At 43.7% G+C, this 121,896-nt stretch overlaps 1 protein-coding gene across 1 annotated transcript; it reads left to right on the top strand.

The window, feature by feature from the left end:
• Positions 1-968: 968 nt before the first annotated feature.
• LOC117044532 (fibrocystin-like) lies at positions 969-62,153 on the top strand. The gene is made up of 4 exons (XM_033145351.1): positions 969-1,256; positions 48,512-48,724; positions 59,954-60,161; positions 62,012-62,153. Exons 1-4 carry the CDS (start codon positions 1,229-1,231, stop codon positions 62,151-62,153), a joined length of 591 nt encoding a protein of 196 aa, XP_033001242.1. The 5' UTR covers positions 969-1,228.
• The last annotated feature ends 59,743 nt before the right edge of the window (positions 62,154-121,896 follow it).

The raw sequence follows: 121,896 nt of genomic DNA, 5'->3' as shown, positions 1-121,896 counted from the left end.
GATGAATTTAAGTTAAGCAAAATAGTTAAGATCGAATAGTTAGGTAAGTTTTATAGTAAATATGATTTGCTAAGATGTGTAGAAATTACTAAAGATGATAGACAAGGATCGCGGGAAGAGGAGATAGGAGGAAGTCTGTTACAATGTGAGGAATAAATATTAGGTATAAGATATATTCGTATGTTTTTGTCGGTTATAAATGTGTATGTATTTTTTATATGTGTTAAAAACTTTCAATAAATGTAATTTAAAAAAAGAAAAAGAAGATGGTTGTTCTGGTAGGTGGAAATAGATAGAACTTTAGAAGTTCCCCAACCAAGTGAGCAGCTGTTAGCAAGCGGGCCTAATTAAGAGCGCCCCTTTGCTATTTCCATTATTATTACTTCTCCCCACCCCATCTCCCACTTCCCAATGAGAGAAGAGATTTTTTTTTGGGGGGGGGGAGCGGCCTGTTAAACTAACTGGCACATATATCGAATCTGCTTAGCCTGGGCTGTTAAGTAAGTTTAATTAATTTACTAAGTTAATGTTCCAGTGCTAGCAAGAAAGCATCATTGCTATCAGCTGGGTAGCACGAATTGGAACCCTAAATGAGCTCATTTTTTCACAGTTGGAATTAGGGACCAGTTAGCCAGTTGTGTGGTTTTTCCAATTTCTGCGCTTGCCCTAAGGGAGTTGCGAGTTATTCATTCCCCGGGATTAAGTGTGAGTAAGAGAGGGAAAGGAGACAAGCGCTACCTGGGGTTTGCTGCCATTTTTTGACTCAAGCAGTGTCTGTTTGTCTTTAGTTGTCCGTTCTTCTGTTTGCTCCGTCCTGGAACTGAATGTGTACATACATTTTGATCGGCGGGCAGAATGGCATCCCTGAGAAACATTTCCTATGTGTATTTTTTGTTGAGAGGGTTTGTAGATAAAGGGGGGGTGGGGGAGGCAAAACAAATAAACAATAAAAGAATGGAAACAAAATTACAGAAATTTGCAAAGTTTGACAAATGGTGGCCTGCAGTTGCCACCAGCTAATGGCTTGCGATGATTAATAAGAGTAAAAATAATTGCATTTCATTAAGATTGATGACACCCCATTTAACCTCCCTTCTCGTTTCAGCCCTAAAGTGGAAAGAGATGAAGTTCTCATCTATAATAGCTCCTGTAACATTACCATGGAAACTGAGGCAGAGATGGAGTGTGAGGAACCTAATCAGCCAATTACCGCCAAGATTACTGAGATATGGAAAGAGCGGGGCCAGAACACTCAGGTATAATCAAATCTTTTTTATAGACTGATTCAAACAGCTTAAAATTAAATTTGTAATATTGTGTACATTTAAGAGGGGGGAAAAAAAAACAATTTAGGCCAGGCACAGGCAATATATAATTTTAACCGCCATCCAACTTTGAATAGTATTTCTAATGCACAGCAGTGGAAATGATGGTTAGTTATATGGTTTATCAAATATGAATGAGACCTGCCCTATTTCTTTTAATTGCCCTTTATAGCTTATTGTTATCTTTTTTATTTTTGCAAAGCCCTTTCTTATAAATGCAAGCACTCTTCCTAATTCGATACTTCTTCCTGTCTCTGTTGCTCGAATCGGAGATCCTGATCGCAGATTATTATGGGGCCTTTTCTGAGCCATTATGGAAACTTATCATTCTTTACGGGCCTGCTTACCAAGTTGAAACAGGCAGATGACAACGCTTCTCTTTATGGCTATGTGGGGTAGCTAGGCAGACTTTAAAAGAGTTCTGCCACATTTATTTATTGAGGGAAAATGACAGTTACAATTCTAGAACAGTCTGTTTTGGTAGTGCCCCACACTGAAACCCAAATCAATTTGAAAATCTCATCATTAAATAAATAAATAAGAAGTTGGTTTTGTGTCCCTGCATGATGACTTATCTCTCTCAGCTTCTCCTTCTTTGCCTTCCCTTGTTCTCCCTGAGATGTTAGCTGCCCAGACAGCTGATTTTGTACTACCTGTTACAGGTGGGTAGCCATGTTGGTCTGCCATAGTCAAAACAAAATAAAATAAAAAATTCTTTCCAGTAGCACCTTAGAGACCAACTAAGTTTGTTCCTGGTATGAGCTTTCGTGTGTATCTGAAGAAGTGTGCATGCACACGAAAGCTCAACCTGGTTGGTCTCTAAGGTGCTACTGGAAATTTTTATTTTATTTTATTTTGTTTGTACTACCTGGTTATCCTCCTCTTCTTTGGCAATCCCTCGTAGCTGAGTAAGATTGTCTTCCACGAATATGGTCTTAACTGTGTGTCCATATGGCTCTATTTTCCCTGTGTGGCAGTGTGAATGCTTTTTTTATTTTTTTTAAAAATTACCTTTGTGAGAATGAACTTACTAGATTTGGTGGTGTTCTTTAGGCAAATGTAATGTATCTCTCCTATCAAATAAATGAATAAATGAATAACATTTTACTTGGACCCCAGTTCCTTGCTCCCTTACATCTTTTTGCTAGTGTATAGACTGTGAAATACCACACTATTCCATATATAAGACGTGGTTTTTGGTTTTTTTTTACTGTAAAATAAGGTTGGGGGGGGCGTCTTATACACAGATAGTGCATATGCGCTTGGTTGCAGCTGCGAGCAGGAGCTTGTCAGCGGCGATTGGGTGGGTGATTGTTGGCTGCTGCTACTAGGGCTGCTTAGGATTGGCTGCTGGTGCGTCAATTTGGCGGTTGATTGGCGGTCGTGTCAAAGGCTGCTGTGGATTGGCTTCTGCTGCAGCAATTGTGTGTGCAATTGGCTGCTGCTGGCGGCGAGTGGGCAGATGCTTGTTTTCTCCCGTGACGTGCGTGATTGGCAGCGTTGGGTGAGTGATTTTCGGGGCATTCCCCTCCCCCCCCCAAAACCCTCAACAACTCTGGGCCACCATTTTCTTAATTTGGGGTTCCCAAAAGTAGGAGGCGTCTTACACACGGGGGTGTCTTATACACAGAAAAATACGATAGTATAGTGATATTTCTGGTTGGCATCTTGTGTACACGCTATATCTTTAAAGATATGTCCCTCAAAGAATACTGGGCACTAACGTTTAGCCCTCACAACTGGCAGTGCCCAAAATTCTTTTTTTGGAGGGGGGGAATGCACTTCGAATGTCCTTTAAAGGTCCCCCTGCCCCTCAGCCTAGGATTAACACCTGGTCAGTTTAAAATTACTCCAACTGACTTGTCCTCAGTGCAAATTAATAACCTGTTCTAATGTAGTGTATATTTATTTACCTTAAATAGCAGGTGGAGATAAGAAATAGCTTCTCCCATAAAAGCCTCCCTGTTTGTTTGCTTTTTTAAAATCATCTGTGGAGACCCTCTTCTGAGTTCCAGACCCATATTTGGTTGGGACAAGGGAGTTGGGCCTTTACTGCTGCTGTGCCTAAACTTTTGAATTCCCCACTAAAGGAGATTTGTCTTGAGTCTTCTTTGGTGGCCTTCGACAGCACCATTAAAACCTTCAGTGTGGTGTAGTGGTTAAGAGTGGTGGACTCATAATCTGGTGAACCGGGTTCGCTTCCCCGCTCTTCCACATGCAGCTGCTGGGTGACCTTGGGCTAGTCACACTTCTCTGAAGTCTCTCAGCCCCACTCACCTCACAGAGTGTTTGTTGTGGGGGAGAAGGAAAAGGAGAATGTTAGCCACTTTGAGACTCCTTCGGGTAGTGATAAAGCGGGATATCAAATCCAAACTCCTCCTCCTCCTATTCTTCTTCCTCTTCTTCTTCTTCTTCTTTTCTTCTTCTTCTTCTTCTTCTTCTCATTTAGGAAAACCTTTGGCCTGCTGCAGCTGGTTTTTAGTGCTGCTGCCTACCATTATTGTATGCTCCCACCTTTCCCCCTATTTGGCATTTATTATGTTTTATAATGCTCCCCCCCCAAAAAAAAACACACCTGCAGTTGCTTTTAAACTCATTGCTGGCTTTTATTGATTTTCTTTTATATGTCGCTGTTTTAATGGGAAGTATGCAAGTAAACCACAGAGCCCAGGGCTTGCTGATCAGAAGGTCGGCGGTTCGAATCCCCGCGACGGGGTGAGCGCCCGTTGCTCGGTCCCAGCTCCTGCCCCCCTAGCAGTTCGAAAGCACGTCAAAAGTGCAAGTAGATAAATAGGTACCACTCTGGCGGGAAGGTAAACGGCGTTTCCATGCACTGCTCTGGTTTCGCCAGGAGTGGCTTCGTCATACTGGCCACATGACCCGGAAGCTGTATGCCAGCTCCCTCGGCCAGTAAAGCGAGATGAGCGCCGCAACCCCAGAGTCGGACACGACTGGACCTAATGGTCAGGGGTCCCTTTACCTTTACCTTTATGCAAGTAAATAGTTGTGCTAGGGCAAGGATTAGTGCTAGCACAACAGGATCCCTCCTCCTTCTGCAAGACATGCCCTACAAAGTTATCAGGTCTGCTCTGGGGGGTTTGGGGGGGGGGAACCCAGGTCAGATTGAGAAGGGAAGAGGGGGGAATGTTCCATTATGCAAGAAGAAATCCTTGCACTAATGGAATGTTCCCCTTAGTGCCACATTGGATGCAGACAATTGTGTTACATGTCTACTATTTCTGTAAATTGCCTGGAACAATATGAAAAGGGTAGGGTATAACTATTTTAAATAAACACACAAGCAGAAGCAACTAAGCAATCTCTCTTCCCGGTAGTGATAGTTTCTTAAAGAGTCTTGTTTGGAAGAATGTTCAGATTCTCCCCATCATCATGGGCTGGTTCGTAGGTCATAGATAACAGAATTGTAGAGTTCGAAGTGACCCTGAGGATCATATAGTCTAACCCCCTGCAATGCAATTGTCCCATACGGGGATCGAACCTGCAACCTTGGCATTATCAGCACCACACTCTAACCAACTAAGCTATCCAGGAATTCACAACTTGTTGAATGCAGCATCAAATGCATGTGTGAATGAGCTGTCAAAGATTAATCACTGCATATAAAACTTTCCCTATTCTCTATTTCCAGGCCACCAATACTTTTCTGGGTTATCTTGCACCATCCACATGTCAAATAATTTGGAGACAATTTAGGAGTTCTATATTTTGCAGAGTTACCGGTATATTACCAACCCACATTGCACATCTACGCAATACTGTTAACTCCGTAACAGGAGAAACATAATTTCTGGATGGGCTCTTGGAGAGATTATTCCTAAATCATACCCCAGAACCTGGTTGACTTGCACCATGAGTTTCCTGATCATAAAATCTGCTTTAGTTTGAATGGCTGGTCCTTTCTGTTCATAGAAGAAAGCTTTCTTCTGTCCATAGTGCTGCCCAGTGACTAGGCCACTCAGGTGACAACTGCCTTGTGCGTATTTGTGGCTTAAGGAAACTTGTGTTTGCTAACTGAAACCCAAGTAGCATGTATGTGAGTATGTATGGGGGAAGGGGCAGGTCAGATAAAAGGTTTCCATTTTAGTTGACAGCCCCCTGCTAAGATTTATGACACCATGCGGTATATGCATGCTTCTTTGTAGAGGCTTAAATCATGTCATGCAAACTGGCCTTACCTTTCCACTGGAAATAATGGTACCAGTCATAGAAATGCATTAATGGCATCTTGTACATTGGGTTACAATAATGGTGCTATTAGCAAGAGGTGCAAAATGTCAGGGAAGTAATGGGACATAAACTTTCCCCTTGCACCCTGGACTCCAAGGATTTAATACACCTCTACATATATTGAGCATGAAGCTCTGTATTATCAATAGACACTTAACCTTGTTGGCTTAAAAGAAAATAATTAATTCAGTTGAAGTTTTGATCTCTACTTGGTGATTCTGGGATGCCAAAGTGTAAAACAAATGTTCTCCTGAAACTATTGCCTTGTCACCTTATTAAAAACAACAACAACCCTGAAAACTATTTTGTGCATGGAAAGTTTAGAGAGACATTGCTGTGAACGTTTTCATCTCTCCTCTTTCAAAATACTTAATTCATTTATGTGAGTGCTGGGAATGCTGAGTATTCTTCAGTGTTAAAGTACCTAGAGGGCAGGCTGTGGAGTACGGTTAGTGTACATGTTAAAGTGCGTGTGTAGTACTAAAAATAAGCACACATTATTGTAATATTAAAGAATAAGCACACCAGCATACTATATTATTAAAGCACAAATAGGAGGTGGTATCTGAAGAAGTGTGCATGCACACGAGAGCTCATACCAAAACACAGGTGGCGCTGTGGGTTAAACCACTGAGCCTAGGGCTTGCCGATCAGAAGGTCGGCGGTTCGAATCCCCGCTATGGGGTGAACTCCCGTTGCTCTGTTCCATTTCCTGCCAACCTAGCAGTTCAAAAGCACATCAAAGTGCAAGTAGATAAATAGGTTCTGCTCCGGCGGGAAGGTAAGAATCCAATGTCTTTGTTCGGACCAGGTTTCTCCATGGTTTTAAGTTTGGTGATTAGTTGCAATTCAGCCACTTCTCTTTCCAGTCTATTTCTGAAATTCCTTTGTATTAGGACAGCTACTTTGAGATCTTTTATAGAATGTCCTGGGAGATTGAAGTGTATTGGATTCTTATCTCATTATACATGACAAAGCTATCTTTAGCCATCTCACCCCTTGCCTTTCCCTGTAAGACCAACTGCAATCCTTAAGAGTCATCAACAGGTTTTCCACACCTATCAGCTGATCACCCATTCCCACCACCCTTCTGAGTAATACCCCTCCCCACTCCTTCACTATATTTAAGGGTCTGGTGACTTTCGTTTCAGTGTATCTGAAGAAGTGTGCATGCACACGAAAGCTCATACCAAGAACAAACTTACTTGGTCTCTAAGGTGCTACTGGAAGGAATTTTTTAATTTTATTTTGTTTTGACTATGGCAGACCAACACGGCTACCTACCTGTAACTGTATTTTAAATTTTGTTTGCTGCATTTTTAGTTGTTTTTTTTTTAAATAAGCTGCTTGAGGCATGTGTGAAAACTTAGTCAGCTGCACCCCAAATATTCAATCTTTTATGGATGAATTTTGAGAGCCAGTAGAGTGAAGAAGAGAATACAGTGCTTCAGTTTAGTAAAATGGAATTTAGGAATACGGTCAGGAAAGTATGCAGAACAGATAATTACAAAAAGAGAGAGCCAGGTTTTGGAAAAGACACCCATTTCCTGAGCATTCATTGCTTGGTCTTTTCCCGTTATCTGCATGCAGACTCTTGTGACGCACTCTTATCGGAATCAATTTAACATTGATTTTGGCTTCGGGACATACCTTCCCAGATCTGATGGTTTCCAAAAGCCAGCTCTTTTCCTTCTCCCCCTAAGTGTTCCTAAAAATATTTTCCTGCCTCCAAGTTTAGAAAGTGACCTTCCCTTAGGGCAGGAAGGGACAAATTAGTAACTTGCATTTTTAGGCATATGCCCTAATGAGTGAAATAGGGATTTTCACAACATTGTCTGCATTAAGATGCACACACTTCGCTTGCAGACATAGCTTTGTGTTTGTGCATCTTAATGTGAAGGAGATGGGTTGTCCCATTCTGTCTGCTCCTGTGTCACATGTAGAAGAAGAAGAAGAAGAAGAAGAAGAAGAAGAAGGAGGGGAGTTTGGATTTGATATCCCGCTTTTCACTACCCGAAGGAGTCTCAAAGCGGCTCACATTCTCCTTTCCCTTCCTCCCCCACAACAAACACTCAGTGAGGTGAGTGGGGCTGAGAGACTTCAGAGAAGTGTGACTAGCCCAAGGTCACCCAGCAGCTGCATGTGGAGGAGCGGAGACGCGAACCCGGTTCCCTAGATTACGAGTCTACCGCTCTTAACCACTACACCAAACTGGCTCTCCACCAAACTGGCTGTGAATCATGTGAATCTCTCTTCCAAATTGTTTCTCTCCTTCTACATTTATTTATTCTAATACATTTATACCCTATCTTCACATCATGTCTCAAACAGCTTTCCAAAAAACGTAAGTACGCAGCATACAAAATTTAAAATGTAGGGTGTTTTTTTTATATATATATATATCAGAAAATAGAATATCATTCATGGTGCAAAGCCCCCCTGAAATAAAACTACCTTAACATGTCATGTTAAATTTCCTCTAATAGGAGGGAGTTCCATAGACAGGACCACTCATAGTGCTTTGCCAGATGATCTCAGTGATTGACTTGAGACATATGTGGTGGGGCAGTCCTTAAGTTATACTAGGCCTAAATTTAGTAATGTACGGAAGTGAGAGCTGGACCATAAAGAAGGCTGATCGCCGAAGAATTGATGCTTTTGAATTATGATGCTGGAGGAGACTCTTGAGAGTCCCATGGACTGCAAGAAGATCAAACCTATCCATTCTCAAAGAAATCAACCCTGAGTGCTCACTGGAAGGACAGATCCTGAAGCTGAGGCTCCAGTACTTTGGCCACCTCATGAGAAGAGAAGACTCTCTAGAAAAGACCCTGGTGTTGGGAAAGATGGAGGGCACAAGGAGAAGGGGACGACAGAGGATGAGATGGTTGGACAGTGTACTCGAAGCTACTAACATGAGTTTGGCCATACTGCGGGAGGCAGTGGAAGACAGGCGTGCCTGGCGTGCTCTGGTCCATGGGGTCACGAGGAGTCAGACACGACTGAATGACTTAACAACAACAACAAAGGCCTAAATTGTTCCGGGCTTTGCACACTGGTACAGGCAGGCATTGTTGTGGCCCATGCCACTGGGAGCTGCCTGGTTGCTGTTGACCCATGACAGGGCCTATTTAGTGGTGGTTCCCCATTTGTGGAATACTCCCCTCCCCCAGCGAGGTGCTTCTGTCTCTATCATGATTGACTTTTAGGAGGAATTGGAAAGTATTCCTGTTTACCCAGGCATCTGATGGCTGAAGGACACCATTTCTGGAAGCTCTAAAACCACTGGATGAGAAAGTGCTTTTATACGTTTTAAATGCGACAGTTTTTAGAATGATTATTATTATTATTATTAATTTTGTGGATGTGTTTGCTGCCCTGGGATCCTTTGGGAGGAAAGGCTGAATATAAAATAAATAAACAGCACTTGATGGACTATGCCGAAATGGCTAAAATGACCAGAACAATCAGAAATTGGGAAGAGACCAAAATTTTAATAAAGAATGGGGAAAATTTATAACTTAAAGACCATTGTAAACGGTTAAAATCATTAGTAGGATTGGAATATCACTTGTAGTTTAATGGTGAATTTTGGGTATAATGGAAAGGTAAAATATTTGGATCATCATAAAAGAGGCAGGAGGAAATGATTAATAATAATTGGACTCACAAAGGGGAGGATGGAGGTCCAGGGAATTCCTTGGAATCTTGTTTTTATGATCTAAGTTAGATAAACGACTGTAAAATTTTAATCTGAAAAACCAAATAAAGATTTTTTATTATAAAATAAACAGCACCAGAACCTTGATCCTTAAATCTGGCCCTCCAGCAGACAGGAAGTCACTGGAGGTCTTTAAACACCAGTGTCATGTGCTGATAGTGGTCTCTTTCCATCAGCAGCCTAACTGCAGGATTCTGCACTATCTACTGCATGTCACAGTAATTCATTCCTGCAGTTTTTACGCAGAGGTTGGATGGGCACCTGACATGGATGCTTTAGTTGAGATCCCTGCATTGCACTAGATTGGGGTTGGACTAGATGACCCTCAGGGGTCCTTCCAACTCCACAGTTCTATGATCCAGGATATATTCACCCCACCTTTTGACTGAAAAGTCCTCCAAAATTATGCAGAAAACGAGATTGCATCATTAGGAATTCTGCTGCTTTTTTTCAAGCCAGAAACATGGAGGGGAGGAACCAGATGATGGCTTTGAGAGACCTGTGAAGGGTTTGTCCCAGTCACACACAGGCTGACTAAAGAAGCTCTGCTGTCTTATCTACAGAGACACACACTGCTCTTTTTGAGGAGTGGGGCCAGAATTATATTAAAGCCTTGATCTAATATGTCTTAGCATGTGCATAACTTTACGACTGCAGGTTAAAAAGAGAATTTCATTAGGAACAAGGCTTTAGCCCCTTCTCCGCAAGCTTGTTTATAGTGCTGGAAATATACACTGACAAGTGTGACCTGCAACAAAATGTTGCCATGCTCCTGTCAGTGTGTTCATCAACCGTGCCACCTCTCAGGATATTCCTTTCCCACCCACAACAGACAGGTTGTGACCATTGAGCACCTTTTCCTACTTCTTCGATTCCTAGTGTTCCCTTGAGCGTGCTGACACCTCCCTCTTGTGTCTTGCTTGCTCCGTTTTGGAGCCAGGGCCGGCCCAAGACATTTTGGCACCTGAGATGAAAAACAAAACGGCCCTCTCTTCCTGCCAGGGAAGAAGGGGTGAGTGAAGATCTACATCAGGATCAAGGGGGGAAATGAAGATCTACACCAACAAAGTGTGTTCTCCTTCATGGAGAGCACGTGTCGCGGTGGGGGCCAGCAAGTCACCCCTCCAGAGTTGGGCGGAAGAATACAGATGGCCACGGCTACGATTGGGTCCTTGGTGTTGTTGGGGAGATTTTTATGTTGCAATGTGTTGATGGACAGCCCAGTGGGTTTAAAATGCTTGGCACGCCATGCAATATTCCTCTTTGCTGCATGCAACGGATCACCCGCCCTTTCACCCCTCTCGTTTATTAGGCCTCTGCGTTGACCTTGCTGTGCCTGTCATGGGGTTGTCTGCTTTTGGGGCAGGGGCCTGGTAGGAATTTTTCCAGTTGGCTGATTGGCTGGTGCCTTCTGGTTTTCGCCTAATGCGTAACAATTAGTCACAACTTGTAAGGTTGGCGGTTAGGCATTGGTTATTACGTTGGTTGGTGGAGGGGAAGTGGTTGGCTGTGCCTGCCCCTCCGATGCTGCTGCAGCGCGGGGAATTCCGTTAAAGGAATCCAGGGGCTCGCCATGCTTTTGTCCGTATCCCCTGGTCGGGGGCCTGGGCCACGCAACAGCTCCTGGGAGCATCTGGGGAGAGTCGTTGGGTCTGACCCCCGGCTCCTATTCTCTCCCCAAAGTGTTTTCCCTTTACTGACGGTCATCAGTTCTGTCCCCAGTGGGACAGATTGTTGTTGTTGTTCAGTCGTTCAGTCGTGTCCGACTCTTCGTGACCCCATGGACCAGAGCACGCCAGGCACGCCTATCCTTCACTGCCTCTCGCAGTTTGGCCAAACTCATGTTAGTAGCTTCGAGAACACTGTCCAACCATCTCATCCTCTGTCGTCCCCTTCTCCTTGTGCCCTCCATCTTTCCCAACATCAGGGTCTTTTCTAGGGAGTCTTCTCTTCTCATGAGGTGGCCAAAGTACTGGAGCCTCAACTTCAGGATCTGTCCTTCTAGTGAGCACTCAGGGCTGATTTCTTTGAGAATGGATAGGTTTGATCTTCTTGCAGTCCATGGGACTCTCAAGAGTCTCCTCCAGCACCATAATTCAAAAGCATCAATTATACGGCGATCAGCCTTCTTTATGGTCCAGCTCTCACTTCCGTACATTACTACTGGGAAAACCATAGCTTTAACTATACGGACCTTTGTCGGCAAGGTGATGTCTTTGCTTTTTAAGATGCTGTCTAGGTTTGTCATTGCTTTTCTCCCAAGAAGCAGGCGTCTTCTAATTTCGGGACAGATAGTCTAAACCAATGCCTATGCAACCAGTCACATATTATGTATTTTAATAAAGTTGTGGCCAAAATTATGCCAAAAACCAAAACCTAAATGGCTGTCTACGGTGTGAGTTATTCTGAGGGGTGATTGGGGACCTCGACGCGCAACCAGGGTGGGAGGAGATTAGCAGCTCTTGTTCAGCAAGAGGCCACTGTAGAGGCGGCATGTGGCAGCAGCGGTGGCCGAGGCATTCCTTGGAAGCCAGATCTGCAGCTCCCCCCCTCTGAGGCAGTCACCCCTCCTTGCCTCATGGGTGGGCTGGCCCTGTATGTAGGTGCCGTACAGTCACTATTTGCCAGCTCCATCTACCATGGTGAAGTTAATACGGAGAACCACGTGCGCTGCCTTGAGCATCTAACTCCACTATTGGGATATGTGGTGGTGGTGATCATGCACGAATGAATTCATTTGTGTAAGACAGAACCTCTTAGTATTCCTTTTGGAATCCACTGCATGTGCAGCTTAGCCTGTAATTAACCTGGGGAGTCTGCTTCTGTAAATAATGCAGTTCAACCTTTTTACAAACGAAGATGCTGGTGGCTTATTAGCTCGTGGCTAAATGCTACTCTGAATACAGGGGCTGGCGAAGCCCAGAGGAATAACCTGTCCACTTATACCTCTGATATCTAATGAAATGTCAGCCACCGAGACACTGATGGGGTAAACATGCTGACGGGGTAAACATCTCAATACGAGATGCTGGTGTTCTCTCTGGGCTTATGGGAGGTTTTGACCAAGCTTGGGTGTCTTTGAACCTATTATGCTTAGTGAGCCTGCAGATTATTATTCCAGATCACTAGACCAGACCTAATCATCATGCAAGCATGCTGTTTTAACAATGTTTCCCTTGTACAGATTTTCCTTACTCCCCCGGCACCATAGGTGGTATGAATACATCTTTTAGGGCAGATGCCATGTATGTGAAGCCAAAGGCAGGGAAACCGAGCTGGTGGAGCATTGGATCTGTGACAATCCAGTCTCTTGAGAGATTACCATTATGGAACACACAGGCTGATAACTCTAACCATTTCCAGTTCATGGTGTTGCACTGAATGTACTTATGCCTAACAGAGCAACTCTAATTTTTGAAAGCGGGCATAACTTACATAAGAAGGCTGATCGCCGAAGAATTGATGCTTTTGAATTATGGTGCTGGAGGAGACTCTTGAGAGTCCCATGGACTGCAAGAAGATCAAACCTATCCATTCTTAAAGAAATCAGCCCTGAGTGCTCACTAGAAGGACAGATCCTGAAGTTGAGGCTCCAGTACTTTGGCCACCTCATGAGAAGAGAAGACTCCCTAGAAAAGACCCTGATGTTGGGAAAGATGGAGGGCACAAGGAGAAGGGGGCGACAGAGGATGAGATGGTTGGACAGTGTTCTCGAAGCTACTAACATGAGTTTGGCCAAACTGGGGGAGGCAGTGGAGGATAGGGGTGCCTGGCGTGCTCTGGTCCATGGGGTCACGAAGAGTCAGACACGACTGAACGACTGAACAACAACAAATAACTGACCCCTATTCCAGGAGGCGTTTGTCTTACACCACACTTTTTGTGAGCTATGTTGGCCATGGCTGCAAGTCTCTCTTTGTCTTGTTGCATGTTAAGATCCCAAGACCTCCCCCAATAAATAAAGACACTCCTTCTTTGGAGGTCTTTAAGCGGAGGCTTGACAGCCACCTGTCAGGAATGCTTTGATGGTGTTTCCTGCTTGGCAGGGGGTTGGACTGGATGGCCCTTGTGGTCTCTTCCAACTCTAGGATTCTATGAATTGACACAGAATTTAGTTTAAGGTTATTGGCATAATTTTGGCCGCTACTTTATTGATTACAGATCGTGAGTGGTTTGCGTAGGCATTGGTTCCCGACTAGCTGCACCTGACCTTGGCAGGACAGCACTGACGCCTGGACACCGGCAGAGGTCAGTAAGGGTAAACACCCTGGGGAGCATTGATCTAGGCTCAGACTCAAGCTCACCCCAAATGCTCCCAGGGGCTCTGGCGTGGCCCTAACCCCTGGAAGGGGATCAGACAAAAGCAAGGCGAGCCCCTGGATTCCTTTAACGGAATACCCTAGCATTGGAGGGGCAGGTGTGACAACCTCCCCTCCCCTCCACATTGAACCAGTGCCTAACTGCCAAACCTTACAAAGTTGTGACGATTTGCTACGCGGCAGGCGAAACCCAAGTGGCACCAGCCAATCAGCCAAATGGGAAAATTCCTACCGGGCCCCTGTCCCAAAACCAGACAACCCATGAAAGCATAGCAAGGCATAATGGACACTAAATATAGGGAGGGTGGGCGGTGATCCGGTGCACAAGGCAAAAAGAGGAAGCTCAATGCAACGTGCAGCAGTAGATATAGGTCTCTCGGTTAATGCATGAAACGATCCCATTGGTCAGAATTACCCCAGCCACCGAGGGACCACCAATCGGGTTGTTGTGGCTATCCAATCGCTCCCACCCACAACAGCAGTGAGGTCGATCTTGTTGATCTCACCGCAACGCGTGCTCTCTGGGAGGAGGACACGATTTCTGCTTTTCCCATGCCCCCAGAATCGCCCTCCTTTGAGGCTTAACACCTGGCTGAGCTGGGGTTAAGGGTCTTATGCTGTTGTTTCTCTGGCTCAATGGGGAAAGCCCAAGATCGACTGAATCCAAACGCTCTCTCATCTCAGCAGATCTTTGGTTCGATTTGTGTGGTTGGTTTGCTCTCCCCACAAAAAGAGGAAAAGGCATTAAATATTTAATTAAACAACCACTGGTATGACTGAACTTCACTGGTGGCTGTGCAGCTGTGGAAAGAACTGAACTTCAGCGGTGGTTGTGGCCAGAGTATTGGTGCACCCTTTTTCAATGGGAAACTGGATTCTTCCTGCTTCCAGATATTTTAGTCCACCTGCCGCGGGTCTGATTACTCTGAATGAAACTTTACCCATCTTTGCACTGTGAGCTGCTTGAAGTCTATCTGTTGAAGGGGAAAGTTTTTTTTTAAAAAAATGTATTTATTAGTTTTTCCCCAAACATCAACAAAACACATAAAATAAACCAATACAACAACTACAAACACACCACAAATACAGAAACAATAACTATACAAACTACAAAATACAAAAATACAAAAATGAAAAACAAAAAAATATTTGTTAAAGACTGCTTCTTTCCTTAACATTGTTACTTGCCTTCCTCATGTCTGCCCTTCCTGGGTTCATTGTCCTTCATCTTTAGTAATTTCTTTACATTGTACCAACCATATTTTCCAAAAAATCTTATCCATTTCTTGAATTATTTTCTTAATTCATTATTTCACATTTCATTAACACTTAACAAAATTCTAAATCTACAGTCTAACATTTCTTCCAAGTTCTTTCTAAATTTCAATCTTACTATATTTTTACAAATACACTTTATATTTCTTCCATTCTTCTCCCACTGCGTCGTCCCTCTGGTCACAATGTTTCCCGGTCATCTCAGCAAGTTCCATATAGTCCATCATTTTCATCTGCCATTCTTGAATCGTTGGTAGTTCCTCTTTCTTCCATGACGGGGAAAGTTTTAAATAAAAATGGGGAGCAGTGCAGAAGCAGAAAAAGAAAGCAAACCATGCTCAGTACCACATTCTCTAAATAAGAAAGACATGGGGGGGGGTGTATGGGTGCATCTAGTGTCACTTTCAGTTCTTTTTTTTTTAAGGTAAAGGGACCCCTGACAATTAGGTCCAGTCACAGACGACTCTGGGGTTGCGGCACTCATCTCGCTCTATAAGCCGTGGGAGCCAGCATACAGCTTCCGGGTCATGTGGCCAGCATGACTAAGCCACCTCTGGCGAACCAGAGCAGCGCACGGAAACGCCGTTTACCTTCCCGCTGGAGTGGTACCTATTTATCTACTTGCACTTTGACGTGCTTTCAAACTGCAAGGGGGGCAGGAGTTGGGACCGAACAACGGGAGCTCACCCCATCGCTGGGATTCGAACTGCCGACCTTCTGATCGGCAAGCCCTAGGCTCTGTGGTTTAACCCACAGCGCCACCTGCGTCCCTACCCACTTTCGATTCTGAAAATCTTAAAACAAACCTAAAGAATGATGTTCATCCTGCTTATGCTTCTTATTTAGTCCAATAAATATCTATTAAATGTGGGAATAGGAGGCCTCGGGTAACGGAAAAAAGTTTGTATTCTCTCTTTTTGCTCCGCCTACACATGCCACCCCTCCAAAGGACCACTGCTTCACCGTGTCTCGTAAGATCAGTCAGTCCAGGCAGTAGCTCTGCTGACATCTCTTTCTGTGCACACATTTACTCTTGACTGTTTATTGCTAGGCCTGTTACAGATGGCGACACATGGCAGTCATTGTCCCGTGCCCTGGGCTTCTTTGATAAACTATGGCAAACTTCTGTGTCCTTTTTGTAAGCCCTGCCCCCATTGTAAGCAATTCAGAATCCATTTTTGTTCCTCCCTTTTCAGGAGTGACATCCTTCAGGGATGGCGCCTCCTTTAAATCACTCTGGCTACTTGGTGATAATAATGTAATTCTTAATAATAATAATAATAATAATTGTACTCCGCCCATCTGGCTGGGTTTCCCCAGCCACTCTGGGCGGCTTCCAACAAAGATTAAAAATGCATTAAAATGTCACACATTAAAAACTTCCCTAAACAGGGCTGCCTTCAGATGTCTTCTAAATGTCAGGTAGTTGTCTATCTCTTTGACATCTGAAGGGATGGCGTTCCACAGGGTGCCACTACCGAGAAGGCCCTCTGCCTGGTTCCCTGTAGCTTTGCTTCTCACAGTGAGGGAACCGCCAGAAGGCCCTCGTAGCTGGACCTCAGTGTCGGGGCAGAACGATGCATGGAAAAAGATGAGTCATTACAAAGTTTATTATCTGACACCCCGTTCCCCAGCAGTACTTCTGAAGCTGGAAGCAGTCGACCCTCTGGTCTTCATACTTGCACTGATGCTTGCCAGTGATATTTTGTAGGCTTCTCTGAACCTATGCTACTTCGTATTGCCTCATTCTTCTCAATATCTGGACATCCATCTTTCAAAATTATATTAAATGACCTCCCACCCCAGGAGAACAGTTAAGTCCTGTGTGATCAGTGTGCAGCAGCAGCAGCAGCAACAACAACTGAAAGTCCAAGTTTAAGTGCAGATGTTATCTTTACGAACAAATGTGCCTTCTGCAAGGTTGTTAAGCTGCGAAGAGAGAGCCAACATGGCCGCCACTGTTACCACAGGCAATGCGAAGAGATAAATGGTTGACCCTGGCCCGTGTCAGGTTAGGATTGATGCCACTATCAGCTCTAGTGCCTTTCCAATGATTTTTTTTCCAAAAAAACAAACCTCTGATAGAGTGTGTTATCTAGTTACTGCCATGAGGGCAATAGCCTGGGGTAGGGGAAGGGGGGAAGAGAGGGGGTGGGGAGAAAGGTCATTCTGAGAGGACAATCTTTGTCAGATTAAATGAGAAAAGGGACCTTGCTTTTAAAAAGGAAGTCGGGGAATAAATAAATAAATAAATAATGAACGTAGCTCTGAGTTGTAAGGGAAGGATAAGCAAAATTGCCAGCGCTTCCTCTCTGTCTCACCAGGTTAGGCTTGGGGCAGATACGGGGGTTCTGGTTGTAGCAGTCATATGAGAGAGAGATTTTTGAATAACGCTGCATGTGCTTTCAGTCCTGTAACTTTGAAAAGGTTTTAGCTCAGTAGGCTCAGAATCAGAATGAATTTTCTTGACCTTCTTGCAAGGGGAGATAGGAAACAGAAGGAAAGTTAGGATTCAAGTTGTTGTATTTTAACCATTTTTTTTTTAAAAAAAATGTATGCTGCCCAGAGACCTTTGGTTATGGAGCAGCATGGAAAGACCTTAATACATAAATTAATGAACAAATAATGACAACTCTGAAGTGAATTAAAGCTGTGTCAAGCAGATTTAACATAAAACTCCCTCTGTCCCCGTGATATGGAAAGCTTTAGCCATTGTTTTTCTGCTGACAATCATTGGGAATTTGGACATAAAGTTCAGGCAGGCATGTCAGCAAAGGTTGCCATATGCTAAGTCTTGGGCAAAAATGGGGAACTGTGTACTAGGTGCTGATAGCTGTATTATTCCTTTTTAATTTGCTGCCATCAGATAATTGATAAGACATCATGGATTGATGTACATAAACTCTTATTATTATTATTATTATTATTATTATTATTATTATTATTATTATTTGCATTTATCCAGCACCTTAGATGTTCCAAGTATACAGGGGGAGGGTCACCTGGTGCCACCCACCTCTGGCCTCGCAGGTATTGCCTGACCATTGCAACCAAAATATCACTTAATGGAAACCTAAAAGGACAATAGAGAGGGAGCCATATGAGTTCCCCCGACAAAGTCACCTGCTGCTGTTTTAATATTGCCAGCTGCTCTTACTGCTAGGCAAATATTTCTAGTTGACTTCTGGGTGGTGTGGTGCTGGAGCTGCTAGCCCTGATTAGTTAAATTTCAAATGTCAGTGCTCATTAGTGGTGATTTTAGCCAAAGAGCGTGTAGAATCTTAAGTTCCTCAAACGGAACCGAGCACCGCATTTTTCGCTCCATAAGACGCACCTGAACATAAGATGCACCTAGTTTTTAGAGGAGGAAAGGGGGAAAGCCCTTTTTTTTTTTTTTTTTGAAGATCAGCTCAAAGTGGTGCAGCTTTTTTTGCAAAGGGAAAAGCTCTGCTTTTTTGAGGATCAGCTCAAAGTGGTGCAGCTTTTTTTGCAAAGGGAAAAGCCCTGCTTTTTTGAGGATCAGCTCAAAGTGGTGCAGCTTTTTTTGCAAAGGGAAAACCCCTGCTTTTTTGAGGATCAGCTCAAAGTGGTGCAGCTTTTTTTTCAAAGAGGAAAAGCCCCGTTTTTATGGGGTTCAACTCACAGTTCTGCAGCTTCTAGTCCTACAGCCATTTCTACAGTTTCCAGACAGATAATCTAATGAGCCAGTCACATGTCGCTGGGGAAACAAACAGCCTCCCTCTGCATTCAACAAGGGAGGCCTGGGCAAGGGGGCCGTGCTGGAAAGGGAGCCTTATCTCTCTCCCGATCACTTGCTGAACAGCTGTTCAGCAACTTCAACACCCCCTTCTCTCTTTGTAAAAAAAAGAGCACGATCTGCTTTTGGCCCCTAGGCAATTCGCCTCCAGGGACCATGCATTCGCTCCGTAAGATGCACAGACATTTCCCCTTACTTTTCAGGAGGGAAAAAGTGCGTCTTATGGAGCAAAAATATGGTAAATGGAGAGCACCTGTTTTTATGACTTTATCTCGGCCCTCCTCTCCTTCCCTTACCCTCCTCCTCTGACATGGGATAAACCCATTTCCAGTTATATATCAGGTAGTAGGTTGATCACATAACCATGCTCTATTTCCTTTTCTTGGGCTGGTCTAGTTTGTAGGATTTGTTTGAAGGCGGCTTTATTTGATTATTACTGCCAGTATTTCTATCCTGCTGCTCCATTTAGAACAACCAAAGTGGCTTGCAGCAAATAAAATAGAATTGACAAAAGATCAAATAAACCAATAAAAACACCAGTGCAGCAGTACTAAAACATGCACGGGCATCGCTGTTTAATACAGGGATTAAAAGCAGCCGGTTAATGCAGTTGCTCGAACACAACAAATCACACATTAAAACCCAGCTGAAAATGGCTGCTTACCCAGTCTTGGGGGTGGGCGGTGATGGCGGCACCAGGCCCCCTCCCTTTGCAGGAAAAAGGCCTCTCTGTTTTGTGGCCGGCCTTTAGGGATTTCCCATGGCAGGATGCAAAGCCTATCCACCAATCAGGAGGCAGCTATTTAGGCTGGTGTCGCTGGTGTTTGGGGCCACAGTTGGCTGAAGAGCACCCCTCCTGCCCTCCCACTATGCTGTGCTTTGTGTTAATAAAATTTCCTTCAGGGCAATATAATGCCTGCTGTGTTTAATTGTATGATATCCCTTTCCTTCCTTGCGTCACCCAGTTCATCTCAAAATGGTTCATTCTGGTTGCTGTATCTGGAGCCGGAAAGGAATTTGCCTGCAAACAGTTTAGCCCCGTTTGGAGGTTTTGCCTTCCTTTGCCACAACTTTTGGTGGATATGGCGCTGGGTGGAATCCTTAGCCAGGGGCGTAGCAAGGGGGGGCGAGGGGGGCGGTTTGCCCCGGGTTCCATAATGGAGGGGGTGACAAATTATCAAGGAACATTTTTTTTTCCGGGGAAAAAAATGTTTTTGAATTTTTTTTTTGAAAATGCATGCTCCGAAGGTCTTATCTTACTATACTAGGGATTATATAGCTATATATGAAATTTCATGCATATCAGTTAATATCTTGACCCTCCTCCACCAAAATAGCTGTTCACTTGGCTGTTTTCCTGTGTCATGAAGGCTGGAATTTCAGTTCAGAGAACACTTACTGTTCCCAACCCTAACCCTGTGGAAAGCCATCTAATTAGACTTCAATTTGATTTTGAGATGTTTTTAGGAGGTAATTTAATTATTGTTTGATTTTATACCAATGTTATGTATCTGATGTTAGCCACCCGGAGCCCGACTTCGGCCGGGGAGGGCGGGATATAAATAAAAGTTTTTATTATTATTACTTGTTATTATTCGTTTGTAAGAAAATATGAAATAACGTAAAACATTTTTTGCGGGGGGGGGCGGACGGAATCAATGGGGGGTTGACAAGAAATTTTCCGCACCGGGTACCACCTGACCTTCCCATGTTTTGGGGGGGGGCGACAAAAAATTCTTGTCCCCGGGTACCAATTTACCTTGCTACGCCCCTGTCCTTAGCTGACTGCTGGGGTTGAGTGAAGTGGCTTAAGGAGCTGGGTATGTTTAGCCTGGAGAAGAGAAGGTTAAGGGGTGATATGATAGCCATGTTCAAATATATAAAAGGGTGTCATATAGAGGAGGGTGAAAGGTTGTTTTCTACTGCTCCAGAGAAGCGGACACGGGGCAATGGATTCAAACTACAAGAAAGAAGATTCCACCTAAACATCAGGAAGAACTTCCTGACAGTGAGAGCTGTTCGGCAGTGGAATTTGCTACCAAGGAGTGTGGTGGAGTCTCCTTCTTTGGAGGTCTTTAAGCAGAGGCTTGACAGCCATCTGTCAGGAATGCTTTGATGGTGTTTCCTGCTTGGCAGGGGGTTGGACTGGATGGCCCTTGTGGTCTCTTCCAACTCTATGATTCTATGTTGGTGCAACGCCCCTATCCCCCAAAGGTGTGATTGCAGGGTACTCCGCTAGAGGAGTCCAGTGGGAAGACTCTGTCCAGAAGCCAGGTATGGGCAGATGGGTCATAGAGCTTCCCCGTGATTGGGTCTGCAATTAAAAAGTTAGCAACAGTCATTAAAAATTGTAGGAAGGAGTTGCCAAATAGAAGGCATGTTTCTTATTCGCTTTCTGCATATTGACAGAGCAGAAAGCAGGTCCTCTGGCGCTGATCTGAAGGCTAAGTAATTGCTATGGCAGTGGGTGGCTTCTTGGCTTCTGAGGTAACCTAGTCCTAATCCGTTTTAAAGTTCAGTACCAGGCCTTTAAATTGAGTCTGGGAAGAAATAGGTAACCAGTGCAGGTGGAGCAAGGTATATGGACACGTTTCCTGAGCATCAAAAATATTCTCCACATAACATACACAATAAAATAAGACACAAAGCTGAAAGCAACCATAACAAAGAACTCAGTAAACCCACCAATCTTTCAAACCAACCCTGTAGTAGATAAAATCCAGCAATAAAATCCAACATAGGTGGACACAAATTAAAAGCCCGGCAACCAATCCAACAAAATTGAGCCCAGCTACAGAAGCGGGGGGGGGGGGGGATAAGGCCAAATTGCCATTATCCTCCAGAGACTAAGTTAAATCAATAATGTTAAAAGACATGTAGAGGTGTTAAAAGACTTGGCGGGGGGGGGGGGACTTTCTGCATGGTGCTGAAAACTAGGTGCACTTTGCACCAATTAAAAGTTTCTAGCCTGTTTTCAAAAGCAGCCCCACAGCACTGAAGTAAATCACCCTGGAGCTAGAAATCTTCAGCACCATCTTTTCCAGAGAAGGCCCAGCAGGTGAAACAGCTGAAGGCTGGCGAAAAGGATCCCTACCACTAGGAAGGTAGCATCCAAGGAAGGTACCCACAAACTTCCTCCTCCAGGCAGCATTCATTCAGTACAATGGGCTGCACATCCTGCCCCAACCCTGAGGAACTGTGCTTCCATCTTAGCTAGATTTTGCCCCCTGCCCCTGCAATCCGCTCCTGGAGGAACACCAGACACAGATTTCAGAACTCCCATTGCCTTCCTAGGATCAGATGGTGGAAGTGAGAAGTAAAGCTCTTCGTTGCCAGCATTTCAACCCAACCTCTAAATGACATTTCCCAGCAGTTTCATGTAGATGCTCAAAGGCATGAAATGGAAATGCCTTTTAGCAATCCAGCTGCCTGCTGGGACTGATCTTCCAGGAATGTGAGGAAGTACTGAAGAATTTGTTGTTGTTGTTCAGTCGTTCAGTCATGTCCGACTCTTCGTGACCCCATGGACCAGAGCACGCCAGGCACGCCTATCCCTCACTGCCCCTTGCAGTCTGGCCAAACTCATGTCAGTAGCTTCGAGAACACTGTCCAACCATCTCATCCTCTGTTGTCCCCTTCTCCTTGTGCCCTCCATCTTTCCCAACATCAGGGTCTTTTCTAGGGAGTCTTCTCTTCTCATGAGGTGACCAAAGTACTGGAGCCTCAACTTCAGGATCTGTCCTTCTAGTGAGCACTCAGGGCTGATTTCTTTAAGAATGGATAGGTTTGATCTTCTTGCAGTCCATGGGACTCTCAAGAGTCTCCTCCAGCACCATAATTCAAAGGCATCAATTCTTCGGCGATCAGCCTTCTTTATGGTCCAGCTCTCACTTCCGTACATTACTACTGGGAAAACCATAGCTTTAACTATACGGACCTTTGTCGGCAAGGTGATGTCTTTGCTTTTTAAGATGCTGTCTAGGTTTGTCATTGCTTTTCTCCCAAGAAGCAGGCGTCTTCTAATTTTGTGACTGCTGTCACCATCTGCAGTGATCGTGGAACCCAAGAAAGTGAAATCTCTCACTGCCTCCATTTCTTCCCCTTCTATTTGCCAGGAGGTGATGGGACCAGTGGCCATGATCTTAGTTTTTTTGATGTTGATTTTTTTTTATGTTGAAGAATAGTGCCCAATAATGCCATCTCTTAAGGCAACAGAAATTATACTATAGTTGGTGGTATCGAAAGTCACTGAAAGATGAACTGCAAGTTCACACTCTCCTTGTCTAAATCCTGGCATGGGTCATCCACCAGGGAAATTAGGGCAGTTTCAGATCCAAGACTGTCTGGAGATCTTAAATGAATTGCCCTGCCAGAATATACTAGGTCCAATATTTCTGATGCTGGTGGTGTGAGGTTGCTGGAAGAGAGGAAGGAGGAGGAGGACACACCCTCCATTTGCTCTCATAGCTGCTCCGACTATTTATTCTCCTTGTCAGGAGCAGGGAAGGGAGGAGTCAGACTGTGTGTTGGCACAGAAGGTGCTATGGATGCCATAGGGGGTATTGTGAAGGCATGCGGTTTGGAAGTTGCGAAGGCAGGTCATCTCATCCAACCCCTGCCATGCTTCTACTCAGCTTGGTCTTGGGTTTTCCACACACTGTGAGCCAGGCACCAACAAATGCTTGTACCAGCACCACTTTCATATGTTTCTAAAGGTGGCTTATATAAGCTCTGAACTGTGGTGCATATGCTAAATTGTTACTGCTTTGATTTAAAAGGACCTTGGGGTGTTGTTGTGTGTGTGTTTTTTGCAACATGAAAGTGGGGAAATGGTTTAATTTTGGTTTACTGTGGCATGCTTAAGCCAAAATACAAGAAAACCCCAGTTAAAAGGCATAGTTCCACTCCCACAGTAAACTCTAAATGTGTTGGACGTAGGAGTTATATTCTGCCATTTCTTTTCACAAGACAATGAGTCTGAAGCTATCAGGTGCTACTGTCAAAATAAGAATGACATCGAAATGAGTTCATATGTTCCCTTCTAAACAAGTAAAACCCCACAAGATAAATATAGCACTCTGGACACTTTTCTTGAAGTGGTGGGGCAGTCTCGGTTAGAGTCGGTCCAGCCTGAAGTAGCCCCTTATGTACTGCAAAATGAGGGGGGAAAGAAGACACAGATTCGCATACAAATTTCATATGCGAATTTATATGTCTGGATGGAAATTTAGAAATAATTGCTATGATTTAAATAAAAATATAGAGGACTCTGTAAAGTAGGATACATGGACACCCTAGTGCTGGCTGTTTTTATAAAAAGGCCTTTTGCTCACAGCTTTCCCCCTTAAATTTAATTTTTGCTGCTTTACTTTGTTCAAAAATGAAACCCTTCTGACAAGAGAAATCCTGCAAAGCGTTTCATTTCCCTTTTTAGTTTTGGGCAACTGCTGTGCTTGATCTGAATACTGCAGAGTTTATGCAGCTTGCACTATCAGATGGAGGTGACTTTATTTCCTGCATTTATTCTTCCGGACTGGACAGCATTATGCAATTATGCCTGCTTTTAAAACTGCGTATTTTACACGGGGTGATTCTGTAACCAGGCCATGATGCATTATGGCAGTGATAATGTATACAGATAAGCCAAAAGAAACATGTTGCTGCTGTGCTAGGACTGAAACAGGATATTCCACTGGAAATGGAATGCTTAGTGCTTGCAAATTAGGCACTCCCCCCCCACTTTTTTGCGTTGATGGGGGGGGGGGGAAGAGAGAGCCCTTGACAGCCAAGTCTCATATCTAAATAGAGAAGAGGAAGTGCAAAGTCTAATGCTGTCGTGCGTGTTGCTGCTGCTCTGCTGAAATGGCTCAGTTTGCACATCATGGTTAGCCATGTTTTCCTGAGATGTGCATGAGCTGGAAGGATCTGCCATGAACCATCCACCTCAGATGGAAACTATGTACCGGTACTGGGCTATGATTTCAGCCGGCAAATACCTTGTGGTAGAAAATTGCATTGTTTAGCTATACTGTGTGTGAAGAAGCACTTTCTTTTGCGCGGTCAGGCGAAGTCCCCTCGTACCCCGGGGCAGCCCCTGAGGGAAATAAAGACTCATGACAACGTTCTATGGGATTAAATTGGCCACAACTTTATTAATATTTCAGATGTAGGAAGACCTTGGCTCAGGCATTGGGCATTTATCCTTCCCGGCCCCCCAGCCGGGGTTCTGGGTACCTTCAGGGTTATCCAGCATGATTGGGAAGTGGGCTAGTCTGGAGAACATATGTTCAAGCAGATAGCCCACCCCCCTATGTTCGCTGCCGCTGGAAGTGGAGGGCAATGACGACCCTGGGCGTTTGGTCAATGCCTCCCCTTGAGACCCCTTTAACGGGAACCCTGTTATCGCCGCCATAATGGGGGCAGGGGTTTCACCGCCCCACGCCCCCCAATCCTGTAAATGACTAAAGGATTCCGCCCAAGGCCTGCAACCGCCAAAGTTGTGACGAATTGCTACGGGAAAGGCAAAACCTGCCAATGCAGGGAAATTCCTTTCCGGCCCTTCAACAGCGACCTTGTCATAGCAGCGCCTGCGTGGCTGTGTGGCTGTGGAAAAAAGGGGTGGTTAAACCTGCAAAGTAAGCATCAATTGAGGGAGTGGAGGGTGGGGAAGCTCTGAATCCAACGGCCGCTTCCCAGGTATGACTCGAGTTCTACTGTGTGTACTGCCTAATCCCTCCCTCTACCTGGCCAATCCCCCTGGCAACACCTCCCCAGCCGGGATTGGGCGGCTGCTAGAGTAGGTGGAGTCCACAGGTCTCCCAACCTGGGAAGGTGAAGCCAGACCAACTGCCAGGAGCTGCCACCATGATTCAAAGGGGCCTCCTCGCAACCTCGCAACATGCGCACCCCGTTTGATGTGGGGGAACGCTCATTGTTCCAAATCTTCCAGCGTGCAGCTTCGTTGAATGGTCCCAAGTTCTACTATTATGGGGCCCAGGGCTTTTTTTCAACCCACTTTTGGATGGGCTCCATTGCCATTATAAGAGAACAAGGGAGGTGTTCATGGATTGTTCCGACACCCTTTTTCCTAGAAAAAATAGCACTGACGAGGCCTATCTAGTTTCCCCATACCTCAGTCATCTCTCCCCACTCTTACTCACCCTGTTTCTAAACTTAAGAGAGAAAGGGAAATGGGTGTTGGACAGGTAAGCCATGTGCTGTTGTCAAAAAGGGGAGTGGACAGCAGACAAGGGAGCTCTGAGGAAAAGAGAAAGAGAGAGAGAGAGCCAGAGAGCAGCAAAAAGTCAATGGCAGCTAAATAGGAACCGAGTTTAATACACTTATTTAAAATAACCAGCTATGTCTCTTGCTATTGGTCTCTGTTTGGCCAGTGTGGTGTAGTGGTTAAGAGTGGTGGACTCGTAATCTGGGGAACCGGGTTCGTGTCTCCACTCCTCCACATGCATCTGCTGGGTGACCTTGGGCTAGTCACACTTCTTTGAAGTCTCTCAGCCCCACTCACCTCACTGAGTGTTTGTTGTGGGGGAGGAAGGGAAAGGAGAATGTTAGCCGCTTTGAGACTCCTTCGGGTAGTGAAAAGCGGGATATCAAATCCAAACTCCTCTTCTTCTTCTTCTTCTTCTTCTTCTTCTTCTTCTTCTTCTTCTTCTTCGTACCAGCCAGTCACATCACGGAAGAATTTTAATTTTGTTTTCTGAATTCAGGCTTTCCACTCTTCCACTTCCTTTACAGTCTCACACAACACAGTTTTTATCTTCCTCCACAGTGTTCTATTCCATAAATTAATTACCTCTAGGATGACAAGCCTTACCTCCTGGGTCTCGAAGCTGCAATTATTACTTTCATACCGAGTGAATTTTCCCACCCTTCCTCATCCAGGATTTAGATTTCCCTTTTGCTTCTGCCCATGTGCAAATTAACCTCTTCAGCCCAGGAACTGGCTCATGGTGGCTTAGACCTGCCCCCTCCCCTCCCCAACTCATCAGCAAGCAGAACTATTTCCACATTGGCTTTGGAGTCTTCCTGCTGCATTTGTAGCTGCCCCTGTCTGGGTAATTAATGATAGCGCTGTTGTTTATGGGCTTGAGTTGCTAACACTCTTGGCTGGAAATGCATTTCTACCTTTGGGGCCTGCGAATTTTCTGTTTCCAGTCCCACTTCACTGGTCCAGGTCAATATTTTCTGTGTAAATAGATTTATCCAATAATGGCTGGTAGGAGACTGTGTCATTCATCAGTCCCGTAGCAAACACACTAGACCAACTTCCACTAGAGCCCAGGAGGCTGCACTAGTGCAGATTTGAAGAAAATGTTCCTTTTTTTCCTGTATTGCAGGTGCAATCCTGTGGCGTGCTTGATATTGAATAGAAGACTTTGAGGCATTAACCACCTCAGTCCTTAAAAGAAAAAGGTCCCATAAACTTCAATGGAGTATTTGTATACACAAGCAGGCCTAGAATTGGGGCCCAAAGCATGAGTTGCTTCACAAACTACCCCATCCCCTGCGAGAAATGTTCCCTTGGTTTTATGTGGAATTCTAGGGCACTAGGTATATTAGAGGTGTACCCAGGTGGCAAATTCTCCAACAACAATGGCACTAAACAAAGCAACAGGGGAGCTAATGCTATGGTTGAGGTATGCAGCACTCATTATTATCTATTAATCCAACTGGTCTATTGTCGCCACAAAAATGATACCCAAGAAGTACTGTAAGTATTTCCCCCATAATGTTATATGGTGCTACAATTGCTTGCTGCCACAATCAGCAATGAGATTTCTTTCTGCTGACTGATAAATCTAGTGTCACCTCCCTAGATCTTATTGTGGTTCCTGTTAGAGTCAAACTGGAAATAGTACATAGATGACAGTTGTGAATAATGTGCCCCTTTGTTGAATGTTTCCTATGCTGACATTTATTAAAATAAAAAACAGGCAAATAATAATAATAATAATAATAATAATAATAATAATAATAATAAATAGTTGTTGTTGTTGTTCAGTCGTGTCCAACTCTTGGTGACCCCATGGACCAGAGCATGCCAGGCACACCTATCTTTCATTGCCTCCCGCAGTTTGGCCAAACTCATGCTAGTCGCTTCAAGAACACTGTCCAACCATCTCATCCTCTGTCGTCCCCTTCTCCTTGTGCCCTCCATCTTTTCCATGGAGTCTTCTCTTCTCATGAGGTGGCCAAAGTACTGGAGCCTCAACTTCAGGATGATGATAATGTTGTTGTTGTTCAGTCGTTCAGTCGTGTCCGACTCTTCGTGACCCCATGGACCAGAGCACGCCTATCCTCCACTGCCTCTCGCAGTTTGGCCAAACTCATATTAGTAGCTTCGAGAACACTGTCCAACCATCTCATCCTCTGTCGTCCCCTTCTCCTTGTGCCCTCCATCTTTCCCAACATCAGGGTCTTTTCTAGGGAGTCTTCTCTTCTCACGAGGTGGCCAAAGTACTGGAGCCTCAACTTCAGGATCTGTCCTTCTAGTGAGCACTCAGGGCTGATTTCTTTAAGAATGGATAGGTTTGATATTCTTGCAGTCCATAATAACGCCCAAATGACCACATGCAAATTTAACACAATAGCGACATGTATCTGTGTTGGAAAACTGTCTTGCGTCAAGCAGTCTGAAGGAGATGACCCTGCAAAGCTTAACTCCTTCACAAACCATTTGTGGGTGTCTTCCTCCAACCCATTTATGTTAATGTCCTATAGTGTGTGACAGAGGCGGGATCTCTGTTGTGCGATGATTCTGTGACATCCTAGAAGAAAGTAAAACAGACCTGCGCAAACTGTGATTTCATCAGGCTAAGGCATTCTCGAAGCTACTAACATGAGTTTGGCCAAACTGTGGGAGGCAGTGAAGGATAGGTGTGCTCGGCGTGCTCTGGTCCATGGGGTCATGAAGAGTCGGACACGACTGAACGACTGAACAACAACAACAAAGGCGCTGAGCCTTGCCCCACCTTTGCTCCTGCCTGCCTCAGACTGCATGGAACAGAAAATTCTTGGCGACCAGGCCAATCAAAACATCAAATTGAGCACAGGGCAAGATGCCCAAGCCAGTTTTAAAGCCATGTTTGAGATGGTGATGACTATGGCAATGCTTGTTACAAACTGCCTGCTCCACATACATTTGGGAGGATTTGCTAGCAGCCTTGCAGCTCCTGGTGAGCATCCTTTATAGATCAGAGCACTGAAAGACATAAGCATATTTTGTCTGTAATGTATATGTTGCTGATATTTTCTGTTAACAAGCCCAAAGGTATACATACGTGCTTGGAGAGTGTGGGAGGTTGACGCAGGCATTGCTTCGTCTTTTTAAATTATGGTTCTGTTCGCCTTCCTAATTGCTTCTTCACTAGGAAATCACTTAAAAAAAAAAAGCATTTCCCTAAGAGCTAAAGATAATCAACTTTTGTTTGTTTCTGTAAATATTTTTGTGTCCTTAAGGAAATAATAATTTCTATTGTCGCAAGAATGTGGTGGTGGCCACTCCTCTAGGAAGAATGAGAGCAGATGGCTGTGAATACATTCCTTGGAAGAAGAAAAAAAGGCAAATTGGCAACAAAAATGAAGCCAATTCCAGCCTCCCCCTCCCCTTCTTTTGACATCTCTGAAGATGTGATTTTGCTTCCCTTCAGGTGGGTAAGGGGAGGGCTAGGGGAAAGCAAATCTCTCTGGTGTATTAATCTGAGGAGCTGTCAAGAGTTCACAGCCTGGAAAGTACGCCCCGTGTATTCCATCACTGAAATTAAGTGTTCTGAAAGGTGGAGCTGGAGTCCTGGGTCTCTGGCATGGGGAAATATATACACTGCATTCCATCACTTAAAATGTTAACCTTGTCCCTCACTGGTGACTGGGAACAGGAACACTTGCTCCGTGCTTGCTAGTTAAATGGCAATCTGTCAGTGCAACAGGGACAGCAGGGAGGCTGTGTTGTGTTATGTCAGTCTCTGTGATTTGGCTTTAACGTTCCATAGTTTCACTTGTTTGCGCTTGCAAGGCTGGGTGAGGGAGTAGTAATATATAATTTTACTTAAAGTAATATATATATTACTTAAAGGTTTCCCATTGCTCCAACAACTTTGTCCCTCCTGCTGTGGACCACAGCTAATTACAGTGGTGCCTCGCAAGACGAAATTAATTCGTTCCATGAGTCGTTTCGTATTGCGAAAATTTCGTCTTGCGAAGCACCGTTTCCCATAGGAATGCATTGAAATTTAATTCCCATAGGAATGCATTGAAATTTTCGTCTTGCGAAGCACGGCCATAGAAAAATTTGTCTAAAAAATCGCAAAAGCCTTTCATCTAGCGAGTTTTTCGTTGCGCGAGGCATTCGTCTTGCGAGGTACCACTGTACAGGGAAAAATAGAGTGCTTCAAAAAAATTGTCTAGCCTAAACTATAAAGATGGTCCAGCAAGTGTGGTGCTAGTTGGAGGAGCTAAAATACTCTTTTTATTCAATAAGGTTGCATATCTCTACTAAGGTTCTAGACCCTATTGATTTCCGTAGTGTGCATGTGTGAAAGATGGTTTCTTGTGTATGCTCTCAGAAAGGTTTACATCTGCAAAATGGAGGCAATGCGATGCTCTTTTGCCGCAAAGAATTAGGGTTTGCAGTAAACATTATGCTGACAAATGAATAGCACAGAACATCTGTAATGTCCCATACGCTCTATGACAGAGGTCGGCAACCTAAGGCCCATGGGCCACAAGCGGCCCACGGGGGTCATTTAACTGGCCCACGAGCCGCCCATGAACTGAGCCGCCCGTTCAGCGAGTCCCCACGCGCTGCGCTAAACCAGCGCGGCACGGGGACTCACTTCTGTGGCGCCGGAAATCGTGTCTGCGCAGATGCAGACACCAGAAATCGCGGGCTCATGCACGCATGCACGTGCACATCCAATCCAGCCCATCTATGATGTCTTTCAGTCCTGTTGTATGTGGCAACAATTGCTGCTTGGACAGAGCCCCACCAAGCAACTACTTTCATTTCATTGACGTTAGCTTGGAAGTTTGCTATCACTTGTTGGGTTTTATAAACATGCAGATTGGCGGGAGGGGGCTGGACTAACGAGTGCTGATGTTTCAGCTTTGTGGCATTTGCTGGCAATTTCCCCATGTGCTGCTAGAGGGGTTCCACCCCACCATCCCAATCCAATTCTGGTGTGTGGGGGAGGGAGCAGGAGGGGGGGCGGCGGAAATAACAGTGAGGAATCATAAGTTGAATCCAGCTCTCAGTAATATTTAGGATAAACAAAAGCACCCCTTCATCCAGTATTTTACTAAACACTAGAAAGAAATAGGATTACGTTATTTAGTAACTAGCAATTGTTAGGTGATGTTCTCAAACTTTTCCAGAATTTTTTTTAAAGCTTTATTGAGGTTTTCAAGAAATATACATATAAAACATACAAGGCAATACAAAAAAAAGAGAAAGTGAAAGAGAAAGATATACAAGAATACATACAATTACGTGCAGAATGTAGATAATTTACACCCCCCCCCCCATATTCACTTCCAGTCTTCCTATTACTGTATTGCAGTTTATATAACTATATCTTTTTGTGTACCTAAATTGACTATTATTCCTTGTTTAACTTTATTCTTTGGGCCCACTTATACAGTTATTAGAAGGTTGGCTCTTTCCACTGTGTTTCTTATATAGTTTTTAAAGGATTCCCCGTCTCTTTCTATTGCCTGTTCTGTCACTCCTTTGACTTCTCCTATCTTCCTATCTTCCATATTCTGATATCCTATTAATTTTATTTGCCAATCTTCCTTATTTGGTATTGTTGTACTCTTCCAATTTTTTTGTGATCAGAATTTTTGCAATTTTGAAGATGATTTGCAGACTTTATGCTTCTCAGTTGTGGCTTCTCCTAATTTAGCTTCTCCCTCCCTTGCCCGTTTTTCTCTCTGCTGAACAGAAAGTGACAGCCCTTGAGATATTTGAAGATGGCTATCATATCTACCGTATTTTTCGCTCCATAGGGCGCACTGGACCATAGGGCGCACCTTGTTTATAGAGGAGGAAACAAGAAAAATGTATTTTTCTGGATTTCCTCCTCTAAAAGCCCTGTTTTTTTGAGGATCAGCGAAAGGTTTTGCAGCTTTTTTGCAAAGGGAAAAGCCCTGGTTTTTTTGAGGATCAGCCAAATGTTTTGCAGTTTTTTTTTGCAAAGGGGGAAAAGCAAAGCTCCTTTTGCAAAGGGGGAAAAGCAAAGAGGAAAAGCCCCGTTTTTATGGGGTTCAACTCACATTTCTGCAGCTTCCAAAGGAAAGGGAGCCTTTTCTACAGTTTCCAGACAGATAATCTAAACAGCCAGTCACGTGTCGCTGGGGAAACAAACAACCTCCCTCTGCAGCACATTCAACAAAGGAGGGCGGGGCTGAAAGGGAGCCGGGACTCTTATCACTCTCCCGATCTCTTGCTGCTCAGCTGCTCAGCGGGGTCCTTTCAACACCCCCTTTTCTCTTTGCAAAATAAAAAGCATGATCCTCTTTTGGCCCCTGGGCAATTCAGCTCCAGGGACCACCATTTGCTCCATAAGATGCACAGATATTTCCCCTTACTTTTTAGGAGGAAAAAAGTGCGTCTTATGGAGCGAAAAATTCAGTGCTCTCAGCCTCTTCTCCAGGCTGAACACACCCAGCTCCCCCATCCATTCCTCATAAGGCTTGGTTTCCAGACCCTTGATCATCTTGGTTGCTCTCCTCTGCACACCTTCCAGCTTGTCAATATCCTTCTTAAACTGAGGTGCCCAGAACTGGACACAGGACTCCAGGTGTGGTTTGACTGAGGCGGAATAGAGCAGCCCTGTGACTTCCCTAGCGACGTGGGTGGCGCTGTGATCTAAACCACAGAGCCTAGGACTTGCTGATCAGAAGGTCGGCGGTTCGAATCCCCGCGACGGGGTGAGGTCCTGTTGCTTGGCCCCAGCTCCTGCCCACCTAGCAGTTCAAAAGCACGTCAAAGTGCAAGTAGATAAATAGATACCGCTCCAGTGGGAAGGTACATAAATGGCATTTCTGTGCGCTGCTCTGGTTCTCCAGAAGCGGCTTTGTCATGCTGGCCACATGACCCAGAAGCTGTCTGCGGACAAACGCCGGCTCCCTCGGCCTGTAAAGCGAGATGAGCGTGCAACCCCAGAGTCGGACACGACTGGACCTGATGGTCAGGGGTCCCTTTACCTTTATGACTTCCCTTGATCTGGACAGTCTACTATACTAAATTCCGTATTTTTATGTTGTGAACCACCCTGTCATCTTTAGGTAATGGAAAGTATACAAATGTAAATAAAAATTATAATAATACTTCCGTAGCTGCAGCCTAGAATTGCATTGGCTTTTTTAGCTGCTGCATCACACTGTTGACTCATGTTAAGCTTGTGGTCTTCTAAGACCCCTAGATCACTTTCACATGTGTTACTGGCAAGCCACGTGGCTCCCATCTTATATTTGTGCATCTGGTTCTTCCTCCCTATGTGTAGAACCAGACATTTGGCCTATTGAAATTCATTTTGTTAGCTTGGGCCCAGTTCTCCAATCTGCTAAGGTCATCTTGAATCTCAATTCTGTCTCCTGCGGCACTTGCTACATCTCATAAGAATGGCATTGTATATACATATTTGTGTTGTGTTGTGTGCTTACCAGTTCACCTGAGTGTAACGAGCACCAAAGCAATTTTTGTACAATTTTATCCATACAATCAAATAACTCAAATGTGTTATCAATTTGCCTGTACACATTGTTTTATCGAATGTTTTGTCAAAATGTCTGTACACATTAGTAACCTTTGCTTCAAGTGAAATGAAAGCTGCAGCAAACTGCATGCTGAAATTAATTTTAGAAATTCTCCCTGTTAAACTGGAATTTGAAAAGAGTGGAGTGTAGGGCAGAGTAGACTCATGCAGTGATGAAGGAGTAGGGAATGTGTCCGCTATTGCATCCACCACGGCAAAGAAGTCACTGCTCCTTATTCTTGTTAGGAGCATTTATGCATTTCTGTTTCAGTAAATTCTGTTGTGAATGGATACAGCCTTGCACCTCCTAGACTAATGTGTGTTTTGGAATATATTAATCCTCCTGATTTCTCACTTCTTTGAATTCAGTGATACAGTTCCCGTTTCAAAAAACATATTTAAGTGTGGGTGAAATACACTTAGAAATTCATACATTGGGATAAAATGCATAATTAAACAGCATATTTCGTGATAAAATATGCAGAACAACAAAAAACCTCTACAGATTAGTGTGCAAATGGGATGCAATGGGTTCACAACATTAGCTTAGGGATGGATGATAAATAGATGGACTGATCTTTCCACTTAATGTAGGTGAAGGTTGAAATCTGGAGCAGAGTCCCGTCAGCAGATTTTAAAGAATGGGAAGCATTATAGGAGAAGACATTTAGATATTTGAACTTAAGCGCCAACACTTTGAACTGCGCTTAGACACTAACAGGCAACCATAATAGCTGAACGCAAATTGGTGTTGTGCAAGTTGTCCCTTGGCTCTGTTGGGACATGAACAGTTGGGACATTGCAGTTTCTGGTTTGTTTTCAATGGCATTCCCACCCAGAGGGCCTCGCAGCAGTCTTAACACAATGCTTCTAGAATATGGACAAGGGTTGCAAAGTATATTTCAGAGCTTCTTTACCAGATTTGTATTCTGCTTTTGAATTGGTGCCCCCAAAGCAGTTCCCAACAGCCATAAAATGAAGCAAATTCTCTAAAGTCAAACCATAAAATAAATGAGGCCATAAGATACCTGACTCTGTGTTTGTCTTTTTAGATACTGATTTTGAAAACAAAACCACCACAACACAAAATTTACACCCTCCCACACCTATGGATAATATCTAGTTCCTCTGAATATGAGGGAGGAGAGGAGCTGAAGGAGCTGGTTTATGAACTGAGGCATCTCAGACTCCACCTCCTTCTCTCTGTTTCCTGGTTTTCTCAGGGATGATAGCTGGATTTTCCTGGCTGCTCTGATGAGATGTCAGTTTGGCTGATCCTTGAGCTGTTTTGCTGTACCTGCAGTTCATACTTCTGTCTTCTGCAAAAGAAAGATCATAGAACTGTAGAGTTGGACGGGACCGCGAACATCATATTGGGCAACCCCTTGCAACATAGGAATCTTTTGCTCAGTGCTTTCCTTCTAGTAAAAAGGTGCCAGTACTCTGTACCTTTGAGTACCCCCAGAAAAAAGCACTGCTTTCACCCAACGTGGGGCTCGAACACACGACCTTGAGATTAAGAATCTTACGCTCATACTTCTTCCCTTTGTCTTGACTTTATGACTGCATCACCTGGAGGACAGGGCATGCCAAAGAAAGATCCCACGATCTACCTAGCGGAACATGTCCCCCCCCCCAAAAAAGTTTGTATTGCTAACATTTTTTGCTTTCTGTTTCATTTTTAGAAAAGCACCCTCCCTCTTAAATTTTGTGGATTCTGCTCACAGAACAGCAGCTGGTTTACTGGGCACCAACCACAAGATGGCAATAATGTCACAGTAGAAAGAGGCCAGACTTCGTTCTTGCACACAAGCACAGCATCCTTAACTTGCTTCATGTCAAAGGTCTGAGCAAATTTCTTCCTCTCCTATCCCCCCCCCCTCTTAGGAAGGAAATTGAATCTATTCATTTGCTTTATTCTGTTGCTTTATTAACACTTAAACCTCTTATTTTGTGGGTGTGGAATTGTTCAGTGCTGCTTGAGGGGAAAGGTAGGTTTCCTGCTTTGTTTTACTCTACACCTGCGCATGAAGGAGTAACAACAGAAATGGGTCTCACTAATAAGCTGCTGCTGTAGTTGAGTGTGGAGAATTCATGTTGCCCCTTGCAGCTGCCACTGCTGAGGCCTGCATGTCAGAATGCCAGTAGCTTGAAACCTAAAATAAATAAACTCAAGGAAGTTCATGTGAGGAAAGTCTCCTCTCTTCTCCATGCCACCCCTGAAAAGCTTCTCTGGAGGTGGGGCAAGGGGGCCTTTCTGACCAATGTGGCACTGGACAAAGGAAAGGAGTGAACGGGAAAGGAGGTCTTCTTCCAGGAATTTCCTTAAGTTTCACTTATTTTAAGATCCAAGGCAATGTGTTTATAGAATCGTTTAATGCTACTATTACAGTGGCTTAGCACCATCTACATGCATGATGTTCTAATCTAAAATAGGTAAAGGTAAAGGTAAAGGTAAAGGGACCCCTGACCATTAGGTCCAGTCGTGTCCGACTCTGGGGTTGTGGCGCTCATCTCGCTCTATAGGCCAAGGGAGCCGGCGTTTGTCCGCAGACAGCTTCCGGGTCATGTGGCCAGCATGACAAAGCCGCTTTCTGGCAAACCAGAGGAGCGCACAGAAACACCGTTTACCTTCCCGCCGGAGCGGTCCCTATTTATCTACTTGCACTTTGACGTGCTTTCGAACTGCTAGGTGGGCAGGAGCTGGGACCAAACAACAGGAGCTCACCCCGTTGCAGGGATTCGAACCGCCGACCTTCTGATCGGCAAGCCCAAGACTCTGTGGTTTAACCCACAGCGCCACCTGGGTCCCTAAAGGTAAAGGTACCCCTGACCATTAGGTCTGTAGGCCGAGGGAGCCGCCGTTTGTCCGCAGACAGCTTCCAGGTCATGTGGCCAGCATGACTAAGACACTTCTGGCAAACCAGAGCAGCGCACGGAAATGGCGTTTACCTTCCCACCAGAGCGGTACCTATTTATCTACTTGCACTTGACGTGCTTTCGAACTGCTAGGTGGGCAGGAGCAGGGACCGAGGAAAGGGAGCTCACCCCGTCGCGGGGATTCGAATCACTGACCTTCTGATCGGCAAGCCCTAGGCTCTGTGGTTTAGACCACAGCGCCACCCGCATCCCAATGGAGGTTATTATAGCAGTCCCCAAATATTTAAAAGGTGCCATAAAAAGAATCAAATGTGTGATAATTCCTTTAAGGGTGAACAATGGCCTACAGCCAATTGCTTGTCTGATGTTCTCAGTATTACTAAAGCAACAAACTACATTTTCCAGAAAAAGCATCATATGGCAGAGGTGGTAAGGAGGAGTTAAAACTGATTGGCAAGCCCCTAGGCTTTAGTGGTTTAGACCACAGAGCCATCTGCGTCCCAATCTAAAATAGGAGCAGGTAAGCAACAGGGGAATGGAAGTATGGGGGGAAATGTGTGGTTGTTTCAATTGCAATGGACTTTGGCATAGTGGCAGTCGAGAACAGGGACTAGCAGAGGGGCGAGGGAGAAGCAGATCCAGTGGGAAAAGGAGAAGGTGGGGGAGAGAAAGCGAGTTAGTGCCATCATGGGAGAAATGTCTAAAGAATAACTGGGAGTCTAAGCAGTCAGAGTGAGCAGAGGCTCTTTGGGGGCCTTTAGCACTTGCTGGGGTTCTCCTCCTCCTTTATTAAATTTGTATACAGTACTGCCCTTCGTCCAACGATCACAGCATAAAAATACAGAACGAGAACACAAAATACATAGTAAAACAGAAACACACCAGTAATCCCACTCCGCTGTGTGTTTGCAGTGTGGGTGTGCCTTGAGGTGGGAGAGGCCACAGAGGAGCAGAGTTGTTAGACCCGAGCGCATACACATGCTCTTACTGTCTGTGCTCCTGGCTGAAATGATGTTGCCTGGATCTGAGCGGAAGGAGCTGGTTTTATATGAGCTGTTGCATTTCTCATTGGACCTGGTTGTGCTTCTCGGAGAACAGCTCCAGTTCACACACGTCCAGCAACGTGTGCTGGGTAAAAAGGCAACGGTGGTGTGTGTGTGTGTGTGTGTGTGTGTGTGTGTGTGTGTGTGTGATTTCTAAAATGTATCTGGAAGGTGAGGAAACTCTGCTTTGCTCTGCACTGCTGCATGCCGGCATAATTAAAAGTTTGGAGCAAGACCAGAGGTCTTCTTATTAAGTATAACTCCTGAAAATATTCCAGAGGATAGGAAAAATATTCTTTTGTATGCGTGCGCAGCAGCCAGGTTACTTATAGCCCAAAATTGGAAAGGGGAGAAAATTCCGACAATTCAAGAATGGTTGATTAAATTAGTGGAATTCATGAATTTGGCTAAGATGACGGCAGCAATTCGAAATATATCCAAACAAAGATCTAAGGCTGACTGGAAATATGTGGAAGACTATCTGAAAAAAGAAGGTATAAGAACGGATTTGGTGATTTGCTTAGATTGAGATATATGTGGGGAGATTTATATGAAAATGTGAGCTATTTATTTAGTTATATATTTTTCAATCATTGTATAAGGTATAGCAAGTTTTGTTTCATTATTAAGGGAAGCGATATACAGACAATTGGAAGTCAATTTTTAATTGTTATTTATAATTCTTTGCTTTTTTCTGTGTGTTTTGTTTTTTCAAATATTATTTTTGTGGATTATAATGTCTAGATTATATGTTTTTTGGGGGGTTTGTTTGTTTATTTGTTTCTTTTGATATGGTTGTATTTTAGAAGTCTGAAATTAAATAAAGCTATTTTAAATAATAATAAAAAAGTTTGGAGCAAGACGAGGGAGACCCCAATTTAAATAGTCACTCAGTCACAAAGGCACCGGGGGCAGAGAGCAGGTGGGGGCGTGGCGCCAGCGCAGGGGGGCAGCCGCGATGGCACCTCACTGGGATCGTGGTGCCGGGGGCGGTGCGCTCCCCCCGCCCCCTTCCTCCGCCAGTGGTCACGAAACTTACTGGGTGACCTTAGGCTAGCTATTCTCTCCAGCCTAACCTGCCTTGCAGGGGAGAACCAGTACATACCTTGGAGAAAGGGTGGGATGTGCAATCCATCAATTTAATGTCTTGTAGAAACTGGCCCCAAGCCCAAATGTTCGGGGTGAGGAGACTTTATGGCATAGCAAGCTAACCATTGTGTTGCCCGCCCCCCGAGGTTTGAGACTGTATCTCCCACCAACCCCTACCATTGTCCACACTGATGAGAGTAGCTGTGCCAAACATATGGAGGTCACCACATTGTCTACCCTTGGGGGGTGGGGGGGACAGGGATGAATGCATGACAGACACAGGCTGGATCTACACTGATCTACAAAAGAAAAGCTAAGAAAAATAATGTTATATAGCTCTCAGTGCAATTTTCCATTGTACAGCGTCCCCTGGTGTTACATTTTTAAAACACGTTTATAACGTCATAACTCACCAGTATAGATTGGTCCATAATCAAAATGCAGGTAGTCCATGATGTATCGAATGTTAATAGAATCAAACCAGTGGCTTCCATGACAAGTGCTTGAACAACACATTTAACCCAGCAGCGGAGTGTCATGGGAAGGACAGCAATGCTTCTCTTGGCTTAACATTGCTGTGTCGGTGGGGAGAGCATTGGATTGGCTCCCTTGCAGTGCCTGTGCTGAGCTCCTCACTGTCTCACTGCACACACCCCCATGCATAATGTGGTGTTGGGGAGCCACGGCAGCATGTCTTACCCGGCTTCCCATCTGCTATGGAAATTTGGCCCTTGGAAATCATAGCAAGAGAAGGAATGAAGGGGAAGGCATTCATTCCCAGGACAGTTGCTTGAGTAATGCATTTTAATTCCCACGTCTGCAGCAAAATGGAACTGCACAAAGCATGTGCTTGTCCACCAATCCCTTTTTTGTGTTACTGAACAGAACCCCCTGGACTTCATTGCAGAACCCCAGGGTCACTGTTTGAGAAACACTTACTTAAACAGTAAGTACCTAGTACTCGTTTGGCATCCCAGTGCCTTCACATTCGCTGGGCAGAAAACGGGAAGGTGGGAAGATGTCTATAGGGCCTGTTTGGAGGAAACACTGCCTCCATTATTTCTCTTACATCACTACAAATAAATGGGAGTAGAAAAAAATTCTTTTTTTAAAGGAATGCTGAAAATTCAGGGAGATGTGAATTTTCCTGACAGGAATCGACTAAAATCCTAATAATCGTCAGGTTTTCCACAACTTTTCAGAGTTGTGGAACCCAAACACAAAACACCTCTTAACTATGATGCCTGCCTAAATTAAAATGTCATGTAAGATATCTGCAGCAAATATCCAATGATAATCTGAGGCAGCTTTCGCAAAACAGGAATGGTTCTCTCTTTATGATACACATGCAAACTTGTGCATGCGGGCGCATACATGCGCACACGACACACACTGTTTCAGAGGTTCTCACTGCATCTCATTTATGGTATTGTAACTTTTGTTAGAAAAACAGAAGTTGGTCTTTTTCTCCCGAAGGAGGAGCCCTGCTAAGGCAGAGTGCTGTGAAGAAATTCAACTAACTTCCTTCAGTTCCGTTGAAAGATAGTTCTATCAATAGAGTGTGGGAAAAGACACAGAAAAAAGAATGTTTAGATAGGGAACAGGGCTTTGAAGGTAGCATTTTAATTCTTCAGTTTTATACCTGTTGATTTCCAGTTTTTCAGCGGAGCAATTCTCATCATCTTCATCTGAACATGCTAGAAGCTAATGATGCTTAATTCCGCAAAACAGTTTTATCTGCTGGCATCTGGAGATCAAAGTGCTGTGGAAGGAAGGCTGTTGTTGTTTTGTTTTATTCCAGTATTTGCTGGCAATCCTATTTAAGTAAAGTTTCAACTTGTATATCTAAGTCAGAGGCAGGTTTGTCCCCACCACAATCCCATTATTATTATTTTAAAATCTGCTCAATATAAAGGTGTATGGGTATGAACTGATGTGTGGTCCATTTGAAGCCAGTAGCTCGACTTAAAAAAAAAAAATGCTTTCACTGACTAGATATCTTCATTATTTTTATACTGAATTGGTCTGAACATAGTTCCCATTTATCTCATCCATTTGTAGTTTTGCTCAGACCTTTTCAGATATAATTTTGGATTCAGTTTTTAGTTAGTATTCAGTTTTTATCATTAAAAAATGCTATGATTTAAATACCCCAAGGGAAAAAAACACACCAAGAACTCTGGCGAAAATAAGTTTCAATAGTGGGAGTAGTCCCTACTCGCAAATCAGTAGTAAACTATAACAAAAACTAATCCATTCAGATACATATATTCAGACAGAAATTACAAACTCAAACAGAGATTACAAACTCAAACTCACAGGGTTATGTACAACACAATAATCTGTTACAGTATTAGAAATGACAGTCTTTGAATAGAGACACGTTCATGTTAGTCCATAGTCAGGTTTGATGTGAAGATCTTAGTTTTAATCATTGAGCAGGAGTCAGAAGTCAGTTATGGATCAGAAACCAGGACAGGGCCCTGTTTCGATGTATTCACCTTCATCAACTAAGTTTTAAGGGGTCATAGAATCATAGAGTTGGAAGAGACCACAAGGGCCATCCAGTCCAACCCCCTGCCAAGCAGGAAACACCATCAAAGCATTCCTGACAAATGGCTGCCAAGCCTCCGCTTAAAGACCTCCAAAGAAGGAGACTCCACCACACTCCTTGGCAGCAAATTCCACTGTCGAACAGCTCTTACTGTCAGGAAGTTCTTCCTAATGTATAGGTGGAATCTTCTTTCTTGTAGTTTGGATCCATTGCCCCGTGTCCGCTTCTCTGGAGCAGCAGAAAACAACCTTTCACCCTCCTCTATATGACATCCTTTTATATATTTCAACATGGCTATCATATCACCTCTTAACCTTCTCTTCTCCAGGCTAAACATACCCAGCTCCCTAAGCCGTTCCTCATGAGGCATTGTTTCCAGGCCTTTGACCATTTTGGTTGCCCTCTTCTGGACACGTTCCAGCTTGTCAGTATCCTTCTTGAACTGTGGTGCCCAGAACTGGACACAGTATTCCAGGTGAGGTCTGACCAGAGCGGAATACAGTGGTACTATTACTTCCCATGATCTAGATGATATACTCCTATTGATGCAGCCCAGGTCGTATACAGTAAGTTTGAAGAAATCGTATGAGTATATCCTGTTATTTTCTACGTTTCTCAGAGATAACAACTAAGTGTGTAAGATCGACGTGTAAGTGTGTGAAGATCGATGTAGAAAACCAAATAAACTCCGCCAACTAATGGGCAGTCTACTTCAGTGTGTGTGTGTGTGTGTGTGTGTGTGTATGTGTGTGTGTGTGATTTTTATTATTAAGGAAGGAAACTTCTTTACCTTCTGTTTATATGCTGTATCTAGGATTGTCGTAGTCTTGGAAAAGCTATGTACAAAGGGGAAATACCTGTTTGCCATTCAGATGGAATTCAGTTGGTATAGGAAGAAAATCCCATCAAATATCAGTTACTTGATTTTCAGTGTCTTTGATCTTTGTAAATTCTTATTTGTGACTCAGTACAGGATGCACACATCTATTTCTAGACCTGCCAAGGATGAGGCAACAGCTTGTACATGAGATTCCTACAGCTCTTATTAGCCAACCAAGTTGATAATATGCATCTTTGGCAGCTGCTAAGATTCATCCCGGGCTTCTCAGGGTGAGCTCTGGTGCCTCAGTGAAAGTTAATCCTAGCTCTATTAACAAAAGAAATTGCATTCCTCTTCTGCAAAGCTTTAGCAAAATGCTTAATCAGTACATTTCCTTTACTTGTACAATGGAGCTGACTGGCCTAAGAAGTGGCACAGGTTTAATAAGAGCCTTGGTGCGATTGCTTGATTTCTCTCCAATTACAGCTTTGTTGTGCTAGATGTTCTATGCAGATTCTTAGATACCACCTTTGCCAGGCAAGCCACTCCACACATGGGAAAGTGTGAATTGGTGGTTGCCTTAATTCACCTCATTTCTTACCATCCCTGCATTTCATTCCTCCAGATCTTGAAATGTAGTGCCTTCATTAGCAAATCGGTTTATTGTATTGGCTTTTCAAATATGGACGCTTCTTCCCATAGCAGCTGCTGCAGAGGAAGTTGCAGAGCAGGTTCTGTCTATAATAACCAGCCAGGTTGTTTTAGCTTTAACGTTTCAGTTGAAATTGGAAATAGCTGTGGACCTCTAAAGATCAGATGTCATAATAACGTGCTGTGGTCTAAACCACCGAGCTTCTTGGGCTTGCTGATCGGAAGGTCGGCGGTTTGAATCCGTGCGATGGGGTGAGCTCCCGTTGCTCTGTCCTAGCTCCTGCCTACCTAGCAGTTAGAAAGCATACCAGCACGAGTAGATAAATAGGTACTGCTGCGGCGGGAAGGTAAACAACGTTTCCATGCGCTCTTGCTTCATTGCACCAGAAGTGGTTTAGTCATGCTGGCCACATGAGCCGGAAAGCTGTCTGCGGATAAACGCTGGCTCCCCCAGCCTGAAAGCAGAGGTGAATTCGACTGGACTTAACTGTCCAGGGGTCTTTTGACTTACTTTACCTTTTTAAGGTAAAGGTAAATGGACCCCTGACTGTTAGGTCCAGTTGCGGATGACTCTGGGGTTGCGGCGCTCATCTCGCTTTACTGGCCGAGGGAGCCGGTGTACAGCTTCTGGGTCATGTGGCCAGCATGACTAAGCTGCTTCTCGTGAACCAGAGCAGTGCACAGAAATGCCGTTTACCTTCCCGCCTATTTATCTACTTGCACTATGTGCTTTCGAACTGCTAGGTTGGCAGGAGCAGGGACCGAGTAACGGGAGCTCACCCCGTCGCAGGGATTCGAACCGCCGACTTTCTGATCGGCAAGCCCTAGGCTTTGTGGTTTAACCCACAGCGCCACCAGCACCCCACTTTTTTTACCTTTTTACCTGTTTCCAAATACTGGAGGATCTCTTGAATTCAAACAGTGGTGTTGCCTGAGTAACTGCTTAAACAATTGGGGAGACAAGGAAGTGATTGCTCGCTATGACCCATTGCAGGGCGGCTGTTTCTTATCTCTTTGAAGGCCATACAAATAAAATATTTATGTAATATATAGGGTGCCCCCCAATATACAGAACACCCACTGTCATTAATGCAGTTCCAGAGCAAGCACAAATGCCTGCATGTTATGGTCATCACCTTTCTTCCTCCCTGGCATTTGTTTTCTTTGGCACACAGAGCCACATTTGACTAACCACACCGAACGCGATGCTGTTTCATTTCTGTTCATGTGGAGCAGTTTCCTTCCAGAAGAGATGCCGTATTCGAGCTGCCGATCAAATCACCCTTGCTTGGCACTGGTACTGTCAGGAAGGAGTCCAAGCAGCTTGCAAGGGAGCCCATGCCATCTGAACAGATGGGCACACATGCAGATGGCCAAGAAACATGGACATCAGTTTGGGGAGTTGGTTTCTGACTGAGAGTGTTCAAGCATCTGCCTGTGTATAACTCAGAGTGGGAGGAAGGCTTTGATCCAGAAAAGTGCTTTCATACACTGCTTGACTTTAAGCACACATTGAGTTCTATGAATTCTAATGGGAGCACTTGCATATTAAAAATCCAGCACCTCTTTAAATGCCTTGCTTAACTGGGACTGGAATTGGTATCCCTAGTGTGCTGTGGATCTGCAGTTGATGAAAAAATATGTTTAAGGCAAGCTGGATAAATGTAATGCAAAAATTGCTATATAGTGCATGTAATAAATCCACAAAGTTAGACGAACCAGTATAGCTAATGACAAAAGTATGGTACTGGTGTCATCATCCTCCTGTCCTGAATTTCTCATCTACATAATCTTTTTACTTTCCTTGAAATTCCTATTGCTGGCCTCAAACACCCACCCAGGAATTTCACCAATCTTTCTGAAACCATCCTCTCTTTTTGTTATGCACAAGAGCAAATCTCCAAAGGTTTAAGTCTTGCTAATTGTTAGATAGGCTTTTCTGGCTTTTCTTTACCTTTACCTCTGTGGTAAAGGGACGTGGGTGGCGCTGTGGGTTAAACCACAGAGCCTAGGGCTTGCCGAGCAGAAGGTCAGCGGTTCGAATCCCCGCGACGGGGTGAGCTCCCGTTGCTCGGTCCCTGCTCCTGCCAACCTAGAAGTTTGAAAGCACACCAAAGTGCAAGTAGATATATAGGTACCGCTCTGGTGGGAAGGCAAACAGCGTTTCCATGCGCTGCTCTGGTTCGCCAGAAGCGGCTTAGTCATGCTGGTCACATGACCCGGAAGCTCCGTCGGCCAATAAAGCAAGATGAGCGCCGCAACCCCAGAGTCATTTGCGACTGGACCTAACAGTCAGGGGTCCATTTACCTTTACCATTACCTCTGTGGGACTCTCCCCTAGGTAACATTAACTTTGTTATATTTTGAGTATAGTGGTACCTCTGGTTACGTACTTAATTCGTTCCGGAGGTCCGTTCTTAACCTGAAACTCTTATTAACCTGAAGCACCACTTTAGCTAATGGGGCCTTCCGCTGCTGCTGCGCCGCCAGAGCACGATTTCTGTTCTTATCCTGAAGCAAAGTTCTTAACTTGAAATGTTATTTCTGGGTTAGCGGAGTATGTAACCTGAAGTGTATGTAACCCAAGGTACCACTGTACAGCAAAAGGACACGGTTGCTACCTTTTGCTGAGGCTTTGTCTAGTCTCTTGTGTCCAATAGAAGTATGCAATCTAACAGCGATGCCAGTTCAGGAGAAAGTCGCAAGTGATATGTAGCAGAAATAAAACAAAAAATCCCAGGAAAGAAGGAACGGCTGAGTGGCCCCTTGTGCTATACCTACAAGGCTAGCATGTTCCCTGGCTGATTTTCATTTACATTTCACAGTCTTCTGCAGCATAGCCTCCTCTTGGGAGCAACCCAGTTCTTTCTTTTTTAAAGGGGGAATGTCTGGGAGTAGAGACTAAAGTTTATTTGAGATGACTGGTAATTTTGATGGTTTCTCAAAGCATCAATCAGCCTCAAGATGTTTCTCTTTACCTTCCTCATATGGGGGGAAGAGTGCGTTGGGAAATGTCTCTCTTGTAACTATATTGAAGTGATTGTTTTTGGTATAATTGTATTTATTTTGCTTGGTAGGAAGGCCATCGTTGCTATAGTTCATTGATATTTTTACAGAATTACCCTAAGGTCATATGTAAGATATTCCTTGCTTTCTTGGAGAGCCAGAACAAACAGTAGGAAAGCTGGAGCCAAACACTTGCTTGAGTAATATTCATTCTTTTCTGCTCTCAGAAGAGGGGTCAAGTGCTATGAAAGCAAGAAAGAGCATCAGCTTAAAAACAAGGGAAAAACCAACCCTGTAAGGCAGTAGCTGCATATTTATTTTGTACTAACAGAGTGCAGGAAAGGATGGGTTCAGAGAACCAGCAGATAAGACACAGTTGGACCTAAATGCTTGTAAACTTTGAAAGTGTTATAATTAAATCGGGCAAGGGGTTTTAATTTAATCCTCCCCAGTCATTTCTTTTCCCTTTTCCTTATGTTTATTCATTTAGCACTCTGGCTCTTAATAAGTGGCTGTATTTTCAAAAAGACAAAATTTACAGCAATGAAAGAAAGCAGTGCTCCCTTCTTTTAACGTGGAATAGAACTTTGAGCATCACCTGAAAAGTAGATTTAGGCTTGCATTTATCACATACATGGACAATGGTTGTATGAGTTCCCCCATATAGCTTCAAACACTTTCAATTTTCTTTTCCTTAAAAAACTGTGTTTTAGTCATAGTGGTATGAACATTTTAACATCTCACATGTTTTCTCCCTTAGCCTTCCTCCCACCTGCCCAGGATTCACACTGGCTCACACAATTCAAGCAAAGTTACTCCAGGGACACGAGAGTTTTACTGCAACCTACTGAAGGAAAAGGATTGCTGGTAGTCTCTTTAAAGATTAGTAGCAGCATATCACTGGGTATCATTTTTAGTTTGGGCCAAAAGGCCAGCCATATATTCCAGTAGTGAATCTAATTGGTTTGCTTTCTGTTCTGATTTTATATAGGCTACAATATTCTCCTCAGAATGCAAATAAAGCATTTGATCTGTGCTGCCTGTGTCCCTATCTGCTTGCAATTCTTCATGTTCATATTGGACACACACACTTTAGTCTAACCTGAAATAGTAGTCTGGCTATTTTTCAGTGCAGTAAAATGATGACTTGGCTCTGTATAACCTGTAGTATCTGATATGGAGTTGACCGGCCTCAAATGATGAAACATGGGAGTTAAAAGTGAGATCAAATGATGCTGCTTTTGTTCTTTGACAATAGGTACTCACATATTGAGGCTCTTGAGAGTCCCATGGACTGCCAAAAGATCAAACTTATCCACCCTTAAAGAAATCAGCCCTGAGTGCTCACTGGAAGGGCAGATCCTGAAGTTGAGTCTCCAGTACTTTGGCCACCTCATGAGAAGAGAAGACTCCCTGGAAAAGACCCTGATGTTGGGAAAGATGGAGGGCACAAGGAGAAGGGGACGACAGAGGACGAGATGGTTGGACAGTGTTCTCGAAGCGACTGGCATGAGTTTGGCCAAACTGCGGGAGGCAGTGGATGATAGGCGTGCCTGGCGTGCTCTGGTCCATGGGGTCACGAAGAGTCGGACACGACTGAACAACAACAACACTCACATATCAGTATGAAGATTTATGCACATCACAAAACTTGTTCAGGCTACTGGATCTGGCAAACTGTATTAGCTGACAAAGTAATAGCACAATCCTGTACATGTCTACTAAGAAGTAACCCAACTGAGTTCAATAGGACTTACTCCGAAGTATCAAAACAACACAATTGTTTAGAAATACGGCTTTCTCCTTATTTCATATGTGAATCAGGGCTCTAAAAATCTTTGGTTCCATTTTTGCAGAGCTCCTGGAGAGACTTGCTCTCATGAAAGGTGTAAACTTGCTCTTTGTGGAAGATTTTCTCTTTGCGGAAGACATCTTTTATGTCAGGGATGGGGAACTTTGGCCCTTCAGGTGTAGGGAACTGCAGTTCCCATGACTCTTCAATGTAAATTGCATACCCATCAACTGCCCTGTTTTAAGCAGGACACCCTGGAATCCCAGAAGCCAATCCCAGTTTCTGTTTGATTCCCAGATGTCCCGTGTTTTGGTCCGGTGTTCTAGGGTGAGTCTTTGTGCCTGAGCGCTGGACCAAAAGACTCTTTCTCTGGCACTCGTGAGCAGGGTCACGCCAGAGTGCTGAAGGTCCAGCACTCCAACATGACCCTCTAATGAACCCAGAGCTCTGGTGCTGTGCTCTCATGCCATGCACTCACCCCACTTTTTTTGGGGGGGGGGTGAGAGGATGGTGCTGGACACATGAGTGGCCCAGGAGCGATGAGTGGCCCAATTGCAAATTGCAGGTAAGAAAAAGTTTGAAAGCGAAAGTATGTTAGAGTTTGCTTTTGTATTTAAATTTTTTATTATGTTTAGGATTTTGAAAGAAAGAAAGAAAGAAAGTATAGAGTGGGACAAGGAATAAAACGTAGTTGTTTTTATTAAATATAAATTGCAAAACATAACTATTATAAGTAAAAATTCACTTTTAAAGACCAGATTATCACAGTGTTACAGGTGAAGGGGATTGTGGACAGAGTTGGTGCAGATAGCCTCTTTTTTATCAACATGTCTTTGAAAACCTTCCCATAATGACCTGGTGAGAGCTGCTTCGCGCTTTTTAATTTTGGAGATACAGTGGTACTTTGGTTTTTGAACACAATCTGTTCCAGAAGACCGTTCGAATTCTGAAACGTTCAAAAATTCAAAATAGCTGACAGCTAGGCCTCAGGATCTTGCACTCAACGGAAACCACATGGCATGTTCGACTTCTGAGGCGTGTTCGAAAACCAAATTATTTACTTTTGGGTTTGCGGCGTTCAAAAACTGAAATGTTCGTCAATGGAGACGTTCGAAAACTGAGGTACCACTGTAATGTTTGCCTTCTTTGTTGGGGCAGGAGGATAGTAGGGAGATTATATAATGAACAAGACAGTTCTGCTATGTTGCTGAGACTACACCTTCCTACTGTTAATTATTGTTAATGCTGTTTCTGTTTCAGGAGGCAAGCTTGTGTTTGTTGGCCCTGGGCCAACAGAGCTCCATGCTCATTACATTCTGGTGTCAGATGGAGGAGAACTTCGGGTTGGCTCTCCTGGTCAGCCTTTCTGTAGCAAAGCCCACCTCCACCTCTGGGGCAGTTTGCACTCTCCAGCATCCTTTCCATATGGGGCCAAATTTCTGGCTGTGAGGAACGGAACCCTTTCCATGCACGGTGAGTTTTAGCCGCAATTGTGTGATAGATGTTTCAAAAATGCTCAGCATTAACAAAACCCATATTTTCCAGTTGATTAAAATAGCTTGCATTCGGATCTCTCTTAAAGAGAACTGTGGAATATTTCAGCAGCCCTGAACATCCACTCTCTCTTATTAAAAGGTGTAGGAATTATTTGCACCCTCTCTAGGTAAGGATGGTCTTATTCTCAGGATAAGGCAGCTTCCTGTAGTGGAAGAGCCAGAGTTCAGTGGGAGAACATGGTTTTGCATGCAGAAGGTCCCAGATTCCATTCCTAGCAGCTCCAGAAGACTCCATGCCTGAAATCCTCGATAGCAGCTGCTAGCCTGTGTAGGCAATGCAGGCAAGTTCCAGTGGTCTGACTCAGTATAAGGCAGCTTCCTATATACTTTCTACTTAGGACAGAGCCAAGACAAGGGAATTAGGTTCTGAAAACGATGTTTTATTCCCCAATTAGTTAAGTCCTTCCTTGCATACATGGCAAGGTCAGTTTGGGTAGACAGGTTCTTTTTAGCAAAACCCTGATATGTTCATACTAGTGCACTGCTTTGCATTGTGTCTAGAGTTAGTTCTGAATTACTGTGCTCCATCTAGGCACCATGGTAATACTGGGGCCTAGGTTTGCCTCTCATTATCCTTCTCTTTTGTATAATAAGCTATACCAAATACTATATTCATCCATTTAAGAATTTATATCCTGCCCTTCATGATACGGTCATAGGACAGGTTACAGCATTTCAAAATACATTAATTAAATACAACCAACACACATGGATGTTTGAAGGTGCAATATGGTCTGAAGAGCGTCACACAAAAAAAAGAAAGGCCCAATTACGCAAGCGAAATTCTTGGAGGCATGTCTCCGTTTCCACCAAGGTCAGGCTGTTCAATTTACAATGCCTATGCAACTGCTTAATATGCCACACTATTCCTGTGGCTGGCGATATCTCAAACATCACCCTTGCTGATAATGAATTCAAGTGGTGAGTGCTGACAGAATGAGGTCGCTGAGAAACACGAGGGCAGTGTCGGCCTTCTCAAGGGAACCCGGGTGTTTCCAGAAGTAAGTAAATAAATAAATAATAAAACCAAAGGGGTGCTAAGCCAGCTCCAGACGTGAGCCTTCTACCATTATATGGTACAGGAGGCAGAGGGAAGGTGAGGGACCTGCATCCCAAGGGCTGAAAAGCATTGGCAGCAGCCCTGAAGAGGAGGACCTCTCTCAGAGGGGTGGAGATGCACAGAAACATTTTTTAAAATGGTTTTGCTTGTTCTCCTGAATGATGACCTGCCAGAACTATGGAGTGCCAGCATTTTCTTTCTGCTTGAATTTTACTAGTGTCCAGTGCCTTCCCCCTGTGTTGCTAGCAGGAGAAGCATTTCATGGAATCATAGAATCATAGAATCCTAGAGTTGGAAGAGACCACAAGGGCCATCCAGTCCAACCCCCTGCCAAGCAGGAAACACCATCAAAGCATTCCTGACAGATGGCTGTCAAGCCTCTGCTTAAAGACCTCCAAAGAAGGAGACTCCACCACACTCATTGGTAGCAAATTCCACTGCCAAACAGCTCTCACTGTCAGGAAGTTCTTCCTAATGTTTAGGTGGAATCTTCTTTCTTGTAGTTTGAATCCATTGCTCCATGTCCGCTTCTCTGGAGCAGCAGAAAACAACCTTTCACCCTCCTCTATATGACATCCTTTTATATATTTGAACATGGCTATCATATCACCCCTTAACCTTCTCTTCTCCAGGCTAAACATACCCAGTTCCCTAAGCCATTCCTCATAAGGCATTGTTTCCAGGCCTTTGACCATTTTGGTTGCCCTCTTCTGGACACGTTCCAGCTTGTCAGTATCCTTCTTGAACTGTGGTGCCCAGAACTGGACACCGTATTCCAGGTGAGGTCTGACCAGAGCAGAATATTTGTATGGAAGGCAACAGGACCTTGTCTCCAGAGCATTTGACCCAGGTGCCATAAAAAGACAGACGAAAGGAACATCCGCATGAAATACCAATGACTACCGGTATTTCTAGTCATGTACATGTAGAGAGAAGACTGGGTGATCAAAAAGAGTCTGTAAGGGAGAAGAACCGGGTGGCCTTGCCCATTCTATTGGAAACATCTTTTGGTTTCAATTCTTCAGCAATGATGCAAGAAATATTGGGCTTGCCATCCCATCTCCTGTCCGAGGCGCAGTTCCAGTGCATGGGTACAATTAAGTTTCACTCAAAGCGTGTAATCCACCATTTAGTTGTAATTCAGTTGAGCCTCTATAAATAAGATGGAAAAAAGAACACATACTTTTCTGCCTTCATGCTGCTTATGTCAAATACAAACACATTTTCCTGGTTCCAATATAGCACCAACCTAGCTTGTAGTATAAAACAAATTGGAGTGCTTGTCAACATTTTTATAGTTTTGAAATAAATGTGTATAGCTAGTGCAGATCTAAATCATTAAACAAACAGGCCTTTGAAGGGGGCAGGAATCAGCTGTCTGAGTAGACAGGATTGAATGTAATTTAATTTCTTATTTTCCTTCCAAATAGGAAATTTGGGAGGAAACGTTCTATAGAAATGGCTGAATCCTGATTGTTTAGTAACTGCCTGTCAGCTTCTTCCTTTGATATGTTAATATGACCAAGGGTTTTCCCAGAATTCTCTCCAAGTGGCAGTCCTGTGCTCGGGTGGTCGGAGTAGACGGGGAAATTGCACTGTTGCCTTTGGCTTTACCCAGCTCCCCTGCCAATCAGACCACACTCCCCATAAACTGCCTGCCAATCACATGTCAGGTTTAAAGGAGGTCTCAGTCAGCTGGGGTAACTTGAATTTTTGACAATGTAATTATGGCCCTTGTGTCCACAGCAGAAGCCTGAATAGGATGGAGGGATTTTTATTTTATTGATTGTTCAGAAGAGAAATTTATCAATGTCTCTGGCTCTGTTCATATGTATTCCCCAAGAAACTCTCCTGACAAGTTTCCAAAGAGAAATCTAGCTTGGTGGCCTTGGCCATATCTTTGTCCTTTCCATTATAATCGATCTAGACGGGCTGGCTGTAGTTCCTGAGAGAACATGCAGAATTTCAGGTAGTGCAAGCTTTGTTCAAGAGATAGCATGCAAAAGAATTACAGTTGACATACTGCAAATAAAACAAACCTATTCATTTCCCCCCACTACGGCACAGATGAACTGTTTGACTGGAGTCTGGTGAAGGATTCAACACTGGAAGTGTCTGAACTTGTGTGTGAACATGACGCACACAGACTATGTCTGGAATTCTCTCACCCTTCACTCCATCCTTTTGTGTTGTGATGCTCCTTCCTTTCTTGCTCTCTTATGGATAATTCCAAAGTCTTTGAAAACCTGAATCTTGGATGCAGAATAAACTAAACAAAGGCACTGTAGTTCTGAATCCAGTTCTGAGGCAATGCTGAGAGCTTTTGGTCTCTCTGAGCTGATTGAGGTGTTTCCATACTAGGCATTTAGCATGGAATTGCAATATTTAGATAGCTCACTTTGTGCAGAGCATTCATATGATGCGTCCTCCAGGTATTGTCCTCCTGTATTTTCCCTGTGGTTTTTCCTGCTTGCAAAATATGTATTCCCCACCTACCAGAAGAACAGTACAATCTCTCCTGGTGTAGATGCCATTTGTGATACTCTTCTATGCATATATTTGAAGGGCAGGAGTAATAATAATAATAAATAAAATTTTGTTTATACCCCGCCCTTCCCCGCCAAACCGGGCTCAGGGCGGCTAACACCAATAAAATCACAACAAAAACATAAAATAGTTCATTAAAATACAGATTAAAATACAATTTGAAATTTAATCTAGACTGCAGCCTCACCTCTAAGCAGCCCACCAATCACACCAAAAGAACGAAACCTCAGGGTTAAACTGAAACCAACCCAAAGGCTAGGTGGAACAGCTCCATCTTGCAGGCCCTGCGGAAAGATGCCAAATCCCGCAGGGCCCTGGTCTCTTGTGCCAGACTGTTCCACCAAGTCGGGGCCAGTACTGAGAAGGCCCTGGCCCTAGTTGAAGCCAACCTAGCATCCTTGTGGCTCGGGACCTCCAACAAATTATTATTTGAGGACCTTAAGGTCCTACCTGGGACATACCAGGAGAGGCGGTCCCTTAGGTATGAGTTAGAGGGAGGCTTGGATATATCTCCCGTGGCTGAACCAGTAACAGCTCAGCACACAGGCACCACGACCATATTAGCATTTTGTTGTTTTTTAAAAAAACTTTTATTTATGTGAAGTGCTAATTTTATCTAGTTGGAAATAGCACTAAAATGCTGTTTAATTTTTTGTTTTAATATGCTCTTTTAATTTTATTACATTGTAATACCAATTTAAATAATAAATCAGAAGAAAAAAATATATTCCCAGTTGCCACAATAAACCACCTTGCTGAAATGACATGGAAAGCGTTCCCCAATCTTTTGTTTTTATTTTTTAAGTATTACAGTTTGCCAGGTCCAGATGCAAGCCGTTCCTTGCAGGGCAATGAAATGGTGTCTACTGCAAAGATTATAGTGAATGTGTGCTTTGCTTCAAATGGTTGTTCGGGTGAATTGGACCTTCCTGTTCTGCATCTTCAGCACTGGACATGGCACAGCAGAATGTAAACTTAAAAGGGCGCATACACCCAGCAGTGTGGAGAGTTAAACACAATTCTTCCTTATAGCCGGAAGAAGCCCAGTGATTGGGTAACACCGGGAGCGACCTGTTTGGAAGTAGCGTTGGTTTCTCGCCTTATTTTAGCATTTCAGTGGAAGGTGCTGTGTACTTTTACATAAAGCATGAACCATGAACAGTTGTTTAAAAATATGAACTAGAGCTGAACTCCTGCTGAAATGTGGACCTATATCACAGCAAGTAGCTTTTGGCTAATCAAGGCATCCTAGACAAATTCTAGGTTTGTCTTTTAGCCAAGAAATCATCAGTCTTCCTTTCTTCACCCCCCCACCCCTCCAATTCCCCCTTCATAATGACTGACGTTTAGCTCCTGAAATTATAGGCAACAGATCTTAACATTTGGATGATCGTCTTGCCCTACACTGATGTTCCTAAAAGCGCTCATTCTGTCTCATTCACTAACTGCTCAGGATATTAACAGGCAATAATGGAAAATGTGAGAAGCTGGTGATGAGTGTGTGTTGTACTTAGGCACTTAGCCATCACATCTTCCTCCCTTTCGTAGCAGTGCAGTCTGAATTACAGGTTCATTGCATTGCATATCACATCTTGCCAGCTTGGCCCCTGATGCTATTGTCAACTGGCAGTACCTATGGAAAATACTGGCAGCCCTTTGCTAGCATTATAATGGTTGCAATATTGTAATGCAGAAGCTTCTTGGGAGGAAGGCAATGACAAACCTAGACAGTGAAAAAAGAAAGAAAAAAAGTTGTCTGATGTGAGAAGGTACAAGAAAAGTTCCAAATTTTGCACCATGATGCAATGGGAAATTCTACTTTCCTTCAGTAGGCTGTTCTCCTTCTGAAGTACTTTCTCTTTGATACTAGGAAGCTTCAGGGGGTTTTGCTTAAGGAGTTCTCAGTAACCCAGGACACTAAATATTCCTTAGCAGCAAATAGTGATATGGAATAGATTCATTTTCCATGTCTAGAGGACTTAGTCATCATAAATAAGCAAAGACCTCCTGTTTTATCAGAGGGAACGTACGAAAAGCTTGCAGAATGTCAACCAGCATATGAGCAACTTGAGAGAAGTTTGCTTTGCATCAACAAGCTGCCTACACAGAGAATTTGGCCTGAAGTAGCTGACGGAGGTGGCTCTAAACTTTCACGACTGTCAACAAGCAGCGCCTGATTTATAGAAGTTATGGAAGCTCCTTCCTATTCCAGCTACCCTGTTGCTTATAATGTTGCCAAAGCACAAATAGAAAAGATAGAAGAGAGAATCCAGGTTGATTTTGAATGGCTGCAGTTTGCTCCGGTCAAACTTAACTTATCCAATGGCCGTTTGGCAAAATGTTTGGAGGAAGATTTTAGGCTTCCAGAGCTGCTGAAGAAAAACTGAATGCAAGCCGTTGCTACAGGGCCACAATTCAGTGGTATTGCACATGGTTTGCATGTAGAACAGGGGAGCCAGGTATGGGGGGGGGTGCAAGAGGCTTCAGTCCCCTCAATAGTTTGAGGCAGGGGGCCCTGCCCCCCAATACTGAGGGGGCCGACATCCCCCGCTGCTGCCAGATGGCCTCCGCAGACCCCAGACCCTGCCCAAGAGCCCAGGAGCGGGTTGGAATGAGTGGGAGCAAAGATTGCCCTCCATGTGTTCTGCCCCTGCCAGGCACATGCAGGGAAATGGAGGCTGAGCATGGAGCCCAGTGGCCACACTCTGCCTCCTCTCCCCCAATGATTAACACCCAAAAGAACCAAGGTCACGGACAACGCTATACGAAACACACAAAGATTGTAACCGGCTGATAAAGTAATCTCAATTTCCCATCATTTTTACATATAAACAGATATAATATAGAACTCCAACATAATAATACATGGGTACAACTATTCAACTGCAAATATATGACATCAACATGTGTCAATATGTATCACGAGATCCACATAAAACAGATCAAGGTCCCAAGGCAGACAAAAGTCAAGCATAGATGTGATAATTATAGTCTTGCCAGTCTGCAACAACATGAAAGTTGCCACCGAGGGGTGTGATAGGTATTGTGGAGCATGACGCAGGTTGTAGAGGCTGGCGATGGCACTGTAGTCTCGCCACAGGTGAAGCTGCCACGAAGAAAACGCGAACCAAAGAAGGACAAGGTTACCCGGATTACAGTCCTTGTTTCGCCAAAATTGGCTTCATCAGCAACAAGTATGCACTCGAAGTGAATGTTCAAACACAGATCAACAGGAGTATAGAGGGTAGAACCAATGCCATGAGGAGAAGGAGGCTGAGCACAGAGCACAGCTCCACACTCCCCATTCGACACCAAGCGTGCAAGCACTGGCGGGATGCCCATGTGGCTTGGCCTGCCGTGTGGAGGGGCAAGTTGGCGCCCCTGGTAGCTGGTAACCTTTTGTAGACTGGGGTCCATGTTGACCCTACCGATGGAGAGACCTATCTTGAAAGAAGCAAAGAAACGCCAAAGGTTTCTGAAGGATGCAGATTCATTTGTTGGTGAGTCACAGGGAGCTTCGGATGATGCAGAGCACTTGCAACTCCAGCTCAGCGGCATGTTACGGGGTTCCCCCCCCCCATAGGGTGGGTGTTGAATTGCAGGATTGAGGACATGGAAATTGCCCCCCAATTACCCCACTGCACTTGGGGAAGCCCACAGCAGAAGGTAAGAAAATTCGGGGGGGGGGACTCCAAGTGTTTTTTTGGTGGCCCATGGAGATCTTCGCGTTTGCTGGTTTCAAATTTGGCAGCATTCTTCTGTGGGAAAATATGCTTCATTTTCCTCCTAAAACAAAACAAAACCTATGGCCTTGGCCTAATAGTATGTTGATGGAAAGGGGGTGGTGGAGAAAAATTAAAAGCAGGAGCCCTGACTATTATTTTTTTTCTGGGGTCCCCCACCCACCAACAGTATTGCCTCGGTACATTGCTTTGGTTTGGTCCCTGCACTCTGCTGGCACATGTCCTTCCCGGCAGATGACTGTGAAAGAACAGGTGACAGATGAATGTGGTCCTTGACAGACAGGGAAAAAATGGTTGCCAATCTCTGTTTACAACCATCAACGATAGTTTCAACATACTCTGCTTGTAATATTTTTCCTCTCTCCTCTTTTATTGTGTTCAACTTCAAATATATAGTTTCAGCACGAGCAGGTTATTTAACACGTCAAAGGATGCATCCATAAAGCATTCTTGTGTACCTGGTCTGCTGAGTATTTACCAAATTTTCCCAAAAAACTTATTTGGTATTTTGAAAACAAAATAAAATAAATAAAATCCTTCCAGTAGCACCTTAGAGACCAACTAAGTTTGTTCTTGGTATGAGCTTTCGTGTGCATGCACACTTCTTCAGATACACTGAAACGGAACTCACCAGACCCTTAACGACTGCAATTTGGTCTTACAGGGAAAGGCAAGGGGTGAGATGGCTAAAAATAGCTTTGTCATGTATAATGAGATAAGAATCCAATGTCTTTGTCTGAACAAAGACATTGGATTCTGAAACCTGGTCTGAACAAAGACATTGGATTCTGAAACCTGGTCTGAACAAAGACATTGGATTCTTATCTCATTATACATGACACAGCTATCTTTAGCCATCTCATCCCTTGCCTTTCCATGTAAGACCAATTGCAGTCGTTAACAGTCGTCAACAGGTTTTCCACACCTATCAGCTGATCACCCATTCCCACCACCCTTCTGAGTAATACCCCTCCCCACCCTCTCACTATATATAAGGGTCTGGTGACTTCCGTTTCAGTGTATCTGAAGAAGTGTGCATGCACACGAAAGCTCATACCAAGAACAAACTTAGTTGGTCTCTAAGGTGCTACTGGAAGGAATTTTTTATTTTATTTTGTTTTGACTGTGGCAAACCAACAAGGCTACCTACCTGTAACTGGAACTTTATATTTTGAGTTGAAGAAGAATGGGGGGGGGGGTGAGATGGAGCCCACTTTCTAACACAGCTGAGAATGGTGATGGCAATGGATTTGAAATGGGGTGCTCCACACATGTACTGTTGTAGAAGAGTGCAGGTCGCATCCAGTTAAATTGTAGATATTCGGAGTAATACAGTATGCTGCATTGTTGATATTGCAATACATGAAAAGCATTTAAGTGTCTTAATTTACAGAGTACACGCTTATGTTTCTGTTCTAACTGGTGTAGGTGTTGCTTCCAAAAATAGTCTGTGGAAGAGTTGTTTTCCAACCGGCACTAGTTAATAATTGAAAAATGAATTAAATAATTGAGGAGTCGCATGGAGCCAATCCATATTTTAGTACTTGGGAATGTTTCCAGTGGCAGGCCTTTTGGTAAAGAATAACCGCAGTGTTTTTAATTTCCCTTGCTTTTGACTGCCATCCTTTTATGAGAAATAGAATGCCATCTCTGGCGGGTTTATTTCTGGCCCCCTCCCCAAGTATTGCTGTGGTGCTTGCGATAGCCCCTTGTGAACAATCTGTTTCTGGCGACAAGGCTTCTTCCCAAAGCATTTCGTCTGTTGCAGAGGGCAAGCAAAGGGGTGATAGATCGTCTTGAAAATTGTCAGAGGAAGCATTTGCCCCCCCAGGCCTCGTTCTCCCTAAGTTCTTCCCTGATCCCAGTGCCAAATTTTCTTTGGAATTGGCTCAGACTCGAGTTTTTGGAGGGAATCCAGCTTGTTGTTCTGAAGAGGTGGAACTCAGTGGAGGTTTGTCTGGGGGAATCCAAGGCACGGGAGGCGACTTCAACAACTATTAGTCACTCCTGGTTGGCACAGCTGTTGGAACTTTCAGCTAATGAACCAGTAATTTATGAAAGCTGGGGAAGCTGGTGATCTATCTTTTCTGCTTTTGGATTATTTCCACAATTCATGAAGGTTAATCAAGTGTCAGGTTCCCAGTACTGTATACGGGTATAGATGTACTCATTAATACTTGTGGTCACATATTGCTTGTTATGCCATGAGAGTTCAGATCCTTGTTTTCTAATTTTGAATGGAATGTGATTGTATTAATGGCAGGAACTGATCGGTTGTTTTTCATTTCACTCAGCTTTCCCAACTCTTAACTCCCATCTCAGTCCCATCCATTGGATGATGTAGGGGGTAGTCCAAGATGGATGATGTAGGGGGTAGTCTGAGACTCAGTCAGTCTGAGAAGGCTTGTCTAAGTGGGGTCGACGCAGTTTATTTCCCTTTATTGCATTTTAGACATGCAGGCTGATGTCTGTCTTTTAGGTTTTTCCTTTGGCATGGCCTGTGCATAAATTTGCCTATTTAACTGTCTTGGCTCACAGTAAGTACTGTGTACAGTAAGTGACAATTCCACATGGTTTAAGTCGCCTTATAATATGCCTACAACTTTACTTACAATAAATGGTTTCCTATCCTCTCTTGTGTGTATGGTACTGCATGTCACTGTATTTCAAAATCTCCTGTGATCTTTGCTCCTGCAACTCCGCCATCCTCAGACACTTGGAAGCCTCATACTTTTCAAAATGTTCCTGCGCTCTTTTGTTGCCCATCATCTCTGGACTTCTCTCCATGTAGATCTGGTGCCCTATAACTCTTCAAAACGCACCTTAAGTTGAGATCCCTTCATCGCAGGGGGCTGGACTAGATGACCCTTGGGATCTCTTCCAACTCTGTGGCTCTATGATTTCTACCAAGCCTAAGTGCATGGTCCATGTTCCAGCATTTGCTCACACCCCTTGCCACTTTCTTCTTTCCACGTTGTCAACACCAAATGTGTAAGTTCATTGGATGTAGGATCCTTAATTTTTGGTTATGGAATTCTTTAAAAATACCATGCACCTTGATGGTGTTGTATAAACAGTAATTTGTAGATGACAAGCTCCCTGAAAGTGTATTTGCGAAAAGTTCTCAGATACTTCACACTGACCTTGATACGGTAATCGGTATGCAAAACAGAGTCTACCGCCTCCACCCACATGGGGACTTTTAGAATCCTTTGTTTGCAATACAGTTGCATCAAAAATACCGACTGCATAGTCGGCATGGATCATTGCTTTCTCTGTTTCCACATCACCCTTCTCTGTTGGCCTCCAAATGCTTGAGGGTTTTCTTCTTTGTTTTGTTCTACATGATCATTTCAGTGTGCATGGAAGAAAAATGAGTGTGCTACTCTGTATTTTAACTGGCCTTAAGTTTAAAACAAACACAGAAGAGGGCAGAATGATTATTTGATGAGATGATTCATATTAATACATTAGCTTTAGCTTTACTGAAAGGGAAAGAAGAGAACATTTAAGGAAACTTTCAGAGGAAGGACCTGGGACTTCACCCATTTCTCTGAGCATTGTCACCGTTGTGGCATATTATTCATAAATTCATTTAAAAGCTTTGGGAGGAATTCAGTGTAGCACCAAAGAGGTTGCTCCAACAGTGCAAGCATGTATAGTTGTTTGTTACTGATTTTGCTTGAATTGTAGGTTTGAAATAGTTGGGAGATGAGATCAGAATGCTTAGTTTGTATGAAGAAAAAGTCAAGCTACAACACCTTTGTGCTCCTTGTCTCTACACTTTATGCTGTAGGTTGTGTCCCTCAAGTGACAGTCACACACTTGAAATCAGCCGCACGTCCCAATGATACAAAATTAGTTCTGGTGGATCACGTGAACTGGAAACCTGGAGATGAAGTTGTTATATGTGGAGGAGGACCTAGAAATGCCCAGAAGCAAGAGGAAGTAGTGACTGTCAAGACTGTGAATGGCACAGAACTCTTACGTTCATCTCCACTCAGGTATTTTTTCCCTGCAGACTTTGATGTTAATGTAAAGCTCATACCATTGTTCTTGGTATCTGAAGAAGTGTACATGCACATGAAAGCTTATACCAAGAACAAACTTAGTTGGTCTGTAAGGTGCCACTGGACAATTTTATTTATTTATTTTTATATATATATTACAATTGTTCTTAGTTATTCTTCATATGTTAGAAATGTTTAAGGCTGCAATCCTAAATACAATTACTGTCCAGGCTCCCACTGGTTGACTGAGTACACAGGTTCTCGACTTGGTTGTTGTTGTTGTTGTTGTTGTTGTTGTTGTTGTTGTTCTTCTTCTTCTTCTTCTTCTTCTTCTTCTTCTTCTTCTTCTTCTTCTTCTTCTTCTTCTTCTCCTTCTTCTTCTCCTCCTCCTCCTCCTCTTCCTCCTCCTCCTCCTCCTCCTGGCTTTATTCCATGATTCCCTACTGTGCTCAAACATTGATCAGGTTACATGATTAAGAAGTCACAGCAGAGCTGTAAGATACATGGCCGGGCATAAGCTCAGAAGTTGTCCCAACACTTGACATCCCCCCGAAGCTTCCCTTTTGAAGTGCAAGGGGGACAGTCATTCGCTGACAGGACTGGGCAAGCCAAAGGGCACTCCTATGAGTAGGCTGGATCTGCTGAGTCTTTGGACCAGAGGCAGAGTTGACACGGCTGTCTCACATAGGTGTTACCTCCCAGAGGTAGGGAGCACCTTCCTTACAAGAGGCAGCAGTGGAGGCAGGTTGGGTGGCTCTCCTGTGGTGGCCAGGTTATCTGATGTCACTGAGCTGGGCCTCTCCTCTGAGAACCCACTCCACCAAAAAAACATTGTCTGCCTGCCTGCCTGTCTATTACATTTATCTAGCCCCTCTATCTTGCAAGTTTCAGGGCTGAGTGGGGATTTCAACCCTGGTCTCCGAGGTCATAGTCCAACACGCTAACCATTACACCACACTGGCTCTAGATCATCGCCTGCCACACCACTGGGCTCTTCTCCAGAATCCAGTTTGGCACCCTCGTCCCATTCCCCTGCCCTTCTCTGGCCAGTCCTGTCAAGACATTTCCATGTGGCTCATGGCATTTACTAAGGAGCAATACAAGCATCTCTCAAGCCTACCTCACTGTTAGGATTGTCCTACTCTTATGTAGGACCCTGATAGAGACACATGCCCGACTGGCATGTTCTCTGCCTCCTGGTCAATCGTTCGGGAGCTTCAAAAATTACTGTAACCTTGCAGTTGTACGGTGAAGCTGCATTCATGTGGTTGCATCACAACACTAGCGGCCACTTATGTGCATGGTTATATGGGTAGACTGGGTATGACTGGAGAAGAAGGAAAACTATTATTTGCATGCTCAGAAAATCCCACTCTTGTTGTTTCAGCACACAATCCAGGGCTGATTGCTTCCCAAATGCCCAGTTGGCACTTTAACTTGGTAGACATGCCAACTGCAGCATATCTTCTAGGGAAAATGTGACCAGGTTGTAGTTATCAATGCCCTGGTGGCATCCAGGTTAGATTACAGCCGTGCCCATGAAGACTATTTGGAAACTTCATTTCATTCGGTGTAAAGCTGACTGTTACTTATAAGAAAGAACGTATGTTTTCAATCTTTAGGGTTTCACTGACATTTGATTTGTTCCCAGGCACAATTCAAACTGCTGGTCTTGTCCTATAAAGCCCTAAATAGCTTAGGGCCAAGAGCCACCTGGTCCCATAGGGATCAGCCCAATTGTTATGATCTTATTTGGAGGGCGGACTTTAAGAGCTCACACGCTCAGAACCTGACGGTTTCCAGGGATAGATCCTCCCTGGTGGTTTGGGCGCCGCTCCGTGCAGCCGGGAGCTGAAGAGCTCCGGTACCCTCGGGGTTTTGGGGTTACCGTACCCGCGCTATGGGCCCCCTAGAGCCACGGGAAGAGCGTCCCGTGGACGGGCTTTTCTTGCGGGCTCCAGACGTGCCATCCCCGCTCCTGATTGACCCTCGTAAGAGGGGAAATCGGGCGAGCGAGGCTCCGACACGGAGCTGAAGAAGCCATTGCACCCGAGGTTACGAAGCAGCGGAAACTGGCGGATTTCGAGCGCCCAGCTCTTTCTCAATTGGATTTAAATTAAGAAGCTTAGTAAGTACTGACTCTAATTGATTTATAAATTTCTGAGCAATGTACAGTATAAAAACAAAACAAAAAGCATGATATAAAATTAATAAACACAAGGACGTATGACGAAATTATTAGATACCTCATGTGGCAAGATGTCAAATAACAGAACAATCTGAGCATGTTTAGTTTACTGGTACTTACCCTCAAGTAAGCATGCATAGGATAAAACCCCTGTTCTTTCCCTAGGTTTTAGTGGGGAACAGGCTTTTAGCGCCAGTTGCTTTTTTCAATCCCTGATTGCTTTGATTTGTTGCCCTGCACTTTTGATTATTTATTTATTATTATTAAATATGGTGCAAGCTGTCTTATGAAATATGATTGAAAGACTGGATAAAAATATTTTAAGCAGAAATAAATAGAAATGAAGATACAGCATGAAATTCTAATTCTACTGCTTTATATAATTTTTCTTCTTCTTCTAGATTCTTATTTTCGAAACTGTGCTGTATTAGATTCATTTGCTCATGGAATTAGCCTACATGGGGTGTCAGATTTCAGGGTGCAAAATAACATTTTTTACAACATTATGGAGTTAGAGTGGGTAAGTTATACAAAATAAATTTGTGTTGTGAAATATTAGTAGAAATTTTCAAGAAGATTTTCCTCAAAACTATATTTTTCCTTTAAAAATTCCATACTTTTTACTTGGCATCTAACTCCTTTCATTTTATAGCTTTGTTTCAAAAACTTTCAATTTCCCCTTAAGATGAAAAACAGGCATTTTATATAAAACCAGAAAACGTCAGTTAAATAAAAGCAGCAAAACTATTCTAAGAATTGAAAAATTGAAATAATATATAGGGTGCCGATTGTTTGACCTACAGAACCTGATACAGTTCTGTGGATTTTGTAATTCCTTATACTTATTTGTCTCTTTGGTTTAAAAGCACTTGAGGGGAAATCTTGATCTTTGCAATACAAGTCAAAATGCTGCAAACAAAATGGATTTACTTTTTATTACAGAACCATAATCTAGTCTCCATCTAAACAAAATGAGGGATTCTCTGGACCATCTCCATCATTTTTGCCCTCCATCATTCTTTGGACCATCTCCATCATTTTTGTCCCCCAGCGGCCTTTTGCTGCTTTGCCCACAAGTTGTGTCCCGTTTCTTAATCATGCCTTTGAAACAGTAAGCAAAGTGTCACTGATTTGCCATTTTGCTCTGGGTTACTGAGCAGGAACCAACTAATGAACAACTCAGGGTATATATTCTGTGACCGTTGCATATCCTGCCTCTGTGGCAGCTTGTTAATGTGTTATCTTCATTTGTTTTTAGGAGATTCGCTGGATCAAAATAACCTATTAAGGCACAATACAATTATTGGGCTTTCTGGAACTGATGGGCTTCCCATTGTTGAAACCTTGTCACCTGCTGGATTCTACATCCAGGCTCTTGATGATTTGACAGAGGTGAGCTGTAAGGATAATGCACATGTCACAGAGCACCAAGATAAAGGCGGTGTTTTCACAAGGTTCCTGTCTTCCTTTAGATTTTGTTTGTTGTCAAACAGATACCTCTGGGAAGTCCACAAGCAGGGTGTGAAAGCGATACCCCCTCTGGCACAGTGGCACCCCAATAGCCATCATGACTAATAGCAATGGATAGACCAACCTCTATAAAAAAGGTAAAGGACCCCTGACAGTTAAGTCCAGCCGTGAACGACTCTGGGGTTGCGGTGCTCATCTCGCTTTACAGGCCGAGGGAGCCAGTGTTTGTCCGCAGACATTTTTTCCGGGTCATGTGGCCAGCATGACTAAGCCGCTTCTGGCGAAACCAGAGCAGCGCACGGAAACGCCGTTTACCTTCCCGCAGGAGCGGTACTGTCAGGGAACTGCCTCCTGTCCCGCTGAGGGGAACGGAGGGTCCGTTAGCATACAGAGAGCCCTGACACCAATTTAGCAGCAACGCCTTTTCCAGCAGGGAAAGCCACCACACCTCCAGTGAGGAGGAGAGGGAAGGAACCAGCCAGGTGGGGAGGGGGCTTAGGGGTGCCACTGAGAGCCCCAGCGCCTCTTCTAGCCAGGAGCCACAAGCAGAGAGCCTGGTGGGGAGAGGGCTTGGGGATGTTGCTGAGACCCTGCGCCTACCTCGCCAGGCTGGGCAGGAGGGAGGCACGCCATTTCCGGCACCCCAGTTGCGCAGAGGGGTGAAACGCAAGGAGGGTAGGAGGAGACTTGGGGTGCCGAAGTTATTATGTTGTGGGAGAAGCCGGAAGAGGCCACTCCCGGATTCTGCCAGCAACTGAGACTGACATGCTTTTGGTAGCTCTGCACTGTAAACAGTTTGCACAATAAAACTGCAAAATTACTGTTTGGGCTCCTGCTCCGTTACTCGTGAAGCACCTTCACGCGAACCTTACAGGTACCTATTTATCTACTTGCACTTTTTGGCGTGCTTTCGAACTGCTGGGTTCTCTCCAGTCCTAGTCCAACACACAAGGTGACCCCCTGAGTTCTTGAGCTATGAGAAAGAAGTGGGGAAATCCCTCCTGCTTTCCCACACTATTCAAGCGGCTTCTTTCCTGGTGGAGTGGTGGTTAAAGGGGATTAGGCCTGTTGCTCCTCCTGCTCCCCACTCCACCAGCATTGGGAGCGCATACGAGTGATATACACTCGTTTATTAAATAACCATGGTTTTCCCTCCTGTTTTGGATGTTGGGAGAGGGAGGGGCAATTTACAAGTACTAATATAAATATTTTTATGCAAGTCAACTGTTATGGCTTGCATAACAATGTTTATATTGGTACTTGGCATGATGTCTCAGAAAATAGGAATAGGAATAGGAATAATTTATTATTGGCCAAGTACATTTTCCAACATACTTGGAATTTGTTTCGGCTACATTGCAATGTAAACATACAGACACTGTTCCTCTCACAATACAAAGAAGCAAAGAAACCCCACCCATAATTTACCTCCCCTTCAGCTATACAACTACGAATTTAACAATTTAATGGCACAAGGGAAAAAACTATTCTTGTGCCTGGCCGATTTTGTATATGAAGTCCTGTAGCGACGTCCAGATGGAAGTAAATCAAGCAGATGATGACCGGGATGTAAAGGATCTGCTACAATTCTCTCTGCTCTCTTCCTAACTCAGGTAGCATAAATTGTCTCTGTTGAAGGCAAGCTAACACCAATTACCCTTTCTGCAATTCTTACAGCTCATTGGAGCCTTTTCTTGTCTCTCTTGGAGGCTGTACCGTACCAAGCTGCATGCACAATCTAAGACTTAATTCTCACAACCACAGATGATGAAGTAGTTGAGTTATGTTTGGAGCACATTGCTTGAGCCTGTAGGCAGAGACTTGCATGACTAACTGCTGCTCCATACATAAAATTCCCCACATATAGAAAAATAGCTGTGAGTGTTCTAGCCTAGTCTTCTCTCTGCTTATGATAGTTATCTGTGGGTTGCAATGTTTTTTCATGGGAGCTCCTCTGCCTTTTTGTGAGAATTAGGGTGTATCATATGAGCCAGATTAGGGTAGCTGTTTGATCCACTGCACTTTCCTTTGTCAGACCACCTAGGAAAGTGTCCCCCACAATCATGCTAAGGAATGACTTGGCTTGGTGATGGTGGATATTGAATAAAGAGTTTGCATTGATGCTGGCTTATTGTTTCAAGCTTCTTAAATTCTGCCTGTTATGTACTGAGTTGAATAGGATCCAAAATGCAGCAGTCTGACTGGTCCCAGAACAATAGGATTGAGATTGCAGCAGTCTGATTGGTCCCAGAACAATAGGATTGAGATTGCAGCAGTCTGATTGGTCTGCAGGAGCCACCCAATCCAGCTCCAGGTGGAAGTGAATCCGCACTCTGATTGGCATACAGAAGTATCCCGGAATTAGCCAATCACGTGGGGCCCATTGTGTAAATAGTGTATATAAAGCAAACGTTTTGGGGGAACTGATTCCTCACTACTATGAGCTGAATAAAGAGCATGAAATTCACACTTGACTCCGAGTATATTTCACTGCCATTAGGGGGAAGATAAGGGAGCAAGTAGAGAGACGAGCTTGGATTTAAACTCAGCATTAACAAAATATGTTCAATATCCACATGTGGTGTCTTAATCGCTTAAAAGGTCATATGGCTGTATTCAATTGCTATCAGATACTCATGGGGAAAAAAACCCACTTTCTCTCTGGGAAATTAGCTGCAGAGAGATCTATAGAATACAGCGCCCCAAATAATTTATTTCTGCAGAAAATTCTCTGCTTCGCCGAGGCCGCTGCTGTCAAGCTACCAGCTGTCTGCATAAATATGCTGGACTCTCGCCCTCGCAAATCATCTGTAGAATGCACTACTGGAGTCGTAGGTAAAATAGTCACTGAACTATAATGTGAGTTGACTACTGAAGCTCTGCTTTAACTGTGCTGTGGGCAGTGTGGTCTGAAAAACCGCGTTTCCAAAAAGGTGCCTAAGCTTGTGCTTCGAGCACTACTCTTGTCTCTTTGCTTTGTGACCCTTGTGACAAATGTCAGACACCAGGACAGTGGGAAAATTGCATAGGTCACGAGACTGGAAACAGGATACGGAGCCTCTACCTTCTAGGTCAATGGCTCTTCTTTGATCTGGGTCACAAGAAATGAACAGTCATTACCTTCGTAAAGCTCTCCAGTGACCTCTGGGAAGTGAGTTGGTGGTCTGGCTTCCAATCCCTGTGGACAAATACCCACCTCACAAACACTTCCAGTGACACAAGCGGCCACCTTTTGGCCACTGCACATCTGGACCAAATTTCCACTATGATTTCATAGTGTTGAAGGTCTGGGCAGCAAATTCACTCTTTGCAACTCTGGTTGATTCCCTTTTAGATTCCCCTGACTCTAAATCTCTGTGTTCAGGGTTTTTGTAATCCTGTTTTTGTAGCGAGAGTTTTCTTCAAAATGTATAAATTTGCAGAGAATTCCTTTAACTAGTGAGAAATCCACCAAATGGTAGGGTTATTATTATTATTATTATTATTATTATTACTGATTTTAATCATTATCTATATACTGCTAATGCCATCAATATACCGGCCACTTTAGAAGAAGAAGAAGAAGAAGAGTTTGGATTTGACATCCCGCTTTATCACTACCCAAAGGAGTCTCAAAGCGGCTCACATTCTCCTTTCCCTTCCTCCCCCACAACAAACACTCTGTGAGGTGAGTGGGGCTGAGAGACTTCAGAGAAGTGTGACTAGCCCAAGGTCACCCAGCAGCTGCATGTGGAGGAGCGGAGACGCAAACCCGGTTCACCAGATTACGAGTCTACCGCTCTTAACCACTACACCACAGAGGTAAGAATGTAAAGAAGGTTGGCCCCTGTTCCAAGGAGCTCCATTCACGGTGGCAGACATGTGTTTGATCACACCCAGTCTTCTGTGTTGGATCTGGCCCTGCTAAGCACACGGTCTTTGCCACTTTTCTCAGTGTCAGGAATGTTGGTTGCTGGACATTCAACAAGTATGGAATCCTAGAATTGCAGGAAGGGGGAGAGCCATAATATTACCTATATACTTTAGAGAGAAAATGTTTGTTTGTCTTGTGAACATTGCGCACGTCTGGTGTTTTCAGCTACCTGATCATTTATAAGGGATTTGAAAGAATTGGTGCGTGTAATCAGCTGTTCTGCAGTTTTCCATTCATTTGCAGAAATCATTCCCCCTCCCCCTGGTGTGATGGCACATGTATCATAATGGTCACAATACAAGTTTTAAAAGTCGACTGACTTATTTATTTGCTTAGATGTAATATTTAGGCCACTCCCCACCCCACCCCCAGTCACATGCAACATTTAAAACACAATTTCTATAAATTACCAAGAGATAAAATAAAAAGAACCAGCAATAACTACCATTAATAAACAAAGCACAATAGCAATTGAAAAGTCAAGAAACCAGCAGCGTGATCACTAAGAGAATCATGTTTAGAAGTAATCCTCCCCACTTTGCACCCCCCCACCCCCAGGAGAAGTGCTGGAATGAGTGTTCCCCACATCAAATGGGGTGCGCCTTTTGCTTGGTCGCGAGTAACCCCCTTGGATCACGGTGCAGCTCCTGGCAGTTGGAGTCTGGCATCACCTTCCCAGGTTGGATACCTGTGAACTCCACCTACTTAGCAGCCACCCAATCCCTCAGCCTGTAAAGTGAGATGAGTGCTGCAACCCCAGAGTCATCTGAAACTGGACTTAACTGTCAGGGGTCCTTTACCTTTTTAAGTCAGTCTTAAGTGTGCTTTTTGGGAAAATTCATGTTTGAAATGTAGAACCCTGCATGTTCTAGTTCAATATGACCCCCAGTTTATATATACACACATTCACACACATAAACAAGTAAGCACACAGACATATATAGTGGTTCATGCTTTTTGTGTGGCTTATAAATTGACTGTTAATACTCGATCCATTCTGACAGTTAAGTACATTTGTTTAGTAATCTGCAACAAAAAAGAAGGAATGATCACACCGATTTTTGAACAGGGTGTTTTTGTTTATGCCTGGTTTACTATTCAGTTTCCTGATTACCCACTGCTTTTTCCATTTTCCTTTGTATGTGCTTAGTAATTACTATAATTTAATTCCTGTGGAGTCAGGTACCTCTACTGATGTTTCCATCCTCAAAGTACCTCAGTATAAAAATCCCTGGCTCTGACTTGCAGTTTTCGTTATAGTGTGTGTTTTATAGCAACAGCTGATATTTGCCTATGAATATATGCTGTGAACTGGAATCACTTTTTCTTCTCAGTATAAAGAACATGTACATTTAGGAAGGAACTTGAATTCCAAAGTGAATTCACTTGATTCAATTCAGGCAGATCATAACTGATCAGATCATTAGTCCACAGTCCACAGATTCAGAATCCACAGTCAAGCAGATTCCTTTTCAATAAGTTGCAAGGGCTGCATTGCTGATTTTGTTCCTGGAAAATATATTTGTCTTTTAAAATGGCAACAATATTCCAGCTGTCAAGAGCCTGGAGTGGCTCCTTTCTTCAAATGCACATGTCTGTATGCAATTTTAGGGGACGCGGGTGGCGCCGTGGGTTAAACCACAGAGCCTAGGGCTTGCTGATCGGAAGGTCGGCGGTTTGAATCCTCGCAAGGGGGTGAGCTCCCGTTGTTCGGTCCCTGCTCCTGCCAACCTAGCAGTTCAAAAGCACATCAAAGTGCAAGTAGATAAATAGGTACCGCTCCAGCGGGAAGGTAAACAGCGTTTCTGTTCGCTGCTCTGGTTCGCCGGAAGCGGCTTAGTCATGCTGGCCACATGACCCGGAAGCTGTACGCCGGCTCCCTCAGCCAATAAAGTGAGATGAGCGCGCAACCCCAGAGTCGTCCATGACTGGACCTAATGGCCAGGGGTATGCAATTTTTCATTAAACAATTGCACAGCAATTTCCAATAATGTAATGCATTTTTAAAAGTTATTTTCACTAATAATGTGCAGTCATATCTTTTGCAGAAGTTACATTTTGGGGATGGTGCATACATCCGAAAAAGCGTATACTCCAACTGCGTCTGCACAAACACCTTCTGGTGCTGGCGCACTGAGCGGATCTTACCCAACAAGCAAGGCAGATGGCTGTTAAGCAACCTGCTTTGCTTATGGAGCAAGTTCCTCCCGCTCGGTGCATGGGTCCTGGGCTGCTGTTGTGAGATTTCACAGGGCTCTCTGAGATCTTGTGAGAGCACCTCAGAGCCCACTAAGCACAGTGGCAAGCAAGCTCTTTGTGTGCTGAGAAAACAGGTGCAAAAATAACATTTAAGCTTTCTCTTCTCGAACAGTGTCTTATGGAACACAGCCAACTATTCATTTACTTTATCTGTTGATTACCTTTGTAATAATGTATTAATGTTTAATTATTAACAGATTGTTAACAGTAGCAACCTACAGCTTTGGAGCTTCCACATCTCTTCTTGCAAATATTTTGGAATTGACATTGTGGAGAGTCTTGGAAACACCTCTGTTGCCAATAGTCTACTACTTGGTCACTTGCATGAGAAGGTAAGAACTCAAGTTGTCCTCCACTTTCAGAGGCCAACAAAGAAACAAACTTAAAGAACTAAAAGGGCAATAAAGTAGGGAAAAAACAGCTTTTGGGGGAATATTGAGGTCTTTTTTCAGCACTGTTGTCAGACTTTATAGTCATATCTAGATGTCAAGCTAAATCATAGTATAGTGTGATGTGAATGAGCTGTAATGAGAGAGCCAGTGTGGTGTAATGGTTAAGAGCGGTAGACTTGTAATCTGGTGAACCGGGTTCGCGTCTCCGCTCCTCCACATGCAGCTGCTGGGTGACCTTGGGCTAGTCACACTTCTCTGAAGTCTCTCAGCCTCACTCCTCACAGAGTGTTTGTTGTGGGGGAGGAAGGGAAAGGAGAATGTGAGCCGCTTTGAGACTCCTTCGGGTAGTGATAAAGCAGGATATCAAATCCAAACTCCTCCCCTTCTTCTTCTTCTTCTTCTTCTTCTTCTTCTTCTTCTTCTTCTTCTGTTCTTGCACTCCCTTCTCCATGGTTGCTATGACTGAGTTTAATGGGGCTTTGCCCTCTAATAAATGTGTATAGGATTGCAGCCTTATTCTTTCATGGGAGTAAGTAGGATTTACTTTTGAGTAGACATGTATAGGTTAATGAAGTTAGGCATGGTATACTTTGTATGTTCAATGTATCCCAGTGACTATTGCAGAATTAATGAGAGACCCGACTAGAGAAGACATTTGCTCTCTCATCCAGAGTCTGTCTGAGTTTTATGTTTGGTTCTAATTTTTCCTTCATTGCTTTGGCAATATTTTTAATCTCTTTGTCTCAATTCTCTAATCTGTAAAACAGAAAATAATTCCCCGTGGCGTAGTGAGGGCTTATCCGTTCATCTTTATCCGCTGCTTTGAAGCTGAGGAAAACTATGTATCTGTTGTTAACTATTTATTGTATTGTATTGCAATCCCTCTCCACAAGTATAGCAAACCAAAAGCCACTCTGATTCCTATTAAACTCCGAGTAACAACAGTTAAGGGTATTTGTGTCTCAAACAGAATGTGTTTGTAAGCTGCTGTAAAAGGTTAGCCAATGTTGCACAAATACAGTTGGCTAGCAAGCAAGAATCCCTTTTTATTCATAGCCAGTATTTCAGGAACCGTTTTGTGTCAGTATAAAAAAATATGAGGGATGTTGTTGTTGTTGTTGTTGTTGTTTTGTGAACGTGTGTATCACTGGGCCCAACCCATAGAAGGTGCCCCAACAACTGAGAGGAGAGGTGGCTTGCAGAGAGTGGAGGAGAGAGACTGTAGAAGGAAGAAGAAGAAGAAGAAGAAGAAGAAGAAGAAGAAGAAGAAGAGGAGGAGGAGGAGGAGTTTGGATTTGATATCCCGCTTTTCACTACCCGAAGGAGTCTCAAAGCGGCTAACCTTCTCCTTTCCCTTCCTCCCCCACAACAAACACTCTGTGAGGTGAGTGGGGCTGAGAGACTTCAGAGAAGTGTGACTAGCCCAAGGTCACCTAGCAGCTGCATGTAGAGGAGTGGAGACGCGAACCCGGTTCCCCAGATAACGAGTCTACCGCTCTTAACCACTACACCACACTGGCTCACAGGAAGGAAGGAGGACCCTATGCTTTTTCCTTTTTCCTTCACACATCTCCGTCTGCAAGCTGCCTGAGCAGCGGTGACTAGCAAAGGGATGCTGTAGTGTCTTGCACCAGTTATTGTTCTCTGCTTGAAAGGTCCCCAAGAACTACCGTAATAGCTTTTGCCAGCCGCACCATTCCCTGAAGTTCTTTATGCTGTTCAAAGTCAGGGGACGTGCTCCTTCAAGTACCCGGGTTTGTTTCATTTCCGTAAAGATATGTGGGCAGGGGTGGGTGTGTGTGAACCCAGGGAGCCTTAGGAGTGTGAGATGGTGGAGAAACAATATTCCTTGTGAAAGTGAGGAAAACTGAGGCAAAGAAGCTCAGGAGCCAGGAGAGATTAGAATGGTAGAGTGAGGTGAGCAACAAGAAGGCATATGGAAATCTTTGGGAGATAGTTTCTAGTACATCTAAGATACGGCCTTTTGGTTTTGTTTTACTGTAGCTGGATATAGAGCACTTGAGTGCCCCCCCCCCCATACTTGTTAAGAGATTTAGAAGCACTCAGCTATGCTTTGTTCCTCACAGCACCCTGGGGGTGTGATTATCTTCGATTATCTCATGATAAAGAGTTGTCTTGTCATAATTTACATATTAATTTATGTAATTCTATCCTTTAATAATGATGTCTCTTTAACATCAATTAAAACTTTATGACATTAATTTAACAAGAAGGCTAAACCTTCCACTCCGCCAGCCCTTTTTTATTTTTAAAATATGCCTTTAAACCAGCTGTTACTTCTGTCCTTTTGTACTTCTGCTCTTTACACTGCAAGTTAGTTTGGTGGGGAAGAGAGATTACTTCCATAAAGGCCAGAGAACAACATTGCCGACAGTTGGAACTGTTAGCAACTCAGAAAGTGCATAGCTCCTCCTGTTTATAGGTATGACTTGTGAAAGACACAACTTTCAATTCTTGCACAACTTACGTTTTCACAAGGGCCTAAAGGCAGCAAGAGCATGGAGAGCTTAATAGTGAAGGACACAGAATTTGTGGTGGATACTGAACCAAGTGGGAAGCCAGTGGTGGAATCTGAGAATGGGTGTGACATAGAATCATAGAATCATAGAGTTGGAAGAGACCACAAGGGCCATCCAGTCCAACCCCCTGCCAAGCAGGAAACACCATCAAAGCATTCCTGACAGATGGCTGTCAAGCCTCTGCTTAAAGACCTCCAAAGAAGGAGACTCCACCACACTCCTTGGCAGCAAATTCCACTGTCAAACAGCTCTTACTGTCAGGAAGTTCTTCCTAATGTTTAGGTGGAATCTTCTTTCTTGTAGTTTGAATCCATTGCCCCGTGTCCGCTTCTCTGGAGCAGCAGAAAACAACCTTTCACCCTCCTCTATATGACATCCTTCTATATATTTGAACATGGCTATCAGATCACCCCTTAACCTTCTCTTCTCCAGGCTAAACATACCCAGCTCCCTAAGCCGTTCCTCATAAGGCATCGTTTCCAGGCCTTTGACCATTTTGGTTGTCCTTCTCTGGACACGTTCCAGCTTGTCAGTATCCTTCTTGAACTGTGGTGCCCAGAACTGGACACAGTATTCCAGGTGAGGTCTGACCAGAGCAGAATATAGTGGTACTATTACTTCCCTTGATCTAGATGCTATACTCCTATTGAGTATAGGAGTATATAGTATGGACATAGTATGAGCAACGGGGGAAATCAATGATTTCAGTGAAGATTTCCACAGACGTGAGAGAACTGAGGTGTTAGAGAAGAAGACAGAAAGCAGAGACCGCAGGATCAAACATAGGATAATTGGGATAGGACCTGGGGGACAAAGCTGAAGATCTGGGAGCCTTTCTGAACATGCAAATCACTGTGTCTAGTTCTGGGCACCACAATTTAAGAAGGTGGAAGGTGTGCAGAGGAGGGCGACCAAGATGATCAAGGGCCTGGAAACCAAGCCTTATGAGGAGTGGTTGAAGGAGCTGGGTATGTTTAGCCTGGAAAAGAGGAGAGTGAGAGGAGATATGGTAGCCATCTTCAAATATTTCAAGGGCTGTCACATGGAAGATGGAGCAAGCTCGTTTTCTCCTGCTCTGGAAAGTAGGACCAATAGCTTCAAGTTACAAGGAAGGAGATCCCAACTAAACATCAAGAGAACTTTCTGACAGTAAGAGCTGTGGAACAGACTCCCATGAGAGGTGGTGGACTCTCCTTCCTTGGAGGTTTTTAAGCAGAGGTCATGGATGCTTTAGCTGAGATTCCTGCATTGCAGGGGGTTGGACTAGATGACCCTTGGGTCTCATCCGTCTCTTCGATTCTACAATCCTATGAAATGAATAAAAGAAACCACTGGAGCTATATCACAGTATAGCATCTTTCTATATTATTGTTGCAGGATGGAAGTTGTATGCAGGCAGGACTGAAAACTCCCCAAAGGCATGAACTATTGATTTCAAATACAACCTTTATGAATTTTGACATTCCCAATTGCACTGCAGTCACCACCTGTTCTGGTTGTTACCAAGGTCAAGGTAAGATAGGCTTTCTGTGCAAAAAAAATGTGGTGGTGAATTTAAATGTGGACTGTTCTGTGCCTGTGAGAGCCAGTGTGGTGTAGTGGTTAAGATTGGTGGACTCGTAATCTGGTGAACCGGGTTCGCGTCCCCGCTCCTCCACATGCAGCTGCTGGGTGATCTTGGGCTAGTCACACTTCTCTGAAGTCTCTCAGCCCCACTCACCTCACAGAGTGTTTGTTGTGGGGGAGGAAGGGAAAGGAGAATGTTAGCCGCTTTGAGACTCCTTCGGATAGTGATAAAGAGGGATATCAAATCCAAACTCTTCTTCTCTTCTGTGAACTGGTTTCCTTGTAGGGTAAAATAAGTCACCACAGCAGGCAGGGAATTCATGCTGGTGGCAGTTGAGGCTTCTCTGCCAATGCAAATAGCAGCCTTGGAGGGGAGAGGATTAACCCCCCCCCCCAATCCCCTTTGTTTCTGATCCTGCATGAGCTCAACTTAATTGGCTTCATGCAATCAAGGTCATGTCCAGTTTGACCAAAATGCAACTTCATAAAATAGGCAGGAAACATGGGGCAACAGAATAATGAGAAAAGGGACATGGAGTTGTACTTCTGCAAACTGTACTATCTACAGACTGACAGCCTGCACAAAGTCCTATTTAATGTTTGTTTATTTTACCCTAAAGAGGTACTATCTCTGTGCCCCACCTCAAATAATCATAAGACCTCAACATTTGATGAATGGGGCATAAGCAGTTTCCTGAGATCCTGCCCATAATCCAGCTTTCTGAAATACTGTATATTTTATAAATGTTGTTATGTCCATAAAAATAACATACATTCATAAATAGCATTAAAAGCTGACTACAAATAATTTGAACACCAGCTATCCTTAAATGTATCATTTCAGCATGCTATATATTTCAATGAAACTGTGGCTTTAGGGAGAAATCCAACATGGCACGATAACAAATGTCTCATCAATGCAAGCATTTCAGACAGAAAAACTCTTCTCTCCCCCCCCCCCGTGGGCTCTTCTGGGGGAAGGGCTCTCCCAACCTCCCCCCAAGCCAATTTTGGGGGCATGGGGGATGTCGTCAGTCGTCAACAGGTTTTCCACACCTATCAGCCAATCACCCATTCCCACCAACCTTCTGAGTAATACTCCTCCCCACCCTCTCACTACATATAAGGGTATGGTGACTTCTATTTCAGTGTATCTGAAGAAGTGCGCATGAACACGAAAGCTCATACCAAGAACAAACTTAGTTGGTCTCTAAGGTGCTACTGGAAGGTTTTTTTTTATTGCATAAGCAGAAGTCTTTGTGCAGGCAGGGTATCCATGAACAGGATTCATTGGGCAAATCCCACCCTTAGTTTTGAATAGGCACACGATGTCAATTTCATTGTGAATGCCATGCTCCAAATACATTTATCTCCAGTTACCAACAGTGGATATGTCATAGATTTTCGGTATGAAATAATACATGCCTTTAGGTTATTAAGAAACGAGTAAGCAATGATATATAGCCGTATTCTTTCAATATCCCAAAATAATTCAGACCCCTCTCTGACTGAATCAGATTTTGTAGCTTGTTCATCAGTTATTAGCAATGAGACCATATTTCTTTCTCTCTGTCCCTACTTTACAGGTGGATTTGTTGTGAGGTCTGAACAAGTGCTACTTCTAAATGCCCTAAATTGGATATCGTTCCCCTTTCCTTATTGTGCGATTCTTAAAGATCTAGATGGCACAATCACGGGGCAAAGGGGGAGCTATCTCCTCCCTTCTGTGGATACGCTTCCAGATTCCTGCTTGCCAAGTGTCAATGCCAGTCAAGTTCCCAGTGGCAGTCTTTGCTATGGAAATGTTACTTTCCACCGTATGTCTATTGGCCTGTAAGTATCATTCTTTTTTCAAGTTCTTCATATAGCATGGGAGCTCTCAGATGGCAGATTGGGGAAAGATGTGGTCTGCTCTATAGAGTACATGGCACGTCTAGGAATGTATGCACATGCGCAAAGAACATCTCTTTCCCAAGATTGACATCCCCTGGAATGCCCAATTATGCGTTTACATGATTCCCATATGCAAACAAGTGCATCCTTTTTTAAGGGTTGCAAAAAGTGGTGTGGCTGGAGATAAGACTTTTTGCATGCAGGGCAGACGTTCTGCTGCCAAACTCCAGCATGCACTGCCTCAGACCCAGCTGAACCTTACGCAGGGCTGGCGCGTCCATTAAGGCGAACTGGGCAATTGCCTAGGGCGCCAAAATGGAGGGGGTGCTGGCCAGGCTTTGGCGGGGGGCAGAACGGGTGAGCAGCAGCTTCTCTGCTACAGCGGAGAAACTGCTGCTTGCCTCTCCACCACCCCCACCTCCTGCTAAAGCAGGCTTTGGCGGGGGGCGCCAGAAGGTGGTCTGCCTAGGGCGCAAGAAACCCTACCACCGGTCCTGGCCTTATGCAAAGTGAGAGTGAAGATGGAACTCTTGCTGGGCCCAGAACAGATATGGACCTTGGCAAATGTCTCTGAAAACCGCTGGCAGCAGCCACATGCAGCAGGATCCAGTTTGGATTTGTATGTGTTCTCTGTATAAAGCGCTCCTGGTGTGTGTGCTCAGTGGAGGTGGTTGGAGGGCTAAAATATCAGGTTAACTTTGTGAAACAATTGATTTCAGTATTGAGGTTCATATTATCAGCACTATTTTAAGGCGGCCTTTTTATTCCTAGAGATGTATGATTGTTGTTGTCGTTCAGTCGTGTCCGACTCTTTGTGACCCCATGGACCAGAGCACGCCAGGCACGCCTATCCTTCACTGCCTCTCGTAGTTTGGCCAAACTCATGTTAGTAGCTTCGAGAGCACTGTCCAACCTTCTCATCCTCTGTCGCCCCCTTCTGCTTGTGCCCTCCATCTTTCCCAACATCAGGGTCTTTTCCAGGGAGTCTTCTCTTCTCATGAGGTGGCCAAAGTACTGGAGCCTCAACTTCAGGATCTGTCCTTCTAGTGAGCACTCAGGGCTGATTTCTTTGAGAATGGATAGGTTTGATCTTCTTGTAGTCCATGGGACTCTCAAGAGTCTCCTCCAGCACCAGAATTCAAAAGCATCAATTCTTCGGCGATCAGTCTTCTTGATGGTCCAGCTCTCACTTCCGTACATTACTGCTGGGAAAACCATAGCTTTAACTATACGGACCTTTGTCGGCAAGGTGATGTCTTTGCTTTTTAAGATGCTGTCTAGGTTTGTCATTGCTTTTCTCCCAAGAAGCAGGCGTCTTCTAATTTCGTGACTGCTGTCACCATCTGCAGTGATCATGGAACCCAAGAAAGTGAAATCTCTCTCTGCCTCCATGTATGATTACAGTAGATTATTTCACAAAGGTACCAAACGAAAAGCATTTAGAGCCAAGCGGAGTTTTTTCCCCCTTAATACGAAAAGAGACTCAGAGAGAGAGAGACACCCTTAGGATAAGTAAGCTAATGGTAAACATAAACAGGAGACTTAATATTTATTCTACTCAGAGTTGCTGAATGGTTTAGCAACTCCTTTGTGGGCCGTTTATGCTCAACAGTTCTGCACACTACACTTGAGCTGAATTACATAACAGTTTATACAACCGTGATAGCAAATCGTAACCAAGGCTGTCAAGGTCCATCTATTAGTCATGCCAGATTTTTGCAGCATCCTGCTTCTTAACTGAAACTTACAGGGACATAAAATTGTGGTGTCGTCAATAAGTCACAAGTTGGTTTTGTTCTTAACAATTTTTGAAAGCTTTCTGACAGTTTGAGGCAGGGGTTAACTTCATCTTATGGCTTCTCCTGGTTTCCTTTGCATAAAGACAAGATCAGTTCCTAGAGAGACTCCCTCCTTCCTTGGTAATGAAAGCTCTCTCCTCTTAATGATCCATGCAGACTCCCTCAGCTCCTCTGAATTACAAATACTCGTGCCCTACTCTGCTCCATTAACATTAAAGAGAGGTAGATTGGTGGCTATTTAGGGCACAGTGAAAATCACTGGCTATTTAGGGCAAATTAAAATGGTGCTAATTATGGTTGCAGGAATGCTCAATTATGTGGGCAATATAGTAGTTCTATTTTGGTGGTAGCTTGACAGTGTATAAAAACAGAGTCATTGTTTGGAAAGAGACTCTCATATCCTTATCCAGTTCACGGTTAACCTGCATGTTTTAAAGGGAGGGGGAATATTGTTGCCTTTTCAAGGATTAAACCAAGAGATTTATTTTGCGGCACCAAAAAAGGGAGGCTGCACTGACTACCTTTCTTTGTTTTTTATTTTGCTGAGCATACTGCAGAGATGGACAAGAAATATACTGCAAATAATATTGTCAAATATCAGAGTTAGTTTTGGGCAGTGAAACCACAGAAGTCTATTGACACCGAGCCTCGATTTTGGCTCCTTGTTTATCAGAAACACTGTCTGGAACATCAGCCATATGAGCAAGGAACTGGTAGTTCGCAGAAGAGAGACTTGCATAAAAGGGAGGTAGGCTAGAGATCCAGTTCAGTACATCGGAAGTGTGCTCTCTGAAATATTTGATGCAAATATTGCTCAGAAAACAGATTCTCGGAAATAGGAAGGACTGCAATATTTTTCCGCCTATAAGACGCCCCCATGTAGAAGACATTTTGGGGAAAACAACCAATCGCCAGTCCATCCTCGGCACTATCTTATATAGGGAAAAATAGGGTATCTTAAAAAAAATCTCTAGACCCGGCCAATATGGCCAACTATCGCCCAGTCTCAAATCTACCATTCTTGGGCAAGGTGATTGAGCGGGTGGTTGCTGAACAACTCCAAGCATGCCTGGAAGATGCAGACCATTTGGATCCCTTCCAATCAGGATTCAGGCCTGATCATGGGACTGAAACAGCCTTGGTCGCGCTGGTTGATGATCTCCGGCGGGCTAGGGACAAAGGTGAGAGTTGTTTCCTGGTTCTGCTGGATCTCTCAGCGGCCTTTGACACCATCGACCATAACATCCTTCTGGACTGGCTAGAGGGGTTGGGAGCTGGGGGCACTGTTATACAGTGGTTCCGCTCCTTCCTCCTGGGCCGTGTTCAGAAAGTGGTGGTGGGGGATGAGTGTTCAGACCCCTGGGCTCTCACTTGTGGGGTGCCTCAGGGTTCTGTCCTCTCCCCCATGCTTTTTAATATCTATATGAAGCCGCTGGGAGAGATCATCAGGGGGTTTGGGTTGGGTGTTCATCAATATGCAGATGACACCCAGCTCTACCTCTCTTTTAAATCAGAACCAGTGAAGGCGGTGAAGGTCCTGTGTGAGTGCCTGGAGGCTGTTGGAGGATGGATGGCGGCTAACAGATTGAGGTTGAATCCTGACAAGACAGAAGTACTGTTTTTGGGGGACAGGAGGCGGGCGGGTGTGGGGGACTCCCTGGTCCTGAATGGGGTAACTGTGCCGCTGAAGGACCAGGTGCGCAGCCTGGGAGTCATTTTGGACTCACAGCTGTCCATGGAAGCGCAGGTTAATTCTGTGTCCAGGGCGGCTGTCTACCAGCTCCATCTGGTACGCAGGCTGAGACCCTACCTGCCCGCAGACTGTCTTGCCAGAGTGGTACATGCTCTGGTTATCTCCCGCTTGGACTACTGCAATGCGCTCTACGTGGGGCTACCTTTGAAGGTGACCCAGAAACTGCAATTAATCCAGAATGCGGCAGCTAGACTGGTGACTGGGAGTGGCCGCCGGGACCACATAACACCGGTCCTGAGAGATCTGCATTGGCTCCCAGTACGTTTCCGAGCACAGTTCAAAGTGTTGGTGTTGACCTTTAAAGCCCTAAACGGCCTCGGTCCTGTATACCTGAAGGAGCGTCTCAACCCCCATCATTCAGCCCGGACACTGAGATCCAGCGCCGAGGGCCTTCTGTCGGTTCCCTCACTGCGAGAAGCAAAACTACAGGGAACCAGGCAGAGGGCCTTCTCGGTAGTGGCGCCCGCCCTGTGGAACGCCCTCCCATCAGAAGTCAAGGGAATAAACAACTACCTGACATTCAGAAAATACCTAAAGGCAGTCCTGTTTAGGGAAGTTTTTAAACTGTGACTTGTATTGTATTTTGGTATTTGTTGGAGGCCGCCCAGAGTGGCTGGGGAGACCCGGCCAGATGGGCGGGGTATAAATAATAAATTATTATTATTATTATTATTATTATTATTATTATGCCATCTGAGCTGACATTAGCCTAAGCCAGGCACATCCAACAGGTAGATCGTGATCTACCGGTAAATCACTGGGTGTCTGTGGTAGATCACTGGCTCCCCTAAAGAAGCCCAACAACTTTAGCTCCCCTAAAAAAGCTTGATATTTTTGCCTTGTACCCCCCAAAACTGGTGCTTTCCTTCTCCCTTAAAAAAAACCTGAACAACTTTGATCTGAATGCCTAAAAAATAGGCCTTCCTCCTCCCCCCAAAAAGCTGAACAACTTTGACCTGAAACCCCCAAAATGGGGTAGATCACTGCCAGTTTTTAACTCTGTAAGTAGATCGCAGTCTCTTGGGAGTTGGCCACCCCTGGCCTAAGCCTTTGAAAGACAATGGTGAACTAACAAGCACTCTAAAATAACAGTAGCTATTAGACAATGAAACGTGACTATTCTTAATTGTTTTTCAGAAAGGCCCCAATCTGTCCTTATAATTTAAAAGTGACGGATAGCTGCAATAAGACAACCATGGCCAGTTATGTCTCCGACACTCTGTCAAATGCAAATGGCCGGATGGTTCTTCTTTTGGATCAGGAGACTTATATTCTGTCATTCGACAACCCTCTGCTGAGTGAAAACTAGCAGGTAACAATTCCCCCCCCTTCATAAATCATATTGGTATATTTGTTAGGGGTGCACACTGCTCACAAGATTTGGTTTGCACTATTGTAGATTTGGAAAGGACTCCAATGGTTATCGAGTGTAGCGGTTTCTTTTACTCATTTCATAGGATCATAGAATCGTAGATATGGATGGGACCCTGCAATGCAATGCAGGATTCACAACTAAAGAATCCCTGACAGATGGCCACCCAACCTCTGGTTATAAACAGGTAGTCCGTCCTTAAGCAAAAGCATCCTTAAGCTCCCGTCCGTAAAGTACAAGGATTGAAGTAGCTGCAAACAGCATGGTGGGGCTACGTTGGTCACGTGACCTCTGTGCACCTCTCTCCTTCCATTCTGGTTTCCTGCAGTAGCCTAGCCAGACAGGGGCCAAGGGAGTGGCACAGTCCCACCGTGCTGTCCACTGCTGGATTGGAGAGCACTGGTGAAACCATCCCCTTTGACGGTAAGATAGACCTGTCAGTCACCACAGATCTTTCCCTCTGCACGTTCTCTCCATTCTCCATCATCCTGCCCTCACGTTAGGTTGTTAAGCTAAGATTAGAGGCATTGCTTTCACTTTTAGCAGAGACTTGTTTTGAAGTCTGGAACGTGAAGGCACAGAATGCTTCCGGAGTCTTCGCTTCCAGTTATGCCTACCTCATGAAGGTCTTGCTCTGCCCCTGGCAAGCCCCAAAATGCCTCTGCTCCGGCGGGAAGGTAAACGGCGTTTCCATGCGCTGCTCTGGGTTCGCCAGAAGCGGCTTTGTCATGCTGGCCACATGAACTGGAAAAACTGTCTGCGGACAAACGCCGGCTCCCTTAGCCAATAAAGCGAGATGAGCGCCACAACCCCAGAGTCATTTGCGACTGGGCTTAACTGTCAGGGGTCCCTTTACCTTTACCTTTACTAACCAATCTTACCAAGCAACTGGGCACTGTGCAACATACTAAGAAATAAGTGTGCAACTCTAAAGAAGGCCCATAAGGTGGAAGCTTTGCCCCTGAGGGCTGCTTCCATGCCCTACGTTTTTGCCCATTCATTTTTGTAGGTAGAAAACCTCTTGGTACACCAAGTGGGGGCGGGGGAGGGCGAGGCACAGCTGTATGAAGGGGATCTTTGGGGGGGGGCTGGTTTGTGCACTCCTCTCCATTAAGTGCCCAGGACAATGGGCCCTCTGGCACCCCCATGCTACCCCCCAGTGGTCAGGTAATGCTTGGAAACCAGTCTCCCACCTATCCACAAACAAGAAATCTATACCATAGTAGCATTTGAACTTGTTATTTGGACCATCTGATGCCTTTGGCCGCATGTTGGGACTTAGGGAGAAGTATATTAAACCCTGAGGGTAAAGGAGGGTGAAAGAGGAGAGTGCAAAATATGGTCTGAAGCTCAGCATCAAAAAAAAACTAAGATCATGGCCACTGGTCCCATCACCTCCTGGCAAATAGAAGGGGAAGAAATGGAGGCAGTGAGAGATTTTACTTTATTGGGCTCCATGATCACTGCAGATGGTGACAGCAGTCACAAAATTAAAAGATGCCTGCTTCTTGGGAGGAAAGCAATGACAAACCTAGACAGCATCTTAAAAAGCAGAGACTCCCTAGTAAAGACCCTGATGTTGGGAAAGATGGAGGACACAAGGAGAAGGGGGCGACAGAGGATGAGATGGTTGGACAGTGTTCTCGAAGCTACTAACATGAGTTTGGCCAAACTGCGGGAGGCAGTGGAGGATAGGCGTGTCTGGCGTGCTCTGGTCCATGGGGTCACGAAGAGTCGGACACGACTGAACAACAACAACATATTAAACCCTAGGAAGGAGCAGTCAGTGTCTGGCTCTCCATCTTTAGATCTTCGGGCCCCTTCCCTGGACTAAGGAATGGGAGCTTTTGTTTCCACATACCCCAGCACCCCAAAACTATTTCACCTTAGCCGCTGTTTAGATTTCATGACTTCCGCCAGTAAGGATATGCCAACTTTTCGGCTTCACAGAACTCCTTCAGGGCAGAAAGGTTGAGAAGGGTTTGGGGGTTTATTTTGGCTTTGTTTTTTTGTTTTTTACCATGTCCTGTAGGGTGAACGGCATCGCCGCATTGCTGTTTTACTTCTGCTCTTGGTCATTTGAGCCTTTAACGAAGAAAGAGGGCAGTTTTGTGTTTTAATCCCCGGAGTTTCCCTTGTTAGGATATTAGAAACTGGCTTTATTTTTTAAGTTACATTAATGGTCTGAAATAATTAGTCAACTAATTAATCTCGTTTACAAGCTTTGTAGGATTCTTCAGCTGCCACTCACTTCCAAGCCCGGGGCTCCCTGTTTAGTGTCTGCTCTCATGTTCATGTGACTTAGTCTCCATGGCTACAGGCTGCATCTGCTGACACCCCACACACTATTTACTGCTTAATTAAGAATTTCACGCTCAGCCCTTATCTGCCACAAAGAACAAGAACACGCTGTTAGGAAATTCCAAATTTAGGCCACTGCATAAGGAAAGCCTTTCTTGTTGGCCTGACTCTGTGGAGCCTCTTTAACGATCCTCTTGGCAACTGAGCTGCCACCTTTCAATCAAAAATCATTAAATGGGGCAGAGATAATGAGCATGCAGCATATCAAAAGGAGGATGCTTGCTTGGGCTGGAGAGGAAAAGCTGTAAGAGCCCTATAAGCAGCCACCACTTCAAAGGAAGAAGAGGAGGTTGCTCCATCAGCAGGACCCATAAAGCATCATTTGTTCCTGTTTGACTTATGTAAAAGGTCTGGCATGTTAGAGCCCCGTCTTGCAGACGTGGGTCCCCCCCCCCGCCCTTCCAGCGCTCGTGTGTCAGCAGTTAGGCAGCTGGGCTCAAACCGTATCAGCCAGAGCATATAATCACTTGACTCTGCCCCAACAATGGACACTTGTAGGGGGTGGTCGAGAGGAGGTCTGTGCAACAATGGGAACACAATTATTGCAGCTGCTAGGGAGGGCTATAATTCTTCTTAGAGAAGCTAAAGGGACCTTGTAGAGGTGGTGTTGGTGGGGGAACCTGGGTGTATTATTAATAACCAGACTTTTGGAAGTACTTTCCGATGTCAGTGGGGTTCCAGCAGCTGCTCTTGTCCTGGCCTTCTCTAATAATTGTACATTCTGTTAGGGGTCAACTTACTTTTGACCCGCTCCTTTTGTGCCGGTTAAAAGCCTTTTAGAGTGAATTGTTGTAGAGTGGCAGGAGTGCATTAAACCCAAAATTTAATGTCAATAAATACATATCAGATGCCAGCTCATTCACTGGCGTGCTCCTGAATTCACACACTCTTTTTCTTGCTTCAGTCTGAATGACACAGTTGAAAGAAAAATTCATTGTGATTCAGAAAGCTGAACATCTGAAGGAAGCCATCCTGGAGTGAGCAGGGGCTACTCATACTCTACGTTATCCCACCCTGGTGTGTTCTGGGAAGGACCGTGCGCCTTCTTAAGTTTGAAATGTCCGGACACTTTTTGCATGCAAAGTGAAACCAAACTGATATCGGAAGCAAGCTGACTAACTTCCCTCATTCAGTTTCAGTGTATCTGAAGAAGTGTGCATGCACACGAAAGCTCATACCAAGAACAAACTTAGTTGGTCTCTGAGGTGCTACTGGAAGGAATTTTTTATTTTATTTTGTTTTCCCTCATTGTGCATTGCTCTGTAAGTCTGCCTTTACCAAACCACACTTTAAAAAATACTGTAATAATACATTACACAGTTATGGATAAACCACATGAAGTTTCCTGACATGCAGAGTTTTCAGAGAACATTCTTCAAAGCTCTCAATTAAGAAAGTGTTCGTTAGCAGCTGAGTCTGGTCCTGCCTCCCCCCCCCCCACCCCACGCCCCACGGGACGGGACTGGGGTGGAAGCTCCAGTGTTGGAGTCTGAATTTTGTTCTCACTTTTATAGCTGTAATGTCAGATAGCTTGAATATCTGAATTTTACATAAATGTTGTAAAGGAATGTTGTCAAGGCACTCTTGTGAACTGTTGTATAAATCACAGGGGCAGCTGAACCTGTCTTTAAAAGTGCCTTTTCACAAACATGTAAAGTAGGATGGGGGTGTGTGATTTGCACACTGAGCAGGAAGGCAGCCCCACCTCATCCGTCCCTCACAAATTTGCTTTTCCCTTGGAGCCCAGTAGAGAGACCCCCAGTTCAACAGGCAGAGCAGCAAGAAGGGTGGAGTCTAGTCCCTATCTCACATGCCCTTTGAGGGCTTTAACATGATTTATTTATTTGTAGAATAATTTCTATGCTGCCAACTCATGTAAAATATCAGGGTAGTGTGCAATAGATATACAATAAAACAGGAAAGACCATAAAAGCAATACCAAAATAGAATAAAATAATTGTAGCTCAACCCTACCTTATACATGGCAAGAGCAGTCCTGCATCTACACAGACATGAGACTGCTATTAACCCAGGTAGCAGAAACTCTGAGGTACTGTATGTGGATCGGTGTATTTACATCTTCTATTCAATTAATGGACTCACGCAATGACCCTTCGATCGAACATCCTCCTAAAAACCTGCAGTACCTAACATGGCTTTTCCATCTAGGTACCTGCTGAAAAGCCACCCTTTGACCAAATAGTCATTGTGTGGACAGGCGGAGTCCCCCAAACCCCAGGCGACCCCTGAGCGGAATAATGACACAAGACAACGTTCTATGGGATTAAAATTGGCCACAACTTTATTAAGATTCAGATGTAGGGAGACCTTGGCTCAGGCATTGGGCGTTTATCCTTCCCAGCCCCCAGCCAGGGATCTGGGAAACTGCAGGGTTATCCAGAATGTCTGGGGACTGGGCTAGCTCTGGAGAACATATGTTCAAGCAGAGAGCCCGCCCCCCATTTTGCCGCCCCTGGTGGGGGAGAGCAATGACAACCTCTCGGCGTATGAACAATGCCTCCCCCCAATACCCCTATAACGGGGAACCCTGTTATCACCGCCACACTTGGGGTGTGGAGTCACTGCCCCACGCCCCCACCTCATTTAGGAAGATGACTAAAGGATTCCGCCCAAGGCCTGAAACTGCCAAAGTTGTGACGAATTGCTACGGGAAAGGCGAAATCTGCCAATGCAGGGAAATTCCTTTCTGGTCCTTCAACAGTGGCCTTGGCATAGCAGCACCTGAGTGCCTGTGGAAAAACAGGTTAACCTGTAAAGTAAGCGTTAATTGAGGGAGTTGAGGGAGTTGAGGGTGGGAGAAGCTCTGGAGCCCGACTGCTGCTTCCTGGTAAGCTACACTCTCTATTGTGTGGGCTGGGTAGTCCCTCCCCTTACCTGGCCAATCCCTTGGCTACGCCTCCCCCAGGGGGGATTGGACAGTTAGCTGGGTAGGCAGAAACCCCAGGTATCCCTTCTGGGGGAGGGTGCAGCCAGCCGAACTACCAGGTGTTGCCCAGGAATTCAGGGGGCTACGCGTGACCACGCAAACGTCACCCCCTATTTAATGTGGGGAGCGGTCATTGTGTTGTGGATCCTGTAATAATCCAGCCTATTGGAGAACAGTAGACACTTTCCATCCCTACTATTTTGTTGAGCTAAAATTAATCTATTAATGGTTTACTTGGTTAGATTTGGTCCAAACTCATCTTGTTTCTTTGAAGTCTTAGTGTGTGGTATCCTGGTTGCATTCTCTCAATAAGCTTGTTATAGATTACCTGAACATGAAACGCTACATAAACCATTGGCAGTTTCTTGGATTTGGCAATGATTTCTAAAAGCTTTCAATGTTATTTTTTCATGTGATATATGTTGAACCATTTAATGTTGAATAGAATACTCTGGCTTGCTGTTTATATGTGTCTGTTGTGGTCATTTATCAAAGTTTTAGCTTTTTCTAATAAGCACAGGCAAAGTTTTCTGTCACCACACATAGTTGATGAACGAGTATATTGCTCCTCCTATGCATCAACTCCTAGCTAGAAGAGGGAGAAATGGTTGGGAAAGCTGAATTAAAGAAATACTTTAAAAAAAATAATAATACAGGTGATACTCGAAAAATTAGAATATCGTGGAAAAGTTCATTTATTTCAGGAATTCAACTTAAAAGGTGAAACTAACATATGAGATAGACTCATGACATGCAAAGCAAGAGATGTCAAGCCTTTATTTGTCATAATTGTGATGATTGTGATGTACAGCTGATGAAAACCCCAAATTCACAATCTCAGAAAATTAGAATATTGTGAAAAGGTGCAGTAGCTACTCAATCCATAACACCTGCAAACGGTTCCTGAGCCTTTAAATGGTCTCCCAGTCTGGGTCAGTAGGAATCACAATCATGGGGAAGGATGCTGACCTGACAGCTGTGCAGAAAACCATCATTGAGACCCTCCATAAGGAGGGAAAGCCTCAAAAGGTAATTGCGGGAAGAAGTTGGATGTTCCCAAAGTGCTGTATCAAAGCACATGAATGGAACGTTATGCGGAAGGGGAAAATGTGGAAGAAAAAGGTGCATAAGCAGCAGGGATGACCACAGCCTGGAGAGGATTGTCAGGGAAGTACCATTCAAACATGTTGGGGACTTTCACAAGGAGTGGACTGAGGCTGGAATTAGTGCATCCAGAGCCACCACACACAAACGGATCCTGGAGATGGGCTTCAGATGTCATATTCCTCTTGTTAAGGCACTCCTGAACAAGAAACAACATCAGAAGTGTCTTACCTGGGCTACAGAAAAAAAGAACTGGTCTGTTGCTCAGTGGTTTCAAGTCCTCTTTTCTGATGAGAGCAACTTTTGCATCTCATTTGGAAACCAAGGACCCAGAGCCTGGAGGAAGAATGGGGAGGCACACAATGCCAGATGCTTGAAGTCCAGTGTGAAGTTTCCACAGTCTCTGTTGATTTGGGGAGCCATGTCATCTGCTGGTGTTGGTCCACTGTGCTTTATTAAGTCCAGGGTCAACGCAGCCATCTACCAGGAGATTTTGGAGCATTTCATGCTTCCTTCCACAGATGAGCTTTATGGGGATGCTGACTTCATTTTCCAGCAGGACTTGGCACCTGCCCACACTGCCAAAAGTACCCAAACCTGGTTCATTTCCCATGGGATTACTGTGCTTGATCGGCCAGCAAACTTGCCTGACCTGAACCCCATAGAGAATCTATGGGGCATTGTCAAGAGAAAGATGAAAGATATGAGACCGAGCAATGCAGAAGAGCTGAAGGCCACTATTGAAGCATCCTGGTCTTCCATAACACCTCACCAGTGCCACAGCCTGATAGCATCCATGCCACAACGCATTGCGGCAGTAATTGATGCAAAAGGGGCCCAAACCAAGTACTGAGTACATATGCATGCTTCTACTTTTCAGAGGTCCACTATTGTTCTATTTGCAATCCCTGTTTTGATGATTTCATTTAATATTCTGATTTTCTGAGATTGTGAATTTGGGGTTTTCATCAGCTGTATGCCACAATCATCACAATTATGACAAATAAAGGCTTGACATCTCTCGCTTTGCATGTCATGAGTCTATCTCATATGTTAGTTTCACCTTTTAAGTTGAATTCCTGACCACACTTGGAGTACTGTGTCCAGTTCTAGGTGCCACTATTTAAGAAGGATATTGACAAGCTGGAATGTGTGCAGGAGGGCAGCCAGGATGATCAAGGGTCTGGAAACAAAGCCTTATGAGGAGTGTTTGAAGTAGCTGGGTATGTTTAGTCTGGATAATGTTAAAAATAATCATCATAAATTTATTATTTGTACCCTGCCCATATGACTGGGTTCCCCCAGCCACTCTAGGTGGCTTCCCAAAAATATAAGAAAACATCAAACATTAAACGCTTCCCTATACAGGGCTGCCTTCAGATGTTTTCTTAAAGTTGTATATTTATCTCCTTGACATCTGATGGGAGTGTTTGGATCTCCTACTCATGAGTAGGACCCTGGCAGAGACACAAGCCCAACTGGCATGTCCCCCCCCCTCCTGGTCAATCATTTGGGAGGTTCAAAAGCTTTCTTCAGCCTGAACATCACAGCGACTGATGCCAAGGAACATCAGCACACTTACGGATCCACAGAGTTTGTGCAGTTGCATAACATAACTCAGCAACTCAGCATTTTGGCTAATCTACTTTTATTTACATACATATAAACACACACAGAGCACTGCAACATGGCTCCCTCTCAGACAGCAAAGAGAAAGAACAAAAGACAATAGTCCCACTTCACGGAACACAGTAACACAAACATCCTGTTTTCGTCACTTCCCCCTGTGGAATGAAAACATACACCACCATGTGATAAACAACAATCCCATGACAACAGACACGGGGAATGAATCTTCAACAACCTCCCCCGATTCATGAACCGTGTTGCAGCCCTCAGTGTAACCGCACAAGGTGGGCACCACTATCAATAAGAATTTGAGAGGAGACATGATAGACATTTTCGAATTGCTAAAGGGCTCTCACATGGAAGATGGAACAATGGATTCAAGTTATGAGAAAGGAGATTCTGACTCAACATTAGCAAAAACTTTCTGATGGTAAGAACCCTTCAGCAGTGGAACAGACACCCTCAGAAGGTGGTGGACTCTCCTTCCTTGGAGATTTTTTAAAGCAATGTTGCCTGGCCATCTGCCATGGATGCTTTAGTTGAGATTCCTGCATTGCAGGGGCTTGTCTATACGACCCCTACAGCCCCCTCAGGAGCCCTTCCAACTCTGTGATTCTGTGACCCTTAAAATTAAATGTTTATTTGTCATCTCCACATACTTTGTCATGTTTTCTTGCCTCCCATGACAAACATACCCCTGTCTCTACATACCTAAATACATATATACATGTTTTCTCAAGACATAATGCCTGTAATTTAATCACTGGCATTTTAGTTACAGCCTAATAGGTAAGCAAAATTATGCCACATCTATTCCTAACAACCTTCTATGGGTTATGCTGATAATGAATGCACAATTTTCCCTTTTTCATATTCCAAAAGGGGATAGGGCTTTGGTTCATGTAAGATAGGGTGGGGGAACTTGTGTGTTGAATTAAGAGTAGTGAAATTACAGCTAAGAAGCTCGAATCATATATATGACTGACACCCTTCTTTGGATAATAAACAAATATCCAGACTTAACATTGAAAAACTTTACTTGCAGAAAATTATAGTTTTGTGTGTTCAGACCCAGAGACCTCCCCCTAAATAAAGACACATTTGACTCAAATTTTAGTTTTGTTTTTTTGGCAGAATTTAGGCCACAACTTTATTGATTGCAGAAAAGTGAGTGGTTGCATAGGCTCTGGCTCACAAGGGTGTGTTAGCTATGCCAAATTGTGTGACCTTGGAGGCAGAAAGAGCATGATAAATTGGAGTATGGGTACTTGTTGATATTAGAGTGTATTAGAGATATATAAGGAAAAAATAGAATGAGTTTGAAGTACATTCATTTGTACAATTGGATTATATGGTTGGGTTTGATAGGAAGTCCATTATGTTTAGTTACACGTAGGTAGCCGTGTTGGTGTGCCATAGTCAAAACAAAATAAAAAATAAAAAATCCTTCCAGTAGCACCTTAGAGACCAACTAAGTTTGTTCTTGGGATGAGCTTTTGTGTCCATGCACACTTCTTCAGATATCTGAAGATACTTTTGACTCCTTTAATTTTCTTTGTAGCTGATCTCTCTCTTGTCTGCTATCCCTTTTAACTTAACTCTTTTCTTAAGAACTCACTTTTTCCTTTTCTTGACTTTGTGTTTGAGTAAAGAATTCTGTTTTCCACACCAAGAGTGAAAACAGTAACCATAGACAAGCCTAACATGTGCCGGTGTGCTTCTTATGTGAGGTGCAGAAATTAGGGGTGCATTAATTTACACCATGCATGATGAACACAGGCTTCACTCTAGACAAAATGCAGTAGCTCTCCTCTCTGCTTTCACATTTGTATGCAAAGTTCAAATGAAATGCACCCCTAATACTGTGTGCGAGAGAAAAGCATGTTATAATTTCTAGCAATGGTATGTTGTATAGATATGATATCATGTAGCCTCCGGCAGTTTTGTTTTTTTAGTGGTGGAATCTGCTCTGTTGTTAGTGGGTTTTTTTTATTCTTTCTGATTCTGATTTGCTTTGAAGTTTTTCTGTTTGAAGAGATGAATGCTGCAACCCTGTATCTCATGTAATAATGCTTCCGTTGTTCCTGATTTCCACTTGGTGGTATATTTATGGCATTTTCTAGTGCAAGAGTCTTGATCAAAGGGATTTTGTGTCGTTACTTGAATCATTAGCAAGTTTTTTTTTTTTTTGCCAGAGCTGTGTCATTACTGAACTTTTCTCCAGACAAAAAACATGCATGCATGAATGGTGTATCAATTTAGATCTTAGAGTGGTATCCCTCTTAGATATGTATTAGCATTTGCTGATTAAGTGGAGAGAAAAGAGATGAGTCACACGTGACCTCCCCCCCCCCAAGGTTTATATCGCCCAGAGTATGTGATATTTGGCCCCAAGTTAGTTAATGCTACAAACAGATGTATGTTGCAAGGCGTGAATAAGACGCTTCAGTTTTTTTTCCCCATTTCCTAAAGGAGTGTGGAAAGAGCTTAGCTCTACAATGGAGCCCTCTGCTGTTCTGTTGAATATATTTCTGCACAGCCACATAAAATAGAGTGGTTGTGGTTTCACCATTCTGGTTATGCCTCTTAGTTGTTGTTGTTGTTGATGATGATGACAATGATCAGATTCTTCATCACCCCAGCAGAACTACTGTATATTCTGGCGTATAAGACTACTTTTTAATCCAAGAAAATCTTCTCAAAAGTTGGGGGTCGTCTTATACGCCGGGTGGAGAATCTGCGGTCGAGTATATCTCAAACTCTATATTTTAACTGGGAACGTTGGGGGTCGTCTTATACCCCCAGTCGTCTTATACACCGGAAAATACGGTACTTTTGTGCATGATGAGTTAACACGAAGCAAATCTGTGTTGCTGATGTAAGGTCACATTCAAACAGCAATGATTATATAGGAAGTTAGTACTTTTTTTTTTTTAAGGGCTCAGTTATTTCTAAGGATATGTGGCTTAGCAAATACTCTGTTTCCAGTTTGTTGGTATCGTGAGAGAGGAAATTATGGCAGTGAATATAGGGGCCAATATAGTTGCCCACCAGTGTTGATTTGATAGGAATACCTCAGGGGATAACATGTCTTCCCCAGGTGATTTGCCTCCCTTTAACAAGCCAATCAACTGAAAGCATTTCTCTGGGGGGACTGGGTCCAACGGCAGAAGGGCGGATCTACTGGCTGCGGGAAGGGTTATGGGTGGGTTAGGGAAGGGAGCAGAATAAAGATGGGAAAAGTGTTTGTACCAGCTGGCTTCCACAATATTGTTGCTCGGGACATATTACAGGCCCTGAAACTCAGGACCACCTTTTTGGCTAACTTCCCTTAGCCTTATGTATCTTCCTGACATGGACTCTGTCGTCATGCCCTGCTATTGCTCTTTATTTTATTTGTATTTTCCAGCACGATTTTACCTCCAATGTTTTAACTGTATCTGTTGTATTCTTTGTATAATCGTGCCAGGCCACTGCCTGGTATTTTACTATGTTCTATGGCCATATGGCTAATGCAATAAATAAATTGAATTGAATTGGCTTAGCAAATAAGTAACAGAGAACTAGATGAAGTATACACTCTAGGATGACACGGACTATGTTATGCATGCAGTTACTGACTTGGATCTTAAGTTTTTATTCTGTTAATGCAAGCTCCTGCTGTTCAGTGAGGGGGAAAAATAGGATTAAAGCTAATGTCTTATAAAAATGCTTGTCTTAGGCTAGTTTCCTCAAATTAATTTAGCTACAATGGCTTTCCTTCCTATGCTTCTGTGTACTATTATGACACTGTATTATTTTCTGATTTCCAAGTCAATTTGCACAAGGTATCTTCTGTATTATGTCAACTTACTGAATTTTATCCAGTGGTTGGTTTGTGCTAGCATAAAATTATTCCGCTCGTGGCATTTGCTTTCCACCAGGACTGCAGCTCTTTCTGCCAGCTCCTGCAGAGTTCCTGGGGGCTCTTCAGATCTCAAGAGCAGCTTGAGGGAGGGTAGGAGGGGATCCATGGAAATCTGGTACCTTGCCTTGCAAAAGCAGGAGTGCTTTCTGTTAGTGCATTTGATAAGAACCTATGCAAATCAACAGTAAAGAAAGAATTATCAATGTTGCAAGGCTCACACTTTTAATGAATGTTGCCATTGTAACGGTCTAGTGAGAGTTATTTGAGGTGGGAAGAGCAGTTAGACCCTCTTAGGGAGATGCTGTACTGCTGAGGTATCGGTTCTAATACGGAAGGCGTCTGAGGATGCCCTGGAAGTGTTTTCCCATTCCAATGTACTACACCAACCCCATAGTTTTGTGGTCACCTAGATCAGTAGTGGCAAGTCCTTAAAGAAATGGGAGTGCCGGATCACCTCATTTGTCTCCTGAGAAATCTCTATGTGGGACAAGAAGCTACAATTAGAACTGGATATGGAACAACTGATTGGTTCAAAATTGGGAAAGGAGTACAACAGGGCTGTATATTGTCTCCCTGCTTATTTAACTTATATGCAGAATTCATCATGTGAAAGGCTGGACTGGATGAATCCCAAGCCGGAATTAAGATTGCCGGAAAAAATATCAACAACCTCAGATATGCTGATGACACAGCCTTGATGGCAGAAAGTGAGGAGGAATTAAAGAACCTTTTAACGAGGATGAAAGACGAGAGCGCAAAATATGGTCTGAAGCTCAACATCAAAAAAACTAAGATCATGGCCACTGGTCCCATCACCTCCTGGCAAATGGAAGGGGAAGAAATGGAGGCAGTGGGAGGTTTTACTTTCTTGGGCTCCATGATCACTGCAGATGGAGACAGCAGTCACGAAATTAAAAGACGCCTGCTTCTTGGGAGGAAAGTAATGACAAACCTAGACAGCATCATAAAAAGCAGAGACATCACCTTGCCGACAAAGGTCCGTATAGTTAAAGCTATGGTTTTCCCAGTAGTAATGTATGGAAGTGAGAGCTGGATCATAAAGAAGGCTGATTGCCAAAGAATTGATGCTTTTGAATTATGGTGCTGGAGGAGACTCTTGAGAGTCCCATGTACTGCAAAAAGATCAAACTTATCCATCCTTAAAGAAATCAGCCCTGAGTGCTCACTGGAAGGACAGATCCTGAAGCTGAGGCTCCAATACTTTGGCCACCTCATGAGAAGAGAAGACTCCCTAGAAAAGACCCTGATGTTGGGAAAGATTGAGGGCACAAGGAGTAGGGGACGACAGAGGACAAGATGGTTGGACAGTGTTCTCGAAGTTTGGCCAAACTGCGGGAGGCAGTGAAGGATAGGCGTGCCTGGCGTGCTCTGGTCCATGGGGTCACGAAGAATCGGACACAACTGAATGACTGAACAACAATAAAGATCAGTAGTTCTCACACTTTCTTCCTCCAGGGAAATCTTTCGGCACTAACTTGTCTACCAATAAACCCACTTGCGCTGCTGAGATTAGGGAGCGTGTTCTAGGACGCACACAATGAGTTGGTGTGGGACTTTTCTTAAAGACCAGTTGGGTCTCACTTTATTGTCCCACGTGAACGGAGAGTGTGCTCCAGATAACAGCAACATACCGCTGTGGTTGCACATCCTGGGGAAATAGCTATTCCGCAGAGAAACATCTGCAATTGTCAGTCTTCTCACTGATGAGTCTTGGATAAACTTCCCCAAGAGTTTCCCTGTCAATAGTCTGAAAATCACTGATCTGTGCCTTTAGAATGGAGGGTTAAATGTATTTTGAATATTTCAAATTATGCCCCGAGGTTAGAAATTGTCTCCTTTTAAAGCAAAAAAATAATAATAAAAATTCTATGTTTTTTTTCCTGAGTGCAACATAGAAAAATCTTGCTTTTAAAAAAGGAAGTTTGAATTATTTGTTAATAAAGTAACGGTAGATGACATAGACAAGAGTTCACCCAAATGACCTTGCTGTCATTCAAACTGCAACTATGGATACTTGGCCATTCTGCCTCCATTCATAATCTACTTGACCTCTGCTTCTTTTGTTTATTTATAGCACAAGGAGAGAAAAGAGGCCTTCTATTCACTTTGGAGCCATCTGTTTTCCACTGTTTGTTTGACTAGTAACTTGACCTGATGATAATGTGGTGTCTGAATGACAAAACAGATTGATTTGTTGTGTAACTTTTTCATCCTTCGGAGCTCAGTGGCAGGCAATGTGGAAGAAACACAGGCAGCCCATCTGAAGCAGGAAGACCGATTTTGCTTTGTGTCTCTTAAAAAAAATAAGTTGATTCCCTTAAGCTCCATTCACAAGCAAGTGTTTCACTGAATTTCTTTGCTGACTGGGAGAAAGAGATCAAGGGAGAATTGCCATGTGTTTATTTACAGACTAATTAAATTAGGTCTGTTATTTTAGCAGCAGCAGGAGCTAATGATACAGTGGTATGTTGAGTTTCTGAATACAGTATGCATCGTTTTTTGAAAGCTTAATCATGGTCCAGGTATTTGTGTGTGTGTGTGTGTGTGTAAATGTTTGCCGCTTTTCTCTAGCAACTTAACACCAACCTACTGCAATGCCAGCACACTGAAGTACTGTTAAACCAATTAGTTTCGCTAGGAGAGATTAAAGTGTGAATGAAGTCTGGATTGAAAATACGGACAATCACTTGCCATGAGCCTGAGAACAATGAAGAGACTGTTGTGTGTGATTTGAGGAAGGATGTGAGTGCATTGGTGAGAGGGGTAGCCATCTTCCTGTCTCACAGATACACCGTGGTATCCTATGCACAGGGTGAGAAAGCAAAGCCAGCACCTGCCCACTTCCCTTTTAACGTCACACAGCAACAGCAAGGGACATTTTTGTTGCTCTTTGGGTCAGCGTTCCATTAAAATGTGTGCCATCCCCTCATTACTCTTCATCATTCTCATGGCAGGTAGGTCATTATTTGAACAGTATTCGTGGCTGCTCCAGAAAGTACCTCATATCAGACCGTGAAGATATTCTGCTCTTTTTTGTGTGCTGTGTTATATAGAAGAAGAAGAGAAGAAGAGTTTGGATTTGATACCCCGCTTTTCACTACCCGAAGGAGTCTCAAAGCGGCTAACATTCTCCTTTCCCTTCCTTCCCCACAACAAACACTCTGTGAGGTGAGTGGGGCTGAGAGACTTCAGAGAAGTGTGACTAGCCCAAGGTCACCCAGCAGCTGCATGTGGAGGAGCGGGGAAGCGAACCCGGTTCCCCAGATTACGAGTCTACCGCTCTTAACCACTACACCACACATATACCTTCTTTCATTTCAGATTTGAAGACTGTCGGAGGCAGAGTGCTTCCTTAAGTGTTTTTATTGAATTGAAACCACAGGCGTTACAGGCTTCTCCCTCCCTTTCCTCCCTCTTTCTCAGGCAGAAGCATCTTTGTGGATACAACTCTTCCTCATGTACGAGGCCTCTATATCCAGGGCACACTGGAATCCCCATCAAATTCCAGCCATGTACTTAGCGCTGCCTGTATTGTGATTGCTGGCGGTGAACTGAAAGTGGGTAAGTGAAGAAGAAAAATAAGCAGCAGGAAATCTGCATGCTGGGTGCTGGTCAAGGACAAACAACACATCTACACATCCCCACTGCTGTTACTGATAATAACACCAGCAGCAGGAATATCCTTTCATGGAGCTGGCGGGGATACCAATAACACAGAGTGGCTGATCCATGTTTATTAGGAGCTATTAGCCATATAAATTGAGATTATAAGGACTCTCTGTGTTGCATTTTTTTCTCTTCTGAAGGAATATCGCAGTATGTTATCCATTATTTCCTAATTCACAATCATCCCAAGTGTGATTGAGCACATTGCATTGAGCCCATTCATTCACAATGAAGACAACTAATTATTTATATGCGATATACAATTCTTTCCCCATAATTCATTACATCTTAAGCTTTACAAATCAGGCTATTTTAGTTAAAGGGATCCGTGCCATTTTAATACTGCTGTGTTGGTCACTCTTTGACCTTTCTCAAAATTGCTTTTTTTAGGAACTTTGTAGGGGGAATTTGAGTAATTGGGTACTTGAGGAAGGCAACCTGCTACTTTTCTCTGGTTAATCCCAAGGGGTCCATCTAGTTAATATGGATTTGGAAAAATGGAAACATTTTAGAATTCATTTTTGTCTTGGGAAGAAAATAAAGGTTTAAGAGTTAGTGAGGAGGGTAACTCCAAAGATGGATATTCTTAATAGTTGATAACTAGCAGTGACCATGATCCATAGATCTACAGGATCCATGAAATTGTATGCCAAAATACGTCTGTTGTTGTTGTTCAGTTGTTCAGTCGTGTCCGACTCTTTGTGACGCCATGGACCAGAGCACGCCAGGCACGCCTTTCCTTCACTGCCTCTCGCAGTTTGGCCAAACTCATGTTAGTAGCTTCGAGAACACTGTCCAACCATCTCATCCTCTGCCGTCCCCTTCTCCTTGTGCCCTCCATCTTTCCCAACACCATGGTCTTTTCTAGGGAGTCTTCTCTTCTCATGAGGTGGCCAAAGTACTGGAGTCTCAACTTCAGGATCTGTCCTTCTAGTGAGCACTCAGGGCCGATTTCCTTGAGAATGGATAGGTTTGATCTTCTTGCAGTCCATGGGACTCTCTAGAGTCTCCTCCAGCACCATAATTCAAAAGCATCAATTCTTCGGCGATCAGCCTTCTTGATGGTCCAGCTCTCACTTCCGTACATTACTACTGGGAAAACCATAGCTTTAACTATACGGACCTTTGTCGGCAGGGTGATGTCTTTGCTTTTTAAGATGTTGTCTAGGTTTGTCATTGCTTTTCTCCCAAGAAGCAGGCGTCTTCTAATTTCGTGACTGCTGTCACCATCTGCAGTGATCATGGAACCCAAGAAAGTGAAATCTCTCACTGCCTCCATTTCTTCCCCTTCTATACGTCTGTAAGGTACAACAAGAATCTTTGTTGGATGTGTTCCCATGAGATTCATCCAGCTTGGCAAAAGCCCTCCTCTTCCCAGAGTTGCCAGACCATAAATGTTCTCAGTCCTAAAAATGCAAGCCTTTCTTTCTTGTATTGATTGTATCAGATCCAATGCTGCTTCTTTGGATATAGAACTTTGAAGAACATGGAGACTTTTCTCTCTTTTTTACATGTAAAAGTTCCGGAAAGCACTTTCTCTTTATGAATTTCCAAGCTCATCTCATGCTTTTCAAAGATCCTGAATCAGAGTTAGGCAGGACAGATTTTTATCACTTAGAGAGGAAATGAAAAAGCCATAGCCAGCATGAAGAATTGAATTAATAATAGACAATACTTAGCTTAATAGCTATGTTGGGCCTTGCACTTTGTTCTGCCCAATAAGAGACGGCGCCATAGCCTCTGTGGCAGGGAAACATCAGAGACTCAGGTTCTGCACTGTTGCAAACTGGAAATGCAGGTGGAAATATATTCCAGAAAGGTCATTCTGTGCTTAGCATAGAGACCCAGACCAGAGCCACTAGCCTAAAGAAAGAGACACTTGGAAGTGAATTTCTTCCTCAGTGTAGTTGGAATTCCAGGTGTGGTTTATTTGAAGATAATGAACATGCTGTGGATTCTTTTAAGGCAGGCATCCCCAAACTTCGGCCCTCCAGATGTTTTGGGACTACAATTCCCATCATCCCTGACCACTGGTCTTGTTAGCTAGGGATCATGGGAGTTGTAGGCCAAAACATCTGGAGGGCCGCAGTTTGGGGGTGCCTGTTTTAAGGACATAACAATTATTTTATCAAGCCAGTTTTTGGTGACTTTCTCAATGGCATCTGGTGTGACCAAAAGTGGAACTGCTGAGCTGTTATCATTGGATCTCCCTTGAGCCTTCTATTCATTTGGCTATACAAGATTCCCCCCTTATGCTCACATTGATTGTCTCCTCTGCTCTCTCCTACCATACTCATCCACCATTAGCTTTATCTCCTCCAGGCTCTCACTACTCACTGTTTAGGTGCAGTCGTCCCCATTTGGTCTGCAAGGCCATTTTGGATAAGCCACTTGCATCCGTCCTACAACTGTCATGCAGCCAAGGGCGAGACTTTGCCAAAAGGGCTGACAACCAACTGATGGTTGGGAGCCTTTGAAGAGTTGCACAGAGCAGAAACCCAGCGCTACATAGGATTCCACCTCTCCACATTGGCTGATGTGAAGGGAGGGCTATCCTGTTTGGTCCAGGTATCCCCCCCCCTTTGTTTCAGCAACTAAGGGTGGGAATAGCCTTGCTTTTCGCAATGTCTTGCTGCTTGCTAGTGCTTTGAAGCCTCGACTTTGGGACTTCAGAGCACCAAGTCCTTTGACATCATTTGTGATGTCGGGAGATCACCTGTCAAATTTGGAGTGTGAGGCAGATCCTGATAAGAATTTGCACACGGACCAAAAAGATTTCCAAACCCCTGGATTAGGGAATCACTGTACTAGGGGAAGTAGTCCTCCCCAGCTGAGAACTGCATGGGAGCCTAGTGCTTGAAGAGGTATCAATCCTTCAGGGTGGCTGTGTCTACTCTTTATTTATTGAGTGGATTTCTTTGCCTCTTTTGGGCCTGCTAGAAGCCTTTTTGTCCAGACATGCCTACCCAGGCATGTAATTTAAACATGCAATATGACTACGTATAATAGTTTCAGAATTGCTGGTTTTATTTATAGTTTGATAAAAAAAAATGTGCCAATTGGTTCTTAACATTTGCTTTTATTGGAATTTTTTTAATACTTCAGAATGTTCTTTGCAAACAGCTTAGAGGCTTTCTGTCAATTAAGCAATATATAAATTTTGTGGGTTTTTTGTTTTTAAAACTTCACCCACCCTTCATTGGTAGATTACTGGTAGAAGAGGAAAAAAGGTTGTGTCAGTCAGAACTACCCATGCAAGTTTGCTAGATGTGGAAGATTTTTTCTGTTCTTTAGCAGTGTCATGTGCATGAAGTGTGGTGCTCCATTTCCGGGGAAATTTTTTTGTTCGTTTGTTTCATTCACCACATCCAGGATCAGGACCACTTATGCCTATTCTTAATCAGAGCTGCGGCGATGACAGCTTAATAAAAGATTAATTGCACTCAATGCATTTCTTTATATATTTATTTTTTAAGGTTCACGAGGAGAATGGTTCTCAAGGATACATATTATAAGCTCTCTTCTCTTCACCAAATGCATAATTTTTAAAATGTTAAAAGATCATGACATGATGGCTAATTCTGCACAGATTTCTTTCTTTAATTCTACATCTGCTGCAGTTTTGTGCTGTATAATTGATTTAATCTCTAATTTTAGAGGAATGCTGAACTCTCTAACTGGACTCTGCTTACATTTCTCTAGGGCAAAAATTGCCCTACTTTCCCCTCCAAGTATCTGTTTCATGCTAGGCCATTTTCTTCTGAGACTGTGAACTACCCTTGGTGAAATAAATAGATTCACAGTTGGAATACAGCTTACTGTACGGAGACATCATTGCAAGATAACAGTTACTTTCCTTTGGATTTTTGCTTCATTTTTTTTCATTATGTGCATTACCAATCTTTCTGTTAGACTGGAGAATACACTTAGAATTTAGACATTTCATCCGTAGAATATATATGATATGCGGAATACAAGGCACAGTGAATTTTTTTCACAGGCACCACACAGTGGGCCAGCCAACGTTTTCATTTAGCTATCCCAATAGCCCTATCCTGGCCAGTGAGCGCCAGCTCAGACCTCATCAGCATATATGTAATATGCGTGCATGTTGGTGTGTATGTCTGCATGCAAAGAAGAGAACTATTGTGTTCTCATTATGGTTTCTGGCCTATTGGATGGAACCAAGGTGGAACTTGACTGCTGAAGTGGAGAAGTCAAGTAGTAGACATAGGCAGACCACGTCTGCTAGGAGCCTGGTAGAATCTGCTGTGTCATAAGCAAGCACCAGGGTGGTTTAGCATGGAATGTAGAAAAATCTGTCCTGTCATAGACAGGGTGGGGAGGTTGGGCAAAGCAAAGTCTCTTGGACTGGGGAAGTCACGAAACAGCAAAACGCAGTTTTATCAGTTAGAGTATTAGAGTAGTGATTTGGAACTGTAGGACACAGAACTGAGTAACACACAGCCATATGCTCAGTTTATAGAGAAGTCACTGGATAAAATTAGAGGTAAACTGAAGTGGCTTGCTGGCATTGGTGCCAGCTCCCTGCGGCCCTGGGTGACTGAGCACCCACAAAATTCCCCATGAAGGGGCCGGATTCCCACAAATTTTGGTGCCACCCACGGTGCATGGCAGTTTAATGGGTCACCGTAGTTTGAGTATGTTAATTACTGATGTTACAATTATGGGTTTTGTTTGTTGTAAGCTGCCGAGGGACTTTTTTGTACTAGCCAAATACAAACGTGAATAAATCGAAATCTAGGTGTCAGTATCTTTTTGCCACACCATTTTAAACTTTATTTTCCCCCTCAATTGTCCCTGGGGGGGGGGGGAACACTACTATATTATCTCCTTTACTCTGCCACAGCATTCTTCATATAATACTATTTTGCCACTTATAGATCATTTGCTTTAGCATTCTCTTGTTTTTCTAAACCATTTCCCGCCTATAGGGTTGGGTTTCTTTGTATCATTAAAAAAATGTGTAGGATCTTCACATTAATTCTGCAGAGGTTTATAGGATTATGGTACAAGACGAATTGGACTGGCATTCTGGGGACAATATTGTCATCAGTTCGTCTTCCTATGAAGCTCATCAGGCTGAAATAGTCACTTTGGAAGAAGTCAACCGTCGTAGCCTTAGAATCCATGATCATCTACTCCACAGACACACAGGTATGCAAACTCTCGACGTTGGCTCCGTATGTTGGCTGTTTTATCCTCGGGACCCCTGGCACATTAACTAGCTTTTATTTTGTATCATGGTTCCCTATGCCAATAGCCAGAAAGGGTGGAAACTCCATATGTTGAAGTCACAGATCAAACCTGCTGGCCAGTGTGGTGTAGTGGTTAAGAGTGGTAGACTCGTAAACTGGGGGACCGGGTTCGCATCCCTGCTCCTCCACATGCAGCTGCTGGGTGACCTTGGGCTAGTCACATTTCTCTGAAGTTTCTCAGCCCCACTCACCTCACAGAGTGGTTGTTGTGGGGGAGGAAGGGAAAGGAGAATGTTAGCCGCTTTGAGACTTCTTTGGGTAGTGATAAAGCGGGATATCAAATGCAAACTCTTCTTCTTCTTCTTCTTCTTCTTCTTCTTCTTCTTCTTCTTCTTCTTCTTCTTCGTCAGATTATTATTATTATTATTATTATTATTAGTATTATTATTTATTAGAATTTCTTTACTGGCCTTCATCTGAGGATCAGAGGGTGGTTTACAATATATAAAAAACAAAATTACATAACATAGAGTGATCCTTCCTCATAGAATCATAGAATCATAAAGTTGGAAGAGACCACAAGGGCCATCCAGTCCAACCCCCTGCCAAGCAGGAAACACCATCAAAGCATGAGAGATTTCTCAGGTTTTCATATGAAGCGGTAGGGAAAACAGTATATGGGGATGGAAGTGGGGGTGGATATGGGATAGGGGCTGCAGGCAGAGTTCACTGAGTTTTCCACATCCTTCCAGAGTGATCTAAACAATATTTTGGTGCTAAACTGACAGCATCAATGCTTGCCCAATTATTGGACTTGAAGCCCTAGACATAATGCTCCCAAGTTATTTTGGAAAAAGTCTCCTTTTCTTGTTTCATTTTCTCTGGGATGTGATTAGTCCAATTGGTTCTGTTTTCCCTACCGCTTCATATGAAAACCTGAGAAATCTCTCAGTTAGTTCAGTATTTAGTCAATTCTGACAGATAACCCCTTCTCTAATTCTGCTGGTGAGTGAGCAGTCTTCCAACTTTCTTGCTGGTCACCCAGTAGGAGAACCCAGAGTGAAATGGACCTTATTGTTTTGATTTTTGAAGCGGAGAAATTTGAATGGCCAAAACTGACCTTCATATTTCCTTCTATTGTGTCACGTATAGGACAATCCCACAGATTAGAAAATGGACAATGGATTCCTCTGGCTGCAGAGATTGGCCTTCTCACAAGAAATATACAAATTAAATCTGACATGGATTGTGTTGGGAGGATCCTAGTGGGACACCATGCCAGTGGAGCCCAGGTTGCAGGTACTCAAATACTCATAACTGATTTGTTCACATTTCTCAGCTAGTGCATGCATTTTGAGGTCAGCAGCCACTGTATTATGATGGTGTGTATATGGGACAACACAGATTTTGCACATTTGTCTGTACCTTTAATTGTACATAAAATGGGGGGAAATCCGTGGCTATTTTCTACTCTGACAGCTGAAGTGGCATTCTGCCACACCGGGGAATGCATATGTAAATAAATATTTTGGATGATAGAGCACTTCCTGAGGGATAGCAATGTTATAGTTTATTACAGGAAACACAGTGAAGACTCTTGTGCTGTTTTGGAGATTGGGGCTTCAAGATGAAATGGACTGAAAGGCTGCCATAAACACGTTGGGTGAGAGTGCTGTTTCCTCAGCCACTCGCAATGCCCAGTGACATTTTGACGGGAGTCTGAAAGCAGTTGTAATGTGGCATGTGGGTTTTGGTGCCTCCTACTCAAAGATCCCACTGGAACTGCCTAAAGCAATTTTCCAACGTGCTTTCTCAGATATTGCAGTGTCATCTTCAGGATTTTGGGTTTAGAGCTTTATGTTATTAAAAATATATATATCCAGCGGAATATTCATTATCAATGTGATTTGTATTTTCTCTGGGTTTAACAGTTACAAAAGAGAAACTAGTCCCATGCTCTGTCTTTTTCTGTGTTCTAGGTATCCTCCAGCTTTCTGTTCAAATTTTGGGCTTGGGATCTTCAAAGCCTCCAGCAGTTGGCATCAGGAATGCATCCCATGAATCTTTCATAATCTCCTCCAGCATTCACCAAAGCTGTGGAGCTGGTATTCAGGCGCTTGCAAGCAGCGGACTCACGGCAATGTGGTATTTGGAACCGTTGGTCACGGCATACATTTGGAAGGCCAAAAATCATACCCTTACCAGGAATCTTGTTATCCTGAACAAACAGCCGGGGCAATCAGTACACTGGGTGACTGGCATCAAAACAAATGCTGTAGATGGTGCCCGCCTACAGAACAATGTTGTAGCCGGATCAGAACGGATAGCCTTTCATATCAAAGGGCAAGAATGTTTCTTACCTGAGACACTTTGCACTGACAATGTGGCTCATTCAAGCCTTCACGGGATACATTTATACAGAGGAGATGGCTTTCCAAACTGCACCAAAATCACGGGCTTTCTGTCCTACAAGAACTATGACTATGGGATCATGTTTCATAGTGGTAGAGAAACTGATACTAGTACACAATGTTGTGGGTCTCCTGCCAGTACTTTACAGCCCACCTGCTGATCTGCATTCCCACCTGGAAAGGCAGCCCATCATACTACGAGACTCTGTCCTTGTGGCCAAAAGCTCTTCCTTTGATTGCATCAAGGACAGAATCCAACCTCTTGCAGCTGACTTGACAAGTACTGATCGAGCTCCACGTAATCCTTGGAGGCGTCGAGTTGGGATACTGCGGCCTTCTTTCACCTCTGACCATAGCTGGTGGCCTGATAGCCCATGGCATAAAATGAGAAATTATTCCGTTGTGCTGGGAATCATGATGTTACAAGGTTGGTGTTACATTTTTGTGAGCTTATGGGGTCCTGCATTAATCAGCTCTGTAAAGAGGACTAGTATTTCCCCCCCACAAATGTCAAAGACTCTAATGGTTTTTATTTCCAGAAATTGATAAAATCAGCAGCAAATTTAAGAGGAGGGGGTGAGTCGCTTACTTTTTTCCCAGCAAAACCAACCAACCAATGAAACACCTCAGTATGTTGTGGCACCTTAAATATTAGCATATATATTGCTTAAGCTTTTGTGGGCTAGGACTGCAGTCCTCTGCTCTCTTTCCCAATAAGTTTCATTGAACAGTACAACCTTCTTCCAAATAAACATGCACAGGATCATAAGCAAAGCCCATTGCATTAGATGCACGATGATGCAATACTATATATTTATGCACAACTGAGGAATACCAGAGAAAGTTGCAAAATTAGTTCTTTTGCTAAACGTTTTCTGCTGAAAAGCAAAATGAGAAATTGTGAGAATTTTTTAAACAGAACATTGAGGCATTGATCCAGCTAAGCTTATGCATACCAGGTTCTATTGAAAGCGATGATATTTAAGTTGGGTTTCAGTGGGTATAAGGCATATATCTAACTTTAGATGAACAGGGTCTACAAGTATTAGCACTCTGCAGGGGGAGGATGGAAAATCATGAGCTCTGATGCAAATTAATTTCAGTCAGAACTGAAATTCTAACTCATAGCCACTGATTTTAAAAGAATATGTCAAAATAGGTGGAAAAAATCATTATGGCATTTATTTGGCAGGATTGCTAAGTCATCTGTGTAACATGCTCACAAACTGTACTATTTAATTAACAGTTACATCTAGGGTCTACTGTGCCTTAATTATAGATACTGTTCAAATAATAAACAATAGTTTCTGAGACCAAAGCTGACTATGTTTCCTTTGTCTAATTGTATTGTACATTACTGTTGTTGTTGTTCAGTCGTGTCCGACTCTTCGTCACCCCATGGACCAGAGCACGCCAGGCACCCCTATCTTTCACTGCCTCCTGCAGTTTGGCCAAACTCATGCCAGTCGCTTTGAGAACATTGGCCAACCATCTCATCCTCTGTCGCCCCCTTCTCCTTGTGCCCTCCATCTTTCCCAACATCAGGGTCTTTTCTAGGGAGTCAGTCTTCTCTTCTCATGAGGTGACCAAAGTATTGGAGCCTCAACTTCAGGATCTGCCCTTCCAGTGAGCACTCAGGGCTGATTTCTTTAGCTCCTACAGCCAATCAGAAGTCGCGGAAGCCCCTTCGGACGTTCAGCTTCCCAAAATAGTTTGCAAACCGAAACAGCCACTTCTGAGTTTGCAACGTTTGGGAGCCAAAATGTTTGGGAACTAAGCTGTTCAACTTCCAAGGTATGACTGTACATGCAATGCCTTTCACATTGACTGTTCTGCTTATGACAAGTTTGAGTTTATACCTCAGGAGTGGCAGGAAAAGGCCAAGTTAGAGATCCAGACCAAAACATACTCAAGATCAAGGCACATACTCTTCAATTTCCAAAGGAAATAAATTTAGGCTACTGGTTATGTTTGGGTTTAATGCTTAATCATGACTTAATGCTGCATGAATGAACTGCAGTGAGCTTGAGGAAGGTTTTGGTTCCACTTTTAGCAAATCAGAGCTTCCCATTTCTTCCGAACCAGGGATTGTCGTTCAGCACCATAGGAAGTGCAAACCACAAGGCTTACTTCAGTTTAGACAAGCTGTGATTCGGGGGCAAGGAGGCTGTGTACCCATCACCACTGCTTCACCCAGGGGCGTAGGAAGGGGGGTGGAGGGGGTGGAGCACCCCGGGTGCCACTCTGGGAGGGATGACAAGATGGCCCCTGCCTCCCCCCAGGTGTAGAGCGGCCGAGGGCACAGCGTCCGTACGGGATGCCACCCGCGTGGCAGCCTATATGGACGTCGCTACAGGACTTTATACACAAAATCGGCCAGGCACAGGAACAGTTTTTTCCCTTGTGCCATTAAATTGTTAAATTTGTAGTTGTGTAGCGGAAGGGGAGGTCAGTTATGGGTGGGGTTTCTTTGCTGTGTCATTGTATTGTTAGTGGAACAGTGTTTCTATAAGGTATGTTTACACTGCAATGTAGCCGAAGCAAAATTCCAAGTATGTTGGAAAATGTACTTTGCCAATAAAGTATTCCTTATCCTTATCCTTATCCTTATGTGTGGCATGCACAGGATGCCACCTTTTGCTGAGTAGCTGAGTAACCTTTTGGGAAATCCTCCTGTTTAAAGCATTTTACCTCAAAGCAGCTTCCACCTGATGTGGAAGTGGAAGTGGAAAAGTTGTATACATTTCAGACAGGTCTTTTGCATGTACAGGTGACAGCTTCAGTGAATTGGAGTTCGGTGTAGGGAAGCAAAACACAAAATGGGCATCAGGTAAATACATCCCCTGCTGCTCCCTTCTGGTCTGGACAGCAAAGTAAGAATGTGACTTGAAATGTAGCGTGGAAGGAACTGCCTCGCTTTGCTTCAAGCTGCTAATGTGTCCATAGCCTGAAAGTAAATGCTGCCAGAATCTTCCTCCCAGCTGTGACTGTGCATCAGACAATGGGAGCAAGGAGCATGCAGGAATGGCTTATTCATGTAGCTCTAACCCATGATTTAGCTTTATGTCTGAATGAGGCCACTGTTAACCACTTGTGACTCTGATTTTGTTTTGTATTGTTCTGGGTCTGAGTAAAAATATATATGAATATATACGAAATGATGCTTTATCTCTGCATGATTTTTTTGGTAGTTATTTTATTATTATTATTATTATTATTATTATAACTTTATTATAATTATTAAAATACAAATATATACAAATGAATACAAATGAAGAACAATAATGAAGAACAATAGCAACAACCAAACCCAAACGAGAAAAAAACACCATATTCCATAACTTATGTAACTTATAAAAATTTGTAAAAGTTTTCTAGTTAACGAAGAGGAAAGGGAAACAGGGTGGATTAAGAGAAAGAAAAAAGGGGAGAAATGTAGAAAAATATAAGAAAGGAAAAGGAAAGAAAGAAAGAGAGAAAAAAGAAAAACGTGAAGAGGGAGACTGAATCCACCTGTGTCTGTCTTCCCCAAATCAGAGTTTGAAACAGAACAACCGTGTTTGGATGCTGGTAAGTTGCATGCAAGGACCACACAGTAAGGCTGAGAAGTCTGCTAAGTTGCAAGAGACATAAGGCAGGCGACTGCTTCTGAACTTACGGTATATTTTGTGCTGGTATAGGAAAGATAGTTGCATGACAATAAAAGGATTTAAAGTCACGTTCTTAGGGGTACCACGACTTCCAGTTGTGTGTGTCTTGTCTGCCCTTGTTTCAGGGTGTAACGAATCGGACCTAAGTTAAGGGATTTTCAGAAACCCACGGTGTTTTATGAGTTAATGGGCACCCCAGTTTGAGTGGCAGATATCTCATGGGAGGCGGGACATTCTGCTCTTTAAAAGGAGGGAGCAGCCGTTAGAGAGGGAGGGAGTGGTCACTGGAAGAAGGAGGGCGTGGGGCCAGGATAGTGGTGGGTAGATTAGGATAGGTTGAAGATGTGTATATGATGCTGAAAGAAAGAGTTTACACTGTTAGGAAACTAAGCTTATAAACCATTACTGAAACCATTATGTTCTGAAAGAAATAAAGACTTCTTATTGTTGAGCTAAGAAAGTATCAGTTACAGGTGGGTAGCCGTGCTGGTCTGCCATATTCGAAACAAAATAGAAAATTATTTCCAGTAGCACCTTAGAGACCAACTGAGTTTGTTCTTGGTATGAGCTTTCATGTGCATGCACACGAAAGCTCATACCAAGAACAAACTCAGTTGGTCTCTAAGGTGCTACTGGAAATAATTTTCTATTTTGTTAAGAAAGTATCGTCGTTCATTTGGTCCAGCGAGTTATGTATGCTCATGAGGAGGTGAACTCAGGGAAAGGACAAAACTGACCTGCAGGGTGATAGTTTGTGTCTTGGAGTTTCACTCAGGAGGGGTTAGCGGGCGGAAACCTTGGTATTGCCACAGAGTTGCTAAGAGGGCTTAGCTAACCGATATAGTGAGGGATCTAATGAAAGAGAGACCCCGAACTGTAGGCAAAGGAGAGTTTAACCCTTGAAGCCCAGAGCAGAGGATATAACCGGCCACGGCCGCTGGACAGGAAAACTCCCGTTACTAAGGGATCCCCAGATTATAAATAAAAGGGGATTGACATCACAGACAAACCTCAGAGGGACAGGTGGGGTGGACTGAAATTTGACCCAGAACACCTGATTAGAAATTCACTTAGTAACAAGGGGAGAGTGTGAAGGGGAGGATCATCGCACAGGGCAAGCAAATTAATTCAGCATAACCTTTGTGTGCATTAATGGCAGCGTGGTCCATGTTTATTCTTCAGCAGAGCAGGGTAATTTTATTCACTTTTCACAAGTGCTTTGAAAATCCCTAATGTGAGATGCTTTGTAAACAATTGACCTAATAAGATTTCGCTTGAATCCCACAGAGGAGAAAATGCTAGGCCCCCCGGCATAACACCCTGCTCAAACCTTTTAAACCAAACTGCCTGTTTTAAAAAGAACCATTCTGTTGCACAGCCGTGTGCGGCAAGTGCATGCGGTGAGGCTCTGTTCTCGTCCTGATTAAGACTCTGTTCTGCGATTCCAAATAAACTCTTTAATTACAATTAGCATCTCTTGAGCATGCTGCTGCTGATGGCAGCCATTTTAACAGAAAAGTTGCATCGTTTATGACTTCTGCAGTACGGGAGCTCGATGCAAAGGGACGGTAATTAATCCCATTTTCCATCCTGCCCTAGAAATTGATTAAGCACAAAGAGAACTTTAATCTTTAAACAAAATGTCTAATCTTTAAACAAAATGTCTAATGTCTTACCCGGTAAAAGGCATTTCTCTAAGGATCCGTGTCTCTGGCTGCTTAGAGGGCTGATTAATTCGCAGTGTTGGTACAGACACGCTTCCTTCTGTGACCTGATTATGAATCACAAACCAATGCCAGAGCCACAGTGGTCATTGCCACACCAAATTGCCCTTTAAAATCAGGTCAATTTTTCTGTGTGCTCGTGCAAATGCATTGCAATAAAGATCGTTTGGTGAGCAGTAGTTTACAAATGTCAGGGAACCACAGTCTATATGACAGTAAGTTTTTTCCACAGAACTTACCTTATAAGTGACATCACAAGAAAGTGATAGGCAGGTTCCCCTTAGCTTGCTTTGGGGATGAATCTATTACTATTGTCATGGGAGTAAAGGTAAAAATAAAAGAGATTGGGTTTGTGTTCCTCACCTGAAAATTCTAAATTGACCTGTAAATTCTGCCTGTACTGTATCTTTTTAAATATATTGTCCCATCATTTCCATCAGACCCTTAATGTTTATTTGTGTGTGTGTCCAAATCATGGACACACATCACAACTTCCTAACTTGAGTGCCCTATATGCAAAGGACCTTTACACCCCCTTTGGTAGTTCTTCCCATCCTCTATTTTCTTGATCTTTTTAACTTACGGTGAGGCCAAAAGTTTTCATCTTTGAAAACTCAGCGTTGTTGCTATGGACTAGTATTTTCCCAATCAGGCTGTTCAAATGTGTTGTGGGACGGGGGATTATTGGTTTGTCATTCTCATTATTTTTACTATGTACTTTGTGGGTTTTATATTGTAATTTTATGTTGTAAACTGCCCTGAGATCTACAAATGAAGGGCGGAATAAGGTAAAGGTAAAGGACCCCTGACCGTTAGGTCCAGTCGTGTCCGACTCTGGGGTTGCGGCGCTCATCTCGCTTTATTGGCTGAAGAAGCCGGCGTATAGCTTCTGGGTCATGTGGCCAGCATGACTAAGCCGCTTCTGACGAACCAGAGCAACGCACGGAAACACTGTTTACTTTCCCGCTGGAGCAGTACCTATTTATCTACTTGTACTTTGATGTGCTTTCGAACTGCTAGGTTGGCAGGAGCAGGGACCGAGCAACGGGAGCTCACCCTTTTGATTATTTTAATGTATCCAGCTAGATATTTTCATGTATCCAGCCCATATATTGGGCATTGATTTTATTACCTGTTTTTATTCAAAGGTGAATTTCCTTTTCTGATAACCACTCTGAACAATAGTCCCATCTCTCCCGGCATTGGGATCTGTTTTCTGTATCTCCTTAGAGTATGGGGTTCCTTCCCTTTCCCTGCTACCATTGCTCTAGCTTTGATTCAGCACTGGTAGCTTGAGAATTGTGGAAACAGAGTGGAGGCAAAAGTGGGTACGTGGACATCTAGTTCTGCAGAAACAATATCTAAATTTCAGACCTCTCTTTTAAGGCAAATTGAAATTACAAGGACTCATCTGCAGTACATAGTCCAGTTCATAAACTATGGCAAATGGAACCAACGGTGACCTAAAGATTTAGCAAGCACTTTTGCATTTGGTGAACACTTTCGAAACCCTTGCCAAAGGAATATCTTGTAAAAATATGTTTCTTATAAAGTGGGAGACCAACCGCAGGAAAGCTATGGTTTATGATTCTCAGTTTAGAATTAGTAAACTGAAGCATAGGCCTTTTTGCAGGTTAATGAGTATTACAGTGTCCTTGCTGATATCACTTGCGTGCAGGCTTAAAGAATAATTGCATTTCCCCTAAATTTCCCAGGCATATCTGTAACCCAAGCAAACTGCTGAGTGCTAGTGTGCAGTGCTTTACACATAAGTGCTGTGTTTTGCAACAATTAATTTTGCAGAGGAAGCAGCCTGTTTAAAGATGCCTGAAGCGCTCACTGAAATGTGTGTTGTTTTTCAAGGCCACCAGACACACAGTTGGCTAGGTTGGCTAATAAACAAAGGAGCAATGCAAAAGCCGTAGCCTTGTAGGGTTTTGCTGGAGAAGGGGGATGAGGAGTAAAATGAATAATGCTTACCTGCCAGAGGTGGGTGAAGACAGTAATTGTTTAGCCTTCGGCGGATCTCTGCAAGGGTTAAAAACGACAGATATTAGTTGAAGAGAGCTAAGATTGTTTGGTTTGAAGCTTTCAGCAATACACAGACTGTTATTTACCGGACTTGGTCGATTTACTTCTTAATGCAATAATGACCTGTGAAATGAAACGTGAGCTAGACAATTGTTCCTCATTGTTTCCAGTAAAACATTCTTCCATACCCCATTAAACCACCATTAATTCCGTATGAAAGAGAGGCAATCGCAAGCACACAGATCTTGGGTTTTCTTTCTTTATCACAAATGTCCTTTTCTTTGCTGTAGCCTCTGTTCCTCTAAGACGGTCATGTTTTACCCTAGGAAAAAATGACATGCATATAAAACAAGTTCAAATAATCCGTATCAACGGAGATGTGTGTACGTTGCCGTTTTACCTCACTTGAACCAGTCAGGATTTGCTACACGCTACGGCTCAGTATTAATTTATATACAGTATTAATGAATGTATATTAAGAGGCAATTAGTGGGAAGATGTTGATGCGATCGTGATGGTGATTATAGTGATATGCTCTTGGAGTGGGCTTTACACCTGAATGTGTACACTGGGGGCAGCTGTGGCCAGGAGGACCTTAATCCATTTTAGGCTGAGGGGCCAGCTGCACTCCTTTCTGAGGCAGTCAGACCTGGCTATGGCAACAACAGATCTTAGTTATGCCCGGGCTGGATTGTTACAATGGCCTCTCCACGAGTCTGTCTTCAAAGAGCCTTCAGAAACTTCAGTTGGTTTAGAGTGAAGCTGGAATATCAGGTTTCTCCTCTCCTGAAACTGCTGCCAATTTGTTTCTGGATTTGGTGATGGCATTTAAAGTCCTAAATAGCTTGGCTCTAGGATTCATAGGAGTCACATCCACCCACAGGATCAGGAGGAGATGCTCTTCCCTGAAGGCGCAATCGCAGACAATTCCAGTAGGGAAGGATGAAGAAGAAGAAGAAGAGGTTGGATTTGATATCCCGCTTTTCACTACCCGAGTCTCAAAGCGGCTAACATTCTCCTTTCCCTTCCTCCCCCACAACAAACACTCCGTGAGGTGAGTGGGGCTGAGAGACTTCAAAGAAGTGTGACTAGCTCAAGGTCACCCAGCAGCTGCATGTGGAGGAGTGGAGACACGAACCCGGTTCCCCAGATTACGAGTCTACCACTCTTAACCACTACACCACACTGGCATGTGTGAGGCATCTAAACATGACTGATAAAGATGACGATTTTACTGTATGCGTTTATGGTTTTATATTGTAAACAGCTGTGATATATTTCAATGATGCAGAAGGCTATAAATATTTTTGTAAGAAACGATAAGCTGTCTTCAAATATCTGAAGAGCTGTCATGTGGGTGATGGAGCAAGCATTTTTTTCTGCTTCTGCAGAGGGAAGGACTAGAACCTGAGCCAACGGATTCAAATTAGAAGAAAGGAGATCCTGATTAAGCATTAGGAAGAACTTTCTGACAGTAAGAGCTTTTTGATAGTGGAACAGACTCCCTTGGAAGGTGGTGGACCTTCATTCATTGGGTGTTTTTAAGCAGAGGTTGGGTGGCCATCTGTCAGGGATTCTTTAGCTGTGATTCCTGCATTGCAGGGGGTCGGACTAGGACTAGATGGTCCTTGGAGACCTTTCCAACTCAGCAAGTCTATGATTCTCTTCTCTGTGTCCTATCCATCACAGAAGCACTGTTGCATTGGAAAAGAGAGAGAGAGGCTTCTAAGTGGCCACACCCAGATTCTGGAGCACTTGTCCTGTGAAGTGTGGTTGGTCCCCCACATTGCTGCCTTTTGCCAGGCTTTTGCCATGTGAGGCAGGTATTCAGTGGTATTCTACTGCTGAGTCATGTCAGTGCAACAATGTCCATTTGTGTAATGGGACATTTCCCCCTCTCCTCCTCTCGGATGTGCCCTGCACCTTCCCCAAATCTGAGAGCCAGTGTGGTGTAGTTAAGAGCGGTAGTCTTGTAATCTGGTAAACCGGGTTCGCGTCTCCGCTCCTCCACATGCAGCTGCTGGGTGACCTTGGGCTAGTCACACTTCTCTGAAGTCTCTCAGCCCCACTCACCTCACAGAGTGATTGTTGTGGGGGAGGAAGGGAAAGGAGATTGTGAGCTGCTTTGAGACTCCTTTGGGTAGTGATAAAACAGGATATCAAATCCAAACTCTTCTTCTTCCTTCTTCTTCTTCTTCTTCTTCTTCTTCTTCTTCTTCTTCTTCTTCTTCTTCTTGGTTGGGGAACCCCTAAAACAGATGGAGGGATTGCATGGAGGGAGGGTGATAATGTTTTGTTGTACAAGCAGAAATCCTTGCACTAACAGAACAATTGCCTTAAAACATTCCACCCAATGTTTTTATACAGCTAATCTGGTTTTCTCAACTGACTCTTTCTTTCCCTCATTGGTTATTTTATGCTGCTTTAAGTTTTGATTTTTTAAAAAAGTTGTAAAGCATCCTGATCTATCTATCTCTCTATCTCTCTATCTCTCTATCTCTATCTCTATCTCTATCTCTATCTCTATCTCTATCTCTATCTCTATCTCTATCTCTATCTCTATATATATCTCTGAGCTATGATCCTCACCTGATAGTGAAGTAGGTTTTCCTCTCATCCCATATGTATAATTTATATGTCCCATGTTTCACCCTTCTCCAGAATGGCACCAAACTGCTGGGAAGACACCATGTTTTCTAGGCATGAAGTGATACCCTAGGGAAGTACCTGAAATGGAAGAAAGATAACGCTGACTCTGGCGACAAATGCTGTTTTGTGATTGAAGATGTATTATTGCGAGTGAGGCTTTCTTGTCCCTTCACATGAATGTGGCTTATCCTACAAAGGTCAAGTCACTTGCATCTCTTGTTCTAAGGTGCACTCCTTATGTCCTTGGGATACAGAGATGTGAGTTTCTCATTTATGAGAATTTGGTTGCCAGTCCTCACATTGCGTAAAGTCAGTGAAACTTTTTTTGCTTTGTTTTATATGGGTGTTGCCAAAAAGAACCCAAAGATAGATATCAATTTAAGCCTTAAATAATATACTCTGAATCGAATCAACAGCTTGTGACTGGGGTTTTATTCTCTCTCTCAGCTAATCACTACTGACCACAATAAGCTGGAGGCTAGAAAATAAAGTGCAAGGATAAAGAAAGGGAAATCGGTTTTATTGTTCTTGTCGTGAGATTTTAGAGAAACATAGCATGGAAAAAAATGTCAGCAAAAATCATGACCCAAATCTCTTTATAAAAGAAATGAGTTCATAAAAGGTACAAAGAACTTGGAACTGCCTGCAGGCTGTTACATGTAGCGGGTAAGTTTCTTAGTAATTAAAATGCACACAAGCCCAGTAAGCAAGTATATGTTTGAAGCCTGAGAAAGGGCTGTGCAACGATCATTTTACTTTCTAGGGTGCTATTTTCTCTCTTCAGCTTGTCTGATCCATGAAGCTATGGAAAGGCAGCTTAGAACAGAAAATTATGTTAAATTTTTGTTCAGTCTAATTTCACGATTACTTCAATATCAGCATCAATAGAACTGCGCAGAGTAAGTGTACTGTAATTTTTGTTAATTGAGTGAAGTCTGCCTTTAGCTGCGGTCCTGAAGCTCTGTTCTGAAGCCCTCTCTCCATACTTAGCCAGCAAGCCATTTTCCAGGGGGTTTCACATGTCCAGCAATTAAATACTTTATGAAAATGATACGTTAGAACGAGGTTAAGGCTTTCCTCGGAAGTGCCAACAAGACTTTGATAAGAAAGACTTTGATAAGAAAGACTTTGATAAGAAATCTGAAAACATATAAAAGCCATTGTTGAGCTTGCATGTAAGTCCAAAGCGATGCACATTGGGGACCAAAAATCCCCATCCATGTATTTCTATATCACACACACAAATGCAGCAGCAGAGCATGCTTTCTTGGTGCTCCGGGGTGCATACTTGTGTGCTCACCAGGGATGGGAACCCAACAGAAAGCTCAGTGGCAATGCTTCTGAACCTGGCAGACACGAAGCAAAAGAAGTGGAAGTGAGTGACAGTAAATCCTTACCATTTATATCTGAAACTTGTGGAAGATAGCAGGGAAGAGGAAACAGCAGCCAAGTAGACAAGATGTGGAGTGGGGAACCTCCACAAGTACTGCTAATTTGGGAAAACTTACAGACATTATTATTTGAACTACTGACATGGGTTTGAGTGGAGCTATGGTTTGTTCTTCTTTGGAGGAATTCCATGATGTCACACTTGGGCTTCTGATGGAGGTAGCAGTTATCGCTTATGGTCCTTTTAGTGTAAAGGATAGAGTTTGAATAGAGTTTGCTCCTCTGTGAAGCACCCAGTGCTCTGGCATTGAGAGCAGTGGTGGCTAGCATTGTTCAGAGACGCCTAGCACAGGCCAAGCATTACAACAAGGACTGTGGAGAATGGAGCTATTTGTGAAAAAATTGTTGTAATTCGAGGACCCGACTCCCGCATGCAGAAATAAAACTCAGTGACACAAAACATTTTGGTTAATGGAAGGAAAAAGGCCACAACTTTTATTGGTTACAGCATGTGAATGGTATTGGCTTAGGCATTGGGTTGAACAAACTACAGTAGACCCCCCCCCCCGCAGAGCGTGGAGTCACTCAAGGGTTAACCGCCCAGGAGGTGGAGCCTGTTGATGCGAAATACAACTGGAAGCTCCACCCCTGAAGTCACCGGGGGTCGTGCCATGGCCCTAGCCACCAACAGGGCGTCGGACAGGATCCACGACCGCCGGATTCCTTACGGAATACCCAGCAATTGGAGGGTTAGGCGATGGCCCAAACCTTGCCCTCCGATACCACACTAAACCCAATGCCTAACCGCCAATCTAACAGAGTTGTGACAATTTGCTACAAGGTAGGCGAAAAAACAAGAGGCTGAGCCAATTTGCCATTTGGAGAAAAACTCCTACCAGGCCCCTTGCACAAACAAGGCGACCAACCGAAGTCCATAGCAATGTCCTAACCAGAGCCAACCTAAGGGAGGGTGGGCAGGTGATCCGACGAAGCTGCGACACAGAATGGCGGAGGACGCTGCCGCGGCTGCCCATAGGAGCAGCTAAACCCCGCCCCCGCGCCAGCCCTATTGGCTGACTGCTAGGGGCGCGGTGTGGCAGCCGGACAAAGGTAAGGCAGGTAAGGCTGGGGGCGAGACGCCCCCACGATGATGCGGGAGCCGGCTCCCGACCACAACCCCTCCCCTCCCGGAGGAGGAGAGGCTCTACAGGGGAATGGTACGAATGGCTTGAGAAAGTATCCCTTTCTGTGATGAATGTCTCATAAGGGTAACACCAAGATTGTGGGAGAAAGGGGGGAGAAGGAAGCTTTTGTGTGCAGCTCCCTTGTATATCTGCATTTGGAAGTCTTTCATTATTGTTTTCTCTGTTGTCTTCCAAATATTAGCCTTTAATGAAATACACATTTCCTTCATTTATCTTGAACCTATTCCAAGACCAGCAAATACCAGAATTTCAAATGTTATGATAGGATAGGTTCTTTATTGGTTTGTTTTCTTTTCATTCCCTCTGTCCTTTTTATTATAAATCCTTATGTTTCCAAATCAAGGAGCCTGACTAATCACAAAAGCTTCCAACTGAGGTAGACAGCTATTCCTCAGAAATGTCCCCAAGTCCATCCCTTGCAGCCAGCTGTTCTGAAAACAGGAAATTGAGGAAGCCAGGTTCCTCAGAAAGATGGGATGTTTCAGATAAGCTTTTTGCATCCTGCACATACAGTGGAAAAGGATATTGAGGGAAGGGGCGGGGGAGATAAGAGAATGAAGTTCAAGGCATAGGCTGTGTGTTACAAGCCCACTCACACAGTGTCATAGGTCCATTCCATCCTGTTCCCATGTTAATCTGTGTTTTTAAATATAAACTCTGCATGAAAAGTTGTATTTAAATGTGTATTTTATCACAATATATAGATTTAAGCCAGAGTTTACCAGCCTCTTTGGACCAGTGGGCACATTTTGAATTTTGAGAGCACTGTGGGCATCATTTACAAGACGGCTGCAATGCACTTCAGCTGTGGTGAGGGGTGTGGCATAACACAAAATTAGAGAGGGTGTGGTCATTACTGCTCCCCACCCTTGATAACGTCATGCTTTTACCATGTGAAATCTTCTATGCTTTTCTGGTCCTGATTGTAGAGATAAAGCTGTTAATGGCACAATAATTTTGTTTTCTCCAATGACAGCCCTAAACCAAAGACTAGGTTGCCATCTTGTACCCACTTGTACCTGGGAGTAAGTCCTGTTAAACACAAGAGGGCTTTCTTCTCAGTAAACATGTACGCCATGTACTATAAGCAAGATCTTAATGAATGCCTGGACATCAGCTCCTGCACAAGCCTAAAACTCCCTGCAAAGTTTTCACATTTGTCATCGGTGGAGGGAGTTCTTTAACACTCACCTGAACCTATAGTAGCAGTATTTGCAGAAATTACGGTAACTTCTAGGGAATAACTGAAATCAGATGAAGCCACCACAGGAATGATGCACCCTGGTTGTAAGGGGAAAGGAAGGGCAAATTATGGTGATTCCCAAGGACTAGTAGAAAATGTAACAGAAGCTCATTTCACAGAAATCACCTGGAAGGATACCTGCATATTTTATCCACACCTTAATTTCTAGGAGGGCAAGGGATTTACTAAAATAAAAATAAAAATAAAGCTCAGCAGGTGCTATGGCAATGGTGCCCCCCCCCCCGGATTTAAGTCCTATTTTATATCAATGAATGCATTTCTAAACATATTTTATTTTAACATGCATTCTTATATGCATTTCGGAAACTTTTTTTGAGCTGAAAACTCAGCTGAAAGATTAAAGTAAACTGCTAAGTTACTTTTCAACTTTTACTTCAAGGCTGACTAAAGGATGTGTTACAGATTTTGTAGCTTTGCAATACTTAATATGAAAGCATGTTCTATAAATGGTCAAATAAAGAAAATATATTATCTTAACCGATTGCTCAAATACAATACAATCTTCTTCCCCATATGCGTTTTGCTGGAAGTGCCCTCTTATGGGATGCTTCTTCCGTGTCTCCCCCCACCCTTTCCTCTGCCCCATTTCCCTCCCAGATTTGACTATTTCATTTTGAAAGGTCCCTCATGTGTTGCTTGGTAAAGACAAGTTGTAATATTGCTCTGACAGCTATCTCCTCCTCCTCCTCCTCCTCCTCCTCCTCCTCCTCCTCCTCCTCCTCCTCTTCTTCTTCTTCTTCTTCTTCTGCCAGTCTACAATTTAAGCTCTGTTTCTGACAGGTTAATTGGCCAGTGTTTAATAAAACCATCAATTAAGCAATAAAACTGTGAAAGTAATTAAGGTGATCTAATTCATTTCAGGTCTGTTCTGTTCTTGAATTGTCCTACTCTGTTCTTATGGTGGTTTCTCTAAAATTAAGCCCACTGACAAAATGGGGAAAGTGTCAAGACAGTAATTAGATCTTGATATGGCTCAAAACGATTTAATAATAGTGTGATGAGAGGAGAGTTTGGTATTATAGAAGACCACCAGCTATGCAGTGAAGGCATGGTTTTCAGGGGTCAACTTTAACATGTATATCTTCAGCATTTGTATATCTGCCTATAGAAAAACTGGGATTAATCATGAATGGTGGACAGATGCAAATATGCACAACTTCTTGACACACGGACGCAATATTCATGTTGTTCTAATGAGAGGAAGGGGCTTTAGCTTTGAGGGACAAATAGGAGTGACAAATAGGAAAACAGTGGGGAGAGTTCAGTCCTGTCCTTTCCACCATGCCACACTCCTGATCTGGATCAGGGGCCTCTGGAGCTGCTTTTGATTTTATTAAAAAGCTAAGGGAGTACAACCTCAAGCAGGGGATTCAAAGGTGAGGTTAATGCCATGTCCAGTTTGACTTATGCTTCAGAAATGTCCTTCAGACAGTTTACTGTAAGGTAATCCCTGAAAGTCAGTGAGATTACGGTCACAGAGACTTTAAATTTATATGTTTGGGTTGCTTTTGAAATCAATACTACTGCTTAAAACACTGTTTTAATGCAGCAAGATCTGATCCCCGTTTTAATTATCTACAAAGTTTCAGGTGGAAGTTAAGTACTGTTAAAAGACCTGAGACTTCATTTTAAGTAAAGGTGTTTACGAATGTAGTACTGAACTGTTGTCACTGTAACTATGTACGGAATGGTATTGCAACATACCAAAGAGATAAATGGGTTTACTCATCACACTCCCTGTTTGACTAGCTTTTCACGCAGCATATTGCATAAAGAAGACACCTGTTAGAATAAAGTAAAATGGAAGGCAACGGTGTCTGTTTATGGAGCTATCATTTCTTGTTCTTTAAGAAGCATTTTATAACTAATATCTCCCCTCAGGGGTTGCACAAGTTATGGTGCATTTCAGAAAGATGAGTTAATAGAGAAAAAGTCTGTAACAATTGCAATAAAATAACAATCTTCTTAGATCAAAGGAGAAAGCTACCGAATAAATATTAAATTCAATAAGAAAAGTTTAGAGTACTTGTTAAAATAATTGGATGGCTGTCCAGTTGTTTGCAATTTCCCTCAAGTGCTTATTTTGGCATTCATTAAACACTAGTTTGTACCCCAGGAACACTTGAAAGAATGGATGGGGATATTAGTAGCTTGCTGAAAGGGATACAGAGGCTCTTAATGGAAATGCATATTTACACTGAAAAGGAACTATAATTGGTTTCTCACCATTCAAGTTCATTATTTTGTTTCAAATCTTTATTAAAGTTAAACCAGATTTACTCTTATCCTCTTCCTTGGGAGATAATTCCACCAATTTATGCCTTACCTTCTGGAACATGATGTTAATGCATCCAATTCCACTCAGCTCAAAAGAATGGTCATTGTTGGTGCTACCAGGATGAGGGCAAGGAGGCCAGAGGGAGCCTTGCTCGTTTGCCCACCAAGTACTTGTGCTTTGGTTAAGTATATGATTTACATGTGAACTGCCTCGAATCAGGGATTTGATAAGGTAATTGAAAGCACCCAAAACAACAACAAGAAGAAGCAATAACTTCAGATACTCAAAAATCTATTAAATTGCCTGAGATAAAGATGGTGACATCCTCCCCAGAGTGGGCATCTATGTCCAATATGCCTTCTCAGCAACTCTGGAAAGCACATCTGAGTTGGGATTATCGGAGGATAATTCTTGATTTGTGCTCTTTTAGTTTTAATTGCTCTTTTAGTTTTAATTGCATGCACATGAAAGCTCATACCAAGAACAAACTTAGTGGGTCTCTAAGGTGCTACTGGAAGGATTTTTTTATTTTTTATTTTGTTTTGACTATGGCAGACCAACATGGCTACCTACCTGTAACCTCCTTCTACAAGAAAGAAGATTCCACCTAAACATTAGGAAGAACTTCCTGACAGTGAGAGCTGTTCAACAGTGGAATTTGCTGCCAAGGAGTGTGGTGGAGTCTCCCTCTTTGGAGGTCTTTAAGCAGAGGCTTGACAGCCATCTGTCAGGAATGCTTTGATGGTGTTTCCCACTTAGCAGGGGGTTGGACTGGATGGCCCTTGTGGTGTCTTCCAACTCTATGATTCTATTCTATTCTATGATTCCTATAGAAGAGAGCTCAAAAGGAGCCTGTGAATCTAATGGAAAGGACGGCGATCTAGTCCATCCAATTCAAGTAAGAGGCAGAGCACGTAATTCACAGGCAGAAGGCTCCAGGTTTGATCCCTGATATCTTCGGGCAGGGCTCAGAAATGGAGAACCATTGACAGTCAGTGTTGATGCTGCTGATGGACCAATAAGTCTTATTTAGTCCAAAGCAACTTCCTATGTTCCTGTCACAGCAAGATTTATCAACTTTGAACACATAAAGCACAGCCATCCCTTTGCAGACTCACAGCCACACCTG

Source organism: Lacerta agilis, chromosome 3 (assembly GCF_009819535.1).
Source record: "Lacerta agilis isolate rLacAgi1 chromosome 3, rLacAgi1.pri, whole genome shotgun sequence".
Classification (NCBI taxonomy): Eukaryota; Metazoa; Chordata; class Lepidosauria; order Squamata; family Lacertidae; genus Lacerta; species Lacerta agilis.
Note: the sequence above shows the minus strand (reverse complement) of the source record. Positions and strands in the feature narration are given on the sequence as shown.

Excerpts from the sequence above, each read along its gene's own strand:
- LOC117044532 (XM_033145351.1), top strand. The coding sequence starts at position 1,229 with ATGGAAAGAGCGGGGCCAGAACACTCAG. Across the intron at positions 48,725-59,953 it reads CGGAACCCTTTCCATGCACG|GTTGTGTCCCTCAAGTGACA; the intron begins GTGAGTTTTAGC and ends TTTATGCTGTAG. Across the intron at positions 60,162-62,011 it reads TTACGTTCATCTCCACTCAG|CCGGGAGCTGAAGAGCTCCG; the intron begins GTATTTTTTCCC and ends CGCTCCGTGCAG.